The 130,024-nt window shown below is 39.9% G+C and overlaps 2 protein-coding genes across 4 annotated transcripts; one reads left to right on the plus strand and one right to left on the minus strand.

The window, feature by feature from the left end:
- The first annotated feature begins 33,590 nt into the window (after positions 1–33,590).
- Positions 33,591–36,854, plus strand: CCN2 (cellular communication network factor 2). Its single transcript, XM_029962736.1, is given in 9 exon segments — positions 33,591–33,596; positions 33,719–34,228; positions 34,231–34,270; positions 34,273–34,299; positions 34,302–34,342; positions 34,344–34,398; positions 34,527–34,778; positions 34,997–35,208; positions 35,532–36,854. Coding segments are annotated over 9 exon segments (1,440 nt in total). The 3' UTR covers positions 35,829–36,854.
- A 15,437-nt stretch (positions 36,855–52,291) lies between these two features.
- On the minus strand, positions 52,292–106,288 carry LOC103757677 (ectonucleotide pyrophosphatase/phosphodiesterase family member 1). 3 transcript variants are annotated; one of them, XM_018077930.2, is made up of 26 exons: positions 105,479–105,516; positions 93,281–93,311; positions 89,610–89,682; positions 88,217–88,333; positions 86,115–86,240; positions 85,896–85,956; positions 80,718–80,815; positions 77,754–77,833; positions 76,319–76,438; positions 75,104–75,213; positions 73,898–73,963; positions 73,449–73,521; positions 71,635–71,743; positions 70,371–70,502; positions 68,764–68,795; positions 67,250–67,377; positions 66,127–66,196; positions 62,956–63,043; positions 60,925–61,100; positions 60,367–60,418; positions 59,213–59,367; positions 57,793–57,928; positions 56,758–56,838; positions 55,637–55,769; positions 54,764–54,920; positions 52,292–53,943 (listed from the first exon to the last, which is right to left on the minus strand). In XM_018077930.2, exons 1-26 carry the CDS (start codon positions 105,499–105,501, stop codon positions 53,776–53,778), a joined length of 2,595 nt encoding a protein of 864 aa, XP_017933419.2. In that variant the 5' UTR covers positions 105,502–105,516; the 3' UTR covers positions 52,292–53,775. The 3 variants fall into 3 exon arrangements, with proteins under 3 accessions (XP_017933419.2, XP_017933421.2, XP_017933420.2); XM_018077932.3 differs by lacking the exons at positions 93,281–93,311; positions 105,479–105,516 and adding an exon at positions 106,102–106,288; XM_018077931.2 differs by lacking the exons at positions 93,281–93,311; positions 105,479–105,516 and adding an exon at positions 95,315–95,350.
- Positions 106,289–130,024: the final 23,736 nt, after the last annotated feature.

Genomic DNA, 130,024 nt, shown 5'->3' on the forward strand with positions numbered 1-130,024 from the left:
CATAATGGCATCAGATATCAATCAAAATAAACCAGCTGTTAAGCAAACCTCAAGACTGGTAGGGGAATAAAGACAAGATCAAAGGCTACAGTTCTCACTGCAATGTGAGCTTTTCCACTGCTTCCCAGTTGTGCCATTACTGCTCGACTGAATGACAACAGACCACTGCATTTCAGAACTACCAAAGAAATTGCCACTATAGGAAACGCTCAGAATAAGGTCAGATCCTTCATTATTTCAGTCTTTCCAGCACAAATGTCAGGTCATATGGGTTCACTCAGCTGAATTTCCTGCATCTGAGCTGTAAATTCTTGACATATTCAGCAGCTCCTCCATAACTACAGCACCCAGAAGAAAATATTCTTGCCTTGCCTTGCCTTCCTTCCCTTCCCACAAAAACTCTTCTCCTTCTCAAAGATTCCAAGTTTTTTCAATTCAGATTTTGGGGTGTGGCTTTCCCCAGGTTTAACCTTGCAGCCAGCCCGCTGGTGGTCCTGGAAGGCAGCACAGCCCTAGCCTTCACCCAAGAACTTCTACATGATCACTGGGTCTGGTGCCCCTCTCAGTAACATACAGGGTATAATACTGGGTATAATAGTCTCAGTGGGTGAAATCAAATAAATTGGTATAATTTCAGGGGAAGCAAGTAGCAGTAGTTGTGGTTCACTACACCGAATGTGCTAAAGGCTGAGAGTTGCCAGAAAAAGGACCATGCAAAATAAGGGATATTTTCTTCTGTAACATGGTGAAATTAAAGAAAAGCTAAAATTTGTATTCAAACACTAGCTCTGCATGTCCAATTATGCCATTACTGAATGAATGCGCTGAAATGTGAGGAAAAAAGACTTACTTCTGTCAGGGAGCTCTGAAGTGCTGTGATTATCTGGGAGAAATGGAAAAGGTCCCTGGAATTATCTAGTGATCATGTATTGGGCTGTTTCAACTCGTACCTGAATAGCTCATACCTACGTGAGAATACCAAGAGAGCAGCCCTCATCTCTCCATCTCCAGATTTTACCTGTGGATTGGATAGTCCTGATAGTTCTCTTCCTCTACTTACAGCAAATACACTCTAATTCATCCATTAATGTAACTTGTCAGCTTCTGTTGTAAAACAGTGGTCACAGTTTGAAGGTACCAGTACACGTGGCCCACAGTGATCCTCTTATATTGGTGTACCAAAGTCACCATCAAACATTCTTTATTTGAAAGCAACCACATATATTATTTTGCTGATTTATAAGTTATTGTACTACCCAGTCATGGTTAAAAACACTTTCCTCTGGAAGTTTTGGCCTAACAAGTATTTTAGATGGTGAATTCCATGAGAATATGCTGCTAATTTTTACCTATCTGGTGGCTTACTTTAATCACTGCCTTTATAGTGAAGTCACTGCTGGGATGGTGGACAGCAAATATTTAACAGTAGTTGATAATGCTATGCAAAAGTGTAGGGAACAAACTGAGGAAGAACACCATATCCAATTGAAGTGGCAGAGGAATGCAGCAGGCAGAATGTAACTACGTGTGTCAGAATTTGCCTAGGAAACTGAAGCAAATGCCTCCACTCCTTCAAAAAATGTACTTTTTAGCATATAGTGATCTAAGTCTCTTTGCTAGGTGAACATTGCACTGTTAGAGTGCTGGCAGGAAAGTTACAGTTAAAAAACCCCACCAAATACAATAGAATAAATATTTCCTGAATGTTTATTAATTTCAAGCTGATATAAGGAAAAAAATATGCCATAAGAAAAGCAAAATCAAGGGAAAATAAAGCTAGTTTTGAGCTTCATACATTTCTCAATTTCTAGGAGCCAGAGCCAGAGGCAGAAAGAACCAGGGATACTTCTGACCCAGGAAATGCTAAACTTGACACAAATGCCTTTCTTTCATAGGATTTAAGACCTGAGGCTAGACTTAAATTTGGAAACTGTTGAAAATTATTTGGCAATTCATTATGGTTTTGATGACAGCACTCAAATCTTTAAAAAAACAGCCTGGGATCTTTTGGATGCCTTTAAGTCCTGGAAGGAAGGTCTGAAGTCCATATTCATTAGTAAGAGCAAAAGTCTATATCCAGAAAGCAATTCAGAAGTGGCACTGGAGAGATGTGTTTAGAAAGTCAGCACCCAGCCTGGTGATGCTGAGCCCCTACTAGGCACTGTGCAGGGGATGGCTACAGGAAATCCTCTCTGTATACTGCTGAGAGTAACAGAGAGCCTCTCCAGCTAGCAAACAGGGAAACCCTAAGGACAGGCACAGGTTTTTAACACTATCCTCAAGGGCCCATGTGTTGTCCTGAGAGTTATCGGAAGGTGCCTTCCCTTCTTCAAACCAACGTCTCAGCCTGTAGGAAAACTGCCTAAATTACAACACAAAGCAGAGGTGTCCAGCCATGCTCTGCGAAAATGACCTCAGGACAGTCTACAGTGTCCTGATTGACATCTGCAGTTCCATGGAAAGTGGCTAACTGCTACTCACTTTGGTCCTTCAGAACTGGGAGAAATCCTATTTATTTGGAAAGCTCCCAAACCAGCCAGTAATTGGCACATGCCCTGTTGCCTGCTCAGGCATCCTTTGCAACAGGACAGATGCTCTCAAAGTGAGACCAAGTGTCAACTTAAACACTATGCATAGAGGAAGAAAAGGGGTAGCTTTTCACATTAATCTTAATCCCCTGGGCCCTGGAAGCAGCATAGATGAAAAAGTTAATTAGTTGAAGCAGAGTACCATGCAGAGGAAGCAATATTCCCTTTCATCCAAAAGCTAACTTGGGTGTGCAGGGTCTACATATGTGCTGAAGCCAAAGAGGGAAGTGATAGGGATACTTATCACTGCTTCAGTCACTGCTCTGGTCATTAGTTTGTTATGCTGTCTGATTTTCCACAGGTGATAAAAATGGGGTATTCTGGTATCTGTGTGGGCTGCAGATAAACATTATATGAAACAGCTGCAGCAAGAAACAAAACAGAAGAGACTGGGGAGACAAACTTCAAATATAAAATTCATTTCAATAACATATCATGTTTTAGGCCAGCCTCCTTTCACAATGTTCCACAAAACCAGTCTTAATAGAGACATTTACAAGCATGGAGTATAGGTTTGGAAGAAGCCAAGACTCCTTTTATTCCAGGAAATTGAGAGAAACTTTCCAAGCAGACATACGCAGTCGTGCAATCACAAAACCTCCTCGAGTGTAACTTTAAGAGACGCAGCAGTACTGCTTGTTGGATCAGCTAGAATCACTTAATTTTGATTGAAGAGAGGAAAAACAACAACAGTAAAACCACTGGGTTCAACAGTTTGGGCCAAGTCCTAAAAATAGAACTGCTTTCTTATGGGAAGAAATACAAAAGAAAACCTCAATCCAAAACAAACAAACAAACAAACAAATGAAAAAACACCCTCCAGAAGATCTGAACTGTTCTCAAAACTGTCTGAATTTGGTGCCAAGCACACAGGGGCAGCCTAATACTTATGAGGGTACCTGTGCCAGCTTTGAATCCCTCCAGTAACTGGAGAGTATATCCAAGACTGGGAAGAGACTACGGAAAAAAAAACCCTGTTTTCTAGTGGTCAAGCTGTCTAGCTATTTTAACCTTTGCTTGAACACTTGCCTTGAGGCCTCATGATGCACAGTCTTTCCCCAGCAGACTGCCTCCAGCTGCCAGTGCTTGCAGCCTGGCATGGCTCTGCAGTGGGACCAGCACCCACGTTCCAGCAGTGCCTGTGATGAAGCAGCTTTGCTTCTTGTGAGGAAAGGGCTCAGCCCCACTGATGAGACTGGCAACTCCAGTCTTCTCACTGCCCAGACCAGGTGCCTTTCGTAGTATATGAGTCAGCAGTGCCCTGGCAGCAGGGAGGGCCAACCGTGTCCTGGGTTGCATCAGGCAAAACATCGCCAGCTGGTCAAGGGAGGGGATTGTCCCGCTCTGCTCTGACCTGGTGCAGCCTCACCTGGAATATTGTGTGCAGTTTTGGTCACCGCAATATAAGAAAGATATTAAGCTGTTAGTGTTCAAAGGAGGGCAATGAAGATGGTGAAGGGCCTTGAAAGGAAGCCGTATGAGGAGCGGCTGAGGTCACTTGGTCTGTTCAGCCTGGAGAAGATGACATTGAGGGGAGACCTCATTGCAGTTACAACTTCCTCACAAGGGGAAGAGGAGGGGCAGGCACTGATCACTTCTCTGTGGTGACCAGTGACAGGACCCAAGGGAATGGCCTGAAGTTGTGTCAGGGGAGGTTTAGACTGGATATAGGAAAAGGTTCTTCACCCAGAGGGTAGTTGGGCACTGGAATAGGCTCTCCAGGGAAGCGGTCACAGCCCCAAGCCCAACAGAGTTCAAGCATTTGGATGATACTCTCAGGAACATGGTGTAACTCTTGGGGATGGTCCTTTGCAGGGCTAATGGTGGGACTTGATGATCCTTGTAAGTCCCTTACAACTCAGCATATTCTGTGATTCTGTGATATGTCTGCAAGAAGGGTTCAGACCCAGGTTCTGACCAGAGGGTCCTTGCACAGGGTCACCCCGTCATTCCCTCTGGGCACAGAGCAACCCTGCAGCTTCCTCCCAGGAGGGAACAGGGCATCGCTACTGCAAAATGGATCTGCTTTTGCACAAAAAATCACTACTGTGAATGATTTGCCTTGACTTGCTCATCATCTTCAGGCAAGTCCTTGCTGTGCTAGGAGCTGTACAAACTCAGAAGTGTCTGTGTAGGACTGGAAAGGCACAGAGGAATGTGCTGTTGCTGGCACACAAAATAACTGAAAAGGAAAGGCAGTTTTATGTTTCCCTGCCTGCACCCTTCAGAATGGGAGAAACATGAAAAATAATATTAAGAAAATAAGTAACAAAGCAGTTTACATTTATCCCCTGTGAGATGCCCTATTATCTTACTAAGAACCAGGCAGAAATACGGCTCCTCATGATTTTGCTTTCATGCTTTGCTCAATCTCAAAATGTATGGTACAAAGAGAATGTATCCCCTTCAGGGACAGAATAAAGGAATAAACACTTTCTGCCATTATGCTGGCAAGAAATGCAGGTCTTCTTTGTTCATGAAGAAAGGGAGGATTCTGGATTTTCATTAATCTCCTGAGAGCTTCATGCCAAAACACCTCCAATGTCACTACTAACATCTCACAAAAGAGTTCTCAAGTGTTATCAAACTTTCATCTCCTTCTCTTTCTCTCCAGACTAATGGCCTAACAGCTGTTTGTCCAGAACACCTGAAGATGCTGCCTGCAAAGACTCTGGGAGGGCAACTCAGCCACTTCCTCTGAAATACTTCCCAGCTGCTCTTGTGAGGCATTTCACTGGTATTCTAAGGCAATCTCTGTATTAGTGATTTTGACTTTTGCCTATAGTATAAAAAGGTATTTTAACAAAACATATAAAAGATTTTTAGCAGTACAATTTTAGCAAATCTTCATCAGTTTAATTGTTGCTAAACAGGCTCCAGTGTAGCTCCATCAGTTTTCACGCAAATTCCAGACCCAGTCCTTGCTTCAGTTTCCTAAAAACCATCGTTAGAATGACAGGATAAGCTACTTTCTTCCATTCCATATGGCTGAAATTGGTATAAGGACCAAGGGAGGCCAGTACATTTAAGGAGGAAAGGTCACTTTTCACACAAAAAGGGTTTTTAAGAAGCCAGGGTCACAGCTGAATTTTCATATGCCAGCTAAAAGAAATATAATATAAGAGAAACAGAAATATTATTTTGGTTCACATAAGTATCATATTCTCAATAATCCTTTTATTAGCAGGCTGCCCTTTCCTGCCTCACCTTTCTTGCCAGCATTTACCTCAGGCTCATACATTTCCATCACATGCAGTGAGAAGGGCATTTGTCAGCTTCCTGTCCCTTAAAAAACATAAGTAAATCTGAACTTGAACTTACCAAGAAGTACATCACAAAGCACAGGGTAGCAACTCTTATAGTTGTTCAAAAAATGTGTTTTCAAGGAGAGAGTCAATATTTTTTATATGATATTTATCTTCTTTCTAAATGTCTGACCCAAATAGGTAATCAAAGAGAATGAAAGCCTAAAGCAATCAGTTTTAATTTCGTCATGTGATTCTGGCCTGGTGCATAAGAAAATACTCTTTTAACTTAACAAGCCAAGTGTGCATTGGAAATATTATTCTAAGCATTTAAGGGTGTTGCATAACTCTTGTGTATCTTCTAAAGATAGTAAAAATAGTAAAAATCACTTTTTCAATAAAAAAATGCTGGTTTATTTTTTAAAAGTTTCTTATGCTTTTTACAGGCATTTAGTATCAAAGAGCATCTGATGAACATTTATCAAGGCTCTTCAGGTAACATGTTTAACAAAATTACTCATTAAAAAATAGTTTCTTTTTAGCATGACAAAATGACAATTGAAACTTTTTTGTTTGCAAAAATTTTTCTTTCCCAACAGCTATCACGAACACTTTTACTTCAGAGTACAGTGTGGTTAAATTGTTTATTTAAGAGTCTGAATCATTACTGTATTTTCTCCCACCCTATCTTTTTAAGTTTAATCCTATGTATAAATTTTAAAGCTTTCATATGATTTGGACCAACTACAGAAGCCCCTTGGAACAGAAGCTATGCCTGTACTAGGCATGGCTCTGATGCCAAGGCCAACTGAGTGAGTGCGGGAGCATTTTTAATTACAGCAGTAGCCTATGCATTTATGATTACTTAAGTGCACTTGACCCCACTAGTTGTCTAATCCTTCCTTTTAACTTCTCCACGGTCTATTAAACATCCCCATTTACAAGACTCTCTGCTGGCATCAAACCCTTGGTGGCTGCAATTCTGCCTTTCCCCCTTACAATGTTCTGACAGCCCTTAACATATTCCAGTCCAGATTTGACCTCTCAATGGTACATGTCTAAACTGAGTCGATCTCATTGACAAAGATCAAACCACTACTTAAAACGTCTCGTGGTTTGATTTCCTTCCCAGCAGACCCACAACTCCAAACTGAAGTAGACATGAAAGGCTGCGTGCAGCTGCAAGGAGCATTAGGTAGGAGAACGGTGCAAGCCTCACATGATCTGAGCAGCCAGTGTTCCTATGGCAGCAGCACAGGGAGAAGGGAGGGGAAATGGGCAACAGGTTCCTGACCTTAGAGTAAATCCGTGCCTAGAAAGAGTGATGGCAACACTAACCCGCACATGACAGGGATACTCTCTGCACACTACATATGCACAATGAGGATACAGTCAGCACCAGATAAATGACTTCTCTGAATAGAAATAGATTTTATGCTAATAGATTTTATGCTATTTCCCTTCTTTGTGGTGTTGCTTAATTCATTTGTACTCATGATTCAGAACTTTCACAGATACCATCTGGAAAAACAACTTTCAGGTGATCCAGCAGTACAACATACAGTGTATGTATTTTGTATGGAAAAAAGAATTGCTGCTCTCAAGCACATAGAGTAATTTATGAATGCTGTCCTGAAGGTGATTGCCAGCTGACATTAAACTAGAATAGAGAATACAATTCCTACTGTTTTCCACTGAATAGTCACAATACAGACAAAACCACTGCTTTTGCGAGGAGATGAAGAGGCTAAGCAAAGAGCTATAGCATCTACAGTTTTACCTGTGATTTCATTATTTACTTACACTCAGGCATTTAATTTTGCTTTTAAGTTATATCTTCTTCTTTAAGACAAGTATTCTACCAAGGTGCAAGGAGAAAGCTCTTGATTTCCATTTCTTGAAAAGGCTATTTTGCCATTAATATACTGGGAACCAGTCAAAAACTATTTTCCTGCAGGGCCTACAGAAACAGAACTAGTACCAGAAAAAAAAGGTTTTGAACTAATTCTTGCAATACCGATGTAAAAGAAAATCACGTGCTTGCCAGACAAGTTCTTTAGGTCAAGTACAGCCAGAATGTGTACTTTGAAAAAGAGAATCTATTTCCCAGATAATAATGTTTTTTGGAAAGAATTCCATGCTCCTAGAAACTAATCTGTAAAGTTTATTTTCTGGCTATATGGGTAGAGGAACATAGATCCAGGAAATACACTCATCATTCTCAGTGGATTAGAAAAGTTATTTCCTGTCTCTCACAGTTCCTTCAACCTTCCTTGGTCCTCTCCTTACCTTCCTAGCAACCATTTTTCCACAAGGCCCTACAGTGACTCTGATCTCACTGAATGCAAATTTGTCACTCCTGGATTTCTTTATCTATATCCCATTCTTGAAGAAATGTGTGGAGCTGTTATTGAAAACATTCTAGTGAAATGAAGAACAAGGGAAAACAAAACCAGAGGGCTTGATAAGATCTTACTGCGTGATTGTGAGGGGTTGGGATAACTAAGAAAAAAAGGTACTTCTTATTGTTCTGGTAATGGAAAGGAGAAATCAGTGAAATTGGAGCTCTCAGAAAGCAACCCGCACAGATTACTTTAGATTTTGTTCTTATAAAACACAAATAAAACTAAGAAATGAGTAAGATCCCAACTATCCTGGAGTAAATAAGTGAATAATTTTTCTGTACAATATCTTAGCAGTGAGAAAACCACTATCCCATTTCAAAAACTATATCTTAGGGAAGAGCAACTGACATCACCTACTTTGACATTTGACACTGTACCACACAGCATCCTTGTCTCTAAACTAGAGAGATATGAATTTGGCAGATGGACCACTCGGTGGATAAAGAATTGGCTGGATGGTCATACTATGCGAGTTGTGGTCAATGGCTCAATGTGGTCAATGGCTCATCACAGTGGAGACCTGTGATGACTGGTATTCCTCAGGGTCAGTACTGGGACCAGCACTGTTTGACATCTTTGTCAGCAACACGGGCAGTGAGATCAGGTGCACCCTCAGCAAGCTTGCCAATGGTACCAAGCTGTGCGGTGCAGTCAACATGCTGGAGGGAAGGGATGCCAGCCAGAGGGACCTGGACCAGCCTGAGAGGTGCATTCATACAAAGGCCAAATGTAAGGTCCTGCAGAAAGGTCAGAACAATCCCAAGCACAAATACAGACTGGGCAGAGAATGGTTTGAGAGCGGTCCTGGGTAGAAGGACTTGGGGGTTCTGGTGGATGAAAAACTGGACATGAGCTGGCAATGCGCACTCGCAGCCCAAAAGGCCAACCGCATCCTGAGCTGTATTAAAAGAAGCATGACCAGCAGGTCAAGGGAAGTGATACTTTACTCTACTCTGCTCTGATGAGACCCCTACCTGGAGTACTGCATCCAGTTCTGGGGCCCTCAGCAGAAGAAGGATGTGGACCTCTTGGAGTGAATCCAGAGGAGGGCCATTAAGATGATCAGAGAGGCTGAGAGAGTTGAGGTTGTTCATCCTACAGAAGAGAAGGCTCCAGAGAGACCTTATAGCAGCCTTCCAGTACGAAAGGGGTCCTCCAAGAGAACTGGAGAATCCTTTTAAAAGGGGCTTGCAGTGACAGGACAAGGGGCAATGGCTTTAAACTGAATTAGGGTAAGTTTAGCTTAGATATTAGGAAGAAATTCTTTACTATGAGGATGGTGAGGCACTGCAGCAGGTTGCCCAGAGAAGTTGTGGATGGCCCATCCATGCAAGTGTTCAGTGTCAGGTGGGGTGGGGCTCTGAGCAACCCGGTCTAGTGAAAGTTATCCCTGCCTATGCATGGTAGGGGAATTAGAACTAGATGATCATTAAGGTCCATTTCAACCCAAACTATTCTATGATTCTATGATATGTAAGTATGTAGAGTAACCAATGGTATAGTATATTCTCTAAGAAATGTTTCTTTCTTCACATATTACACAATGGACTGAAGAGTGTTAATTATCCCCTCCCAACTTTGTACTAGTTCTCCTCCCTGCCAGGAAGAAAAACCTTGTGGCATTTCAATTCCACTCTGCAGTTGAGCACTCAGTGTCTTGAGGTAACAAAACCAATTTGTTAATTTGGTTGCTAATTCAGGGGGAGAGGAGTACGGCTTCAGGGCTTCTTTGTAATTCTTGATCCCTTACCCATGTTCGGTTTTCTTCCAAAAAAATATACTGCTGCTTCCATTACAGTGGTTCTGGCTCCTAAGAAACAAAACACTACGGTTTTAAAAGCTTCCTCTAGTTTCTTTTCAAATTTTTAAATAAAACTTGTGGAATATATTTCATTTGCATAGAAATATCATATACATTTTTCTGCAACTTCTTCCTGGGAGCATTATTTTGACTGTGCAAAAGTAAAATATCTGTCAGTTAATCTCTCACCTGACCTTCTGCTGTTATAAATAGGATCACAATAATGTACAACTCCACTGCTGAGCACATCATCAGGGATTTCATTCATTCTTTCTTTCCTGGGCTCCTGGATAAAAAATAATTAACAAACATCACAAAATCTGCTTTAATAGCTTTGACAGTTAGACCCACTGAGGGTGATGTTTTCTGACTTGAACTTAACCATCTTATCTCCCTGCTTTCTCCCATTTGAAGACTGAATAATCTTCATGAATCTGTGAGGCAAGGCCTTAACTGGTATAAATTTCCTTAATTCCTCCTGTAGATATCATCTCTTACAATAAAATGTTCATGGAAAGCTCTATTCAAACCCTTTCTGTTCTTCTCAATAAATGAGCATTCAGGCAGCTGACTGTAGTGGAAAAATGGAGAACATATAGAACAGTGCAAAAGCTTACTATCTTCTATTTAGATAAATACCATACATATCTATTCCTTTGGAAAAAAAATATATTGTAAAATTTCCAGGTTCTCTGGCCAGTTCAATATGCTGTTACTGAACTCTAAAGCTATTATTTGCCTGGGTCTTTTCTCCTTCCAGCCTTTCTGTTCTGTTTTGAGGGCCTGTGCTTCTTTGCTCCGTTAATGTTCTCCTCTGAGGAACTCAGTTTTACCCCAGCTGCAGAAACACAAAGCAAAGCAAACAAAAAGTTTTCTTGGTTCCTTGATATTTTAATGCCGTTCTCCTCGTTTTCTCTCCTAGACTATTCTTCCACATGAAAACAACTAAACTATCCTTTTTTTCATGTCACAGACCCAAAAAGCCCTTTTTCTTCCAATACCCCTTCTTCATGTCCCTAAATCTCTTCTTTTTTTCGGTACAATATTCCTCTTTGAGCCTCCTGTCTATCTGCTCAGCACTGAGACTGGCACACAAAAGTTGCCTCCTGTTCACCCATGTGGTATCTCCTGCTTCAGCTCTAGTACTACGTCTTCCCACAAAAATGCTCAGTTTAATGCTTCAGCCAGGAAAATACCCTGGTATACTACCAGGCATATTACCTTCAGGGTTCAGTTGCAGCACAACAGGCTCAGAGGGATCATCAGTTCTGCCTGAAGGCAGAAACTTCAATAGTCACATTTTCACAGGAACATTCTTGCATTTTGTAAGTATTTTTTAAACATGTTCCCTATCTTCATGGCTGTCTAGGTCTCAAATTTAGGCCTCTAATTTGAAATAAATTAGATTAAATTAATGAACAATTCGCTACTATGTGTCCCACAGTAATTCTCAAAAAAACAAAAACAAAACAAACCCCTCAAAGTTTTGTCAACATGTTCTCTGCAGACATAAGAAAGTAATTTGGACTAGGTGATTCATTGTTTGCTCCTTTTCAGATTTAGTGTTCATTGTGAAAAAAGAAAGATCTTTGTTTTAAATGCTCTACAAAACAACAGTAACTCTTTTCACAGGCTAAATTCTCTGCTTCTAAAGAAATGTTGATATAGGAATCAAATTGCCAAGACTCTCCTCAGTTTCTTTTATCATATGCACAAAACTTCACTAAGTTCAAAACACCTCATTTAAGTACAGAACATTATTTAAAATTAATTGCATGCGAGAAGGAGCTCAACTGACTAAGTCTGCAGAAGCTTTGAAGAAGAAGCCTGCTTAAATAGAGACTGTCTCCATTTTACCTAATTATTGCTAAGGAATTAATCACTGCAGCTTGTAAGGCAAAAGCACAACATTAAGTCAAAACATGATCATATTACATTTACATTACACATTACATATTACAAACCTCAGGTACTACCCTGACTTTTTAATTTCTGGTTTCACAGGATCTTGTTGCTTTTGGATAATCCTGATATATCTATAACTGTCTTCAGAAATTGGCCTAACTGGTACAGTTTCTCACAGAAGACATTGGTAAGGAAGAATGCAAGAGCAAACATGCTAAAAAAGATTTCTCATTTTATATTGGGTTGTTACACGAGACTTTCTTCTGGGACAGGATACAGATCTAAAGCAGTCTGGTTCTTAATATCCAGGCTAATCATCAAGGACAGTAAAAACCATGGTATTTAAATTGAGTAAACAGCAATTTTGAGTCATATTGTTTCTCTCTTCTAACATGCTGTATGCTGTGGCTGAAACCACCCAACATCTGGACTCTGCATATGATATTGCCATAGCTGTACTTGGGGGTTGCCAAACTGTTGAGCCCACGTGTGGCTTCACAGCTTGATATCCAGAGAGCTCAAGTATGACTCAAATTCTGAAAAATCACCAGGTCTATGGTTGCAATATGATTCAGCAGTTTGGAGGCGAGCCTTCTTAAGGAAAAAAAAAACCAGCAGCAAGAAAAGCCTCAACTGACCATATATGGCATACAACTCTTAGCAAAGTAAACTCCTTTAACTCCTTCACTTCACAGCAGAGTTCCATAATTTGACTGGTTGATAGAAAATATGGCTTATCACAAGCATCAGGCTAAATTCTACTCCCCTAGCAACTGTGTAAACTCATATGAACTCCACCATTTTCAATAATACACAGCCTGTTTAAATATGAACATACAAAAGCTCCTCAACATGTCTCTTTCTAGTGATATTTGAGGTAAACTTGAAATCATTAACCAGGTACAGAGCAGTATCCTTACAGAAAAAAGCCTCCAGTGGTATTTGGGAACGTAACTACAGAGGTAGACTCATTCCCTACCACACAGAGATACTAGATTTGTAAATTAATTAAGCTTTGTGAATTGAGAAGAAACAAAACTCATGTTCTGCACACAGCCAGAATACACTGGGAACATCAGTCTTAGACTAATTGTGCTCCAGGGTTGTTTACACACACACATAAAAGACAACCATAGCTTGCCAAAATGAGGTGCCCACTGGCCTGGTACATGGAAGAGTTCAGCTGCTGATTCACATTGCAAAGCCTATTCCTCAAACTTGGCTCCTTGCCTTCTAGAAGATAAAAATAGTTAAACCATGATTTTCCTTCTTCATTTTTTGATTGTTCAGGTGGACCAGCACTGCACCAAGGCATGAGAGCCGAGAGCCCTGAGCCCTCATGCTGTGCTGCTCAGCCCTGCCTAGTCAGACAGGTCAGACACCATCCATCCATCTCTACTGCCCTCATTCTTCTGGTGACGATGCCTGCTCTTTCCTTGTCAAGCAGAGTGGCTTATCTAATATTCTCTACTGCCTACAAAATACATGCTCAGTCATTCGGGAAATTAAAAAAAAAAGCAAAATAAATGCTGCTCCAATTCAAGTTGAACAATTTGTTCAGCACTACAAAATGTTGCTTTAGGAAAATTCCCTTTTAATATAGTAAATGAGACAAATGGAGTCCCCTTTTTTCTCATTCCCTTCTCTTTAACAGTAATTGAATGAAATGGAGATTGTGAGGTAAAATCAAGAACATCTGGGTCAATTAGCATGGAAAGTCAATTCTTTAAAACCTGATGGATGCCTCTGGGAATCGCGCACTTCACAGCACGAATCTCAGTGCAGCGCCGCACTCTCAGCAACTCAACTCAATTAAGCCATTACGTGGTTCTTTAAACCTGGGGATTCGGGGGAATTGGTTAATTGTCTGCTTGTCATGGTTCCTCCTCAGGGAGCATGTAAATGTCTTCTGTTTCTCCTATAGATGTGCAGTGCACATAAGAACAATCCCTTTTAGCTGACTTATTCAAAGCTTATTTCTCCCGTGGGAAAATTAATCTTCCTCCTCAAATACAGAACAAAGCTCTCCAGTGGAAACAAATCATGCCATCAATGTAGAACAGATTTTCAATGACTACAGTCAAGTTTATATTTCCTTTTCCTTGCAAGGCTCAACTATTTCTCCCTGCTTTCACTTGCTCATAACTTTCATGACCAAACACCTCAGGCCTGTGATATGCAGCTATGAGCAGCTATGAGCAGCTCTAACACACTCTTGGACTTATCTAATGCACTGTAAGTCACCCACTGACTTTACAATCAGCAGAGCCTGAGCAAGCCGTCTAAGTGTTTAGGAAGCTCTTTACTTCACAAACAAAGCTGAGAGTCTCCGGAGGATAACTCAGCCCACATCCAGATAGGTGGACAGGATGACACATCAGGGGATGCTCATCTGTCCCAGTTGAGAGCTGCTCTGGATCCAAGGGATCCACTAAAAAGATGTTGAACAGCCAGCCTAAGGCAGACATTCCACTTTTAGACGGCAAAATTAGTGAGCTTAATCCCACCTACACTTCCCCAGTGCTGTGACTGTGACAACCACTCAGGAAAGACAGACTGCTGTCCCTGTCTCACCACACCACATCAGTGAGTTCCTCTTCGTATGCACACAAGCAGCTGCTTTCACTCTTCTTTTACTTCATGTTCAGACTGCTGAACACCCAAAATCTCTAGCTGGCCTCAGCTGAAGACAGTTACTGGGTGCTCAGGATTGTGGAAACAAGTGACCCCATTTAGCCCCTAAATAGGGATTTAGAAGGCTAACTTTAGCTGAAGATTTTTTTTAAACTTGGCATGGTATTAAAATCCATCCATGGGGTGAGTTAATTTTTTACCATCAAAGAGAAGTAAAACAACTTCCCCAAGGTCATACAGCAGGATGACTAGGATTAGAATGCCACAAATTCCATGTGCTATAACCAGAAAATTATTCTGTTTCCTAAATGTAACATAATTGGGACATAGTCTGATACATGGAGACTGAGTAAGCCACACTAAATCTACTGATGTGTTCTGCAATGTCTGGATGTGTCCCCAACCCTAGCTATGAAAGGAAATGTAATTATGGTAATGAGAAAGTACAGTCCACCCACCATTTGGGTTACCACACATATACGTAACCAATTCCAAATATAGAACTGCAGTAATGTCTCTTACACTCTTATCTCTCACTGGATCCCTTTTCCTTAAGTTACAAGCTTGTTATCTTTTCCTCTGACAGAAGAAACAATCTATTTTGGTGTATGCACACTAGCTAAAAGGTTATCACATCCATCAGGACACAGGGAACAGCTGCTGGACGTTCACCAGAGAGCTGCCATTGGGGACAGACACCTTCACTTGCCCACAGAGATGTAACCAGAGTGTTTGCTCAGGCGCAATGCTGGGGATGAAGGAGGGAAGCTAAGTCTGAGGAAGAAAGTTCAGGGAGAAGAAGAAGATCAAGAAGCCAGAAAATTTTATAAAGCACCCTTGTGTTTTGGAACCTATGCCAATTTTAAAAATGAGGCATATGTCTATTAGTGCAGGCTAAGCCATGAATGCAAGGCAGTGTAGAGATTCAAAAGCCTTATTTAAACATCCTAGTTTGGCTCCAGAGAAGCAGAATAGCATAGCACACAGTCCAGGCTAGCTTACACAGCTTCTGCTATGGCAGTTTAGACCAGTCACTGCCTTGGGTGCAAAAAGGCCTTATGTACAATGGTGTCCTCAGTGTGCATCACTCAGTTTACATCATCTGGAGGATGTGTCTTTACAGACGGTGCAATACCTATTTGTAACTTTAAAAGTTCAGCTGCAGCTCCGGAGTATGTGCAAGGGATCCTGACGACAAACATTCTGGCTCTCCTACCTGTCTGCAATCCAGGGACACAATGCCAGACACTTTTCCTCTTGTGGTAGACTGGCATGCAATTATTTTTGTGCACCTCAGCTTGCCTCGGTTACAGAAAAGAGAGGAAATATTTTATTACCTTTCATCTCCTAAACCAGAGTATGGTAGATAGCTAAAGTTTTTGCGGGCAAAGGAGAAATGGCTCATTGCCAGGTGTCTATAATGGCACTCAGAGGTATCTAAAGCTGAAAAAGAGTTCTGATTTGAAAATGTTAGTATCTTTAGGCTGTCATGCCTAGATGTTTGCCATGAGTTACAGGAGTATAACCAGAGGCAGCAGAGGCGACAATGGGAAGAATTAGAGAACAGCACTATGACCTGCACATCCCCACACAAGGCTCTCTTCTTGGAAGTGCCTTGTTCTTGTGCTGAGCAACAGCATGTCACAGCAGAGTAATCCCAGCCATGGTAGAGGCAGCCAGTCCCAGTGCATTGGTCACAGTTCCTTCAGTACTGAGTGCTTCTGGACACAGTCACACATCAGGGCTTCACATCAAAGGGACTCTCTGTTCACTTTCCACCTACAATGAAAGCAACACCATAGCTCTGTTCTCAGTGAAAATAACACTGATGCTCATGTACATGCATTTGGATCAATTATCACAGTGTTGTAGATCCAAGATACTTCAATTTCCTTTTTAGAAAAAAAAGACAAGACAAATCAGCAAACTACGTCTTCTGACTTTCTTACTGACTAAAATTAACCAAGGTGGTGCCTGATCAGCCATGGATGGAAGAAGAAAAATAGAGAAGGACTAGTAATCCCTGTAAATTCAATTCAATCAAGTCAACAGCAACTTGAAAGTTTTCTGGATTCTTCACAATCCACATGCAAGGAGTTCCTCCAGTCCACTTTCTGCTAAAAATGTATCTGCATTCCAAAGTTAATACAGAGGCCAGTAACAACTGAATTGCTTCCTGAAATAAGGTACAGTGGCCCCTACAGTTGACTATACACCATATACATGGTGAGGAAGGGTCAGAATATTAAATGGCAACTGCATGTAGTGTAGCCAGTTCCTGACTGCCCTGCTTATGCTTTGCTGTAGCCTTCTATCCTGTTTCAGAGATTATGTAAGATGCTCCTACCATGTTTACACTGGTTTCACTTTGATGCAAGTGACTACTTGAAATGTCACACACACACATACACACACACACACCTCAAGACAGGCCTTCTTCCAGAACTGTCAGCAGCACCTTTGAAAAGTTGTACATACACCTTAAAAAAAAAAAAAAATAAAAGGAGCTATTCTTTAAGAATTTCTTTTTCTTACCTTTCTTCAGAAGCAGTTCTAGCACCCTTTAACACTCAGGACAGCACAAAACCTGATATGTTCACCTCATTATTTCAAACACATATATACACATACCTACGCAGACCCAAAACTCTCTCCTCAGGAACATGGCCTTCCCTTTTCAGGTACATACCAGCAGGAACACATACATTGAAGAAACAGGCAGAAAACAGTCATGTTTTTCACACAGCCGTTTTATTCTGCTTGGAGGAGTTCCTTTTCCAGCCACAGGCAAGGGTTGAATTCAGAGAAGCCAAAGGCAGTTGAGGCGGGATGTAAATGAGACCACACCTCCCAAACACACTCCAATCATAAGGGAAGGGCATGGATGTAAATAAAACCACACCTTTGCTGGACCAGTCTCCTCTTCTTACGTAAAACAGTTTCCATGTAAGTAAGGCCAGTCCCTCAGATGGGCTGTCTATTTTCATTTATGATGAGAGGTATGTAGGCAAGGCCAATCCCTTTCACAAACTCTAAAGTAAAACTTTGAGAAGAGTGTAAGATTTACCCTTCTGTGGCTCAGAGAAAAGCTAGTCCTTTCTCTGGAAAGCACTTTATTGCTCTGTGTGGGATTTCATGAGCCAGCCCAAATCTTTCTTCAGTCTTCCTGTCAGGCACTAAAGACTAATTTATAAACAAACTGTCTATAGAACATAGATACACATTTTAACATGTAACTTTTGCCTTGCACTGACAAGCCTTTACATTTATATTAGATGGGTGCCTTCCTTACTGGGTAGAATTCAAAAAGTACAACAATGGAAACACTGTGATCCTTCTGCATTGTCTCTTATATCTTTCTTTCCACACGCACATCCAAAGCTGATTTCAAGATTTCCAACCCAGATGAAATGCAAGAGGCTTTTCCCAAGAGGTAAAGAACTAAACTGCAGCTGGGATTCACTACAACTTTTTCCAGATGTCAGAGCTCACTATAACCATCATCAATTTTGGTTTGGGTCAATGAGCAACACAAGTACCAGTAAAACATTACTATCATTGACAGTCGTTTAACTATTGGAAACACTTACAATGTCTAGGTTAGGAAGGCAACCAATTTGAAGGCATTCTGAGAAGAAAAACACAGTTCTCAACTATACTCCTCAAAGGAAGAAAGTCCTGGAGAAATAAAATACGCAGACTCCAGCTTCCTAGAACATGATACATGAGACAGACTTAAAGCATTTGTGATGGCACACACTTCAGCCAAAAAGGTGGTTTTTAATAAAATTAAAAAAGGGTGTACTGCATTCCCACAGAAATGGTGGAAACATACATGTTGTCCAAGTTTAGGAAAACAAAACTGTCCACATTTTTTATGTTTGCACCAAAGGAAAAACTACTGCTTTGAACACTTGATGGAAGACTATTAAGGGAAGTCATTATTATTGTGGCTCCCACCAGTGATACAAGAGGTCAGGATCTGTCAACATTTTCCTTATAAATCCATCTTTCAGTAGAGTCTAAATAGGCCTGAAATAACTACTTGGGACCAAAATCTGGTTTGTGAGATCCCTGGAAACAAATTTGCATCTGGCTGTTTAGAAAATTCTTGTCTAGAAAGACCATGAGAGTGGAAGAGGACTCATTTTCAGTGGCTAAAGCTATCTATCTTGTTTGTGATGCTTTACAGTGCTAATCAGTGATCAGCAACCAAACAGGATGTTTGCAATTGGTGCTGATCAACATCCAGAAGTCCACATGCACATTTAGCCATGTCCTCCAGCATTTTGTTCTGAAACATGCAGCTGCCGCATAACACAGGCTGTCTCGTGATATATCTGGAGCTCACATTTCCAAGGATATCCTGGACAAAACCCAGAAAGGACCACAGCAGGAAAAGAAAGATTCACAAACAATCTCAGTTTCTAGAAAAGAATTATTTCATGCCCAGGCTTAAAACTAGGCTATTTCTAAAGCACAATTATTATACTATTAGTACTCAAACCAAACCATAGATGCAGTTTTCTTTTTGAGGCAGTCTCCCAAATGTGTCTATCTGAAAGCTGTACACTTTAATGGAAGGAATAAAGGAAGTAAAATGAGAAATGCAGTCATAGGACAGGTCTGATTTGGCAGATATTTCATTTAATGGACTGGTTCCCATCCCCTGCTCCTGTCTCATTGCACTGTTCAGTGGCCCTGGCCACTCTCATGCACATGTAGCACATTCCAGTCTTTTATTCACTTCTACATCTTCCTTCCACACTTCAACTTACATAGTTGTAAAAATGAAAAAAGTCAATAGTGAAGTCCATTAACGTTTCCCTGTACCAGGTTAATTAGGTGTTGGGCAGAACAGCAATGGGTCCTGATGCAAAACCCACCAAAGTCTAATCTTTCAATCATTCCTCCATATGCTTTTCTGCTTTACAGTTTGTTGAACTTCCCCCTCAGCAATTTCCTTTCATGCTATTTCTGCTTCAGTTTATGCCACACACCTCTTCTTCCTCAGTGTTCCTTTCAATGGCAACACCTCAAAAGTCAAACCACCTTACCTGCACTCTGAGGGAATATCCATCCCGGGTTACTGGTTCTCCCCTATTTTACCAGATTTTACAAGCTCTTTTAAACAAACCTGCCCTTAATCTGTGTGGCACAACTGGCAGAATTTGGACCTGAGCATGGTCTCTTCAACACAGAAGCTTTGTTTTATTGTGCATTCCTGCAATGCTGCACACAAATGGTATCCTTTGCACACTAGTTTACTATTAAAAATGTATTAACCCATCAATTATGTCTTAAATCCACTAGTTCAACAAATTATGTAAAACCCTTATATTTTAATTAGCTAATTAGCTAGATCCTTTAGGAAGATTGTCACTTAAACTCCTAGGCTTACAACAAAATTATTTTGTGAAGAAAATCTATATAATGGTATCTGAGAGAAACTTTGAAACAAAATATTACAAGACAGAAACTGCAGTTGGTGAGAGACCAATAAACACACTGTAAATTCTGAGAGTTTGCTCAAGAACCACTGAGTTGTGAATGACTATTCCAGAAATGGAAAAATAGAGAGTCTCTAGACATCCGAATAGGGTGAGCAGGCAGTGCTCCAACAAACAAATCAGAAGTGGAAAGAGAAAAAAATGTCTTCTTGTATCCAAATAGTTTCGAAAATGAAAACAGGGATTAAAAAAGAAGAATTAAAACATGGGAAGCTGAAGTTTATTCCCATATTTTATTGCACCACTTGAAAGAAAGATAAATGCAGGCTCTGTCCTGATGAGAAGCAACATCCTCTGTTTTTCTGCCAGTGTTAGATAAGACCATCAAAGATGGGGTTTAAAATAGGATGGGATTTAAACCAGTGCACAGAAAGAGATCTCATGCTGCTTTTTTTAAATGCAAGGGTGACTTTTCTAACCTGTGTACTCTAGAGGTGGCAGACCGGTAGATAAGGCTCTCTCCTCAGCTCTTGCCCGTGACACTCTGCAAAGCAGAGTCTGAAAGGGCAGCTGCTGGTAAAACAGACAAGGGCTGAATGTTACTGCCCTTTGCTACAAAAGGCAGAAGACCCCTGAAGGAATAACTCTGCCCTGCTGCCACTGGCAACACAGCCCACACTCGAGTTCTCTGAAAACATCTCTGGCACATCACCCCTCTGCAAGATGTTTGAGGGTTTATGGCAGAAACCCAACCACTACTACTTTGGAGACCTGTTCAGTGTCAGAACACTTAAATGAAACTCAACATACACAAAGTAGTCCTGAAGCAGCTGTGAGGGGAGGTAAGGTCCTTGTGTGCAAGCGCCATCAGAGAACAATTTAGTACCCTTGGGTCTCCAAAGAAGCTCTCACTAGACTCAGTCCCTACTGCCATGTCTCAGAAACTCCCCCGCCATCCCAGCAATGAAAAAGCATGACAAACAGCTACCGTTTCTTTATAGGTAGCAAAGCTTTAGCCCATGCTGCCTACTTTAATGTGCACTCAAGAACAGGACTCAAGTAAAAGCACAGAAGATACAGAACGATGGCTGAAGGTCTCCAAAGAAGTCATCAGTGATCGATCCCTACTTGTTGGACTCAGTGGGCTGCACCCAACGCTAACCTTTTGAACTACCCAGCCCAAGGCTCTGTACTGCAGACACTCACAACAATGGGATTTGGTTTAGGAACAACTACAGCGACAGAAAACAGTAAAACTGCGTTACCAAATTTGCTTTTACACAACAGGCTTTAATGACTCTGAACAAATCATAGAATATTTTTAAGTGTTCCCTGATGTGGACCAGAAAATGGATTTTCTGCTCCTTGAAGAATACCAGGTTTCCAATCATCTCTTCAGCCCTACTTACAGTGACAGACATTAAAAAAATGTCACTCAAAGTGAAAATTTTAAAAGCATTTTTCAGACCAATCAAGACCAGTAGTTCATTGACACAAAGTGGATTTGAAATAAACTCCCCCAACATTTCTCCCTTCCAAAATCAAACCAAAACACTGACATGTTTAAGAACAAAAGAATTCCAAGTTTTTTGTCGGCTTCATTTTGCTGAAAATTAACACAAGCGATGCACAGCATCTATTTCATCAGGATTCCTCTTTCTAATGAAAACAAACTTAGATCAATGCTTCCCAGTTGCCCTAGAAATTTAAGGAGAAAAGACTACAAATTTTCAAGTGTCTTCTTCTCTCAGTTGAGAAAATGATAGGTTACCTAACTGCATAAGACAGATGAACAGATAGGCAGGCAGATGCTCCCAACTTTGAACACACACACTAAAAAAATAGTCCTGGAGTTCTGAAGAAGATTTTCATAGCCTTCTGTAGGTCTGACTTGTTCCCTAAGTCGAAAACAAATATCTAACTGCCTTATATACTCTTGGAAAGAAAAAAAAATCCTGTCATAATTTTAAAGTGTGTTGATCATAGTTTATTTTTAGATCTGACAAACCAGAGAAACATCTCCAAAAATATTCTAAAGAAACACAGTGACCTTTCCAGCTTGGAGAGCAGAAATGTTTTAACCACATCCTTCAAGCAATGGTATAGGCTAAACAAATCTGTAAGACCCCTCAACGGCCTTCCAAAAAACCTCCCACATTCACCTATACACTGTTCCATAAAAACTTCTCACCTAGGCTAGCAAAGGTAGTCTTAGCTAGAAGCTCATACCCAGAAGCAGATCAAGGAGTCACCTATTGAAGAGAGGAGCACTGATCTGAAGACAAAAAAGGAGGATCATGGGACCCTCGGCTGAAGGCAGTGATGAGCAACAACCAGCTTCATCTCTGCTTCAGAGAAGGCAGCTCATTTAAGACACAAGTGAAAAGAGAAAAGGTGGTGAAAAGGCACTGAGACTCAGTCTGGGAAAATGATGGTCAGGAAAAGTAGAAAGCTTCCAAAATGACCAGGGATTTTATGCACAAGTGATGCAAAAGTAAGTGAATACTTTGCAAGATGCTGTGGGACACTGGAACATGATTTAATGACTTACACATTCTAAGATCACCAAAAGACTTTTGCAAACTGAAAGGAACCAGCAAAGCCCACCCCTCCCTGAATACTGCCAAAGGACCTTCAGATCAGATAAGTGGGTGCCATTGTCCAACTATCCTGGGTGCAGATGCATACCTGAAGCTACAAACTGGATTTCCAGATAAGGGAAGAGGCTAAGAAGAGGCATATCCCGCAAAGTGGGAGAAATCTCTCTTATCATGCCAATGTTCACCCTTTACATGATAACTGCGCATCTAGCCTGGGACCACAATGGACCATTGATTGATGGTGACACAATAGGCAGCTGCAGCTGTTTTAGGAGATATCAGAGACTCAGTGACATGTCCTGTGACACTATCCATTGGAAAACTCCCCACCCCAGTGAGTACGAGGTGTTCCCACCTGAGCTGGGAGTGTGTAATAACTCATAACTTCTTTGAGTGTTGGGGGCGGCTTCCCCCAGGCCCAACAGATCAAGACCACCACTTCAACCAACAGACATGAAAGCTGAGACTACCAAGTTTCATCGCTGGATCCCGTGGGTGATGACTATACACACCTTTCCACCCTTATCCTTTCTTTTCCTTTCTCTCCCTTATGCATTTCCTTAAGTGTTATATTTATGTTTTAATAGTGCTATATTGCTATGCTTTAATATTGTTATGTTTTAATAGTGTTATATTGTTATGCTCTAATGTTGCTTTATTGCTACAGATGCTTCAATATTGCTGTATTGCTATAGATGACAACACCCAAACCAGCAACATACCTGTTTACCTTTGAAATAAAACTGTTCTAAAATAAATCATATATACATATATATATATGTATATATGTTTACAAAAATCGATTCTTCAGTGTGGTCTCACTCTAACCCACCCCAAGGGATTTAATAATAAGAACCGGGGTTACCCTCCCCTTCTGGGGTGGTCGCAACAGATGCAAAGGGGCAGAGGCAGGCAGGGAAGAAAGTTTTACCCCTCCTGCTCTGGTGATGACATGTTACAGCTGGTCAGGCAGAGTGTCAACACTACCCCATGGTCAATCTGAAGCTACTTACAGCAGGGTATTGTATTATGTCTAACAATTATCCCCTATACTTGGGTTGGAGCCCGGCCCCGGGCACGGAAAGGAATGAGAGAATGGGAGCTTCGCCTGTGTGGACAGTGCCATCGTGGGAGATAAGAGGGGAGCCCCGGAACACACAGAAGAGAAGGACAACTCTAAACCCAGGCAGACGGAGCTCGTTCAGCCCTGTAAGGCCATCCATCCAAGAGAAGGTCACTCTAAACAAACCTACATCCTGAGGACCTCGCTGACACTGTCCAAGCTCACTAAGCCCCGGCAGATGAACCTCAGGATTAAAGGGTGGGCTCAGTTCAGCGCACACTGTGTCTCACCTAAAAAATCCATTGCGCAGGCTCGAAGGTTTTACCCACATTTGCAAAGCCGTGTATCACCAGCGCGTTTGTAACAAATGTGGGTAGAGACCTTTCCCCAATCTTCGTTCGTGAAGACTGGCCATGATATGATATCCCCTACACTTACTTACCAATTCAAAACTTCCTCCCAAGCAAGGGCAGTCATTAAGCAAGAGGATTGCAAACTCTGGGTCTATTTTCACCAGAAGTCTCCCAGCATCAATTCTGTGGGCTCACATCACACAAATTATGGGTGCTCTAGTCTCTTAACCTTTGGAGGTTTTTTCTCTCCACCTTCCCTGTTATTCCCATCTTAGTTCTCTCCAAAACTCTAATACATTGGTTCACTTAGTCTAGAATTATCAAATATGTTCCAAGTCCTGCAACTATGTTCCTGCTTAGCTTTCTTGGTAAATTTCTGTTGGACAGAACTTCTCCTTACCTTGCTGGGGTATTTTTCTTTCATATTATTATTGTTTTTCTGATTAAATGATGAGAATGTACTGATCCATGTTGACCTGAAGCAAAATCAGGAAAAATAAAGGAATTTTGAGTAAAAACATAACTTTGGCAAGATTTGCTCTGATGGCCTTCAAGAAACAAAAATTAGACACCTCATCCATTCATCAGCTAATTTGGCTTTAAATAAAGCATGTGTGGTTTTCTTGCTGTAATTATATCATAATAAAATGTCAAAAGCGTACAAGGAATCAGCTCTGGACACAATGTAAAATTACATTTCCACATGAACAAACCTGTGACCTCTAGCACCAGAAATACACATCTATACCTACCTTTTCAACTAGAAGAATAATTCAATTACACTACAATAACTCTGCTGTCCATTCATCCTAAACCGTGATGAAGAGTAGAAACAGAAGGCCTAACACATCTAGTCAAAAACATGTCATGTCTTAAACACTCAAAAAGGATTGCTGTGATTTCCCTAAAACTTAACTTACTTTCCTTTTTCTTTTTTCCTTGAAGTGATGAAAGTGGAAAACCTGTAGAAACTGGATTTACAAACCATATATGCTATTTTACTCTTGGTTTTGTCTTTGTACACATATCGATTCTTCAAATGTTACAAAACACACACCATGTTCAGAATTAACATCTTTACACTGTGCTTTGTAAAAACACTCTACTCAGGGTCTAGGTTTTTATATTGTTAGGTGTCAGCCTTTTCATTCTCTTCTTTTACATACTCACACTTCTTTGCCAATTTCCTCAGGAAATATTCTAGGGAAAAAAAAACCTTCAACAAACCAAGTTGAAGGTGCTTTAGGAAAAGTGGGACTCTTCAGAAGAGTAGGTATCTTTAAAATGGATTTATGTGACACTGAGACACTGACTCAGGTCAGTGTTCCCCACGGTTTTATTACTGCAAGAGTCCAGGTGAGTGCAGTAAACTGTGGTACAACCTTCAGTATGCTTCTGACTTTAATCCCCTCTATAATTCATGCATCATTGGAATAAAGGGAAAAATTAAAATATGCTCTAAATTTACTTGATTTTATCTTCTTCTGTTTGCATTTTTATGTCTGGTAAAGTTCCTGAATTTGCAACAACCACCCTAATTAAAAACAAGAAACTTGAGGTTTAGGCACAGGTTCGGAAAATGTATATAGATATATATATTCTTGTTATCTTAGATGTTTATTCTTAAGCAAAACCAGCCTTGCATGCCTTGAGAATTTCATTATACTTAACATAAGTTCCACTCAAACCTAGACACATTACTTCCCAAAAGTATAAACAAAGTCCTTATGTCTTATTTGGAAACTGGACCATTAATTCCATTCTTTTTTGTGTGTGTTAGTTAGGCACAAGGTTGTGGAGCAGCCATTGAGTTCATCAATACACTAAACACAAAGAATGTGGATTTCTCCCAGGCTCCTTTTGATCATAGTTCAAAAGTCCAAGAATCACAGACATACAAAATGCACAAAAAAAATATTACCCAAAGAATTGTTTTCCTTCCCATCCTATTCCCGTCATTAAAACCAAAAGCAAAGACCGGCTTGCCATATTTCCCTCTGCATTCTAAAATAACACATTTAGCAACTAATACACAGCATTGTTGTTTCTCATGATAGGTTACAGAAACACAAATGCATTTCTCCTTTAATTCTTCCTTTTTCCTCACTCTATCTCATTACAAATCTGTGCACTCAGATCTAGATGATTTTATTAAAAAAAATGTGCCTGATTCACTCCTTTTGGTTGCTTTCCTGATCATTAACTAGTTCCTGAAAATTATTTCGTTCTTTCCCCAAAATTGTTGACTAGGTTGTCCAGTGATAAAACTCCCTAACACAGACTCCTAAAGCAAGAAATGTAGTCACTCCACTGTGTCCCTCAATGCAGGTTGTTCCTGAGTGCAGTGGGGCAAGAGATAACAGAGACTGGTATCTGAAGTTGCGGAGAACAGGAGCACCCGGACTTTGCTGCAGACACATCTTTCTTCGCCTGGCAAATGAGTTGAACTCACTTGAACTGACCTGAGCACTGTTTCTTGGTGGTAAAATGCTGTGAAGGCAGTGGGAAGGAAGCTACCAAGCCCACCTCATCCTTGGCTGTTCATTTACAGCACTCTCCTCACACACCATTTTCTCCACTCCCTCCTGTCCACCCCATTCCCCTGCAACCCTTTCCACACAAATACATTATGTGCACCTCTCTCTTCAGCTCTTTTTAGCCTTTCCCAGTCAGCACCATGGCTGGTTGTCTCTGGGTATATGCTCAAATTCGGCACATGGATGCAAAGGTAACAGGAGGGATAAGCTCCTTTCCAACTTCTTCTTACACTACACTACTCCAAAATCCCAACCCGCTCTGTCAACTCCCACTCTTACATTCCCATCTCTGCCCACATCCCTCCTCTGCAAAATTACACCAAACCCCCCGGCAGGGCAGGATGGTGGCTGTCAGCCATGCTGCTACCACAGACTATGCATTGCAAGAGCAGCTGTGGCCACACACGGGACGAGAGAGCAACCCTACAGCCAGGGTCAGGGCATGAGGAATGCATCCCCCTTCCCCATCCTGGCTGCATAGGACCCAGAGAGTCCAGTTACTTCTGGGTTAAGCAGACACGGTGGATTTCAGCAACACAAACAGTCTCACAGGAACAACCCTTTTCTATCACGTTGGCAAAACTGTCCTTACTGTGTCCTCTGCCTTGCCTCTGCCTCGCATTTTTTCTTCATTAGTCAATAGCCCTAACGTGGGAAAAGCCTTTTGTCAGAACGACAGGGATTTTGCAAGTACTTTACAACTCCCACATGTCATCTTCCCTCCTGAGGCAGGAAAACAATTCAGTCACATTCCCCTTATATCTGGACAGAAAAGCTGGTAGGAATGAATAAGGAAAACAGCGTGTGTTTGCGATGCAGTGAACCATTCAGCTTGTCGCAGCTGCAAAAACCCTCCAGCTCCTTTCTCCAACCAATCCTTACATTCTTAGCACATCCACCACGTTTTTTCTTCTGCTCTTCTCCCTGCGAGGGACTGGCCAGGGAATACAACACTTGCCTACGTTCCTTCCTAGGCAGCACAGTCCTTTTCAAACTTCTACTCCCCCCTGTGGTAGTTTGATGGCAAAAAAAGAAATAGAAAGCATGCTTCCCAAGTCATGCACCGTACCGTCACTCTTTGCAAACCATTTATCAAGAAAAAAAAAGAGAGATATGAAAGCCTAGGCGAGGTCTCACTGAATTTAAGATGGTAAGACAAGAAAGCTGTTTCCAGGGAATTTGAAAATCAACCCTCGGTATCTTGTGAGTGACACAAGGAGAAGGAAAAAGATGTTGCTACTTCATATATGTTTTTACAACTTACCTGAAATTTTTGTATTATAAAGTTTGTAACTCACAGAGGAACACTGCTTAGCACAGTTTTAAGACTTTCAAATACCTTACAAATCTTAGGCAATGAAAAAAGGCAATTGCTGAACTGTCTTTTCATCCCGTGTCATAATTGAATCTTAAATAATCATACAGATCTACCATGCTATTAAGGTTAGACTTTTCCACAAGATCCATCATGGGCAACTTCCTCACAAGAAATGCACCACAAATAACTTCTTAGGCTCAATCTTCATAAAGACCCCATTGTCCAAAATGATCAAAGCAAACACCTAGGTACAGTAAAAACCTAACCTTGATTTCTATTTAAAACCCTTTAATAAAATGGTTATAAATGGAGTAACATGTTCAGAAACATTTGCTGTTACTGAGAGTCCTACCACTTTTACAACATCATGCTTATGACTTAAAAGCCACTCATTACTAAGACATCTGTAGCAACATGGTTGTAAACTCTAGACCTGAGACCATTGCTGTTTAAAACAACTAGGTTTCCTCAATTAGTTCCCACAGGAAATCAAAATATCTTAGACATGTTCCCACTTCCCTAACAATGCACATTTCTTGGAGTATCTGTTTTTCTCATCTCCATGTGAAAAATGGTCTGACAGAGAACTGCCCACCAACACCAGAGGGATTAGCATTTCAAGATGGTTTTCAGACCTGCCCCGGTAGTTGCTAAATTTCACACACATTCGTGGGTCAATAAGGAAGCCACCTTGGCTGTTGTAGGTTACATCCTAGTTTCCCTGCCTGCGTCATTCACACAGATGTATTCACACAGGTCACATACCACACATCACTTGCTGAAAAAACAGCCAGCCAAGCTGGCAGCTGAACCACAGGGAGCCATTTTCCTGAATAATCATACAATCTCTAAAACCTGATGTTAATACATTGAGGACATTACGTTCCTTTGCAGGTCAGATGATGCAGTGTGCTTATCAAATCCTCCAGAGGCATTACGGACCTATACAATAAGTTAACTCTTCCACTTTCTCAGGAAGGACTGTGTAAACAGAAAAGCCCACTATACCAAGGTCAGTAACTCAGGTTGCATCACAAATGGGGCAGATTTTACAGACAGTTCTCTCTCTCCTTTTGTCCACAATGAAAACACTCTGTTATCCCCACATGTACAAGTATTGACCCTATCTTATCAGACAACATTGACAATTGTATCTCACAGGATTCTCCACAGGCCTCTACTTCTCCACAGCAGCTAAAATGTAAATTAAGAGATCCCACAGTTTACATCAGAGCAAACTGCATTTGTTAAGGGAAGTCCCTGATCTGGTGAAGTCTTAATTAAACATCAATGTCTCTCAGTTTGAGGGAGAAAAAAAACATGAAACTTCAAAATTTACATTGACAGCTCCTGAGAGAAGCAGGTTGAAAGACTGAAAACAAAACATTTTAGACTAAGCAGATCTGATTCATACCTGCCCACATACTCCATGATGGAGTGGGAGGAAGTGTTCCTCCAGCTGTTTTCCACGTGGTTCCTCTGAGAATCTCAACAGGATTTCTGGTGCATGTTCTGAGTTAGTCCCTGGCCACATTTCCTCTCCAGCCAGTGACACTAACTTTTTGTGAATTGTTAACCGTTTATGGAACAATTGTCAAAGGAGTGGTTAGTGACTCACTGCAATCCTACACTAGTTGACTTACACAGCAAGAGGTTGAGAACCTCAGTCAAATCTGAAAAATAAACAACTGAAAGTCTCTTCCCTCCTTATTCACCTTTGTGAGCTGTGGAAGGACTGCACTTTCCTGCAAAAACCCAGGACATAGCCAGCCTCCTCACAGGTGTAGCGAATGCTGCTCCTACAGTACTTATAAGATCTATGGCAAATTTTTCAGAATAAAATCAGACAATCTGAATCTGTGGCTCAGTAGGTAAAGGACATTTGGCTTCAGGCTACTTATAATTTCACTTTTGTACAAATAGTTTTGCATGTGCTTTGAATACTCATTTGGATTATTCTACTTCCAGTAATCACTTTGCTGGTTTAAGACCACACACAGTCACCAAAACTCCAGTTCTTTTTTTTTGAAGTAAAGCCAAGAGCTTAAAGCAGCAACTGTCAGTGATTCTAGAAGTAACAAAATATCGCATGTTAAAACATAAAGAATGTTAAGTTTAATAAATGACAATTACAGAAAACAACAAAACTCAGGTCTGCTAATAGGAATTGCATCTATTGGGTTTGCGTTGCTGAGCAGCTTTGATGGACTTGGACTTCTCAAGTCCAAGTATTGTGATGGACAACAATGCATTTAGTGATCCACCCAACTCATAGTAGCAGAGGATCTGAACTAGTATCTCAAGGAACTTGGACTAGGATCCACCAGTTTGGCAGTGAACATTTCCATAGGCTCTATGCCATCTACTGCCCCTCCCAGAATTCTTATTCTGGTTTACTTTGGAGAAGAGCTAATGTCTCTCATTGGTAAGATGAGCTGACGTGAACTGTCGCGGTTCCAAAGCAAAAGGCTTTGTATCACTCTAACAAAGCAATACAAATTGCACGACATGGATAACTTGCTTGACAGATCCTGGGAAATGCAGTTTTTGCTTTGCCTTTGTTGATTCATGAGCTCACACATCTCTCAAGAAAAAGGATGAGTAAAAGTCCAGCAAGCAGTCTACTTCAGAACCCTTTCTATGCCTACAGATACATAGAATAAGCTACCAGATGACTTCTAAGAAAGAGAAATACCAGGCAACCACATTCACGATTGAATAAATATCTTTATTTTTATTCTCTGTCTATTTCTGAGCTAGCAGAGTAAGTCTTTTTTGGAATCTGCATTTTAAGCAAAAGCCTGCAAACGTAACTTTAACCAGACGTCTCTGAATTTTGAGATATATTTATTTCAATTTTTAAGAAATATCCTCCTGAGCGTTTTGGGAAAGGAACTAATTGGCGTACTAAACCTGAGGCAAGCCAGAAATGTCCCAAGCCAGCTACAAGCCTATCGTGATGATAAACAGCTCAGGGTCCAGATGTCCATATATGGAAAGACTTCCTATAAGACTGACAGTACTGTATGTTCATTGCGTATGGTTGTTGGATCAGATTCACATTCCTCGGGTATGTTTCTCTGGGAGCTTTTGATTTCCGCTTTGAGGGCTGGCTCAGACCTCCAATTGCTCTTATAAAAAAATATCTGTGACTGAAAGTTGAAAATGTGCAAGATTCTTTCTTTAAGTACACAAACACTCCAAGTCTAGCCACTTTCCTGTAGTCTTGCCAGGTTTTCACTATGTCTGATACCTGATCAAGTGACTTTTTGGGGGGAAGCAGAGAAAAAAAAAAAGAAGGAAAAACACGAGAGAGGAATGTAGCAATCCACACCTGTACATTTTACAAGACTTCATCAATTGAAGCTGATGTAGACACACACATACCGTATATAGCTGTGTAAACAAGTCTGCAAGACCAGTGTAGTGAATTCCTAGTTTCAGTAGAAAAAATATACTATCTTAAAAGCATGTGCTGTATAAACACCTGCATGGAAGTCAAAATTAGTGCATTTTAACCATTTTATTCATCAATGCCAATATGTACTTCTCCAACCAGTGGCATATTCAAGAGGCACCTGGATGTGGCATTCGGGAATATGGTTTAGGTGTGATTATGATGGTGTCAGGTTGCTGGTTGGACTAAATGAACCTGAAGGTCTCTTCCAGCCTTGACGATTCTGTGATATTATCATCAGAAAGAATAAGCTGAAGACTGGTTGGACTCTGAAAGAACTGCCTTTGCTTCCAGGTTCCCTTCGCCCCCCCGCGTACACATACATGCACAAACGAGATACCCATTGTGACACATCTAACAGCACAGAAACCAAAATGAAAAAAAGGCACTCCTAAGGACTCAGATTCTTACCCACCCTTGTGGGCTGGTAGAACTTGTGATTTAGTGGGCTAATGCCCAATTCACCATGGTGCAAGACCAGAATTAGTTCTGAAGTCCAAATACCTATTTAAGTAGTTTTTCTCAGGGCAGCAAGTGTATGGGGCTTGCTGTACTTGGCATACAGTGGGAAGACTTAGGACAGATTTATCCTGTAATTTTGGATTTCCTGGCTTTCTGGTGGTTTGTTACTTTTAAACATACTTTTTCTGTCAGTGAGATTCTTAGGTTTTGTTTAATAAAATTGTATCTCTGAAAAAACCTCTCACATGGAAAGTTATAAAACATGTCTCGAGCTTCTCTCTCTCTCTCAGATGTTCTCCTTACCATATTTAGGCATTTAAAAAAGGCATTCTGTTTACCTGGTTACATTTGCATTTTGGTATGCATGTCATACATAGTTTGGTACACATAGTATTTACCCAGCACTGAGGCCACTGGAGTCCTTCAAGTAAATACAGATTCTGGGAGGCTTCATGAGTTTGGGAACATGTATTATTTACCATAACTATTCCTCTGAGATTTATTTTTTTTTCTTTCAGAGCCAATCTCATTTCTTTTAACAAAGAATTTTGAGTAGAAGAAATTATATCCAAATTACTTTACCAGACAGAGTACAATGCTGGCAGAATATAAATAACAGTTTTATGGTACAATAGTCCTACTGGGGCATTACATGAAGAACTTTTTTCCCCTCATGAATCCTGTGCATACATATTGCTACATCATAGCGTGGAAGTATGCCTACATATGCAGGGATGGAAAGAAGCAAGGGAAGGGGGTGGTACAGCAGCCGGGAGAAAGCCTGTATACAAAAGATAACATCTTTTAAGATAACTATCAGATTTCAGTTTGCTTAAAACGATGATGCATTAAGCCGGTCTCTCTTACTAAATGCTAATATACTTTTACAGGTCAAAAGCCAAAACATTGGCATTCCTTCTGTTAAAGTGGAGGTCAAACAACATGACATCACTGAATATTCAAATGACACACAGGAGGTGGGGGAAGAACCAGCCTTCGGATTAAAACAAAACAAACCAAAACAGTTATCTATAATGACTTAATACAAGCCATAATGCTTACGTCTTGAGTTCAGTCAAATACAAACTACAGTGTTAAGGTTTTGACTGAGTGCAGTAGCATGCCAGTCTCTCCCCCTTGTAATCCTGGGGTGGACCATTAAGAAGGTTGGGAGGCAGGGCTGTGCAAGGAACGTGTTGCTCGAAAATGACAGCTGCACACAGGCAGTGGGAAAATAATAGCCACTTCTTCCATGCTTCAGACTCCATTGGCTGTGCCAAGTATTTCAGAGTAAACAGGCACTCTCTCTCTATTCATAGAGAGCATGTATTAGGGAAAGAACACATTACAAATATCCAGTATGATTCAGTGGTACACAGAGTCAATTTATACCCGGTAGTGTAATTATACCTTTTTTCGGTGGTAGCAAAGCTTCGGGACCGTTCGCCGCCGGGCACCAGGTACCCTGCGCCACTCCCGGTCCACCCGCCTGCTGTCCTCCCTGCCCGGAGGAGGGACGAGGGGCGCGCGGGGAGCACAGGGGAAGGGAAATAGCGGATTCCCCCGGCCGCCCCTGGCAACCGCGCCGCTGCCCCCCTCGCCCCTTCTCGCCGAACCCGGCCTCCCGCTTCGAATAACGCCGCTGCGGAGGCGGCCGCGGAGCGGCGCTGGCAGCGGCGGTGGACTTTACATTTAAACACATCGCAACGAAAAAGGAAAAAACCCAGGGGGAGGGGCGGGGGTGTTGCGCTTGGGGGGGCGCAGCCGGAGGAATGCGGGTAGTCAGGGTCAGGCGCCCGGGCGGCGGCGGCGGCGCGGGCGGGGCGGGCGGCGCGGCGCGGCGCGCAGGAATGGCGCGAATTCGCTGTTTGTCGGCGGCCCATTCAGCCCATTTGGCGAGGCCGCGTCGCGCCGCCTTATAAAGGGCGCCCGTCCGGCAGTCGGGCAGTCACACATCCACTCTTCTCGCCGGCACTCGGACGGAGCGCGAGGAGAGCGGAGCCCTGCCACACTGACAGACACCCGGCCGGCACAGCGCCCGCCGCAGCCCCGTCCCCGGCGCCGCGAGGAGAACCGCCCCAAGGGAAGCTTCCGGCTCACCTCGGCTCACCTCCGCCGGGCAGCCGACGCCGCTGCCTGCCCGACCGCCGCCGCGCGCCGCCCACAAGCCGGCCGACCGCTTGCAGGATGCGTCCACGCCACCCTCGGCCCCCTTCGCCGCCAGCCTGCTTCCTCCGCCTCCTCAAGCCCGGTAAGCTTCTGCCGGCCCGCGGCGCCGCCGCCCCTGCCCCGTACCGGCGGTCCCGGCGACAGCCCTGACGTCTCCCTTCTCCCTCTCTCCCCCGCACTCGCAGGAGGCGGCACGGCCAGGAGTGCAGGCGGGCAGTGCCAGTGCGGCGCGGGGCCCGCGTCCCCACTTGCCCCGCCGGCGTCCTCCCACTGGTGCTCGACGGCTCGGCTGCTGCCGCGTCTGCGCCAAGCAGCGGGCGAGCTCTGCACCGAGCGCGCCTGCGACCACCACAAGTGGGCTCTTCTGCGACTTCGGGTCCCCCGCCAACCGCAGGATCGGCGTCTGCACGGGTGAGTGGGGGCCGGGGCTGCCGCCTGCCACGGGAACGGGGACGGGGTCCCGCCGGGCAAGGGGGCGAGGGAAGAGGGAATCTCTGAACCAACCGCCCGCCTCACACTCGGCCTCCTGCCCCTCGCAGCTCGGGACGGTGCCCCGTGCGTCTTCAGCGGCATGGTGTACCGGAGCGGAGAGTCCTTCCAGAGCAGCTGCAAGTACCAGTGCACCTGCCTGGACGGGGCGGTGGGCTGCGTGCCCCTCTGCAGCATGGACGTCCGCCTGCCCAGCCCCGACTGCCCCTACCCGCGCCGGGCGAAGCTTCCTGGAAAGTGCTGCGAGGAGTGGGTCTGCGATGAGACTAAAGAGCAGACTGCCGTGGGACCTGCTCTTGCTGGTGAGTGGGGATGTCTCTATGGGTGGCAGCCAGGGGAAGGGGGCATGGAGGTTGAAGGCTGTGGGATGGGCTGACACAGGGCACCCCAGCAGCTGGATTATGCAATAAGTAGAGTCACCTCACAGTGTGGCTGCCTGAATTTCTCAGGAAAAGAAAGGAGCCTTTAACAGGGCATGAAGTGAGGCAGTGGTCTCATTTTGGCTTTCTGTCTCCTGCAGCTTACAGACTGGAAGACACTTATGGTCCAGATCCAACAATGATGCGTGCCAACTGCCTGGTGCAGACCACAGAATGGAGTGCTTGCTCCAAGACCTGTGGCATGGGCATCTCTACCAGAGTCACCAATGATAATGCCTTCTGCAGACTGGAGAAACAGAGTAGACTTTGCATGGTCAGACCTTGTGAAGCAGACCTGGAGGAGAACATCAAGGTAAATATGATTGGCTTTATGTATGATCTTCTAGGATGCTTCCATCCACTAGCAAAAGGCCAGTGACCAAAAGTGCAGTTCCGACAAGTAGTCAGTTTCAAGTGGTTTACCTTGAAATTTGAGTTTTACCCTAGTGGTGAACAGCTTACAGTTAAATATCTTTAATTTTTTGTCATGCTGTATATTATGGCACAGTGTACGACGCTCTTGCTTAATGATAATATAGTAAGGATTAGCTTGTCTGCTCTCCTTTAACTTGCAAGTTTAAGTACTGCGTGAAATCCTGCCTTCTAAACGTCTTGTATTCGCTTACATCCTAACAGAAAGGCAAAAAGTGCATTCGCACCCCCAAAATCTCCAAGCCTGTGAAGTTCGAGCTGTCTGGCTGCACCAGCGTGAAGACCTACAGAGCCAAGTTCTGTGGTGTCTGCACTGACGGGCGCTGCTGCACACCCCACAGAACAGCCACCCTCTCTGTGGAGTTCAAGTGCCCTGATGGGGAGATCATGAAAAGGAAAATGATGTTCATCAAGACCTGCGCGTGCCACTACAACTGCCCTGGAGACAATGACATCTTTGAGTCTCTGTACTACAGGAAGATGTATGGAGACATGGCATAAAGCCAGAAGGAGACGCTGAGTAGATTCTCAACTTGAACTGATTTGCATCTCATTTTGTAAAACATGATTCAATAGCACAAGGTATTTAAATCAGTTTTTTTTTTCAATTTCAACAAACTGCTCCATGTGACTTAAGACAATTTTTCTACTGACCCCAAACGGTGGTTTGAAGAAGGTAAAAATGGACAGTGGGACCACAGCAAGACACAGCTTCAGAACACGTTTTTCTTGAGGTGGTGGGACGACGTTAAGGGAAATAGGCAGGAAAAGCAGATTCAAGCAAATGTTCCCTTAATGTGGTACAGCGTGGTTCATCTAGTAGTGCAATTGAGAAGCAGACCGTTGGCATGTTTGCTGGCACTGGTTTAGTGACAGCAACAGCTGGAATGCAAACACCCAGCCAAGTGATAAGTAGAAGGTGTTCTGTTAGTCAGGACAGTAATGTTTCAACTCTGACACTCTGATTCGGATGGCTTGGTCAACAAGAATCAGAATCATGTCTATTAGACTGGACAGCTTGTGGCAGTTAATTTACCTGTAACAAGCTACTTTTTATTAATATTGTAAATACTGTGTGTATATATCTTTGTACAGTTATCTAAATTAATTTAAAGTTTTGTGCTTTTGTTTAATGCTTTGAAAGTTCACTGGTAGCCTTCTTTTTTGGAACAAGATAGGTAAGATTTAAAGCTTGTTTGACAATGCATTCAAAGCATGAAATAGATACTCTAGTGGAAATTGCTCAGATAGGGCCAAATGGTGAGTTGAGGTCAAGATGAAGTTGAGGTGCCTGTAGTGTTACAAAGCATTCATCTGGCAAAATATGTTTACTCACACTTTATAGGACAAGTGGCTTTAAGAAAAATGGCTCTTCTGTAGCTCTTCAGTCTTTCCGCTCGAGCATTTGTTTCTTTCTTTGACTATGGCTCTTTTTGGACAGTTTATTTGTTGAGAAGTGTGACCAAAAGTTACATGTTTGCACCTTTTTAGTTGAAAATAAAGTATTTATATTTTTATATAAATATATAAATGGCTTGGTATTTCATTTGCCTTTAGTCTTCACTATTCCTTTACATATTCCTAAAAGGGCTTGGCTTTGCACTAGATGAAAATGAAGTAAAGTGTGGTGGGTTCGTTGTCCAGAAGCACATACACTTAGGAATAAACTAATGATTTACAGTTACTTACTCTGTTACTAGTGAACCAACTCTAGTTTGTTACTCTTCTGAATGGAGGGCGGGACAGGCTTGCTTTGCCAAGTCTGATATGGCATTAGAAAGTGCAGCAGGTCTCTCATGCATCACGATGGTTTGAAGGGAGCCAGCTTGTCACCATGGTGATGGACTGCTGCTCTAATACACCATGACACGTGCTTGATTTCACTGAAGTGTTCCACTGGTTAAGATTTGTTTTCAAATAAGTTAAGGAAAGTATTTTTAGTTATCGAAAGCATTGAAGTGGCTGTTGACTCTAGAGTCTAATCCAGAAGTCTGAAATTTGGTACAATTCTCAGGGAAGAGCTAATGAGTTGTACATAAAAATCACAGAATAATACAGGTTTGAAGAGGCCTCTGAAAATCTTCCAATTTAACCTTCATGCAGAGTAGAGCTAATTTAGGTGTAGTTTTACTTAAATTAACACCTAAGTATGGTATGGTAGACAGAGCACTGAACTCGAATCGTAATTACCTGGATTATCTTCCTACTTGATGACTGAGGCAAATAGTTTTACATGACAGTTCTGTGTAACGTGTCCATTGATTCAAACTCTTCCAAGCCCACAGATGAGCAGCATTGTAAGAGCTACACATTTTGATAATGGTCCAAACATTCTTCTAAGATAAGCATTCCCCTAAAGCTGAAGAAAAGCTTCAGTCCTGTGCTAGGTCCTACATTAATAACAGACTTTTTTGTCCCTTTATTAAGACAAGGAGATTCTTTGAATTCAAAATTAACCTTTGCACTAGAAGCATTAGTTCTTTTTTCAGAAAAAAACACATGCTCTCCAACAAGAATCCTTTTCAGGCAAACAAGTTCAATCTGGAATTTCCTGGTGCTGAAAGAGTGTTAGCTTAGAAAAATGTCCATCCTTCCTGAGCACCTTCCAATCCCATTGATTACAGCTAGCATTAGCAGCAAATCAGTGTAACACCAGCTTTGACTAATGATGGACGACAGAGCCCTAAACTAACGGCAAGTCAATGGGAGTCTTGCCAATGGCCTCACCAGGCTTTGCTCAAGGCCATAGAAGCATTTTCCCTTCCTCTGAAAAATACGAGGAATTCTTGTGGCATGAGGAAGTGGCTTTCTCTGTCCCATATGAAATAGTTTTGGGTAGCCTCTGGCTCTTAAACTCCCTGAGACTCTCCAACATTTTTTATGTATTATTTTTTTTCAGGTTATGAATATGATGCAGCCATTCAGTTCACCCTGGAAACACTTCCAATAGTCATACGACACCAAGGACTGGTTGCCCGACTGCTACTGTGGCTCCACCCCCAAATAACAAGAAAACTGTCATTTCTAGTTCCAACAAGGACAGGATGTATGTGGACTTCATTCATAGCCATCACTGTAGAAGCTCTCAGGATCACAAGAACAAAAAGAAGCACATTGCGCCTGGCAGTAAGAGATTGAGTGTTTGTGACACTGCTTAAGCCTGTGGAACAACTCTGCCCTGCAATCTTTTACAGATTGGTAGCAGATATTATAATGAATGGCCTTTCCTTGTCACATCAGCCTCATGAGCCTCACAACCAGTTCATGAGATTCTCTCAGGTTCTTCTCCCAGTCCTCTGCAGTGTGGGCTGTATTTCCAACACCTAAGCCACACAACGCTGTGGCCTCCCCTGGCATTCTCTACCAGCTGTGCCTGGTATATGAGGCTGGAGGGCCAGCGAGCAGCAGCAGGGCTCTAGTGTAGGAAGGGCTGTCTGTAGTTAGACACCACAAAGGGGGTCCCCCAAAACAGATCAGGACCGCTACCTATCCTCTCCCTGGTAATGCAGTGATGAAACTGCTGTGCCTGCCGTCTGACAAATTATTGCACTGTTTTACAGGTCAGCGGAGAACAGAAGAGGTCTGTCAGAATATTTTAATTGTGGTTTGCTGTTGCCACTGTGAATTAAAATAAGGAAGTATGCTGCATATGCAAATCTGTTTAGCAAATTCTTGCTCTCCCCTGAGCATATCAGGCATCATAAATGTCAGATATCACTGCATTATAATGAATTGCACTCCATTTTTTTCCAGGAACTTATGTAGTCTTCTGACAGAAGCATACATTTTACACCGTTACATGGGTGTTAGACCTCTGATGGCTTTATCTTTGAAGGTAAAGAAATTTAAATATTTTGTTTTAAGATCTCCTAGAGGTGTAGGTAGGCATCATACTGTTTGTAAGACTTTCTTTCAAAGGTATCTCAGGAAAAAGGAGCCCTTGTGTGGAATTTATGAAACCTTAAATGATGGTTACAATGTGGGCCTTTCAACCATAAAGAAGTTTCCTAATTTCATTCTTTGTGCCTAAGATGCATAGATGGAAGAATAAAAACTTGAGCTCAGAAGTCCAAAGTCACTTACATGTGGGAGAACACTGCTTTACATTCCTTCCAAATACATTGGTTTGGAAGTTTGCTTTTGGTTGTTTGCATCCTCAGAAAATCCTACTGTGCAGATTTGCTACTGTAATTTTAAAATTTTGTATTCCTATCTGAAAATATATTCATTCAAATGACTAGCTCCTTAAAATGGATCTCTAGCTATATTAATAATATAGTTGGTAAAGGACCACTGTAAAGTTAATACTCATTTAATGAAAGATACTCAATTAAACATTAAATAGGAATTCAAGGTGGCTGGAGACCAGAGTATCAAATGCTTTGAAATAACTCTAAGCCATCGTATTTCAGATTTTTGTACCATAACACTTTTGCATAGATTTGCAGCTTAGCTTTCTAACACAATACAGATGTGAACAACAGACACGGATTATAGCCCTTTCATATGAAATAGGCTGTACTCTCCAGATGGAAATTTGTCAGATTCCTCAGAGCTAAGAAATGTCCAAAAGACACTAGTTAAGAGACTCTTCAAGAATGAGCCACTTTTAATGATCCATAACCACATAGGAACAAATAAGTCTTTGAGCAGTATCCAGTTGTTTGTCTCACAAAGACGAGGACTCAGCTGAGAAAACTGGCTTTTGGACACAGCTAGAAATAGAGTACTCTTAACTAGATAATTTGTATTTTTTTCATGTAGCATAGCTGTTTCAGACATCGCACTTGAAGAAAACCGTCATAGCATTACACTGAAAAGGTCGTTAAATGTAAGAGGGAACAGTAATATTCTTATCTAAATATATAATAATTCAACCATTCTGACTTTGCATCGTACCACCAAAAACCTAAGTTCTTTGAAAACAGTGCTTAAGTGCAGCTTTAACCGATGTTATATTATGCTACATATGGAAGTAGTTAGCAAGGAGAAGTTGGGATGAAATACCAGTGTAAGGCTTTGCCCAAAACCCAAGAAGAATCCGAGAGAGGAAGTAGTTCAGTTAACTTATTTTTCCTCTCATTTTCCACTTTTTTTCCTCCCTGCAGTTCCTTTGATTCATGTCCATAAATGGACATACCAAAAGCCACTACATTCTCACAGTGTTTTTCAGCCTGCCTAGAACCAGGAAATACCAGGAATTTCTTCAAGGAACCTGTTCCCAAACTGTACTAAAGCCTTCAACACATTTAGCATTTGAACAGAGTTTAGAAGCATGACTAAGGTCCCATCTCCACTGCATGATCCAGTGTTGCTCCCTCATCAGAGAACAACTGCTTGCAGTCATTAGTGTAGCCCTGGCTTTTTCAGCTCTTCTCTGCACTGGTCCAAGCCCACATCCCCAGAGTAGTGAATTTGGGCTGATTCTGAAATGTCCTCCCCCTAAAACATCTGGTTGTGTATTTGTGGCAGCATTCCTGAGCTCCTGTCTGTTATTGGGGCAGTGCCAAGTGCAGGACTATTTACATTTGCTTAATGGTAAGTAAATTAAGCCCTGATAGTAGTATAATAGTGTTTATGTTGTGAGGAATAAAGCATTTTACAGCCTCCTGAGCAGGACCAAAAGGTTGCTAAGGCAGTACAGCAATGTTAACACAATCCAGTGGTGCCTCCATTCATTACTCAGCCCCATTAACTGAGCCACTGAAAGAAATGCACAGTCCAAATAAATGTTTGCTGGTTTAAATTAGTCCTATTTAAAGCAGGTATTTAACAGCTTTCAGCAGCTACGAAATATGTTTTCCTGCTCCTGAGCTAAATGCTAAGAACCAGCTTTTCAGCCAGTTTTCAGGGCTTAGGTCAGCCTAGCTAATTGACACAACTGCAGTCAGACTGGTTTAAACCATCTGTGACCCTAAATCTTGAGGCTGTACAATTTTAGGGGAACTGCATGGGGCTTTATACCTGGGAGGGCTCCTGAGAGGACACAGGCTGGCTCCTGTGGCCTTTGCTGGGCAATAAGCACAGGCAGGAGCACAAATTGCATAATAAAGTATTCTGTAAACAGCTAAAGGTATGACCAAGTGCAACCTACTAGGGAAGTGATAAACTGGTGTATCTGGTAAATGAAAGTGATGGACAAGGATTCAAAATCGATCTGAAATATTACTCGAACTCTACACTGTAACATCTGGGAATGTGTTAGATATAATCTTAATGCACTGTGATATGGTGTGAAGTATGATTTCTTAATCACTTTTTTTTAAATCATGCATTTAAAAAATACCCAAATATTTTTTCTTAACCAAAGAAGAAGACATTTAATGTCTTCTTATGAGGTTCATGTCATCATGAGCTTCCCAATTTAGCATACTAAAGGATCTTACCCTGCCCTAACTGTCAGACTTTGGTTGCACCACATGCACTGAGCCATTCACTGATCCAAGAACAGCCAACATCTGTAATGCTCTGCTATCACACAGCTCCATTCTCAGACAGAGAGCCTGGCAAGAGAAAAGAAATGGTAAAATGACAGAAAACAGATCAGCTAAACAGAGAACTGTCCTTCTGGGGTCCAGCTTCACGGTCAACAAGAGCAAAACAGAAAGATTACTGTGCAAAATTTGCACCTTCTTATCCATGGATCAAGAGCAAATGTTGTTTGATGAAAAGCATGAGAATAGCTGAGGATCACTACACGCTGTAAAAGTAAGCAGTCTTGCTGAGACAATACTTATTTTCACAACTTTCCAAATCATGCCACCTAAAGAAGGTCAGTGTTAAAGGTCATTGATCTCAGTGGAAAAGAGCATTTGTTTTGACTTAATGCTTATGAACACCACATATACAAGAAAGCAAACATACAGAGCAATGGAAATAAATAAAAAGCCATATTTGGCCTTTTCCATTTATATATACTGTTGTAATGATAGGCTTGTTGTGAAGTCAAAAAGCCCAAGGTCAATAAGCTGGTCAAGCTTCTGAAATCTAATGTGGTAGGAGTTAACGAAGTAGGCCAGCTCATCTTATCTTGGGAACTACCATGAGTGTCTCTCAATGGTTTTTCCCGTCAGCATGATAGCTGCAGTAGCCAATCTCGGGGAATCTGCTCAACTAAAGGTTTTCTTCACCTGTAATTCTGAAGATTTCTATAAGATGGCATACAATTGAAATGTTTCTTTCCTTCCGTTGTTTCTTCCAGCCATATCTCCATAGCCAATAGGTAGTCACTTTGAAAAGAACTACATAGATCAGGATATGCTCTAGTCAGTGATCTTGAACGGATCCTGGCATGGCTAATGCCTATGGGAAGCCAGCTGGGATCAGCATTTCAAGGGAAGGCAACATTTGGCTTTGCTTGCTGTGTTATAGGTTCAGCTGCTCATCCTTGTGATCCATAGCAATACAAAGAGTGCTCTAGAAGTGCCATTTTATTTTACAGTTCTTTGATTACACACACCAGGAAATGCTGTTAGTGAAGAATTGACACTTCACTTAACAGAGTGCCTGACATAGAGCTAGTCAGTGTGGGATACATCTTGTGTAAGGATATCCTATGAAGTCTAGCCTTACAGGCACACACACACACACACACATACACATATACACACATTCTCACTGCAGCTTTCTGTAATGTGTAGTTATCTACATGAGGATACAGTTATAATATCAATGTGTCCTCTAATACAACATTCCACTCTACAAATGTGAATCTTACCCTTTGGATAACTACGTGCAATGAGGATTTTTAGTTCTGGTTCTCCTGATTTTTGCAAGAATATAATGAGCATGGCAAATCTTGGAAGTACAGCCAGCCTTAAGAGTGCAAGGACTATCTGGATAAAAACTTGTTTTCTGTATGAAGAAATAGTAGATTTTCTATACGCAGAAATAAAGCAAAACTCTTCTGTCCTTAAAAGTGTTTTAATTTCATATAGTTGAAAAGCAAATTAGAAGCTATTTATGTAATGTTTTCTTTGGCTCCTGCCTGGCTTCTCCATAGACCTTATCACAAAGCTATTTAAAAACAATATGTATATTTGCTAGTAACCACACAGAGACATATACAATGGCCCTCTCAACACAAATCAGAGCCAAACATGCAACTGTGACGTTTTGTGTCATATTATAAAATATGATAAAATCACTTTGTGCTGTGTGGTTACTGCTGATTGTGGGAGGCAGCAGATTCTTCTTCAAAATAGTTAACAGTTTGACCTAAGATCTCTCTAAGATTATTTATTAGACTTCATTAAACCAGTCTGTGAATATTTTTTTGCTCTGTATGTCCATACCAGGACAACTTGTGGGCTAGTAGGATTGCATAGAAACATCCTGTCCTGCACTGACATCTGTATTTTGTCTGTCTGCTTTTCCAGAACAAGGAGGAGGCACAAGTCAGTCTGTCATTTTATTTCATGAGTTCATTTAGATAAAAAGGACTTTATTGATGAAGTAATTTTGGAGTATATAATTTCTGTTAGATGATGGTGTTAATAGATGGTGTAGGAAGTACAGCAATATATTCTCATATTTAACCTAGCTAGCACTTAATACACCACCTGAACCAGTATCAGACTACCAGCTCCTGAAACAGCAAATACGGCCTATGCTGGGTACTACAAAGACTCTGTGGGGTCCCAGTTGGCGCAGGGCTCTGCCAGACTTAGAGCCGGACCACGGCAATGAGACCGGGCTCTTTCTCTGCATCACACTGACACCGTGTGGCTGCTCCGCAGCGGCGGCAGCTGCAGCCGCCTTTTCCTCTGAGTACAAACTTTGCCTCCGTAGGATGAAACGAGACAAGCTCATTATGCTCTTTTTGGTGGTAGGTATTTAATGTCTCACTTGAAAAAATTCGTGTGAGTTAAGCGTAGATTTGTTTGTAACATAGGAAATCTTTCTTATTTTCTCAAAGTGTATTAAACTACACAGCTCTGCCTGAGCACCTTGGATTACTTAGATATATGGAGTACACTTTGTGCATCATTGTTACCTGTATTAAAGATGCAGAAAATAAAACCCAAGCATGTGGTTAAAATTCCTCTGGAACCAACTTGCAAGTCACGGGATGAGGCCTCACTGATCTCCTTTCTCTTCTGCTTTGGGCTGTTGCCATGCTTTGAACTGGCAGCAGGCAGCAGAACAGGAGCCATTGCAAACCCTCCCTGGGCAGCGTCTGACTTCCCAACAGCAATCATCCTGGAAGAACAGATTACTATAATATGACACAATACATCACAGTAATTGTTACCATAAGGTACCCGGTAAAATAATCCATAAGGAGGCTTTATTAATTAAAGACAATAATAAAGAAGAGTATATTTTAATTGTCTTCCTTTTTATATTGCATGCTTCTTAAAAACTATCTAATGCTCCAAGATTCAAGTTTTAGGATGAGCAGATCTTGCTTCTCCTCCTCTGGGTACAGATTCTCACATAGGTTTTGGGATCTGTCAGAGGTCCGTGACATTATCTTACACACTTATACCTCTTTTTTTTTTTAACATTTGAATAATTATGTTACAATAAGCTTTTAGGTTAAGTTGTTGAAAGGGATCATTTCCTTTCTGACTTCTTCAACATGCATAGACAATGAGTCACATGCATTTTGTGTAGGTTTGATCTCCTAAACAGGTCTTTGAGTCTGATGCTCTGGATTTAACCCAAACCTACTGTAAAAAAATTCTGATCCATCTCCATACTTGAGACCCAATTACTGTGTAATGGATTTGAACATACAAATGGGCCAGAGGGCTGCTGTGCCTTATTCTTGCATGCTTGCTTGCTTCTATGCTGCAGCTGACCCCCAGCCAAATTGTGGAGCAGAGCCTGGTACATGGACAGCTACACTACTTAGATTCAAAAAAGTGGTAAGAAATGCTGTATGCTTGTTAGGTGCATACATTTCCTTCATAAGTAAAGATGTTTTCTACAACTCATTTGAATAACATCTTTATTCAATATTAGCAATGATGGACTGGCCATTTTTAGTCACTCAGAACCAGAGATTCACCTGAGATTTCTTTTCCTTACTCTGCTCCTTAACAGCACTATGCACCTCATCTGCATGAGCAAAGAATAGAGACTTTTTAGAGATACATTTCATCAGATCACCTTTCCCAGGTGAACAACTTTTAACATGGGGTCTTCACAGAACTTCAGACCTATGGCAGTGTTTTCTCAACTAACCAGGTTGGAAATGCTCAGTAAGTCTCAGACCTGGCACAGGACCCAGAGACCTTGAGATACCAGTACCACTCGGTCAGGCAGGTGTCAGAAAAACCTCTTCACTCTCCTAGTGTAAACCCCCTTCTTGGAAAGGAAGGTGTCTTGTGGATAGCCCAACTTTGTGCTCACCATCAGCCTGGTCATAACTGACCAATTTCTTCAGATTCTAAATCTCTACCAAGAGCTACATCCTGTAACTACTTGTGCACAAGTATTGCTCTCATGTTGCTGGTTTGAGAATCCAGGTTAGCAAACATTTCCTTACATAGTTTTCTTTACACGGAAATTCTTCTGCTCCTTTTTTTGATGTTAAGGTAGTGGCTCAGCCAAGCAGGTCTAAAAACATGCTCAGGTTAACTTCTTTCCTGAGCATGATATTCCCCACATAAGTATTTTGCATTGTGATTCAGCATTAACACTGATGTTCTAGCAGTTTTTAGGACAGTTTTGAAATTCTTATCGTACACACACCCTAACAAAACCATTAGCTACATAAAGTGTCACTTCTTATACTGTCAATATCTGCTGTATATTACATCTGAGAAAACCATCTTCCAATGAGAGAGCTAAAATCAATGCACGCTCTGGTTTTAAATATGGGACTTTAGGAAACTGTGTGCCATTTACCAAGTCCTCAAAATTTCTCTAACAGTGGGAATTATTTTTTTTTACACATTTATCCAAGTCCTTTGGGCCAAAACAGCTTTTGATTATTGGCTTTTTCTCTTTTAAGTAGTCATGTGATTTTCACAACTGATAGACCTATTCCACCCAACTCCCAAAGCACTACCCATTTTTTGATGTCCTTTCAGTAATAGAATATTTGCACTCTTGCTGAAATATTTACAGCTCTGTAATTTTTGTGGACTCTGATATTAAGCTCCACATAACTTTTTCTTTTAGGTAGGGGTTTTTTTTGTAATAATTTGGGTTCACCATCATGTATTTGATAACAAATACATGTTCATCTTTCAAAAGCTTTATTCTAGAATGGATGATTTTTTGGCAAATTGTCATCGTGAAGGATTCAGTGTGGATGTTGCGGGAATCTCCACACTTCCTATATTCAAGGAGCTACAGGTCAAGAAGCTACATGAAACCAACTGCTGAATCTGAGCAGATGTCATCAACTGTTCTCCCAGAGCTACAGCTCTACTTTCTTCCTCAAGGTGTTTTCTGATCTTCCCAAGTTTGAACTCTTCTCTACTCCATGTGAACAGCATATCAAAGTCCTGCTCTCTGAAACTTGAGATCTGCAGCTAATTTTGTTGACTTAATGAAAACAGTCTTTACCACCCAACCTATTAGCTGACTTTCCCCTGAGTCATAAACATTCATTGTCATAATACCAATCCACCTCTCCCATTTCCCATTTGTATCAGGCTATTTTGGCTGCACTGTGTTCTGATCTTGCAGCATATGGGAGCAGGGACTCCAGAGTCATGCTTTTATTGTTTGTTTGTTTGTTTGTTTGTTTTGTTTTTTTTTTAAGAAAGCTATGGACAACCAGGTTTATATTAAGTAAGATCCAAGATTACATCCATTTCTGCAAGACATCCCAAGAACAATTGTTTTCCCCAGTGATTGCGGTTGATACAGAATCATACTGCATTTCATACTGCATTTCTGCTCTGCTGAAGCCAGCAGTGGAAGTTAGCAATGCGCATTTTACGTGAGTTTAGATCACTTGCATAAGAAAGTGCTAACATCTGTAGTGTAATTAGTTCTACTGGCATGTTTGATACAAAGGATATACAGAATTTATATGAAAAAATTCCTCAGTGATAGAAAGTCATAGCATAATGTTCTTTTGCAGCATTTTGATTCATTGCACCTCATTAATTCAGGCTTCTCCATGATCTCATCTCTAAAATTTGTACTGGGTTAGCTAATTACAAGAGTGGGAAGTACTTCATAAAAAGCCTAGGAAAGCCCATTATTTTTCATGTGGTTTACCTGGATTTCTACTGTCCTGGGGACATATTTCATTAGAAAATGTACACTGAGCAAGAGATCGTTAACCAGTTATCCCAGATCAGGCCAGAAGAGGGCCAGATATCACCAGCAAATGCAGTTGTGTTCACTATTTTTTCAAAGTAAAATGTATCCATACATGATTATCAAACTGCATTTCCATAAGCAATTTTTTTTGAACGGGAGAAGCAAGTGTACATCATTCCTTTCTCTGGTGTAAAAAGGCTAAGTGCAATTTTAGACCTAGTTACAGCACTGTAACAAAGAGCATTAATTTTTTATAGTGGGCTGTGCCATCTTCTGCAGCCAGAAGGCGCAAGATTTAAAAATTAATTCATCGTCCTTAAGAAGCACGCTTTTTGCCACATAGAAATTCTAAGCTCTGGCACAGATGCAGGATGGCAAACTTAAGGCATCCAGCACAGGGATTTGAAGAGACTTAAACAAATTCTCTGTCAAGGCGCAGAGAGACTGGTGCTGAAGTGCAGTTTTGCCAGGGTGCCCTAAACGCAGAGACTCCTACCAACTAGATTGGAAGTTAGCAAATGCGACACATGTCTACAAGAAGGGTTGGAAGGAGGATCCAGGGATCGACATGCCTGCCAGCCTGACCCTGGTGCCAGGGAAGGTCATGGACCACATCATCTGAGTGATGATGGCACATACAGAATATCCAGAGGATCAGGCCCAGTTAGCATGGGTTTATGAAAGGCAGATCCTTCCTGACCAACTTGGCCTTTTATGACAAGGGGACCTGCCCAGTGGAGGAGGGAAATATTGTGGATGTATTCTACCTAAACTTTAGTAAAACTTTTGACATCATTTTCCACAGCATTCTCTTGGAGAAATTGGCTGCTCCTGGCTTGGGTGAAAAACTGGCTGGACAGCTGAGCCCAGAGAGTAGCAGTGAATGGAATTACACCCAGCTGGCAGCCAGTCATGAGTAGGGTTTCCCCGGGCTCGGTACTGGGACCAGTCCAGTTTAACATCTTCATTGGTGACTTGCATGAGGGGACTCAGAGTCAGTTCACAGATGACACCAGGCTGAGCAGGAGTGTTGATCTGCTGAGTGCAGGAAGGCTCTACAGAGGGATTTGGACAGGCTGGATTTGATAGGCCAAGGCCAATTGTATGAGGTTTAATAAAGTGAAGTGCTGGGTCCTGCACTTAGGTCACAACAACCCCATGTAATCCTCCAGTCTTAGGACAGAGTGGCTGGAAAGCTACCTGATGGAAAAGGACGTGGAGGTGCTGATCAACAGTGGCTGAACATGAGCCAGCAGTGCATCCAGGTGGCCAAGAAGGCCAAGGGCATCCTGGCCTGTATCAGCAGTAGTGTGGCCAGCAGGACTAGGGCAGTGATCGTTCCCCTGTACTCAGCACTGGTGAGGAGGTGTCTTGAATCCTGTGTCCAATTCTGGGCTCCTCACTACAAGACACGCACTGAGTTGCTGAAGTGTGTCCAGAGAAGGGTAATGAAGCTGGTGATGAGTATGAAGCACAAGTCTTATGATGAGCATGTGAAGGAGCTGGAGTTGTTTAGCCTGGAGAAAAGAAGGTTCAGAGGTGACCTTATTGCTCTCTACAACTACCTGAAAGGAGGTTGTAGCCAAGTGGGTGTTGGTCTCTTCTCCCAAGTAACAAGTGACAGGATGAGAGGAAAACAGCCTCAAACTGAATCGGGGGAAGTTTAGTTTGGATATTGGAAAAATTTCTTCACCGAAAGGGCTGTCAATCACCAGAACAGGCTGCCCAGGGAAGTGGTTGGATCACCATCCTTGGAGCTATTTAGAAGACATGGATGTGGCACTTAGTGACATGGTTTCATAGTGGACTTGGCAGTGTTGGGTTACTGGTCTTAGATCTTAGAGATCTTTTCCAACTTGAAAAATTCTATAATTCTATGACTTTCAGCCATGCATATGTGTCTTATGGACATGACCAAATGGCAATTCTGCTGTCTTCTGATCAGGGGGAGATCAGTGCAGAGGTTTGGGGTGACTCAAAATACTTCCATTCCCCTGTATTTGTTTTACTTCAGTAAACTAAAAATAGGAAGGACTAAACCTGCAATAACTGGCAACACGAATATAACACATGTTGTGGCTGAGGAGAAATACAATAATTTGCAATGGTATCCTCCAAAATCTGTTACCAGGCTTCCATAATTATTCCAAGTTTGTCCATGGTCTCCATAGCAGCCTTTCCTGAGGCTTGAGGCCGGTGTGATGACTCACAGTGGTTCACTGAAGGACTCAGCTTATTTCCAAAGGAGTCTGAGTCACAGGATGCCAAACCTGGATTGGTTTCCTGTAATATAGAGGTTCCCAAGCTATGGCAGACATACCACTCATGGTACACAAGCCACCTCAGCGTGGTGCTCCAAAACCTCCCAGACAGTGCCACAGGGTATACAAGAGTAAGTAGGAGATGTTGCTGCTGCTGGCAAACAAACAAAATTCTTTGGAAACTTCTGCTTTAGTAAGTTGCTGAACTCATACTGACTCTGTCCCTCTACTCCTCAGAAGGGTAAAAACAGTTTACCACAGCACAGTAGTAAAAGCACTGAATATAGACCTTGTTGTGAGCCCTGGGCTGGTTTCCTGAACTCATTAGTGGTGCCACTGTGGGCACAGTGTTACAGCAGCTGCCCTGCAACCTGCAGCAGAAGTTTCTCACGGAGTTCTCACTCCTGAGCATCCACTCTGGAGTAGTACAATGGGCAACTCATCCTGGCACACACACCTCCTCAGCAACAGGCTTGAGCTTTGCAGCAGATTTTGGAAGAAGGGAAGTCAGAAATGCAATCTTTCCTCCTAGATGACCATCCTAACCACAGGCACAGATTTAGGCTTTCCTTTATATTCCTTTTTGTCTTCTGGTCCCCATGAATCTTATTTTCCTGGAAAAGTGGGTGTTCTCCCATGCAGCAGAGAGCTAGCTCCTCCCAGCTTGCCAAGTACAGTTTATAACCTTATATTTAAAGGGATAATTTTGTACTTTGAATCTCCTCAGACTAAGGAAAGGCAGGAGCCCAGGCCACCCACTCGCTGGATGACACAGGGCAGCCTCTGGAAGGTGCTCTTAGCAGATGCCTGTTGTGTACTAGGCTGGACACTGTGGTTTAGTGGATGCTGGCTGTGTCAAGAAGAGATGTACCAGAACAGGCCTATCTGAAACACAGGCAGTTAGATATTGCTTCATTTTATTAAAACACATTGGATCCTGAGGCAAATAAGAGTAAGAAATCCATAACATATTAGTAAAGCAAATTACCTCACAATTACTGATGGCAGCAACCAGTGATATAAATCTGTGCTACCTGAATACCGCCGAAGGCACAACTCCACATACATTTTTTTCAGCAGCAAAACCATCCCAAGGTGTCCTCCACTGCTCATTCCTACCTCACCATCCCAGAGCTATCAGCTTCTCAGGTACATTAAGGCTTGCTTGCCTGCATTTCATGACTTATTTCATTCCCTAACCATTCCACTCCACTGGTCAACTCATCCCACAGTTAGACAGCCCATACCTACAATGGATGTTCCTTATTGTAACTTCAAGCCATCTATCTTTTCTCCCTGAGCATAATGTCACAAGGACCAGATTAGCTCTGTCTACCCTGGAACAATCTTTAACATCTGTGAAGGCTCCTACCACCTGTCTCCTCAGACATCCTTTCCTTTTCCTAAGAAAACACCATTGCTTAGGAGATGGAGACAGACCAGCACCTTCCCTGCTATTGGTGGGCATCAGTTGCAGCCTACAGCAGCTCCTGGTGCCATCCCTGAGAAGGTCTGGTGACACATGACACTGCTAGGCACATCCAGACCCATGACCTGTGTTCTGCCCCTCCCTTGTCTTTTTTTACCTGAAAGAAGGTCAGGCTACACAACAAAGAAGCAGTTACATTGAATAACACTGACAGTCAAGTCACAACACTTGCTATGACACCTTCCAGCTTCACCTACTGAGAAGGCTCTGATACAATATATCAGCTGAAACAGGAAACATTTTACATCCAAATGGACAAAGTTGTAGGCTTTTTTTCAGAACTGAGTTTGATGGTGGCTGCAGCATTGCTCCTTAAGGCCCCCTGGCCTTCCAGAACACAACCGAGTATCTGCCATCCTGGGGTATCACCAGCCACTGGATATCAGGATTAGCACTAGTATTTATTCATATGCTCTGATACCATCCTTATAAATGTTCTTAAAAATCAAAGATGAAGGAATTAAATGAGCAAAACTACTGACACTGAGATTAAATCAGGGTAACTCTCTCCCTTGTCAAGTTGACTTGTCAATTTCTGACAAAGCTATATCCCAAACCTCTCTTGATGACCATAGTGGCTTTCACAACTGCTTTTCCTTCCAAAATCCTCCCTGCGTCAAACTAGCAGTCATCTGCTTGAAGTCTATTCTCTTCCCTTTTTACCCAGGAGCTGGGCTAGCCCTGCCTTTTAATTGAAACTGGCATCACTTCACTTTCTCAAGATGTCAACATCTCTTCTATTTGCATTCAAGAGACAATATCAGTTCTAGAAAAAAAAAGAGATTAGTCTTTGATAATCTTTCTCCTACCTTCCCCTTCCAATAATGAATGTAACTAATATTGCAGCTGGAGAAGTTATCTAGAAATCACAGAGCAAGGATTGAAGCAACTCCCTTTCCATACCCAAAAAATAATGTGAAATAGTGCTCTGTATCTGCACCAGTAAATAGCATTTGGTACAGAAAGGGTCATGAACAGCATACTACTTCTGACGGTTTTATTGGTCACAGGCAATGTTACAAAGCAGTTACATTGAATAATGCTGTCACAGTCCTATCATAATGTGAGGTTGCTACAACACATTCGGATTTCACACAGTGAAACTACTTTAGGAAAAAGAAAATCATACTCATAACATAAGATCAAGAAAATATATTTGGTTAAAAGAAAAATGGTCCCAGAATTTCAGCCCACTCAAACTGAAGTTAATGGAAAAGCTTTCTCTGACTTCAGCAGGCTCTGAATCCAGCCTTCAACATGCCCTGACCAAGCTGTAAGGTAAAATGTCTCTCTGCTCAGTCACAGGCTCTTCCTTCTTCTGACATACTTGTGCGTGCTGTGTTTTCTTCTTTTTAAGTGAGAACAACATAAATGTGTAATTGACTATGCCAAATTTCATACATAACAGAGCCAATCTTGGGTCATTTAGAGAGTGGGAGAATTACAAAGGTAATAGCATGCCTACTGGAAAAGCAGGGAATTCCTACACTGCTGAGTGCCTGTAGCAGCTGTTTGTGTAGCCTGAAAGTTTCCAAGAAAGCTCATTACATGGTTCTTCAGAGTTTGCATCTCTGACATCGTCTCTGCATTCAAAAATGGGATTTCAAAACCACAGCTGACAAAATCATGTACCAAACTAAGAAACACAACTTTGCTTCAATAAAGTGAAATCTTTTAATCAAATTCAAGTTCAGTTTGAAATAAGATAATTATTTCTAGGAGCTCAGAAATATCCCTGAATCAATTTCTTTTCATTTACAGGTGACTTGATGCATCCTATACCGCTCGTTCAGAGGATGCATGTACAACATGCAAATTGTGCATCAATTCGCCGCTGGTTTTGGAGCCACCAGAGGGCACCGACACGCCAAGGCTTCCCAGCTCACGGAATTCCTGTAGCCAGGAGTCTTTTCCATGCCGTGGAAGTTTTAGTTAACCAAACTATAGCTTCTTGCACTATAATGCTGCATTATTTTGTGAGACCCAAAACTCAGAATGTAATTCACACTTCAAGGAAAACTGCAATGAGAAGTGCTGTTGTTCAGATTTCAACGGTCACAAAGAATGTAGTTCTTTACCAGAACTGTATTTGCTAATTATCTGTATTTTTAAAGTAGCACATTGATCATAACCCATGCTTTATGAATTTCTCCCTCTCCAGTGCATATCAAAGATAACATTTGTGTTCATGTCTCAGACTACGATGACCAAACGCTGTTAGCATAATAATGGATAAGGCTCTACCACATCCAAGTGGGAATGACAGGAGCTGCCATCCTATGTCACAAGCATAGTCCATCAGGAGTCCCTGAGATACAAATATGGCACCCACTCTCCTCCCTACTGGCATTTTGGTCAAGAGTTCTCGATAAATGTTCCAGCTTATTTAAAAAAAATGTTTTCATTAATTAAAAACAGTCTATTTACAAACAGTTGTGAAATGGATAATAACATTCCATAGGAAAAATCAGACAGACTCAAAAGTTGGTAAATATGTTTTTAACTGTAAAATCTCAGATACTGGTTGGTTTCTGTCTTGATAGAAGCTGAGTCCCGTAATTAATTCTATATCTCTGATCCGAGCTGTATGAAATTTCATTCTCTCTTCAACCCACATGGACTCAGACTTGCCATCCTATTGGGACAGAGGAGGAAAAAAAAAAAAAAAAGGGTTGTAAAAATTTTTCCTGGTATACATTTAAACTATTAACAAAGGAAATTTTGATGTTTTATAAAGACAGAAAGCAGTAACTGTTGGCAAACATCTAACAAACAGAGTGTGCAGGATTATAAAAATTTAGAAGCTTGTCTGAATTCAGTACTTGCTGTTACTTCCTCAAGTATACAAAACTTGTAGCTACACCAGATCTATCCATCATCTCTTTGATAAAACTATTTCTGAGAGCTGTGCCTGACTTGAGTAGTGACTTCTGTAACCCCTTGCTGCAGGATAGGTCTATACACTTTCCACACTTCTTTTCTCATGTATATGGAGGGGAGCTATGCGCATTCCCATCACAATACCAAGATACCTGAACTAGAAGTAACCAGTACTCTTCAGGAACATCTGTGTTTTCTTCCGGGAATGCATATGCCTTCGTATTGACCTTTCATTGTGGGTGACTCCCCCTAGAAGCTCTTTATCCTTCTCAGCTGTTGACTGGATAGTTGCATTACAGAAATCTATGTATATATCACACTGACTGTCTTGGTATACTCTGACTTCACTCTGCTAGCAAAGTTTTGCTCGTTAACCAGGGAACTTTTATTTTCACATCTGGTCATACATAGCGACTTTAACATCATTCTGTCTACAAAAATGTTGTCTTCTCTCTCAAGATGATCATGATAGGCTGTACCATTCTTACAGGTTTTAAGTAGTTAATCACCATATCCAAGCAAACCAAGCTCAAGCTTGACTTCAGATGTTCATGGGGACTGAAGAAACTACTTACTGCACAGCTTTCACTGTTGTCTTCTCTGTGAGGTACAATGAAAGACAAGGCATCTAGAGACCCTTCACACTCTAGAGGAGTTTCAGAAGTATTTTTACAGCTAGTCAGCACAATGAAGAAGTGGGATGGAACTAGAACTTCTGAATTACCAGGGTATCTGAAATACAAAAGATCTTTCTGTAAATCCACCAAATCATACTTGCACAAAGAACAAATGACAGTAATCAGCTGTATTCTGGTATATCAATTTTAGCAATTCACCTATTTTTCCCAAAGAAAGATTAGATCTGGAAGGAAAACTCCATATTACTATTCTGCAAATCAAGTTTGTCTTGTAGGCTGATTTAAGTAACAAGTTTGATGAGGTATGACAAACTAATTTGTCACAAAAATGTGTAAAACTGAAGAGTTGATGAAGAGTTCAGCTCAAGCCCATCCACCTGCTGGCTTGAACCAATTTTGCTAATTAGCATAACTCACAACTTGTAGTGGAACACTGCCAGCTCAGGAAGTGTCAACCATGCCACTAGGGATAAGTCCTTGCCTCATCCTCTCCTAGAGGTAATGTCCTAAGTTTTCAGGCTAGCAGACATTCTTGCACATGAAACAGCTTCTCTTACATTTCACCTTCAGGTTTTAAGATAACACATTTTGGAGGTGCATTTTCTTTTTGTATTTGTTGCTTCTTTCTTAACTTTACTTTTCCGCATCTGCTTAGAGCCATTTGTCTGTCTCTCTGAACTGATTTAACCTGACAAGGCCCATCTCCACAAGATTTCTTTCAAAAGAGGGATACTTGTTAGACCACTTTTGATACTTTTAGACCACTAATGGAAGGAAGAAACATAGGATTAGAATGGGAAGGGTTCTCACCTTTTCAACTTTTCTGGGGTATCATAGAGCCCATCAGAATCATAATCAAACACAGGACCACTGACTACATTGACACCATTCCTGGCTGCAGCATGTTCAGGTAGCAGGTATTGATGGAAGTAGTTCCATAACACTGAAACACAGTAATAGAAGAGTGAAATAATCTCCAAGATAGAAGCTGCTAATACAACTCTACAGAGTATTCAGCGGAGTATAAACTGACATATAAGCTAGGAAAATAATAAATTCTATAGGTGTTTAGTTTTTCAAGGTTGCATCTAACTGGGTAGCAGCATGGACTGCAGTATCTCCTGGTGTTGTGGTTTCACAGTCACCCTACCCACAAACCTGACTGAGGCATAGTGGTGCTGCTCCCTTGCGGCCTTGGTTTTTTCCTTGGAAACCAAATCATGGAGAGACTAGAGGAGGAAAGGCCAGAGAAGATCATGCCCGCCTGTGTCTTGCCTCACTATCAAGTTGGCCTGGTTAGCTTGTACACCCACGCCTATAAGCTGGTAAGTATCTAACCTATATAATATTTTTAATTAAAACTAACAATTGAACAATATTCCATCACAAAACAGGATATCTCTTTTGTCCAAGAAGTGCCTTCTTTTTCACCCCAGGAATATACTTAATCTCTCTCAGTCAGCCATCTCATGTTCCTTCTCTCCCAGGAAAGTCCAGGTCTTCATAACTTTTCTACTAGAGACATGAATATTTTCCTGTTTCCTTAGTGACTGAAAGCATAAAATGCAACTTAATATAACTCCCATAACTATATATGGTATCTGGATTCTCTAGAACAAATTTGATATAAACCCCTGCTTAGGTGCATAGGAAAACGCAAAAAAATGTTAAAGATCAAATGAAGACACACTGTGCTCTCATGTAATGAGCCAGTTGATTAGGAATCATTAGCTCACGACAGTGGGCCTTTTTCACAAGGATGATAATCCTACTTCAAGGAACTTTTCACTGAGGTATACAGTTGCAAGAAGTCTTATTTAACAGGGGCAGCTTAACCAGAGAACATTTGCATGGTTTGGAAGCAATCAAAAAAATCAGCAGTCTTTCTTACATTCAACTGTGCACATAAAATGTGCACACAAATAAAATACCTTTAAATGCAGGATACATTGGCACAATGTTGCTGGTAAGCAAAGCATCATAGTGAGGGCTCTCTGCATCTGTCATAAAATCTGAAGCAAAAAAAGGCAATTATTACTTGGATTTGTTACTTGAAACTTGCATTCTCATAACATTAAGATGGAGCTGACCTAACTTCACTTTCCAAACCTGATGTGGGTCTAAAGGCTAACTTCAGTACATACTGGATTCCACCTAAAATAAATTATCTTAGTAGCAGCAGCAATTTCACTTCTGAGATATACAGTTGGTGAATTTTTGTGGGATTTAAAAATATCAGAATAGGCTTCTGAATTGGGGGGAAGGGAATAAAATTCACAACCACCATACCAACCACCCTGACTGCAGAATCTATGCCTGAAGATAGGAGCTCTACTGGAACTCTGCAAATTACATTTGATGCAGATGTTTAAATAACCTACTACTTGGTACTCTACGCAGTAAAGAGAAAAGGCTTCCAAATCACATCAGTGACAGTTCACAAACAATTTATCCACTTCTAAAGACCTAAGTATTTTGTAATATATTTGAGAATCAGAACTATGTTCCTCAGACCAATGCTGAATTTCTACACTAATGACCACATATGGCACATAACAGTATATTTCAAATAGAAAATAAACTTATCAAGGCAGTTTTTTATTTTATGAAACATCCCTAAATTTTACTTTGGGTAGTTCTAACTAACACATGTCATACTAAGTGAATTTGCAATTTACTGGCTTGTTAGACTTTACTCGATCTTTACATGTTCCTTCCAATTTCTTCTATGAGATGCCAGTTTAGAAACCTGATAAGTTTCAAAACTTCTGGGAAGTACTAAGTGACCTTGGACAATCCATTGGATGCTTAAGTGCTTAAAATGTTTTTCTTTCTCATATGCAACAATTCAGCAACTACTGCTTCATACTCTGATTCGTTATCAAGAACATCTACAAAACACTGTATCTGCTACACTACAAATTATTTAAACGAGATAAGCTATATAATGAAGGCAACCTACTTACTTGGAGGAGTAAGAAAACTGTAAGTGAGGTGAGGATGATTGTTGTAAAACAAACATGTCTGGTTATGGTTCTGTGAAATACGAACATCTTTGTGTAAACAGTTGGAGGTATTTTCTGCAGCAGAAACCCATTTGTCCTATTGAACAAGAAGAAAGTATCATTGTTAAAAGATGACTTACAATAATTCTCTTGTTATGAGTGACTACAGAACTCTAAATATTTAGCTGCAACTGCCTTTAACGGTGTGAAGGGACTTCAGGAAGACGCATGAATTTTTCCTCTTCCATCAGTGGAAAACAATCCCTTCCACTCACTTCATATATCTTGGAATTGAAGTGAACATAACTGCAGGATTTTAGCCAAATTGAGAATAACATCTTCCAAAAGAGAATCTAGAGGTGTCCATTAGACACCTGATTTACAGCAAATGTACTTGTTCATTCAGGCTAGAAATCAGAGACACAAACAGATGTGTGAGCCACTTGTTACAGTAACTGGTTGCTTCATGACACTAACCTCAAAATATTTAGGATCAAGCAAATCGTGACAGAGTTTAGCTAAATTTAATTATAACAGTCATTATTTAAAACCTATAATCAAATTTAAAAGCATCCTCTACTATCCTAATTCCTTCTAGGCATGATATGGCTTCTAATTTTCCTCCGAATAGGAAAGGTCAACTTGAAAAAACTTCCATTCACCAGATCAGTGCTCTGCATGAACAGGTGTATCTTAGCATAGGTTTCAGGACAGCAAAGACCTGATTTATTTCCACCTCTTTTTTTCCCCAAGCAGGATTATATTGTGAGAGAAGGATCATATCAGGGCATGAACAGTTCAAGACAGTCCAGAGATTACTTTTTCAAAAGGATCTGGCCACATTACAAACACTAAGACCAGCAAACCTATGTTGAGACCACAGTTTCAGGATACCACTGACAGACTGCTATAGCAGATGTATACTGCCAAGTCAGTGCAGACTCACAGGGATTCTATATCAATGCCAATGGACTCCTCACTTCGTGGTGGATCTGCTCACTCTGGAGGCAAAACTGTTACACTCTGAGAAATGGAAAAGAGTCAAAGCCAATCCTTATCAGCAGAGTGAAGAAAAACTCTCTTGAAGTTCCTCTTTATATCTCATGTGGTTTGACTTAGTTCCCTGGGAGGTAATAGTACAGAATCATTGAGGAAAACACCTCTAGAATCATCAAGTCCAACTTTTGACCAATCACCACCTTGTCAACCACATCATGGCACTAAGTGTCACATTCAGTTATTTCTTGACCACCTCCAGGGATGGTGACTCCACCACCATGGTGACTCATAGCACACACGGATCTAAGGAGCATTCAGGAATAACTGACATTCAAGCATTTTACTTCTCCAGGTTGCTACAAACCTTTCTTCATATACTTACATCTTTGCTAACAGTGTAAGCACTCCACAGAGACATCCTGTAGTCCTTGCTGTATCCACTCACATAGTGGGAATGGTAAAGGAGGCAGTAATTATGTCTTTTCTGCAGAACCCTGGGCCGCCCATAGGGTAAAGTAAGTTTCTCTGTTTTCTTAACTGCAACAGAAATAGTGCTTATTACTTTTCAATTAATACTGGTTGTTAAGTATCTTCATCTTTTATACACCTTCAATTTTAAATTGCCAAACAAACAGAGAAATCACAGTAATGAAACAAAAAAATTTCATTCTTATATCAAAGGCACAGTTCCTGTGCTAAGGCAAAGGTGACAAAGCCAGTATAAAGCTTATATTTAAACCAAAACATTTTGCCATCTAAAATAGGAGGTTAATCTAAGTTGCAAAGTTAAAGTCTTTGTTGACTTTCTGTTTCAATTTAAATATATAATGTGAGATCTGCTTCTATGTAACATTTAGATGAGAGAGAAACCAATTCTGGTGATTTGAAATTACTACTTTAGTAGAAACCATAAAGTCGTATGTAAAAGTGACATTTAAAGGACTAAGAAATACAGTGATCTAAACAAATAATACAGTGAAGTTGGCTGGATTTTCAAATGTATTTTCATTAAAAGTATGCTGCCACTATGATATCAGTATTTGCATTGATTTCTTATCAGGTATTTCCACTTACACCACTTTAGCTTCCCATTCTGGAATGCTCATTACTTCAATGCTGGAAAAGTCAAAAGTATCAGATTATACATATGCCATAAAGACACATGTATAAGGACACACATTTATTTGAGAACAAGTTGTTCAGTAGGACTGTATTCAAAAACATTGGAACCATAGAATGCTTTGGGTTGGAAGAGACCATAAAGATCATCTAGTTCCAACCCTGCTGTCAAGGGTGGGGACACCCTTCACTAGACCAAGTTGTTCAAAGCCTCATCCAGCCTGGCCTTGAACACTTCCAGGGATGGGGCATCCACAAATTCTCCAGACAGAACTATAGATCCAATGGTTATTTCAAAGAATTTTTACATCATTTACATAAGAGTTCCTCAGAAGTTTAAAAATACAAAATATTTGATGGCTAATAAACTTTTTTGTTAAATTTTTAACTTATATTATTATCATCTAAAGTTCTTACCTTCTGCTTCAGTGAGATTTAAACGCTGATTAAAATCCCTTATTGGCAAGCCCTATAATTATAAAGCAAAAGCGGTGAGATTCTACAAAGTATTCTACAAAGCATACCTTGAGTTGGTATTACCCTTAAAGTACTGCATGTAACTTCTGTCTTGCAAGTCACACGTATACAGAACTCACTGACATGTACTGCAGAGGAGCAACAGGGAATTTGCAGAAACAAATGGGGTTTGCATTTGTTTGCGTCTACAGACTTGAAAACCACAGGCCAAACACAGAACAGAAATTTCAACATAACTAAGTGAGCAAGAACCGAATGCTTTCCCCATCAAGCTTCTGTGACATTTTTCCATGCTCTTCAGAGGTGAATGTGACTTTATATAAGCAAACTGCAAAAATTAATACACAAATACAGGCTAGCACCCGCTAACCCCAAGCAAGATTTGATTTTGAAATGAATAGTAAAGGACTGTGAAACATATCTGGAGAATGCAGAGCTTCATTCTTTGAATACAACACAGACTTCTGCCTCCATGACTTTCACTATTTCAGTACTTACTGCTGTCCTGCAGGAGCAGCCAAGGCTCACTGAAAAGGCTCTTTGTCCCACCACGGAGCATTCAGAAGGATGGTTTGTTTCTTTGGGATGGTGGGGGGTATAAACAGGGTTCCTTAATAGATGGTTTAGGCGTCCATGAGTTCCATTGTTTGGGGCTGGTTTCAAATCAAGCAAATCTATGAAAGAATTCAAGTGATATTAGCAGAAGGAGAAAGATTGTAATAGTTGATTGTATTGTGCTTAGAAGTATGGATGAGTCAATAAAGCTGCACTTCTTGCTGCTCACAACACCCAACAAGGAAAGCAATGTAAACTCTTTAAAAGGGACCATGCATGTTTTTAATTAGGGTTCAGGACAGTATTAGTCTGCTTATAAGGTTAAGTTCCCTCAATTAATTTTATATCAGAAAGTTTACATGCTGCCTTTTATACATCCTATTCTTCTAATGCTTTCTGTACAGAATAGAGGAAATCTAAACATCAGTGAGTGCACTTAAAAAAAAATGATCTGTCACTGAACTCACTTCAGTGTAAGCACTCTACCCCTTCCATATAGCATACAAAGAACAGCTCAGGGGGACACAAGATGGTATTTCAATATCAACCATGATACGAGAAGACAGAAAAGCATACAAGGCTGAGAGAGACATGCTTGTTTCCTATTCCAGCAAACAACTTAAACACACAGTTTAAATACAGTATACTTGAATATTGCCACTGATCTCAAGCATTTGCCATGCTCCCATTAAGTGTTTTCTGGATCAAACCCTTTGGTAATACATTGTCTCTCATAGATGCAGTACAGGTTCTAACAAGAGAGGGAAGTTGACAGGAAACAGTAGAAAACAGGTGAAGACCTCAAGGGGAATAAACAAACAGAAAGTGGTAGATCTAGTGATAGATTTTTGGAGAAACATAATGAAGAAGGGACAAAGCAACAAGGAATAACAGTAACATTGTTACTGTTAGAGGGAGGAAAAGGGGGCCACAACACATCTAATTTTCAGAAAAAAACACCACTTCTCTGGCGCAGTGTGGTCTGCATGGTGTTAGAAAACAAAGTGTAGAACATCTGTATATGGAGCGGACAGTCTGAGATCCTCAGATACAGAAACAGACTGCATGGAACAGCACCGAGTCATGAATTCTAGACTGACACCATAGAGAGGGGAGAAACTGGAAACCTGAGTATTGCAGAGACAACTAGCTCTAGAGCAAGATTCCAAGGCGATGGGACTACAGACTAACAAAACACTTGCAGTCCATCAGAACACCAAAAAACTCACATATTTGAAACACCTGTTGTATTAGACAATGAGAATGAGCAGGAAAACATTCAAAGCTAGTATTAAAAGATACAATACAGAAATTAAACAAGTGACACATAAATGAGGAATTTGAGAGGCGTTTTTTACGTGAAACAAGTAAAAAAAAAAAAAGAAAAAAATCTAAATTTTATCTGAATTAAAAACCTGTTTAAATTAAGGAACTAAAATTAAAAACATGGTAAAGTGAAAAAGAAGAAAACACATGACAATATACAAGGAACCCGCATAAAAAGAAGGTGCGACTGATGTAGGCTTTCTGGAAACGGGCTGCCTGGCTGCTGCACCCATACCCATTACTCTGCTTGTTCTGCCTGAATAAAGTCACCTGAGTGATTAATCTGATAAAGCCTCTAGTTAGATATGAGAGAGAAATATCCCTTCTTCTTGATGGTAGAGAGATTGTGAAGCAGCCAGTTTTAGTAGTGGTGAGTCAAAGTGTCAGCTCTGGAGCAGACAGAGGAATACACAGATCAATGGAAAAGAGATATACAAGGTGGCCTGACCAGGAGATCCTAAACTGTTGTTAGTCATTTAGAGATAGACCTTTCTCAGAAAAACAACAGCTTTTTATTTGTGAAAATCTGCAGCAAGTCTTAAGGACGAGTTTCTAAGGACACTTAAAAATCTGTTACTAAAAGATTTACAATGCCCAAAAGATATCACATTTTACTGAACAAAAATGACCCTCATCCATTGTACTTACCACACAATAAATTATACACTTCAATGTTTTCAAATGGATCAACTTGAGTACGAAACTTGAATCCTGGTCCAAAACCAATAAAGATAGCCTAGGATTTACAGAGAAAAGTATAGTGGAATTCTGTTTAAGACAAGTTGAAATGGAAAGTATCTTCATACTCAGAGAGCATTTTCTTCCAAGAACTTAATCTTTACTTTACCAACATAGGTCAGATCAAGTCAAAAGCATAAGTTTTTCTTTTAAAAAAGTAGATGTATAAGAATAACTTTTTAAAGTAGTAAAAGAGTATTAGGAAACCCAATTCTGTTTCATTGCCTTTAGCCATTTATGAAGACCCTTGCTCTTCTCTGCTTTTGAAGAAGTTAGTAATTTTCTTAAATGCTTTAAGAGATTTAATGGAAACGTTGATCCAAAATAACCATCACATTTCATGTCCTGTAAACAATTTGGAAGCTTTTAACTTAAGGCTATAAAAACATCTGTTGGTAGCAATGTTTTAAGTGGTTTAAGCAATGAAAAGGTCATAGGCTTCTACGCCTGGTTTGCAGCTGTTCTTTCTTCTTGCACCATTTCCTGAGCTGTTCTGGACCTGATCCAGGAACACAGCCAGCTCAAAAACTTTCCTGTTTTTTTTCCTGCTGGCTCTTTTCCTTCTGGTTCAATTCGCCAACCTACTTGACACTGCAGCCATGCAAAGCTTACACTAGCATACAGTAGGGTTTGCTGCGTGAATAAGAACAAGGAGAGAAGGGCAACAAATGCTTAAACTCAACTGCTGCCAAAAATATTGTTTTAAAACTTATCCTGAGATATTCAGTTTATTTTTTAATGAAATGAAACAGATTATACCCATCTGTGGCATCAAGATACTGAATGAGTGATAGATGCTTTACTCTCTATAGCATCTCCCTGGGTAAGATCTCCAAGCTTTTTGCAAAAAATGCAATTGTCTCAGATTTCACGGAAGTTAAAAACTCAACTCTACCAGCTTTTTTCAAGATTAAAGCATAATGCAGGGTGTCATTCTGCAACTATTGATACTAAAATCTGTAGGTTAATAATTTACTCAACAAGCCTAATTTGAACTAGTTTAGGTAGGGACTTGCTACCTCCTTTCTCTTGATTTTGGTAATTACAGAGTATAAAATCTATGCTGTTATAATGTTAGCTACAATAAGGACAAATTATATCTGTTTTAAGACCTGTTAGGGATGCTATGAACTGACAATCCCAAGTGTCAGCAAAACATTTGAATAAACATATTGAAAAAATTTACACAGTTAAACTGTATCAGAGAGAAACAATATGCTAAACTGTCATTTGGCATCACATGGCCTTGCTGATTACTAGATACACTATCAACAGGTTTTCCATTGTTAAATCAGGGAAGAAGAACAGGCCTGGAAGGGTAAACCGATACAAAATTAACACACATTTTGGCTAACATGTTTTATGGCTGTTTTCTAAAAACAGTTTGATGCCAACACCATATAATTCTACAACACAGGAAAAAAAGGTTTTTAAGAGAAATCTCTGTGTTACATGGACTATGTAGGTCTTTTCATAAAACCTGTTTTCAACAATTTTCTCTCTTTATAGATGTTTTTACACATATTCACTGTAATAATTCCAAGTACGTCACAACTGTTTGTGAATTCTATCCTGAAAATAGCTTTCTGAAATCAAGAGTATTGCCTTTCACTTTATTGATAGCAGAAACTAAAGCAGGGATAGGTTAAGTGACTTCCCCAAATTAGATGAAACTGACTAAGAATCTGATTTCACATTTTCCTATGATCTCTTCCCATTTGTCATTAAAGAGAAGAATTTCAGGACTTTCCTTATTTTATGACTAACATGCTTTCTCCTCAACAGACTACCTCAAAACAGTGATACATAATCTATCCTGACAGAGTAGAATTACAGAGCTGGAAGATAATTTAGTCAACTTTTTAAAAGCCGAAATCAAAAGTAATTATGTTATTTCTGAAAGATGCTTGTCTGACCAGTTTTTAGGTAGTGCCTGTCATAAAAGTTCCACAGACTTCCAGGGCAAACTAATGTACTCATTAATGGTTTAAAAGAAAGTTTTCTAATAACCAAATGAGCTCTTCTTTATTGCAGTTTAAGCCTGTTACTTCTGTTCTTAGGCAACCCAGAAATCAAATGAACTCTAGGTTTACAGACCAGGAAACTGACTGGCTAAGCAACAACTTCCCTTGCAAGGGCCTGGGTGACACAGTGGACAACAAGGCAAATCTGAGCCAGCAGCACACCTTGGCAGCAGAGCATCCTGCACTGTACAAACAGAAGCTCAGCCAGCAGACTGAGGGAAGGGATTATCCCTTTCTACTCAGCATTTCTTTAGACTACATCAGGATACTGCACCTTCAACATAAGAATGACATCAATAAACAATCATCGTAAATTCAGGGGAGGACCCCCAAGGTGGCTGGGGGCTGAAGTCCTTGTCTTGCAAAGAGGAACAGGGCTTGTTCAGCACAGAGAAGAGACTGCTTCAGGCAGACTCAGAAGCAGTCCTCCAGTACATACAACAAGGTCATCGAGGAGAAAGAGCCATGCTCTTCAGTGCTACTCAGCAAGGGGCAGAGAGAGAACAGGCAAACTGAAAGAAGAAGGGTTCTAGATGGCTATAACTAAACACATTTATATCAGGAGGATAGTGTTGGTTAGAAGCTGTGGAGCCTCTGCTCTTGGTAGTTTCAAAGACACAGCTTCATAAAGCCCTGAGTAACATGGTCTGATCTGAGACCTGACTCTGTTTTGAGTTGGATGTGAGACTAGACACCTCCTGAGCTCCCTTAGAATCTGAGTTCTCTTAAGATCTACAATTATTTTATTTGATGATTTGATAAGTTCTCTTTTCCTGTTTTTAATGCTACAACAAAACAACTAGTCATACCTTTATACTCTTACTGGCAGAGCAAGATCTCTGGGGTAAATCCTGTTGGGTTTTGACCAATTCTTACAACAATGGAATCCCACCCTCTGTAGGTTACCTAGCAACATTAATCCTATAATTGCTTGATTTCTTTAATTACAGATGGAATAATTTCACAGATCTTTGAAAAAATAATCCCAACACCCAGCAAACACAACATTTAGAAACAGGAGCCAAAAAATAAGAGCTAACACAAATTTAAATCTCACCTGCATATTGGGGAAGCGATTGTCTGAGCCATGGAATCCACCTGTGCAGCTTTTAATCTCAAGTGGTTTTCTATTAAAAATACACAATTTATATAACTCACAATTTATAAATCATATTGGTCTAAAACTCATTCAGTGATGCCTTGTTTACTTCTCTATTTAAAGATTTTTAATGGATCATCCATAGGGAATAAGAAGTCTTAAAGCTCTGGAAGACAATACCCTTAAAATCAGAATGGTAGTTTTCTCCGCAAATATTATCCCTTTGGAATTCTCATGTGCCCATCAGAGTCATCTGAAGTCAAATAGCACATGACATACGAACAAAATATTTGAATATTTGTTCTCAGGATAATAGATTTTCACTGTCATTTGGGTAACAGAACTTTATACTACTTTATATAAGTGATTCTTAATATTTTTTTTTTATAAAATCTCTAATGTAATTTAGACCATTTAGTCTAATAAAAAACAAACCTCCAACCTATGCTAGGTCTGTATATAGTATTTAAACACACGCAGTTCTATTAACCCAAACCTCATTTGCACAACTTGCACACATCTACGGTGCTATACAACAGGACTTACTAAAGACATGGACTGAAAAATTCTTCCATGATGAAAGCCCTGAATCATCACAGAGGTGTTCAAAATTATATTATTATAGGAGATACCACTATTCTGGGAGTTGTAAATTCTTTCATCAAAACATGTAAGGTAATTAACAGTAGTGGAGTCAGTAAGTTCAAAGACTGACAAGATTGATTCAACCAAGTAATTAATTACATGCTTTGATTTCATGGACTCACTTCGGAAATTCCTAAAGCATAGCAAGATGTGCTCAAGTATCTGACAATGAGGACCTTAGTTTCTAACCTGCCACTATCTCCATACCCAGCAGGGAGAATATCTATAGCTGCCAGTTTAGAATTAAGCCTCCCCAGGCCAGCAAAACCTGTAGAGACAAGCATGCACTGTTTCTGTGCAACATCCCTTTGCTGTGACAAACAAGAATACCACGCTCCAATAGATATCATTGAACTCTCAGCATCTGGAAGAACAAAGCTTTGAGAAAACAAGAAGTTATTTGTTGTATAATGAAGTACTGCAAACTCCAACTTACCGAGCAAGCTGCCATTGGGAGTCTAAATAGAAGTGCAGCGGTTCAATCCGGTCATTATAGGAATAATGGAAACGCTTGGGTAGCAGCTTTTTCATATAAGCTTTGAAAGGCTGGTTTGGTTCTCTGCACTGAAATGTTGAAATTAAAACATAAAATGTACATTTCACCAAAATTTACTTATGTCATGCATAGCTCTCATACAGCACATCAATTGCAAAGGGTCTGCAATAACTTGCACTAAGAACAGTATGATCCCATAAGGCTTGGAGTCATCCAGTCTCCAACATAAATATGAATGAATACTTAAATACTGACTGGTTTTGGATTCAATGGTTTTTAGAAGAATATTTAATACTGGATTATGGACATAATTTACTTTTTTTTTTCTTACAGTCTACAATTGTACAGAACCAAACAGTAGTGTTTAGAATTAATAATGAATTATATTAAGACAAATATCATGATACTTTCACAAGTAGTAGGAGACTATCCAGTGCAATAACTCTATACCTCTGTACTAGAGAAGGTAATAAACATTCAAATGGTTTTTAGATTCAAAGAATCACAGAATATGCTGAGTTAGAAGGGACCCACAAGGATCATAGAGTCCAAGTCTTAGCCCTGCACAGGATAAGTCACTCAGGGACAAAAAGATTTTTCCACAAACTAAGATGCATTAATGATTAAAAAAATAAAATAAAAACAAAACCACACACAACACAAAATCAAAACAAAACCTCTACTGTAATAATGGAATTTTTGAACAGTGAAGTCATCCATACAAATAGCATAGCTCTCAACAACAGCAGGGACAGAGTGGAAAAACAAATTCACTAAGGTGTAAGTGACAAAAAATTCAATATCCTGTCTCAAAGCTGTTTATCAAAAAAGTGTGAGCAAGAAAATCTTATGCGTGTCCTAACAACAGAGCTGAACTTTATCCTGACTTGGTCCTCAGGTAGTATGGTCCAGATACACAATTTCTCCAGTTTGAAGAGCAACAGGAAACAGTTAGTGAAAAGAAATGAACACAAAGCCTTAGTTAATGCACAACCCAAGAGCAATGCCACCACCTTAGTCAATTTTGATCTTTCCACGTATGGAACTACTTTTGCTGTTGTTATGGAAGGTCGCACACACAGAACTGCACACAGAATCAATTAGGTTGGAAAGGACCTCTGAGATCATTGAGTCCAACCCACCATGTCAACTAGACCATGGCACTAAGTGCCATGTCCAGTCTTTCCTTAAACACCTCCAAGGACAGTGACTTCCCTGGAGTGACTTCCACCTCCCTGTGGAGTCCATCCCATGTTTAATCATCCTTTCTGTGAAGAAATTCTTCCAAATGTTCAAATGAAACTTCCCCTGGTGCAGCTTAAGACTATGTCCTCTCATCCTGTCATTGAATCAAAGTCCAGATGCTATGTAAGTCCAGAAAACAGCTGACACTATAAAATACCTGTAAATGTCAGTAGACATTAAGCTAGAACAACAGATAAGACAATACCTACCGTGAGGTTTCTGACAATGCCTTCATAATTAACTGGAAGAATCACAGGTAAGTATTAGTCACCTAAGTCAAAAAAAATCAGATGTAAAATGAAAGCATTCCCACCACATAATATAATTGGCTTAGTTTCAAAAAATTCCTGGGCATAAGAAACTTTTTTTCCAGAATGAAAACCATATAGAGCAAAATAATCACTAAACTGTCAAAGTATTGCTTTCATGAAATTTTAGTTCAGCCTCTCTTCTCTTTGATTACTTATTTACAGCTTCAAATGTTAAACTATATTAGTTAAACTTTAGTTAATACTATCAGTTACATGTTAAACTATATGTAAATGTTAAACTATATTAGTCACAGAATATTAGAAGAATAATCTAAGAAGTAAGTTTGTACAAAAGAGGCAATTAAATGCTGTATTAATCAAGATGGATTTTTCCTATTTGCTAATAAACTTATAAAAAAAAGGAAACAAATGCAACTATCAGGACAGCAGCTTCATCTGGCAAGCATCCTTAGAAAGACAGCCAAGTGCAAGCTGGCTAAGATTCAGATGCTTACACTCAAGCCAAAAGAGACCATTCCATCATGTAGTTCGACATTTTGTATAACACAGGCCCACTACATTTCACACAGTTAGTCTGTCCTGAGTCTGATACCCAATACTTGACTAAAATACATAAAGCATTACCCTGGCAAGAGAACCATTCATAATTCCTGCAGAGATATATGCAGTGCTACAAAGACAGCTACGCTACTTCATTAAAACAGTGCACATGTCAAAAGCAGGAAATAAGTATTTGATTCCCACATTCTGTGATTAAACATTTAAAGCAGTTTAGAATAGAATTAAGCAATGAAGTAAACAGGACTTAAAAACACTGCGGTTGAGACCTACAAGTTCTAAAGAGGACAGGGAACAATAATCTAGACAGAAAAAAAAGAAACACTCAAACAACATAAAGGAAACTTGCATTCAAAATTCATAAGTACCAAACATTGCAGGTATTAAACAATCATCTAAAATGAGTCTGCTTAACTAATCAAAGTTTAAAATTTGTAAGCATTCATTGATTTTCACTCAGTTTTATTATGTCATTTATGTTTATTTCCAGTTTACTCAACTGCTGTCAGGACATTGGGCCATTTTTTTAATAACTATGAAACATATTATAATATTCAAAATAATATGCAAGTTATGGTAACAATCTAACATTCCTTTATGACAGAAATATTGCAAATTTATACACACATTAGCAAATCAGGAAATGAGGTGAGACATGAGGAGAGGATTTTTGGACTGTCTTGAGCACCAATGATCTTATTCAAAGGAATGGCATTCACAAGGCAGGAGGTATTTGCAGTTGGTCACTCTGAGGCAGCTCATAAAAGCAACCTGTAGGATTCAAATACACTTTCAGACTTAAAAAGTCAAATGGTCTTTAAAAGCACAGGTGCACTACCCAGTATTTCCTCTTCATCGTTACTCAGGTTGACCCTAGCTGGCACTCACTCAAGTTTACTCATGGAATATGTGGAGCTTAAGTTTGTATTTATAAAGTACAAAAAACAAATAACCAAATAACAAAAGTTAGTTTAGCAACTACATACAAGAGAAATACTCATCTGGAACATTATTAGGTCTTAGGCGAGCTGCAGGACCAGGTACAACTATGAAATCTTGAACATTGTCCAGATAGCTGTTCAGATATGCTGTTTTTCTGCAACTCCCTGCTTCCATCCCTGTAAAAGGAAATAAATTTTATTTTAAAGTGGCAATACTGATGTAGAGCAGCCTTGCTATGGAGACAGGTAACTTCAGCTGTAAAAGTGAGAAACGTAATTTCTCTGCACTCTTTATCAGAATCCCAAGACAGCTGATCCAAGATGCACGTAGAAGAAAAAAAACTACACACAGACAAACACAATCAATTCTTTCCTCAGCTGAGAAAGACTCTCCAATTGAATAAACGTACAATTTTTCTTCTCTGAAGAGAAACCTTACAAGCCTAACAACAGAAGCAAGGGTCAGACCAAATATTAATTTAGCTGAGTATCCAACCTAATAGCATTCAGTAACATCTAGAGAAACACGCAACAAGTACAGCATTATGGACTGGTCTTTCTCCCAGTGCCCTTTATCAATTTCCAGAAGCCAAAGGGACTTCGAGTTGCATATTGCATTTGAACTCTTACTTTTAATAATTTTTGACAGGTTTACCCTCCATTAATTTCATAAATACTTTTTAAACCTGTACAGATACTTGGTTTGCATCATTCCCTGTGGCAATGAGTTTTGCAAGTCAGTTTTGTGTTGCATGAAAGTGTGCTTATATTTTGTTTGTCAGAAAAAGACATAGAGAAAAAATTGGTAAAATACCTAGCTTATAGAAATAATTCCAGATATACAGAAAAGCTATTACAGAAATAAAGTTTTGTATTCACAGCCTTCTAACAATGGATGAGGGAACTGACAACTGAAAGGAAGACATGGCTTGTATTTTTGGTTCTTCAGCAATCTTCAAACTGTAGCTGTGTAGTGTAGTTAAAAGACAGAATAAAATGAAATCTACTTTTAACAGTTCAATTTTTTTATTCTATTTCTTTTATCGTCTGGTAATGGTCACAAAAAGAAATAAAATATGAAAACTATTTCATCCCCCCCATATTCTCCACTTCTTCACCCCGTCATAAAATAATCAGATTCTCACTTACATTGGTTGTCTCTTATATCATCTTGTTAATGTAAAACATATTTTATAGGTATTAGTTGCTTTGTTAATCTTATCAGAAACATGCAAGTATAAACTCAGAATATTACTTTATAAAAACAGTTCTTCAAAAGTTCTGATATATTTCATAAAATCAAATTTACCATGATCTGATACAAAAATAATATTCAGGCATTTATGCAAGTTCATTTGCTTTAGACCATCCATCAGCATCCCTACTATGTTGTCCACTCTCTGTAATGCTGTAATGACCTGCAGAACAAAAATAGGAATGTAAAATAAGTGTTAAAAATACTGTTAAATATAGCTAAATAAAAATGAGAGCCTGAAGACTGCCTATCACCTGCACTGTTCAGAGTTGCCTCCATCTACAGAAGACTGGTTATATCTACACTATACAGGTCTTAATCCAATTTTTTGTGCACCCCACATTGTACTATGACACAGCTACATATTTTTATGTGTTATTTCAGTTGCAGATGCTTAAAAAAAAAAAGAAAAAACAAAAAACAAAACAAATTAACAAAAACCCCCAAAAACCAACCAACCAACCAACCAAAAAACCAACCAAAGAAAACCAAACCAACTAGTGACAGGGGTTTTAAAGCATGAAATTGAGGATGCTAGTTGCATAACAAGGGGCACAACCAAGGCCAACAGGGAATGCACAAGGGTGCAGATACTGATGTGCTGAATAGAATAGAGGAAGCCAAACCTGTAGCACTCTTCCTCAAAATGTCTGTTGGGAGAGACCTTGGAGCAAACTGTCCTTGAAATTGTGCTCCAAGACTAATCTTTTCAAACTAGTTTAAAAAAACTGAAAAAGCCAAAGAATGAGCTACCATTGTAGTACTGTTTGTGACCAGGTTCTGGTGTCCAAGCTCACTTGCATAAATACAGCACTGGAGCTACCTTTGAATACTTGCTAAGTACAAAAAAAATATTTTAAAAGGAGGTAGATGTTACCTCATTGAACTACTCGTATAAACTGTCTTGTTTTGTGCAAACAAAGATGAGATGCTCTTGTAGAGACTATATATAAATCCTCAGGATCTTGCTCTCCAGAGCATTCCTGACATACAGAACTTTAAATCCCCTCATTAACCAAAGAAAAAATTGCCAATTTAAATGTGTCCCCTATACTACAATTCCAGTTGTGTCTGCTGCTTCCTTACATGAAGAGTAACCACTCACAGCTCAAGAGAAACTGGCAAGAGCTTCTTACTGTTGTCACCACTGAAGTTAAATACCCAGTTATAATGCCCAAACTTCCTGACCATTCAAGATGGGAGAATTCTACAAAGTTCCTGAATTTCCAAGAACTTTTTTCTTTGCATTTTTTCACTTTGGTCTGTTAAAAAGTAAAGCTATTTAGTACTTTTGAAAACAGTAGCAGTCCCAAAAACTTCTTATTTATACAATAAATCACAGACTGTGATGGGGTGAATGTTCCTTTTATCTGCCTCTTTCAGAAAAGGCATAAAGTATAACTGCAGGGAGATAAGACCAATATTCATCTAACCTTGGCACAGGGACTGAGTGGAAATGAATGACAATTATAACATGAATACTGAACCATCAAAACACATTGCTATGAAAACCTCTGTTCTTGCTAAGTTGAAAGTATACAAATTTTATGTCCCTATTACTCCCTTCCACCAAAAATCAACACAAACCATTAGTAGGAGCAGATAAAACAACATACAAGACATACTCAAACATGTTTTGGTAATTTAAAAGTTATCAAAATAAAGAAAATAAAAACTAGACTTACTAAACAGGCTGTTTATTATACACTTTATATCAATGTTAATTATGGATGGGCTGCCTATTCATCATTTTTTTTCCTAATAAACATTCTTCATATAATCTTGGTTAATATAACATGAAGTATGGAAATTATAGAGTCAGAGCAAAGCTTCAAATTAAAAAAAAATTAAACTACAAAACTACTTACTCCACTGCTTACTGGTCCAAACTTATGGCCCGAGGAATCTGGTTCTTCTAAATACAGAGTGTAAAAGTGTGGTCTATATCAAACAGTACCAAAAATGTAATATTTTACATACATGTTGAGACAGTTTGAAGAGATTATATTTAAACAATGGAGATAATATATTGGAAAGAACGCTGTCATTCAGAGGAAAAACACATTAAAGGGAAATAGAGAAATGCAATTTCATAGAAAAAGCTTTCAGTTATTATATTTAAACAATGGAGATAATATATTGGAAAGAACGCTGTCATTCAGAGGAAAAACACATTAAAGGGAAATAGAGAAATGCAATTTCATAGAAAAAGCTTTCAGTTATAGAAACGGGTATTAAATAATATTTTAACATTATTAGAATCATGGATAAGATATTCCACTCTAACAGGAACTTACACTTGCCATTGTATACCTACCTTTCATCTTCAGGTAACTGCAGCCAGCGAAGGACAGTTACCACTCTTTCTTCAAAAGGGATTGAGCTGTATCAGAATAATACAATATCAACCAACCATGTATTTCCAAGAGCTAAAAACTTTTAGCCATACATTACAAAAAGTCAGTGCATTTTAGCAGAAAAAAAAGTGAATTCATTAAGGGCTATTTAGCAGGATGCAAATTTATCTATGCTAATTGCCTGTGACTCTACAGGAGTTTATGGCCTGATCTAAAGCTCAACTGAATATAGTCCCCATTGATTGCAATCCAATTAGAGTAAAGCTCTCAGTACTGCTTTCGTTTATTATACAAAGTGGATAATTGGCTTCAAGAAGCAAAGTCACATGCAGGTTTTCATTCCTGTATCATGTTATGAAAAAGCTTTGGTTTAAGGGTGGGGTTAGAGGGTTTTTTATGTTTAAACAGTTTGAATACAAGTTCTCATACTATGTCACAAAGTAGATCCTCTACATCAATTACTAAAGCAGACCAAAAATAAGCACATTGACCTTTTAACAATGTGAGGCATCCATAAAATTAGTATTCAGCTACATAACACAAATTCAAGTAACAATGTAGCAGTTCCTAGTGAAAAAATGTAGGTAACAAGACAAGGACCAAAATTTCCATCCTATATGAAGGATGTAGGAAGAGAAAATGGTCCTAGGAAGATAGAAATAAAAAGTCTGATTTCTTGGGCAAGATTTGAGATTATTAAATAACTGGTGATAAATCATTTCATTAAGCAGAAAATGTTCAACTGTAGTGAAGAGCAATCACTGACTAACATATGACTGCCTTAATGTGCAATATTTTCAAAAATTGTAATTAAAATAATTTTAAATTGGAATAGTTTATCACAGTCAATAGTAAAACTTCAGTGTTCATGGACAGTCACATCAAGATCTGATCCATTCACTATATGAAGAGTTTGGATTGAAATACTCTACACACTCAAAAAAGGTTTTTATAAATACCTTTAAAACATTTGCTGAGGAATGAAAAGATTATTAGACAAAGACTCTGTGTTATACTGAAACAAAGTTAATTGGATTCTAGCTTTTTTTTTTCCATGTTGCACACAACTGTTTAGAAAGTAGGAAAAAAAAATTATGCTTTCTCTGGCATCTGTCCCATTATAATAGTTAAAATCAAATATTCACCCGAGACACAGGCATACATACCCATTGTATTTTTCATACAGACTTGGAAACGTTCCATTAACTGCTACGTCTGACCCAGGCCAAAAGAATGTACCTGCTTTCAGACCCTGGTACACAGCCGTCAGCCAAATCTGCAGCAGAACATTTGCTGTCATTAGTGCAGGTCACTGAATTAGCTGAGTAGCTGACAGACCCCACTGCCACCCTCACTAACTCTGCACCCTTTAGCAAGACCAAAATAAGTGGAACACTCCAGTCAATCTTGCAGGTCACCACTATCTGCAGCCCAGATACACTTTGTAGCCTGATTCCTTATTGCAGGCACTCACATCCCTTCTGCTGCTGCACCAAGGGGAGCCAGGGCAGGAATAGGAACCATTAGTAGAATGCAATGGTAGACCCATGGCTGAACACCAGGAAGGTGTTCTTGTGTCTCAAGAAGAGTGACACAAGAAGGAGTAGGAATATTCCAAAGACCTACATCCCACATACTCTTGACATATGGAAGCAACACTGTGGTCAGTTCCTCTGGTTTTACTGCTGATCACATGATTTACAGATTTATGCCTTCCGCGTATTTTCTGCCTGACTCACATCACTCTCTTCTCAGTAGCCTGCAAAGTCTACAACAGTGTGTTCTTTCCTCAAGAATCAAAAAAAAAAAAAAACAAACCCAAAACCCACAAACAACCTAGTCTTCCCCGCACTAGTAAATAGCTGCATCTGGTCCCTTGCTATTCTTCAGGCTAGTGCTCACCCAAACTTTTCCATGCCACTTCATTTTGATGGCAGTCTCAGCAGTTTTGCGTAGGTGGATGATTGAACCGAGACAATTTCTTTTAAAACCACATCTTTAGACTTAGCAGTAATTTATTCAGAGCATAAACCTTTGGTAATGATTCTTAATACTAAAACTAACTGGTCTGTCAATTTTCTCAGAGAAGTTAAGTGCAAGCCCACTCATATTAAAAACAGAACAAGATCTGGTATCTCTATTAGTTACTTTAAGCCTTCATTCTCCTTTGGGAAAATTCCATTTAAGTTCAACAAAATCTGTTACATTTTGTTTCATTTGTTATTTTGCAGCTCTAGTATGGCAATCCTAATCATGCTGAGTAACACTTCTTGGCTGACTTAGAAGTACCCTCTGTACTCTTTCAACATCACTATGCATTCAAGTGATATTAAGTAACATAGCAGGCTGATGTACAGTCTCAGAAGAGTATTAATACTTACAGGCTGCCCTTGGTACCACTGTGGATTAAACTTCTCCTTACTTTTAAGGGTGAAGGATGCATTTCTTTTGGGGTCATACATCTTGTTATCAATTATACCATGAGATTCAGGATACAGCCCCTGTAATTGAGAGTATACCTTGTTGCAATGTTATAAAGAAAAAGAACCTTCTGACTGCACAAACATGTCTTTTAGACAAGTATATCCATGGAATACTCTATATGTGACTTTTACTCCACCAGTACCTCAAGACCCAAATTTTACAGCATCATGTGCCATGGTTTACAAGCCCTACCTTCCAATTCTTAATTGTTTCTCAGTGAGACAAAAAGAAAAATAAGCCAGCAATTTCTTCTGGGATCAAACTGAAAGATATCTTATGAGTTCACACATTTGTTGTATCTTTAGTACCAAAGACAAAGCAACTACCTATGCTAGACCTCCATCCCATGAGCAAAAGCTCTAGCTGGGATATCTGTTGCAGGGAAGGAAGTGCTCGGGGGCATCAGTTCTTGAGTAGCACAAGGAAACCTTGTGCTCTGCCTTTAAGCAGACTAGCTCCCTTTTACATTTATAAAGGATAAAACATCACCACCATTAGGACCCTGCTACTTTTCACAAGAATAGGAAGTTGAGACAAAGCTCTGTACTGTACACCTCACATGGCTGCAGGGCATGCTTAATGCCTCTTAGTTGCATATTCAGTCATGGAGATTTTCAAGGATTGCACAATTAAGCATCTCATTCCTGAACCTGTTCTCCTCACTTAGCGAGTGTCCTGACAAACTAGAGAGATAAGACAGGAGGTGCAGACCCTAGTATTTGATTGAATTTTAGTTCTGGTATGACAAAATCAATAAGGAGCTCCTTATTATTCCAACCCTGTGTTTGGTGTTAAAAACCTCCATTTTAGTTTTTCTTTCCATATGCAGGAGGTGATAAATTTGCAAGATCAGTTCTGTTACATTTCTATGCAGTCTTGGGTACAGCCCATCACAGACAGAGTCAACAGCAGTATGATGCTCAAATCTCTCATTTCATACTCTACTTCACATCATGCTACCTTAAAGAAGTGGAATAAGGCTGGCAATATAAAGGAGTCAGGCTGCTCCCACTCCAAGAGAGTGAGCTGCAATTTAGTGGAAATATTTACACAAATAAGGAGTTATAAAGTCATGTGATGTTCCACTGTATGGGAATTCTCACAGCTACCCTTGGAAGGATTGGATTTACTTACATTAGATCTGGCCACTTAGCTGTAGTGTTATATGACTTAATCTAAATTACATAAAGAATATAATATATACACTTTCCTATTCTGAAGGGAAATACTATTATTTTAATAATCCATCAAAAATATACTACTCCCTTGGAGACAACTTGATAGTGAACCATCTATTCAGTGTGGAAACATATAATATACAGGAATTCTTACTGTGACAATGGAGTAATGGTTGGGAAAGGTTTTGGAAGGGTACACTGGTCTCATACTGGAAGTGTATGTTCCACATTTCTCTAGAGGAAGGAAGAAAGAAAATCAGCAACATTACAGAAATAAAAATCTTGCAAGTTTCTCTCATGAAGACATAGTCCTATTAAAAAAAAAAAAAAAAAAAAACAACAAAAACACATGTTTCCAGAAAGTTTTTGTTCTTCAAAATCGTGGGCTTAATTTTTCTTCCCACCTTCATTTACAAGCTGACTAAACAGCTATAAACAAGAATTTTATGTATTCCTAATCACTGACTGCAATGGTCACATGAGCAAAACCTACAGTCTTTGTGAAAAGCATGCATAGATAAGAATGAATAATCAAAGAAATCAAACCCTTCCATGTTGCCCTGGTATGCAGTAAATTCAGTCTACAGCTTGAGACCAGCTTCACCCTGGATGCTCCCAGAGATTAAGTGGCCATTGGCACAGTGGTGCCCTAGCTCTCTCAGTCATCTGTCAAATCACAGCTTACAAAATGATTTTGTAGTCTCATTTTTTATTTGCAGGGCTTTTAAAATATAAAAATAAGTTCATATTTTAGAATGAAATTCAAAGCTTTCTTTATCTTGATATAAAATCATATGGTTTAAAAGAGATTAGTGTACTGTATTTGTCAGTATGAGGAGCCAGGCCAAAGCAATTGAGAAAACCTTATTTAAGGGGTCTAAATTTCCACTGGTAAATGTATGGGCCCCAGTTTTCAGAAAGAAAAGAAAAAGAAAAAGTCTTCATTAACAACTTAAAAAACGCTATGTGATAACCCAAACTGCTTCAACAGAAGCTAAAGAAACAAAAGTAATGAGCCTATAGATAGAACACCACTGGACCATCATCTTCACTATGACTATAGGTAATTATATATAATATAAATAAAATAGAAATGAAAGGCTTAATAACATAAAATGTGTTGCATCAAGGCACTTTGAACTCATTGCATTGAGGTTTTGATTACTTTTCAGTTGAAATAATCAATTTGAGCTAATCGAGAAAGAAGCCAGAAAAATAAATGTCCTCAAGTCCCATAGACATCCTCTCCCACATTTGCATTCTGTATAACAAATCATCACTTGTATCTTTTTTATTACTGCAACACAACACATTTCAACCATTTCCAAGTCTGTTCTTGAGGTTGTTTTCCAAAACTGTAGTTTTTTGGTGGAGGTGGGTGGAGAGGTTGATTTTTTTTTGTCTTTTTTAAAAGTAAAAGAAAAATACACTTAGAAAATTTTTGCCAAAAATCCTAGGGGTTTTTTTGCTGGGATTTTCCATCTTTTTGGCTTGTTGCCTTAGTTAAAGACAATTTAATACAAAAGGATGATTTATCTTAAACTTGCAATATCATAGCATAGAAGCATGTGAAAATGTCTTCTCTAAACACCATATGACACAGTAAGGCTTTGCCTGGGTTCACACCTCAGTGACACCAGTTTTCATTCATGAAACTATTTTTCTCGTACCGAAGAATATCTGTCTTATCTGAGTATTTTACCCATCACTTTATGATGAGGGGGAAAAGGAGAAAGCTGAAAATCCTGTAGTATACTCTGTTGTAAAAGTCTTCTAGCACATTGCCAAAAAATGCTGCAGAGTAATTTAGAAATGTTAACATAACGCAGAAATATTTCCTCCCAGATTATTTCTAATTTTGTTGTGTCTAAAACATGTATTACTAGACATTCTGATATTAAAATCCTTTAAAAATCATCACAAACTCTATAGTTCTGGAGAAGTGAAGTGACTTTGATGAAGATCGTAAGATATTTGTATTTCTTAGTGGTCAGAATTTATCATAGATTCATTACAAAGAAAAATACAAGATTATTATAGAAGTCAATGAGAGAAGTCGCACTGTAGCCTATCCAGACCAAAGAATGAAGAAACTTTACACACAGAAGTGGATATCACAGACTAGAAGTCCCACAGATGCTTTGTGGCACTGCTATCTTTTATCTCGGGCAGAGCTATGATAATTTGTAATAGTCAGCTTCTCCTAGCACTGCCCAAGAAGACTTCTCCAGTTTAATTTTTTTATAACTGCATCTAATGAAAACTTTTCAAATGCCTTATTTTATGCTAACAGGGAATGAAATAAGGAAAAAAAAAAACCATCCTCAAATACATCTGTGAATTGTTATCCTCTGGAACATATCAAGTGGTGACAACCACTGCATAAAAAAGCAAGTATTTTTACTCACTTATTTTTAGTCAAACTGAAACCAGGCACCCCAGGTAGTAATTTATGAAGTCAAGAAAATTGGCATATTTTTCAGACAAGAAATATCATCAGTTCTTTACAGACCACAGCCAAAACAGAAACAGGAAAAGTAACTAAAGTTACTTAGGCCTACATAACTAAGACACTACAAAAGTTAGGGAATAAACATGTACTGGTGAGGTTCTCATTTCTTCTGGAAATGTTTGTTAAATGAAGTTTTCCTTGGATTCATCACATTTCTACTAGCCCTTCTATATCATCTGCTCTTAATCTCTTTTTTCTCTGTCTTCTTTTTCAAATATAATCAAATGCTTTCTACCTTACTTTCTATTTTCCAAACCATTCCACCTAAATATGAGATTATATACATTATAGAGTAAAAAGGGTCTATTTCTATTTTGAAGAAATAAAGTAAGCTCACAGCAAAAAACATCCACCTCCGAAATATAACAGGGCTACCTAATAATTCAGAAGATTTCACCAAAAATCCAAAGGGTCCTTTCCTCATGCCCTCTCTCTTTCTGCCCTTACACTCTCCCACACCTCAAGTTCTGTGTGCGGTTGTTATTTAGGACAACTACTTCCATATTCATGGGAGAAAAGTGAGGATTTTAAAGAGTAAGCATAGCTGCATCTATGGATTTTTCAGGTAAGACATCATAATATTTCTTAGACAAATAAACTACTCACGTAATTTGCTAATAACAGGGAGAAGTCCACCCCAAGTCTGCAAATATTCTGCTCTGAAGCCATCCAATGAAAATAATAACACTGGAGACTTGGTAAATCTGAACAAACAGAAATTAAATATTAAAAGACAGACTCTGAGAAATAATTTCCTATCACTTATTTCAAGAAAGTTTCCCCCAAATAGTTGGAATGTTCATTATGGGGCTATAAACCAGGCCAAGGAAGTAAATTGTCCTAAGCAGGAAGGTTTGCAGGCTGGCACAGTGGTGACCAGACAAGCTGTCTGGTCTCTCTGCTTGCAAGCTGGCATAAGAGTCCTACCCAAAGACATTGAGGAATGCAGTAGGGTATGTACAGAGAAGTCATGACAAGGTTTGATTTCAAACACACCCATAACATGAGATGCTCAGGTAATCCATCTGGTGGGTTTGATACTCCTTATCTTGAAATCAGTCCCACTGGAGCAATGCTCAGCCCCTTCAACCCCACTTTCCCACCCCAAGGTAAGAGCAGGGAAAGAAATAAGGCAGTGGGAAGCCTTATTTTAAAATAAAATTTCCTTTATTCACTTTACTCCTGAACAACTTGTAATCCAGCTGAAAAAAAAAAGAGGATTTATATATATATATAACACAAAACTGTAAGCAAGTCTAATGTACAGGGTATTTAAAATCAGCAATTATAAACACACATTTTTCCTTTCATCTTATAAAGATTATTCAACCAAGAAGAATTTGCTTACTGTACCAGAAGTACTACCCATCTCCAAACTCAATGTGGCCCTGTGACTGGAAACACTGTAACAGTATTTCTGTCTGGAACTTGACAGATAAATTCAGAAACTTATTTCACTGGAACAAGCTAAAATAAAATCTGCCTTTCCAGTTTCCACAGGACCTATGTTTTCCAGTCTTAACTTGTTCCCAGCTTCAGCCCTGTTCAAACAATTTCTCTCCAACTGTAAGTACTTAAAACATTGCCTCACAGACAGGAATAGTCATCAGTAACTTCTTCCTTGAAGAAAACATACCCTAGGTTTGACCTATAGATATGAGGACACGAGGCAAAAAAAAACCAAACCAAAAACAAAAAAACCCCACAGCAGTGCAACAATAACTACTGAAAATATAGATTCCCATAAAAGAAGTTAATATATTTTACATGTCAATGTTTCCTTTTTATGTTTGCAAATGGTAAAATGAATATTTTAACTTTGTTGCACTTTAGTTTCCCAAAATAAAACAGTGATGATAGAAGACAAATATTATTTATAAAGTGTTAACAATTTCTTCCGTGTGGTACTCCACAAAAAATCCAAGCAGTCATTTACAAGGGAAACATCTATAAGCCTTATGTCCATTAAACAAATGTGACTATATTAAGCTAAAGATTAGTCAGGCAATCAAAACATGTCTATCTTAAGAAAATTTTAATCGACAACTTTTAATCAACAGTTCAGTCAAAAGGATTTCGTTACTCAGAACCATTACATAGCCTGCCCTACACTCCAGACAGAACAAAACATTTAGTTGCATTTCTAAGATGCATGTTTGTATCCTGGTTTTTAATTTATATGGCATATTTAGCATCATCTTCTGAAAATCTAGTAGGGGCAACTAGTTGGGAACAAGAAATGAATGATTTGCAGACCAAGACTAAAGCCCTTTGGCAGAACAGAGTAGGGAAACATTACGTATTATATTTGCCCAATATTACAAGTATTTTTTGCACAAAAGTTTCTGATGTCTGCACCTTTTGCAAACACCTTCTCCATGCCCCCTCTTGCCCAATAAATTGATTCACTCAAATGCAGAGGTCTAAAAATCTTCACTACAAAGTTCCCTGAAATAGAAGATGAACTTTGAGGCAAAGATTGTTCAATATTACTTACCAACAAGTCTAACTTAAAAAAAAAAAAAAGAAAAAGCCCAAACAGAAAACCCCACCAAATTTAAAACAATACCTTAGAAAGGGACTTTACGCAACTGTTTCTGGTTTGGCATTTAAAGGAAACCAACTGTTAAATACATGTTTTGGTTGTCTGCAAATCTAGCTACTGACCCCTTAGCACATGTAAAATTAAATTTGGCAAAATAGACCATTGCCACAACGAGGCGGTTGGCCATTTCACTTCTTGTATACTCTACACATGCCAAAACTCATAGAGTTAGTGACCTCCCTGGTGCTCAGGGAAGCAAAGCGTGACATACCATGATAAACTGCACTCTTTGGAACAGCTCCAGTAAAATGCCCAGACAAACTGACATGAGCTCAATTCCAAGGTATATCAGCAATCTCCATGACTTTTTCCTGTCAGTAGCCAAGACTGCACTTGCTGCTTCAGAAATGCACTGCCATGGGCAAGCAGATCTGGGAGGCTCAAGTTTTGGTCCTGCCAGTGATTCATTCTGGCTATGTCCAAATGGTATGACAAGCATGTTTAACAGCTCCTGGATAAATAGGTACACCACAGTCACATCCTGACTCCAAACTGAAGGAAATGCAGTAGCAATTATCCCCTCCTATAAACCTGCTTCTATGGAAACACAATGCAGGCAACACAGGCTTACTGTGGTCTAGTAAGCTGGATGATCAAGAGCCCAGAACCACGGAACAATTTGCCAAGCTGACCTGCCTCATTGCAGGCAGGTTAGGCCATAATTAAAAGAAAGAAAAAAAAAGAAAACAGAAAAATAAAGGAAAGAAAGTCCCCTTGAAAATCTTAACATACTACACAGAAAACTTCCTATCCCACACATACTCATACATTACAGCCTATATACAGCCATAAAGCATAGAAAGAAAAGCTTTCTTTTTCACTAAATGTAGACAAAGCCTCAACAGGAGGCACAATAGCATCTTAAAATATAAAGAGAGATCAGCAAAGAGGAAAGGAACCAGCTGTTCTTCCAGCTCAGTGAAGACAACAAACAGTAATAAGCTTAAAGTACAGCAAAAGACACAAGGACAAAAAGACAGGAAAAACTTATCAGTAAAGCCACCTACCTAAGCATTAGGGTAAACTGCTTAAATAGGTTTGAATTCTCAGAGTATTATTTTACTCCTAGAACAGTGGGAAGGACTAGATCACTCCTGAGATCTCACAGCTCATTAATTTTATAACCCTACTTAATAACATAGAACCTACTCTTGGAAAGACTTAGGTGTGTACTTAATTTTAAGCAGTAGATCACTCCTGAGATCTCACAGCTCATTAACTTTATAACTCTATTAAATAACATAGAACCTCATCTTGGAAAGACTTAGGTGTGTACTTAATTTTAAGCAGTTGACAAACTTCATTGAAGTCAGTGGGACTTCTCAGATTAAGCACCTCATTGAACGCTGCATCATATTTTGTCTATTCTGCACTACAAGAACAAACCCAGCTAAAATGAAAGCAGAATAAAACCAGCCATTTGAACCCACAAAACATGCTGTATTAATATGCACAGAATTGTAACTGATATCCTGAGGTCTCAAAATGAGCACTGCACTAAAGTCACCTGCCTTCCTGCCTACTGCACCATAGGAAGAAGTGGATTGTTTACAGAGCTGTTAGTTTTGGGAGAGGTTTGTGTGCTAATAGTTCGAGATGAGCCTTCAGTCAACACTTTGACCACACATCACCCTTTCCTGGGCTGGGTCTTATTGCAACATTTTGGGTTTGCCAGGATTAAAACAATTTTAGTAGAGTAACTATGTAACTCTTTCATACACTGAACAGAAGAAAAAAAAAAACCAAGTTAACCAACAGGAGCTGCTCTATTACATTTGCGTCATTAACTTTGACTGTTGATCTGTAGAAGGCTCTTGCTTGTTTATCAACCTTTCAGGGGCAAGACTTCCTAACCTTGTATTAGGGAAATCAGCATCCTAGAGTCAGTTCCCAGCATGCAGTCCCAAATGGTTCCTGAGCTCAGAACAAGAGTTAATGACAAAAACTTCAAGAATCACCTGGCTATCACCTTTCTACATAAGGGGTTGCTGGGGACTTGGACTACAAACTGGACAGAAGCTCCATTTTCTCTCCTGGTGAAGATTGTGAAGTGTTAGCATTTGTTTACTGCTCTGAATCAGAATGAAGAGTACTCAACTGGTATAAAATATTTCAAAAGGAAATGTACTTTGACAGTATTATAACTCCAGTGAATAAATACAGTATTATTTAAATATCTTAAGTCAAAAAAAAGTAGTGATATAACAAAATTAGATGTTTTTACTTCACTAGAAATATCCCCAGCACAGCATAATTTCAAAATGAAAATAGGTCTGATTTTTTGATACTTGTCAGTCAAGAAAACAATTTAATTCAACTTATCCCACAACATATCTACCAGCTATTTAACAGTAGAGCACATTTCAAGCAAGAACATTTAAGTCACTTCTATAAATAGCTTAGACATACAACCATAGTTTGTAGTTAACTTTAGCTATTGAGTTAAAGATCCTACAGCAAAAGCAGTACAAGAAATACCAGCTTTTTTTTCCTGCCTGGGAGTTTTGCTGTATTATTTGAGCCTGAGTGCTGATGCCATAAACCACAAGTCATTCCTCACACGGTTTATACATAAATTGCAGGAGCAGGAGTAGGCCCACTGTGGAGCTGAGCCAGAGAATACAAGGATCCCATGGCATTTTACACCTTTTAAAGAAAGTAGTTCAGACAGCTTGCAAGTAATGCTGTCCCACTGCTGGTGAAACTGGAACAGCAACCTGTGCACATTTGGCAGCTCCAAGGTTGTAAAATGCAAGCTAGTGAAGAGGTCTTTCGAAGTGACCAGGGAGGGAGGCAGTCTTAGGAGCCTGAGATTGCTGGATGGGTCCCAAAATATTTGGGATAGTGGGTACTGGAGCACATGTAAGTCAACAATAAGGCTGGCAGCACAGCAAAGTTGCCCAGACCACACATATGTGTGAGAGACAGGAGCGCTGAGGAACAGGCATGTCTTACAAGTCAAGCAAGTGCTGGGATACATGAGTGTTGCTGGAATAGAGCAATTTGATCTGTTAGTAAGCACACCAAATGCTGGTTGAACAGGTGTCCTTCTGTCTGGCAGCTGCTCTTACTGTACGTATGAAAGGCAAGTAGATCCCAGGAAGGCACAGTAGCGAAAATAATCACAAAAATGAAATGCAAGCAAAGAGCAGAGCTATGCAAATATACAATTTCCTCACCCTTTTGGACACTGAGGTTCAGTAATGTCCTCACACTCTTCTTCAACCCAGCTTGCCTCTCCTTAAAACAAATGAGTGCAATTTATTTTTTAAGACAGTACATTCTTACTGATAAATGTAAGATTTTTTTCGTTTTACTGGGTGCTTTTAAAGTCCTTACTCCTTTCATACAACTACGGGTACATATGAAAGATATAGGAATTTGTTGGGAATATTTACCCTTACAAACAGCTTGATAATTGACACAGCAATCTTTGTTTTCCACACAGTCATCTGAACAGGAACAATGATATTCTGGTCGCCTCTTTTCTCCACACCTGAATTTATTACAGGTCCATATGTGGGCTAAAAAACAGATGAGAGAGAAGGACAGCACAATGACTTACACAATGTTGTAAGTGCAGAACTAATAAACCAAGCGTAAAGTTAGGTCTCAAATGTCTACTCACTGAAAAATAGCCTTGAGTTCTCATTCATGCATAGTGTTGCAAACTTTGGCACTTTGGAAAATAGAAACACCCTGTCTGAGTTCAAGAAGCATTTGGACAGTGCTTTCAGGCACGTAACGTGATTCTTGGAGTGTCCTGTGCAGGGCCAGAAGTTGGACTCGATGACCCTGACGGGTCCCTTCCAATTCAGCATATTCTATGATACTATGATTTTGTTATCAGTTGTAAACACAAGTAGATCCTTTACAATCAATGAGGGTAGGCATGAATGAATTTATCAGTTGAGTGAATATTTACGTGAAGCTCTTAACAGAGACATGGAAGCCAAATCTAAATGTTTGAACAGAGGACATTCAATGTTTTTTCATACATGACTAGCAATTAGAAATCCCTAAAAGCACTGTCAGAGGTTAATCTCACTTTCAGGATACTGAACTTAAGTAACTCCACTAATATCAATAGATCTTTACTTCTGTGAGAGAGGGAGAAGAGTCTATTATGGTTCTAGTTACAGGATACTACTGGAAAATAAGAATTTGATTCTCCACTGATGTTAAGGCTAATTGTAAAAAAACCAACATAAATCAATTCATTCCCATTCTTAGAGCTAAGATAGACTCTCCAGTTTGTTTTTAAAGAATTTTTTAATGGAGGGAAAATGACGTAATTAAACAGACAGCAGAGTAAACTCTATGCAACTATATATACATACAAATATATATACATATATCTCAACTATATATGCAACTTTATATATATAAACAAAAAGCTTTAGGCAAATGAGATGACCTTTCAATAGCAGTCAGTTGAAGCAGGGATTTGTGCCTAGTTTAATCATTTCGTTTTCAAAGTATACATTGGAATTCTAAATTTATCACTGTTGTCTCACCCAGAAATTAATGAAATACATGTAAAGAGGAGCAAGAAGAAAAATAGTTACCTGAAAAGAATGTTGCATTTGAAGCATCAAGGCAAAATCAAAGTAGAGAAAACAGTCAAGTTTTGCCCTTAATGTTCTACCTGCACTAACAACTTCTCCTGTAAAATTTCTCTGAGATATTTTCAAACCTTTGCCTATCTGACCTTTTCTTTCTGGCAAATTATGACAACTGCTACTCATTTTGCAATCCTTCTCCACCAGTGCAATCTGTTTTGTCATTCTGCCTTGCTTCATGCTCATGACCCTTGCTTCACACTCAAGCTGGGAAGTAACACGGCAAAGGGCCTGAATAGCTGGGTGAGGAGAGATGGCAGCTTTTACAGAGCTGCTCTGTCCTTTCCCTTTTTCACACAGGCAATGACAGAAAAATACAATATGCGGAATGCACTTCTATTCTGGGCTTGCCTGAGAATGTAGGAGTTGTCCCTGATGTCAGGGACAATGCAGGTCACTGTTCTCTTACCACCAGACAAAGAACAAAAAGCTGGCTGAGATCTCGAGTTGCAGTTATTCCTCCTCTTTCCAAGGGGGAAGGCAGTAGCACAGTCTGTTGTAGCCTCTCTCCTCACAGGAGAGCTATGGGAAAGCCATTATAGTAGCTATGTCAGTTCCTATGTAGTCCAGCTGGCTGAAATACAAGCTTTGTTTCTGTAAAACAGCAGCTGTACAAAGCCCTGATGTTTCCACAGGAGTCCCCAGTAACCCCATCACCACTGTAACTCCACTCAGGAATGCAATGGAAGGAGCACAAAGAGAGGGAGATCACTGGCATCAAAACCACTCTGCTGTTCAGTAGCCCCTCCTTTGCATTCACAGCCCACCTGAAAGAAATCCTGACCACAGCAGTATTCACATACGCTGAGCTGTCTCTTGTCACATAACAGGAGAGATTGCTCCCACAATCATAACCTGGACTACCTTTTCATCCTTACCTGGTTGTATACATGTTTCCTGGTAATCTAAGCAGCAGTTTCCAAGCTTGACACAGTCTTTATCACAACGGCAGCTTCCAAAGGTCCTTTCAAAGCAACGACCTTTGCAGGTTTTCACTGTAATATTGGATAGTGTTAGATGTCAGTGGCTGAGCCCAAATCAGTCAACATGCAAAAGAAATTAATACAGTCAGTTTGTGAGATGACACAGTTGGTCATTCCAAACCTACAGGATGGCTGCAAAAACAGTGTCAGCCAAAGGAAAGTCTTGACCCAACTGAATATTTTCTCTTACTGAACAAAAATATTTTTCATCGTATTGAACAAAGGGGTTTGTTCTGTTTTAGCAAGAACATGGTGAGCAGATACAAGAGATACAAACTTGAGTTGTATTGCTCACTAGTTTATTTCTTCTCCCGTTTTAATGTGAAAAAAAGACATAGCATTCTTCCACTAGACTAGAGTTGCTGGGGGTAGGGGAATTAAAAAAAAAAAAACACCAGACCAGAAACTTGTCATGTGAAGCATTAACAAAACTTAAGCAGTTGGTCAGTCTGTCTAATCCTGTGCAATCACCAGAAAGGAGCGAGGTAAATTCTTCATCATCTGGCTCCTCAAGAATCTTAAGGTGTGTGATATTAGGAAAAGGAGATACTAATCAGCCAATGCTACAAAGCTGTAGTAAAATGAGAAAAATACTATATATATTCTAGTGGAAAATTAATAATCTGAATTTTAGTTAAAAATCATTGTTCAACAGATCAACTTTGAAATTATTCTTGATAGTTGTTCACAAAGCGAAGCTTGATTTCTTAAAAAAAAAAAAAAAAGAAATCTTTCATAACCTTCTACCTGAAGAAACTTCACCGTCAAAAAAACTCACATATTTTTCAGGACAGAAAATAGACAGAGGAATTCCACAAGGAATGTTTTCAGGCTACAATTCTAACCAGTAAAAAAAATAACTTTTTTTTCCCCCCCATAATTGTCTGGAAAAGATGAAAAACAAATGTTCCAGGACAACATGAAATACAAGTTGTTGGTTGGGGGTTTTTTTATGGTGAACTGAGAAAAGCCAGCCATGTGACGCCACCACAGTGACAGCTGGGATACGTGGAAGCTGCCAGATCAGACACCGAGTACCAGGATCAGTTTACTGCTCAAGTGAGTACACACAAGTGTTGAGTACACACAAGTGTTGAGTACACACAAGTGTTGAGTACACCTGAGGTTTATTTTCTGATATTTTCAGTACCCTCTAACTGATACTGCTTCAAGCAATGCATCCAATCCTCTTCTGCAGCAAGAAAGGGTGGCATTCTGGTAATACAAAAATTAATTTACAAAAAGAAAAAAAAAGCAAATATTAGTAAATAAAAGGCATATTAGTTACCATCTTTTGAACAGCTAGGTTTCAGGCCAAATATACATCCTAAGATTGTTGTTAACATGCAGACACAGAGTACCTGTGGGACAGGAAGGAAAAGAAAGTAATCTTAAATTACCACTGAATGGTTTTGAAATCCCTCATTTTCTCTATAATGTTAGACAATTGTACACAAATTTATAAACATGCAGATTAGGAGGCTGATTTCACTGTTTTCACCAGCAGTATTCACTCCCACAAGTAGTTGTTATTTGCCATTAATTACTAGTGCATGAACGTGAATATTGTCACAACTGGGCCTATGTATATAATTTCTTATCAAACCATTTAACACAGATATGATGACATAGTTCTTTCTCATTTCTTTCTTGATTTCTTTTATATTATGCTCTCATGTTGATATATTTCTTTCTATATTTCTTACACATATACCCATATCGAAAACTTTTCTTGCTCCACTCTTTCCTTTCTCCTTGTTTGTTCTAACAAGGTAAAGCAAAGTTTTGCCATTAACCACAGATTACAAACAGAAGGCATGGTCCTTAAGTGACATCTATAATAAAGGGAAACCTTTTCGCACTTCCCAGTATCCAGTTCATACTAGATGTGGGTCCACACCATGGTAAGCAACTGTGGCATGTCACATTAAGGCTGACCACAGTGTCTTGCACTGTCCACAAAATATGGTTGTGTTTATTTTGGATTCTGGATTCATTAAAGTTATCAAACAAGCACCATATTATCCTTGTCCAGCATTTCAGGGCAAGATTTAACACCTACTCAAATACAAAGATTTCTTTTAACCTCATTAAGTATTTGATTTGGTCCATAAACTCTTTAGAAAAAGTGTATTTACTATCAGTGCATATACAGTAATTAAAGAGAAGTCAACAATGCAGTAATGAGGGCTATTGCATTCAAGTGCAGAATGCATTAAGGTAGCTTGCCCGAAGTCATGAAACAGAAGGCACTATAATAATGCAGACTTTCTTATACAAAAGTATTTGGGGAGCTTTGGGTAGAGGAGAATGTACATGTCACTTCTCCAGTCACTTTTTTCTGTGGAAAAATTGCTTTGAAGCAATACTTCAGTAACTTTACTTGCATGTCTACATGAAGTCTCTCCCTTTTTTCCTTCTTTCCCATCAGTAAAAGCTGCTGAGTCAAGTCTCTTGAGTAGGATGCCTGAATCATGTTGTGATGTGGCAAAAATTAATTCCATTTTAAAATGCCCTTAATTATTTATCAAGCTTAATTTTTTCAAAGACTGTGAGCACTTTAGTACCTAAAAACTATTTGTGTTGTTTTTAACAACTATACAGTTCGCTGTGCAATTTTGTTCACTAAGAAGTTAATAAAGACAGTAAGAAAGCATGGAATATGCAACATTGAAATTCAGATATTATTCTGGATTTCTGAACTACAAATTATCATTAAACAAATTATCAATATAAACAATATTACACATATAGCATTCATGAAAAAAATGGAATGACAGACTGGACCTGATGAAGCTTTGGCCTAGGATTCTGAACCAGGCAAGTTTGGAATCTTATTCAACACCATGTATAGCAGAGAAACAAACACTTCGAGTTCAAATCTGTCTTTGAACTGACAGGGAAAGAAGGAAAATCATAAAAGAATAAGGTGGAAAAAATCTAGCATTATCAGTGCAGCCGGATATGCAAAAACTTACAGAAAGATGCAAGTCTCCATTAACTCAGCTGTCAAGAACAAACACAACTGCAGAGTTCTGTACTTGCCTTTTTTTTTTTTTTTTAAGTCAGCATACTAACACATGCGGTATCAACAACATTTTCTGTTAAGTCAATATCAGCAACATTATCTTTAATGTAAATTGTTCTGGACCTTTGAAGTCTTCCATACAAATCATCACCTAGATAAGAGCAGGTGAACAGGCAGGTATGTAACATGTCAAATGCAAGTTGTCAAAGCCCAGCAAAATCAGAGTAGAGAGCAAAGTCTGTTATTGTCCTTTTAACTTCTATTATATATTATTATTGTGGTTGTTGTTATTTGGAAATTACAAATTGATTAATTTGTTTTTAAAAAGCCAAGTTGAGCACATTTTATTTCAGGGTAATGATATATTGCTTGTCTGCTCCCACCAGGACCTGGTACTATAATCAAGGGGTAGAATGTCCTCTGATGTGTAAGCACAGACGTACTTTAAAACAAAAAAACCCCACAGCTACGCTGTCTGCAACAGCTTTATTCTCATATCTTCAAATAGCTGCATGACCTATGGGACTTAAGCCACCCAAGGCATCCTTGAATGGTAAACACATTGCAGTGCCATTAAATGGACAATTAATATTCCCTTATGGAATTTCAGTGTAGTTAATGCAGGAATTGATTCATGATACCAAGTTAATGTAAAAATAAAATCTAAATAAAACCCATTCCAAAGTGATAGCATTAATACTTCTCAACATATAACTGGTAAAACCTCACAAAATTTCTCACAAACAATTTCCAAGATTTTGGCATCAAATGTTACAAAATCAGTTTTGTGTTGTATTCCAGATTTTCAGTTTTACACTTCTATGAACATAATTCTAATAGGCCAAAACAAAAGGATTATGTTCACTGAGGCACATGAGTACTGTTTTGGGTAGGAAATACTACAAAATGCAATACTAAATGCAATAATAAATGAAGATTTTGAAACTCTATTGACTCACTACATTAAAACCTTTGTTTTCTTAACATTAGTCCCAATCGCTTAAATTTTAGTCTTAAAGATATCTTACTGCAAAATACTAAAGCTTCCCCTTCTTTTTTCTTTCTTTCTTCAATGCTTAATGAGGAAGTTTTACGCAAATGGGAAGCTTAGAGGTAAAGCATTTGACAATGTTCTAGGACAGCCAACTCTAATCCAGTGGACTATACCATGCAATTGCAGTTTGGTGTTTAAGGCCTTGAATTGAAGCTTTATCTTGAGCCTGAATGACTTCGGTCACATGGATATTATCCACACAAATGACAAATGTTCTGCTGGAACAATGAGGAGCAGCTAACACTGGTCAACAGCAGCAGTAGTCCTAACTAGGTGCAGTAAGAGGCACCAGTAGTTGACCTATTGTCAGCTCTGCAGATGATGAGGAATATTCAAAACAATTGTAAAGGTTGCCTAGATACAGAAAAACATCTCACTGCTGCAGCCCAAACTAATTTACTTTATTTCTTTCTGTGTTGCAACATATCTCTGTTGCCTAGAGAATTGTGGATGTCCCATCCCTGGAAGTGCTCTAGGCCAAGCTGGATGGGGCTTTGAGCAACCTGGTCTAGTGGAAGGAGTCCCTGTCCACAGCAGAGGAGTTGGAACTAGATGATCTTTGAGGTCCCTTCCAACTCAAATCATTCTATGATTCTATATGGGACCTCACTGCAGCAGGTAGGTTACCAGCATTACCTGAACTATTTTACATACAGGTAACTCAGGTTTGGGATGCTGCAGTCTGCTGCATAAAGATCACATATTTTTTCAAAACCCAGAAAGAGAACTAGCTGCATGCATTCTTGTTTACCAGAACTTTCTTTAGCATTCTGCTGCAAGCACCAAAATCAAATCTCTAGCTACTACCACATTGTCATCCTAACACCTGCCTTGAAGGTTTAATCTGTCTTTTTTAAACAAAAGGAGAAAATCTTACCTGTTCTTTCTCTCTCATCCATATTCTTCCACTCAAAAGAGAAAGCAAGAAAAAGGTGCAATTAAGAAGGAATATGGGAATCCAACATTAAGTAGGAAAGCAAATAAAATTAAAGAATCTGGCACTGTAATACACAAAAGTAGAAAATGAACATTTTATGATCTGTGTCTTGAGAGATTGCTAGGACAAAATGTCATATTCAGTTTTAATATAGTATCTGAGAAAAGGTTTTAAAACAACACAGTAACAACTGCAGAGAAGAACGTGTCCTTTTTTGTTTTAAAAATAATTTTTAGAAAGTTTGTTTTGGAATCACAAAAAGATTGTCATCTAGGGATAAATCTCTGTCCCATCACTGCTTCCTTTATGTGGGAGGAAGCAATAAAAGCTTTGCTTTGTAAACATTATAGCGGTTGGGAATAGGTGGTTGAGCATCTGGAAAACTGCAATCCTGAAAACATTTTAAAAGTCTTTTATTTTGAGCTGGGTAGATGGAAATATGATAACATGGTTAGAGAGGAGAATCATTTCCATCACTCATCTCTAGAACTGCAGCTGAATAGAATTTCTCAGCAGTGATTTCAGGGGGCAAGTGGAAGGGCCAGCAAGCATGCAGGCTGCATACACCACATCCCAAAGAGCCCCATCAACTGTACAGGTCTTAGTGACCTACCAAGAAATCTCTCACCAGCCTTAGCTACCCTTTCCTTTGCTACTGTATTTTACTCTTCTTTACACAGTTAATAATACTGTCCCTTTCTCTTTGCTCTTCCTTAGCTGAGTCCATCTCCCCCACTCCCTTCTTCTATTCTGTATTTTCTCTGGCAAAGAATACATTGATACTTCTTTTAAGGAATATTCATTATGAATTAAGTTTCTTTCTATGTTGATTTTTCTCACTCTGCCTGCCATGTACTCAGTTGCTTCCCATCTCCCTTTCTTCATCCTTGGTATTCCATGGCCAACAAAACTTTTCACTCCAAAATTTAAGACACATCCATTAAAAACTATGCAATTATGAAAGAAACAATGCAAAGTAATGGTTTTCCAGTCTAATCTTCATGATTGGCTCTCACAGTTGTGTCACAGTTATCCATGAAGGGAGGATGTCTAGACTGGATCTGTAATGCCAGTAATTACAAAACCCCATGGAATTTTCCAAAACCACTGGGGGATCAGTGAAAGGCATACTATGTTTTCACTGTTTTGTGCCCCTAGAATAAATGACTAATGACCTGGACCTTAAAACTGAAATATCTTTGAGAAAGAATTTCAGCTTCAAAAGTGTAAAGAATGCAGTAACAAGTAATGAATTTCAAGCAAAAAAGGGTCACCTTCTGTCTCTAAAAGAACACTGTTAAAAATGCAGAAAGCTTACTGTATAAAGAAAAAAAACCCTTATCTACACTTGCCAGGGACAGTGGAACACTGGTTTGTAAAAATGATATTTAAACAAGTTCGGTTTCATTCAAAAGCTGCAGATACTTAATGAAGTTCACCAAACCGAAAGAAGGTGAATACTTTACTCAACCAGCACTACTACATACTTAAGTAAATCACCTAAAAAAAAGTTACCAGCACTGAACCAAGTGGATCACCTCCTCACCTCCTTCTTGCACCACTCATATTTCTTTCCACATTTGTAAATATTTTTATGATCTTCAAAGACTTGTTTCTGTTTATCCACATTCCACACCTAGAGGCCTGCAGGAGGAGAACCACTGAGACTCTGAGGTCCTGGCTGTCCTAAAACACTAAAAGTGACTAAACTACTCTGAAGTCAGTGGATAAAAAAGCTGGAGCTTACACCCAAAACCTTTTCAGAGCTAAAAAGGTTTATTCTAAAAATATATAGGCATTATTGTTTTCCCTCTCAAAGCAGCACACAGAAGGTCTACTCTCATTCTTTCTATTTAATGTTTTCAAAACTATTATTATATATTACTGCAACCTAAGGTCATTCAAAAGACAAGAATGTTTTAAAGGTAGATCAAGCCACTGTAAGATATTATAAAAAGCCTTCACTGAGCTTACCAAAGAGTGATAACTCTTCATTCAGCAGAGAATTATCAGCAGAAGACATCACATACTATAGTTCTCTAAATACCTTCCAACACTATTCAAGCATCTGGTTTGGGGCGGGATGGGGGAAGGGGAAGATACAAAAAGAACAGAGTTAGCATCTGTCAGCTGGAATCTAAAATATTTTTTTTACTTGGTGCTTGCTCAACTGTATGGGTACATATTCTCCTGAAAGTCATTAGCACATGAGTTGCTATCAAAGCACACACATTTTACCGTATCTGTTATGTTTTTCAGTGCACTTTACATCATGGGAGAATTTAGAGAGAAAGTAAAGTGCAATTGTATGCTAGCCAAAAACAAGGGAAAATACAACTTTGAACTGAATTCCCAGAAACCAGAGAGCGGCTGACTCTGCTATTTAATCACCAGGCAGATTTTTGTAAAAATGCTAAGGATAAACAGGACTGAAAATTGATCTTACGAGAAAAAAGTAAATATTGCACTTTCAAATATGATTCGTTTATTCAGCACAGCAGAATAAGAACACCAATCAAAGACCACCACGTGTCATCCAGATGTGATATGAATTGCGTATTGGCAACCAGATATGAATGCATGGTTGCACAGAAAGAGAAAAAACTGCCAGTAATTATGCCAAAAAAAACCTGTTTTCCAAACAAGATGCACTTGACCCGTGAATAAAAGCAAAACTGAATATGAAAATATGACCTTGAGCCATCTTCATGCCCTTCCTATTCCAAAAATCCCTTTTCAAGAATAAAGCTAAAGTTGCTTCAGTTTAGAGTACTGTCATGAGAGTTGTAATAAGAACAGTGTAAAAAGGGAGTTGCTTCTACTGGGTATGGATAATAACACTAAATATACCAAGCAAACCTATATTCAACTCCATTTTTCCAAGACATATGCTGTTGTTACTGTTATAATGACAGCAACATTAATCTCCACATGAAGACACAGCGGCCTCAAAGAGCAAGCGAAGAAATTCTGTAAAACACTGCAAGAATATAAGGAGTGTCAAAAAATTGCACAACCACAAAGCAGTATGGGAAGAAGTTGAGACAAATTAGGTTTAATAGAATCATTTGGGTTGGAAAAAACCTTTAAGATCATCAAGTTCGACTGTTTCAGTTATTCACGATAGGTTTTTACTAAGCACACTGATGTCAATCACAAACACATCTTCAGCCTTGAGTCCTTTGGCAATTTTCCCAAAATGAAGAGCAGGGCTGACAAAGAAGCCATTATTTATCTCTGCACCCTTTGAATACAGCCCCTCAAAAAACAAAAATTTTGATGCTTCACAACACAGAAACATATTTGAGCCAGAAGAGGATTCAAGAACTGGCCCACTTACCAGAGATAAACAGCACAACGAAACATGCATGGCCACGCTTGATTATTGACTTTTGTTGAAGAAGCTTATAACAACATTATAGTTTTTGTTATTCTATGAACAACAAACAATCTTTAACACAAACTTGTACCCCAATACTACCACATATTAGAAAGAATTTATATACATAGATTTGCCTATATGCCATTGAACAGCAGAACTGGATCAAGATTCACGCTCACCTGAGTTTCTTCAGAAATGCAAATATTTCATTATTTTTCTTAATAATTTCTAATACTGTCTCCAACATGAAAAACTCCTTATACCTTTCATGTTTTCAAAGCCTTTATTTTGCTCTGCTCCTTCTTTCAGCTGGAAGCAACAGAAACATAGCTTCCACAGCAAGTTGACTCAGAACAATTCACTCTGTGTAATTCTACTGATATTTGTGGAAGGATGCAAAGGAAAATTTTTGAAGAGCAGGAGTTGAAAGGAAGCTTTGCATAATTCTTGTATCTTTGGTCTTGCTTGAAATCTAAGTTTTAGCACAGTAACTAAGTTGTTCTGAGTTTAAGTTAATAATTAAACCTAGAGAAAGCCTATCCACTTGAATTAACATGTTCCTTATTATTTCAGTATCCAAGAGCCTTGTAGAAGTACATGGAAGTGTGTTCAGAACAGGAGCACACTCCCTTCTCCCAGAATTTTGGCTGTGTGTGCTTGGGGCCAGTTCTCCAATACTGGTTGAGCAATTGACAGAACTGTTTGGGAAACCCCAACCAGCCTTGAAGACAGTTCAACAAAAAGCTAGAGGAAGCCTCAGAAGAGTCATTCACCCTTGTTTTAGCCTGTTGCACCTCTGCCCCTGTCTGAACTGTGTTACAGCCATACAGCAGTCAAGGCCATCCTGGTCAAGCATTCTATTGACCGTAATTCACAGGCCTTCCTTTCTTTACTTTGATCTGTCTCATCACTATATACTCATCTGGCAATTTCGACTATTGGTTGAACCTGGTTAGCATCCTCAAACTTGCTGTGCTCACCTTGCTCACGTACAGTGAGGCTGCCCCTTTACAATGAGGCCACAATGTGTCTGCCTTGTTGTCACTACTGGATACAGTTTTTCCTTCTCTTCCAGTGGGACCTGCCCTCAATCTGATGCCTGACAGGTAGACGAAGATTATTACTGCAAAATTAAAGAACAGTAACAGAAACCCTAAGGTGTGAATTGAGTAAGAGCTCTGAATGCTGGAGCAGGAAGTCTGAGCACGACACCAATCATGACCCCAGTCACTTCACTTGTTTTGCCTGAATGGACCAAAGGGCTGATCCTAGCACACTACAGGTTGACCTATCAGCAGGTATTCCACATTAAATTCCTAGGCACAACGTGGTTGTTTTCAGGCAGGCAACCAGCCAACAGCATTGACAGAACCAGTCACCCATCTGGGTGTACTTCAGCCTGTTGCAAGCTTTACACTCCAGCTGGAGTCCAGGCAGCCAAAGGCATTCACAAACACAGTGCACTCCAAGAGGAGGTTTACCTAACCTGCACACTGTTTAGTCTATGCAGAAAACCATACCTAAATTTAAAGTGAGCTGAGGTGTGCTTAGTCAATTCACAATCACCCCTTTGACTGTGCACCCAAATTCAACCTAGTTTGGCAATAAAATTTAAACTGAGTTCTGAGTAAAGGCATAAACAAAGGTGGTCTCTATTCTCCTTTGTGAAGATTTTTATAGAATTGGAATTTGGGGGAGATGTGGAGGTTTTGTTGTTGTTCGGTTGGGCTTGGTGTTTGGTTGGTTGGTTGGGTCTGCTGTTGTTTTAGTTTGGGGGTTTTTTCCATACTTAAAAAAAAAAAAAAAAACAAACAAAAAAACAGACAGAAAGGCTCAATTTTTGCAAGTGTTTCTTTGGACAAGATTTTTTACTTCATATCAGCTTCTATCATCTAGGATATGATACACCAAGTAGTTCTGTGAAGTAAAGTGTAAATAAAGCAAGAATACAAATTAACTCTGGAACCCCTTCAGAGTTAAATGTCTAAATATTTGTTTATTTTTTACTGTCCAAGCAAGCAGCAGAGCAAGGTTATGATTTTTGTCTTCAATACCCAGAATGAAGGTACCCAGTTGAAGAACAATAAAGAAATTGTGGGTTTACAGTTATCTTTGTATAATGAGAATTATTTACAAAGTCTTCCTTGAAAAATTCATTGACTGAAGAGAAACATTAAAAGTTACAATGATTTTAAAATTCACCAAACCCCAAACTTTCTTTTGATGGTTTAAATTGAATAACAATGTCTTTTTGTTTTATAGCTACAACTGCATTCTAATTAATGCATTTAAGCAATATTAACAGCAAGTGCAATAAAAAATGTTTTGTTAAATGTCAGTTTTTACTGTGTCTTCAGACTTAAAACCAAGTCACCACTGGAGCCAGAGAGCTGTAACATTGACAGAAGACAGCTGTAAGATACTCTTGTTTCCAAACATTGGAATACTTTCCTACAAAATTTTAAAATATTGGAGATTGGCCAAGAACTGTTTTAATATTTCTAAACTGAAAGTGCCTCAAAGTCTATTTAAAATATGGCCATCCTGTCACTGTCATTTTTTACTTCATATTTCACCAAAGGATGTTTGATGACAAAAAAATTAAGTCACCTAACAGTCAGTCACTTTAATACTACTTCTAAGATGTGTGGTGTTTCTTGGAACACACAAATCCCATTTAAGCTCAATCCAGCACTCTCATAGGAGCAAGTAAATTTCAGCAAGGACCACTTTTCCCTACTGAAAAATAAAATAAAAAAACAAACAAGTCACATAAAGTAAAACAATACAAAAAAGGCTGAAATTGAATGATTTGCTGAGGGCCAAAAAAAGATTAGAGGAAAGACTGAACATGTCACCCAGGTCTCCCGAACTTAGACAACAATCAGTCCTTCAATCCAGTGCTTAAGAACTGACTGATACCCATAAAAGTACCCACACTAAAGTTGGCTGAAGTGAATAGCCGTGTTCCAAATCACAAAGTTTCAGCAAGAACACTTTCCTGTCACTCTTTCCCCTCCTCACATAAATTACATTAATTCCTTAGTCTGTATGATAAGCAAAAAAGGAAAATCTGTGAGACTGGAACCAACTTTCTATACAGTCCTTCCACCAGAAAACAAGACCACATTGCAGCAATGGCAATAGTTCATCTAGTAATCAACTCTTCTCAGGAGCCTGAACCTGAGAGCAGAACAGCCTTTTGAAGGGTCTGGGCCAATGCACTACTTCTCAACAAATCCAGGTAATTTCCCACCTGCTCTAATTGTTCTCCATCTTTCCTTCTCCAATAGCATGTGCAGAAGCGAAAGTAAGATAAATTTGTCAAGTATATCAAATAATACATACTTTGCATTTTTTTTTTCCTGGAGAAAGAATACAGAAATGCATTATTTAAAAAAAAAAAAAGTACTAACCTATACAAAAGTTTGGGCATCTTCAAACATATTTAGGAGAAAAACCATCAATATGAAAACAATCAAAGAGGCATGCAATCTTCCAGATACCTATGTAAGAAAAGGTTGTTTCCACACCATCTCTACGGAGGAATTAAAAACAAATCAAACAAACCTACAGTTGTCTACAAAGTCCTGACCCATCTTTCCCTGCATGAGCAGAAAGTCAGCAGATATGGGTTATTTTAGAAGAAAGTGGTGAAAAACTTTCAGGACTCACATAGAATATCTTGACATCCAACAGATCTCTTTTCTATAGTTAAGACTCTCCTGACTGCAGCCATGGTAGATATCGACTAAGACAGCAGAAACTGTCTCATTTATGATAAATGACGTTTATGATTCAGATCTTACACATTAGGCTTAACATAGCAACCGACAACTGAAAACAGATTTACAGAATCATGAAGCAGATACTTCTTGAAACTATGCTAAGGTACATGGAAAATACAGAGGTGATAAGTGACAGCCAACACGGCTTCACTAAGGGTAAATCATGCTTGACAAATATGGTGGCCTTCTACCATGTGGTCACAGCGCTGGTAGATGAGGGAACAGCAACTTATATCATCTACCAGGACTTGTGCAAAGCATTTGGCACTGTTCTACATGACGTCCTTGTCTCTAAACTGGAGAGACATGGATTTGACAGCAGGACCAGTCAGTGGATAAGGAATTGGTTGGATGGTCACACTCATGAGTTATGCTCTGGGGTTTGATGTCCAAGTGGAGATCAGTGAGAAGTGGCCTTCTGCAGGGTCTATATTGGGACTAGTGTTAACATCTTTGTCAGTGACATGGACAAGTGGGTCTGAGTGCACTCTCAGTAAGTTCGTCAAGGACACCATGCTGTGTGATGAGGTCAACACATTGAAGAGAAGGGATGCCATCCAGAGGGACCTGGACAGTCTTGAGGTAGGCCCATACAAAGGCCAACTGTGAGGTCCTGCACATGGGTCAGGACAATCCCAGAACCAGTACAAGCTGGGCAGAGACTAGATGAAGAGAAACCCTGACAAGAAAGACTTGGGGGCATTAATGGATGAGAAGCTCAAAGTGACCTGGCACCCTCAGCTAGTCTGCAGATGACATGTAGCTGAGTTGGTGCAGTTGACACAACAGAAGGAAGGGTTGCCATCCAAAGAGACCTGGACAAGCTCAAGAAGGGGGCTGATGAGAACCTAATGAAGCTCAACAAGTGCAAGTTGCTACACCTGGGTAAGGACAATCTCAGAGATGAGTACAGACTGGGAGAAGGACTCATTAAGAGCAGCCTGCAAATAAGGACTTGGGGGTTTTCATAGATGAAAAGCTGGACGTGAGCCATCAATGTGCGCCTGCAGCCCAGAAGGCAAACTGCTGTATCAACAGAAGCATGACCAGCAGGTCAAGGGAGGCAGTTCTGTCCCTCTACTCTACTCTTGTGAGATCCCACCTGAAGCACTGCATGCAGTTCTGAGGTCCTCAACATAAGAAGGGCATTGACCTGCTGTAGCAGGTTCAGAGGAGAGCCACAAAAATAATCAGAGAATTGGATCACCTCTTCTATGCAGACAGGTGGAGAGAGCTGGAGTTGTTCACTCTAGAGGAGAAAAGGTTCTTACAGCAGCCTTCCAGTACCTAGAGGGGCCTGCAAGAAAGATGCCTTTCTTACAAGGTCACATAGTGATAGAATGACTTTAAACTGAAAGAGGGCATGTTTAGATTAGATAGTAAGAAGAAATTCTTTATTGTGAGGATGGGAAGACAAACAGATTGTCCAGAGAAATTGTGGATGCCCTACCCCTGACAGTGTTCAAGGCCAGGTTGGATGGGGCTTTGAGCAACCTAGTCTAGTAAAGGTGTCCCTGCCCATGATAGAAGGGTTGAAACCAGATGATCTTTAAGGTTCCTTCAGACCCAAACCATTCTATGATATGATAAGGGACCTTAGGAGGTTTTCAATTCAATATCCTGCTCAAAGTTGAGTCAAAACTGAATTCAGACCTGGGTGCTCAGGGCTTTATGCTGTTGAGCATTCAAAACTTCCATGGACAAAGACAACATAACCCCTCTGTGCAATACGTTCCAACGGTTAATTACCCTCATAGTGATTTTTGCCCTCCTCCCCCATATCCTGCAGGAAACTCTCATTTCAATTTATAGATATCATCTCATACTCCCACTGTGCATATCAGCATAGAGCCTGGTTCCATCTTCTTGATCATATCCTCAGAGGTATAATGAAACTGCAGTTAGATGTCCTTACCCAAATCACCTCCTCCCCAGGCTGAACAAGCCCTGATCTATCAGCCCCTCCTCCTCACATGACATGAGCTCCAACCCCAGACCACCTTGGTGGCAATCCACTGAATGTCCTCCAGTTGAATTGATCTTTCCTGTATTTCCTGTGTGGAGGGCCCCAGGCTGGACACAGTATTTGATGTGGTATCTAACAAGTGCTAGTATAGGGAAAGAAAAATTTTCTTGGTTTACCAGTCCTCAGATATTGCCCAGCACACTTAACTGAAATCAGTGCAGAGCCTCCTAAGGATGTCATCTGTATCATGGTATCCTTCACTGGTTTCACTTTGCAGATGATTACAAGACCTTGTCCTACCCACTGCTTTAGTCTGATTTTCAGGTTGATAAAGGATTCACTAGCTGCCCAAACAAAAAAGTAACTAAATCCACAGGAGTGCAGCCACATATCCTGGATTGCTTCTCACTGCATCTGCAACCAGCAATAAAACATAGCAGCTTTCTGGGAGTAGGCACCAAGAGTTGCTCTGTCAATCTGTTAAATAAAACCATATTAATTCACAGGTATTATATGAAGTTTAGCTATCCTCTCATGGAATTGCAGAAAGCAATTCAACAAAAGACTTCAGAAGACTATTTAGTGTTCGAGATGCACATAAAATACTTGCCTTAGGAAAAAGAAAAAAAACTGGACTGCCTTAATGAGAAAAGTACAAAGAAAAAATTTACAGACTTACAAACTATTTTAAGTGTATTCCCACAGCATTTTTTAAAACTTCACATTTTATTATCTTTAAGCACTCTGAAATGCTTGAGTTACTCTTTAGAGTAACTATCTATGTCTCAGTTTGGACCTTACTTCAACTTTTTTTGGTAATTTTTTTTTCCTCAGGAACTCTCAAGTTGCAAAAACTCCTTAAAAATTTTTCTAACCACAGTGCTGGTTTAAATGAGCTTTCCAGTTCTGACAAAGGAAGTCTGAAACTGTAAAAAAGAAATGTTCTCTATGTTATTACTTTTCTTTCCTCTCAACATCTCAGCTGTTATACAGGCATGGAAAATTTTATTTTAATGGAATGAATGAATCAGACCAAAATGCAATGCCTGAGAGTTACTGGCAAGTGGGGATAAAAAGCCCTCAAACCTAAGCAAAGGCTACACTGCTCTTGGGCAGCAACACACTGCTCAGTCACACAACAGCAGTGAGTGAGCCTGGAGAGACTACAGACAGCTCACTGGACTTTGATGGAAAAAGGTTTGAGCTCAAAAATCGGCAAGATAGTAAATGAAAAGGTGTGCTTCAGGTGCTTAGGGAAGCACCGTGGATTAGTAAATCCCTCCAGGCCTGTCCCACCATTCACAAAATCCTCCCTATGCAGCAGCAACAGAAGAGTGACCTGCATGGTATGAAAACCTGCCACTGAACTTAAAGTTATGCCTGCCACCACAAACACTGCCAGAAGTGAGGGTGATTCTATACCACCTCCTTACCTACCTACACCCTCCCTCAACCAACGTCCATTCAGTTAACAACTAAGCACTGCCATGTAACACAGGCTTCTGGAGCAACCAACAAAACATACCCGTAGAGTGCAAAGGGGACTATAACCTTTTGCACATGGGAACTCTGCAGTTGCTCTGTAATAGGGTAGGAGTGGCTTATAGACAGATGCTGGGAACATTGAGGTGGTGTTCACAAATTGCACAGACATCTACAGGTGACAGGTACAAGTAAAGGTAGAGCAGAATGTAGGCCAGTCTGTGCTTTCCAGAAAAATGGAAAGAGTAATTCAAGTATTCCCTAATGAACAAAAATACATTCCTCAGTTTTTACAAATATTTCAACATAAACTTACCTGAAACCAGATTTTTTTTATCTACCCAAATAAAGGAAGCAATGGTGCATACAACTAGGGTACATGCAAGCAAAGGGGGTTTACCTACACCTAGACACTTTAATAGTTCCACATTACCATGCAAAACTATAAACAGCAAGTAGATAAGGCTACTGACTTGTTTCTTACCTTGGAATATCATCACTGTTTTCTAAATGCATTGGCTTGTGAGAAAGAGCAAACTTGTATTTCCAGCTCCTGTTTTCTGCTTTCTAACACATTTAGGTTAAATATATTCCTGTCTTACTCAATCCAATATTCCCTGCAGTATTTAGAAAGGTTTTCAACTTCTCTCTGAATAGTCTACATTATCTCAGTGTTTACATTTACAAGTTTTAAATTATTTCTTATTAGGTGACACTTTAATCAGCATAGGATGAATCTTTTGCCAGTTCTCAGGCAATGGCTACAATTTGGAAAATAAGAACTTAACTCAGAAAAGTACCTGCAAACATTTTAACTTGTGCTCAACTCCAGTCTTTTAGTGGCTGTGTATCTCTAGTCATTTTGTTGTATTAGAGCCTAAAATGCTCAGAGCAACAACATTTTGAATAGTATATCATTATTTTGAATAGTATATCATTATTTTCCACTATTAGTATCTATTTCTAAGCCTGAAAAAAGCTGAGCTGTTTTTACCATCCAACCACAATGGCTTTTATGGCACAACCTTAACCTGCCCAGAAGACAACAAAGTAATGAAACAAGCTACAAACCACAAGCTTTATTAAAAACTTCTGCATAGAAACTACCATAGACTTTTACATGAATTCTCATATTTCTCTTATGACATTCTGAGTTATCACCCACTACATCAGGAAGTATGACCAACATGTAATCACTATGATATGGGTGGATGGTTCATTTGAAACTGTAACCAGACTACAAAGCTATAGGTAAATCTGGAAAGGCGCCTTGATCGTTATGCTTTAATGTATTGAAAGCAGACTACTTATGGGTGTATATATACATATATATATATGGGTAATAGTCTGCTGCAGTTCCATTAAAGCTTCCTTCCAAGAACACTACAGTTCCTTCACCTTGATAATGATTTTAGCCTCATAATGATCAGTCCAGGCAGTCTGGAAGGTCTTATTTTCTCAGCTCTACAGGGAAGATAATTATAATACAGCAGTGTGGCTAAAATGGGAAAGTGACCTACCTGCTAACAAAGGCTTTGGCCATTGGGGCCTCCAAACAAGGGCCAGAAGTGTCTTCAAGCAGTATTTGGATACAAACTTTCAACTCATGGTACCTCAAATTCAGTGAAAGGCAAGTTTTTACACTTCCTCCATCCTTTAGGCTCTTCAACTCTTTTTAGTTTTTCTAGCCATGTTTTCCTATTTTAACCTGGTTTTGTCTTCCCTGGCGTCCCCCCTACAGTGAAAACCACGTGATGGAAGACAGGACAACCATTAACAGCACAAAAGAACTGGAAATATTCGAACGTTGAGTCAAAAGAGTAAAACATATCAAGTGAAGAGTTACGAATCCCTCTTTCAGGTCGCTGTATACGCAAGTGCCACGCTCCTGCCCGAGGCTTACTCCCGAAGCGGGAGGAAAGGAACCGTCCCGCAGCGCTGCTGCCCGGGGCATCCCGAGGAGCCCGTGCTGCCAAAGGCGGTCTCCCTCTTCCGACACCGCCTGAAGGCCCCGACATCTCCTGAAGCTCGGAGCGGGACGAAACACCTGTCCCAGCCGCGCCGCTCTTCACGCACCCGCCGGGCGTGGTCAGACCGGGCACAGTCCGCCGCCCGCCCGGCCCCGCGGCGCCCCGGCCCCTACCAGAGAGAGCACTTTGTAGGTGTTGGGGTCCTTGCTCTTGCCGCCCGGAGCTCTGTCCGGCTCCTCGGCCACCTCCATGGCCGGTAGCATGGGCACAGCCGCAGCCTGCAGCCCGCCGTCAGCCGCCGCGTTCCCGCCCGGGTGGTCTTCGTGGCTCTTCCCCACCTGCTGCCCGTTCCCCTGCATGGTCCCCGCAGCTCTGCCCTCCGCCCGCCCGGACACGGCTATTAATAGCGGCTCGTCCCGCCCCACCCCGCCTGGGAGCGCGGCCGTCGGCGGCCCCCGCTCCTCCCGCCGGTCCGCAGCGCAGAGGAGCGCGGATGCCTCCCTACTTCCTTCCCTTGCCTTCCCGCCCCGCTCGGTCACTCCCGCTCGGCCTTTCCGCCCCCTCCCTGCAGGTGAGGGCGGGCCCGGCCGGCCCCTTCCCTGCGGGCAGGGCAGGGCAAGGAGGCGGTGCGGGGCCGGAGGACATCACGCTGCTTCGAAATAGCGTCCGGGGGAGGGCGCTGGGCCGTGTTTACGAGGGAGCGCGGAGCAAGTTTCCGCTGCCCGACCCCCGGCGCGGGAAGCGGGTGGAGGCGGTGGCGGAGCTTTCCCCGCAGCCGCCCAGTGGTGGTGGCACAGGTGTGCGCGGGGGCGGATATACCGCTCCCGGCGCTGCTCCCGATCCCGGTGCTGCCGGAGGCACGCAGCCAGCCCCCGGTGCGCCTTTGCACCCAGAGCGCTGCCAGGTTCTGGTCCTCTTCGCAGGCTGACGGTGCTTTCCTCCCTGCAGTTATCGCCCTTTCCCGAGGAGGTTTTCCCCTCCCGTCCACAAGTGCCGTCGGGGCGCCCACGGAAATCCCCCACGCAGGGCATCGGGCCAGCTGGGTGCCCGCACCCGGGGCACAGCTCGGCAGGCGGCTTCATCGCCCGCCCAGGGTACATTGCTTCGCCTTTGGGGTGACTTGGGCGTAACGCCCCCAGGCCGGGCCGTGCTCGGAGAGGCAGCGTTGTCGGGGTGAAATTCGTGTTTGGGTGCCCTTCAAGCACCACCTGGTTCCAGGGAGTTACTTCCCACTCACTCCCACTAAATTCAGCCCTACTTGTTTGGCAAGAGAAAGATGCGCCACGGGCGTTTGTACCCATGCTGACTGCCCGTGGGGAAAGACCGTTCACCCTACGTGTGTAGGTACTGACTGCAGGGGCTGGCTCCAGGGGTGGGTTATTTTTCTTTCCTCTAAAAAATGTAGTAGTGTTCAGTAGCATCAAGACTTGCAAAGTATGCTTAAGCTTGACATTGCTAAAAGTATCTCATTTTTCAATATACTATGTTATTATATGCAGGTATGTATATTGACATTAGGCTTTCTCTTTCACTTCTAGTGTGATGGTGGTTTTGATTGCCTAGGGCTTGAGGAGCCTGTGTGAGATTTAACTGTTAGTGTCCTCAGAAGAGAGTGGCACTTGCATAGTTTCTGACAAAAATCTATATTTTCTCAATAGTAGCTAAGCGAAATGAAAATTTCCTTTGGAAATTACTTTGATCCCTGTCACAGTATTGTTGCTCCGTTTTCTGTTTCACTTGAGTTTCAAGATCAAGCTGTCACTACAACTTTCCTTTAAAAATAATTTCAAAGGTACAGCATTTACATAACTGCAGGTCTGGAGTGCTACTGCAGCTCACAGCATGTTGAAGATTACTGCTCAACTGCCTCCATATGCCTGTTGACATCTTAGGAGGTTCCATAGGTGCAGTCTTGAGAATTTCTACACTAATAGTTCACTTGGTTGCAGAGGAAAGAAAAACGCAACAGAAACTGTGAGAATTGAGCTCGAGTCTGTATTAAGAAGCTCTTTTAGTCTGTCAGTGTGGCATTTCGAACAACTGTCCAACTAAGCAGCTGACTTACTATGTCTTCAAGGCCTTTGAAATATGAACTCTTAAAAATTGTAAATTGAATACTGATTGCTTGAGAATTTTAAAACTCTCATGAAAACTGAGATAGCCGAATTGTTTCGGTTTGGAGTTTTTTGGTGAATGGGGCTTTAAGAATTAGCCCAAGTGACAATAAGAGCCTCACTATTTTTTTCTTCATAAAAATGAAAAGATACTGTAATCACATGGTTTTAAGTTAAAATATTAAAAATATAAATTCTTTATAAAAATAAAAAAATGCCTTCCCCTTCCAAAAAAAAAAAAAGTCTGATAAAATTAGAAGTTTAGAGGTATTTTTATACACCTTTATAACGAAAACTTCATTTTTCATTTTCATGTTTTTGTATGTAGAAAGATATTTTCTGATTAATTTTAAGACTAAGTCAAATGTAAATCTTCCTTGTCCTGTGTAACTCATCCACTCAAAAATTTGAATAGTATAGGTTGCATACTGATGATCCAATGGAAATTATGTATAACTACATTGCAGACAAATATGTATGGGTTTTTTCCATAGAAAGAAAGGATATTCTGCAGCTGGAGCTGACTTCTAGTTGTTCTTTCATCAAGTTACTCTTTTGTGTACAAATGTTCATGAGACACCCTCGATTTTATAATTTCTTTCTATGACAGTACAAATACTTAAGGTGCTTCAGGATTATAATAATTAACCAGCATGGAAAATAATTAACCTACTGGTGAGAAGTAAGCTCATTTCAACTGACTGACAGGGTGTCAAAGTGCTTTAGACAAGAAGAGAATGGAAAATTAAAAAGGAATAATTGATGCTGAATATATCAGATCAATCTGAAGAAATCTGTTGAATACTGGGGGAAGAGACAAAACATTTCCAATGTTAAACCTTCAGAAATCCACAGCTGCTTTGGGGTGAAGTTGTTAAATAGCAGTCCAATACCATTTGAAGAAATCCGTGACAAAAGCCATCATTGTGCAATAAATTAACTGCAGGGATTACTGAGGTTGCAAATCCAAATTCCAAAGAATTGGCTGTGGCCATTTCAACAGAGACCGAGGAAGCTTTTGAGGAAGCCAGGGCTGCTGCCAGCACAACTGCCAGCTTCAGCTGTGACTGAATCAAGCTACCTAACCAAATGTCAAAGGAGAACAGAAGTAACACCAACTTCATGTTTCCAGGTCTTATCTGTAAAGGGGGTCATAAGAGATTATCAATTTTAATTTGCTGTTCAGTTGTTAGTGGCTACAGTGAAGACGAATGTAAATGAGGTAGTAGGAGAAAAAGGTAAACATAGGAAATTTTCCACGCTGCTGCATGTCAGAGCTTGTAATGCTTTCTACTTGCATTTTTTACCTTGACAGAATCTCCACCAAATATCTGTTTCTTCTGGAGCAAATACCAAGTACTCTCATCTGGCCCCAGTTTGTGAAGTGGCTATGGCCCAAATGGGAACTATGGGCTAGTGACAGGGCTTGTAAATTGTACCAGGTTGCATGAGTGGACTATCCACTCACTCCAGACCGAGTGGGGAGACCTTTGCTGCTGTCACAGCAGGGGCACAGACTGAGCTTGTAGGCAGAGGAGTACCATCCTGCGAGGTTGCCTGTGATAACTCCAGGCTGGCTGAGTCTTGACCCTTAAACTGCAATATTAACCTTCTCCCAGTAGTTGTGGGAACTATTTCATGTTGCATTATCTGTAATCCTCAGTAAAATTTCTGTAGCCATAAAAAAGACAAGGAGCCCCAGAAAAGCCTGAAGCTGCTTGTTAAAGACCATTGCTGCCTAGTGTTAACACTGGACTCTTTACCTACTTGAAGCTCTGTTTCTCAGCTCCTGCTATGAGGACTTCTCTGGCATTGTTGCATAAGATCTGCATTGTAAACTACTCTAAAAATCACTGAAAAACTGGTAATTATCTTAGTTTCTGAAATATCCTTATGGGGAGTTCTATTTAACACTCAAAGTATGTCTCAAACTTTAAAAAATGCAAGGAATCGTTAGTGAAAGAAACAAATGAAGCTGGAGGTATATCTCAAAACTGTTATGTCTGGGAGTAATGCCTAAGATGAAGTCAGAAATCCCGTGGCATTTATGGCCATATTAAACTGTGTGGACTGAACTGTGTTTTTCAGATTTGCATCTATAAAACCAGCATCAAGGGATGATACACAACTGAGCAAAGATCCAAGATATAAGGGCAAGCAAGTTAGAGTTTCAACACACATGTTGCAAGTGTCAGGTTCTGAACTTTCCATGACGATGTCTTTTTGTGAGGAAAAACTACTTTGTGCTTTATAACTACTTGTTTCAGAATCTGTTTATTTTGCTCCTCAACATGCCCCTTTTAATAAGTACGCAAAGAAAATTGTTTTTGCAAAGAATTACCCATTTTTAGGCTGTTTTACTGGTCTCCAAAAGAAAAAAAAAATAAGGGTAATAAACCTATCACCTAGTATTTTTCCTGTCATTGAAAAATGGCATACTTGTGCCTGCTTTCAGTCTTACTTTGGCATATATTATTGCAAGTTTAATAACTGTTAACCTAACAGTTGTTAGATTGCTGGCAACAGTACAAGCAAAATATGAAAAGTCTTTTAGCAACAGGAAATAATTGCTTGACAGTGATTGCCTGTCTCCCTAGCTTATATTAAAATGCCTTTATTTGATTTTCAAAAAAATGCCTGTGCACCTTTGAACTTTAAATCCTGACATGATAACATATTAGTAGTATTTGTTGGGACGCACATTATAACATGTTTGGATACTTTAGTGCTACCCAAGCAGAAATTCATTATGCTGTTATCAGTGTAATCTCTCTAGCAAACACAATTTTAATAGCTGTGCTGGTTTAAAGGTAAACCAGCGGGGGAAATGAACCCAATTCAAAAGAGAGATTATAAGTCAGAAGAACAATTTAATAAAATAATACAATAAGTACGATTATACAGACAAACAATTGGTTTTAACCCACAAACCCCAAATGTATAACCCAGCACCCTGGGGCATGAACAGAGTGGTGGTCATTGGACCCCCTGAGTCCAAAGTAAAAGGAGAGGGGAAAACCTGTTGATGAGAGTGCTGTTGCAGTCTGGTCAAGAGTGGTGGTTGCAGTCTGGTCGACAGTGGTGGTTGCGGTCCAGTCGAGAGCGGTGATCTGCAGTCTTCCTCTGGATCCCCTGAGTGCTTAAAAAAGTCCCAAGACCCCAAGATTATATATCTTCCAGTTCAGGCAGAAATGCCCAGTACCTCCCTCAGGGTGTGGAGTTCAAATATGGGTGTGAGGAGCATCCTCTTATCTCGCAGGCCTCTTAACACCCAGTTTATAGCCTGAGGAGTCAGGCCTGCCCTGGGCAGATGGTGTAAATAATCTATTGATAACAGTTTCTGGGAAATGGCATGAAAGGCTATAGAATACACAGGTTTGAGTTACACCCATACAGTGATGAACTGGTCCCAGCTCTTCTAACTAGGACAATAGTTAATCTGCCAACCATTTCTGAGAGGTCTGCATAAGCAAGACTATTATCAGGAAGAATACTTTTGTACATGTTGGAAGAATTGTATGGTCTTCACCAACAAAAAAAACAAGGGGGGGGGGGAAATACTGTATTTGAGTAACTACTCCAGTGGTTTCTTGAAGATTTGAAAGGTAAATTCCATGGTACCTGTAGTGAGATTAAAAGCAGTATTTATCAATCTCAGGGGAGTCCAGAAAAAAGCAATAGTGTAGGTACTGTAACATGCACTGCAGCTAGATGGTGATTTAAAGAAGATAAAACATTCTTTCACAAGTTAAATGTGTTATGATTTAAACTAGATATTCCCTTACATCTCATTGATTTTTGTCAATTCAAAGTAAACAAGATTAGACAAAAAACAGCATGGGGAAAAAAAGGCTTTCAAAATAGGTAGTGAGTTGAAGGCAGAGATTTGAAAAAAATGCATAAGGAATGTAGGAATGCACATACTGCAGCTCCATACAAATTTATATTCCTAAATCATATAAACAGTTTTGAAATCCACTTTTATTTCACCCCTAGAAGTACAACAACTGCTGTATTAAATTAGGATAAACAGCAGTCAGAGGTCTGCATCTAGAAGATTTTTGAGCCAAAGGGAAGGTCTCCTGCTAAGTACCGTTTGAGATAATTTTTCATCCTGTCTAACCACTTTTTGAACACATGCACACTTTTAGGATCTACTTCATTGTGCAGTAGAAAATTTTGCGTTTTAATTTTTGGTGCCTGAAGAAATACCTCTTTAAATTTTAGTATTTTTTGTCCTCGTGTAAAATATGTAAGTCAATGTAATTTGAGGAAGTCCTATGTCCTGTTTAGTAGCATTAGCATGTCTCCTTTCCAACAGCTACAGGCATTGACATTCACCACTTTTTTACTTGACTTGGAAACAAGTGCATGGAATACCAAGTTTGTATTTCACTGCTGAAACAACACCTATTTCAAATGAACATACTAAAATGTCATCAAGACAAGATTCTGGAAGAAATCTTTACTTTAGAAAAGTACCTGGAATGATGCTTTAGGTTGGGCTGCACTGAATTATCAAGGAAAAAAAAGTTTGTGATTTTCACAATGCAAGCTGTTTCTTCCGGTGTTTCAACGAACAATAAATGATCCAGGAACTTGCTTCACATTTAAGGAAACATCTGGTATTGTAAAATATGAAATTACTCCATAAAATGCACACAAAATTAGAATACTGTGTTCAGAGATAATGAGAGAAGAAACATGTGTTCTTTTCAGGAAAACAAACAAACAAACAAAAGACCTAATGAAGGTATAAGACAGGATTTTAACTATTAACATTATTATTAACATTAATATTCAAATTATTAACATTAATGTTATACTTGACAAGTATAATGTTAAGGCCCGCTGGAAAACTCAAGAGATAAAACTCAAAGATCTCCAGGAGTGAGGGAGGAAGGGACAGATGGAGAGCAGCACCTGGAAGGAAGGAGAGGGAAAGTTTTATCTTTGTTTTTTAATGGTACAGATGCTGTTTCTCATTCATCTGAATTTTAATGCCCTGTATGCAAGCATTGTAAGTTTAAGAGGTGATCTGATTAAATAGAACAAAACACCTAACGAAAACATTTTGTTGTTTGAATCAAATTGGCCCTCCACAGAAAGGACATCCATAAAGCCTTCAAGTAATTTGAATAGTTTGTGGTATTTCTGTGCTTCAGAGTAAAGACAACAATAAATACTTCATGTTTCTGAAATCTTGACCATCACAGCCTTCACTGGACATCTGGTTTTGCAATCCTGAGGTCTCTGCATGAGCACTTTTGAAAGCTTAAACACTGTTTAAGAAGAACATCTATCTATAAATTTTAAATCAACCATGAATTTTAGAGCTAATAATAGCTAAGTGAGCTGACTAGAATCATGTTTTCTCGGGGAGACTAACTTTTCCAGTGGAAACTACCATCTAAATTAGAGTCTTACATGTTGTCACTTAGAAGTAAATGCCTGTCCTTGCACTGCCATGTCAGCCTATGCCTGAGTTCTTTGTTGGCACACATCTCTTGCTCATCTGTTCTGCTTCTGTTCTTCTTCTGGCTTGATGCACATAAATAAAAAATCACCAAGCAGGGGAACACGGTCTCCTGGTAGGAAATGTTCACACTCTCATCTCCAAACAGTCTGAGTGAGTGTGGCCAGCACTTGAGCTCATCAGTCCTTGCTCAAAGCTGGAGTCTTCAACTCTGCCTTGTCATCCAGCTAACCTGTGCCGTTTCCTCTCAGACTCTCACAACAGAAAACTACCCAGAGAAATTCTGGGAGATTATTTTAGTATTACTCTTTTGGGCTCCATTATTTGCCTCCTCTGCATTTATGAAAATAGATATTTAGAAATATTTATGAAAATACAAGAGGATGCACAATTGCTTCTAGCAAAGCTGTTCCAGAGTGATAAAATTAAACCATTTTCTGGGATGTGGCCCAGGCAAGAAGCCCACCAAGAAAGGGAAACAATGCGCGCTTCAATAAATATACTTGGAGGACCAGTATGGAGTCTCTAGCAGGGTGCCTACTGCTGAATCCCTGCTATTGTATGGCCTGGGCATATTATGCCTGACCTGGGCATCATCAAAAGACTGTCTAGAGAGTCACCAGAGCTAGATGCAAGGAAGAACAGCTGTTTCTGACTGTGGAGCACACCAGGAAGTACATTCTTCCAAGTCTGAAGCAAGGTCTACTCAACAGACCATGGACGTGATCTTCAGAAGCCCAGAAGATCACAAGGAAGGAGAGGGGTAAGGCAACCCCTTCCTTAAGATGAAGTAACAATGTGCTTCAACTAAGAGTCAGAAGTCAATGCCCATGTTCTTCTTGCCATCAAAACTCAATCCACTGCTTTACTTTCAGAGCAGAATTTGAGTATGTTGTTATGAATCATAATATTATTAGTGGACAAAGATATGGTGGACAAAGAGAACTGAAGTCTGCAGGTGAGCCTGACAGACCCCATCTAGGGAACACAGGTTAAACCAGTCCTAAAGGGACACATGATGAGTTAGTCAATACTGACTCCACAATTAGTATAAAGGAATACTAAAACCACAAGGCTTCCAATCTCTACTATTCTCCTTTCATACCTTCCTGTAGCCCATGAGAGAAATGGAAGGCAATACTCTTGCATCTATTGAGGAAGCAGAATAACAAAAGCCAGAATAAACAGAGCAGCCACTCCTCTGCTGACTACAAGCCTGTAATGGGTATTTCAGGCAGTAAGATCTCAGCCCATTCACTACTCAATCCACTCTTTGTTCCAGCTTAATTTGCAAATGAATCTTTTAGAGTTAAGTATCCTTTATAAAATTCCCAAATAATTTATGTCAACTTTGTTAACAAACTTCTTTTTGCAGTTGTCTACATTCAACTAAATCAGCAATTCCTTATGTGGACATGCCACCACCAGATTATCTTCAGGTGTCAGAGACAGATTTGCTCATTCCATATTTGTTTCCCTTGCCAAAACTTGTTTCTCCTCAGTTTCTCAGTAGTCCATCACTTACGAGAGAGCAAATCTTGGCTAAGCGTCACTCACATGTAATGCAGAGTCTGTGCAAGTATTGCCTTCTCATATGAGCTTTTCCTACTAGGACTTAGAAGCTGGAAAAAAGGAAAATATCTCAAAATGCAGGTGTATGAAATTTACCTGACAAAAAACTCCTTGACAGCTAATTTTTATATTATTTTTTCTCTTCATATTTTTGTAAGAAGGTGTGAAGAAAAAAAAACCCAAAGAATTTTGTTATCAGCTCTTTTGTAGGAATGCTTCTTTAGACTAATTAAAAACTAATTTAAAAACTAATATGTTCAACCAAACCAAACTATGTATTTGACTTGAGGGAGGTTGAATTGACTCAACCAGGATGTTGGTGATGTCTAAAAGTCATTTTATCCTTAACCCAGAAAGAAACTTACTGTATTTTTAGTTAATGTTTATTTTTGTCTGGGGTTCCTTTTTCATGGGAAGTTCCAAGAGCTCTATTTACCAGATATTTTGTAAACAAAGTTTACAAGTTATTGGTAAATCAGTTTGTCTCTGAGGAATTGCTTGTCTCCAGAAGGTATCTTTCTATAACTCTTTTGGGGTGTTAACTAACCATGGGGTAGCTGAACTTAGTTACCCTAGTAGTTACTCTTATCTTCTGAATTGCAAGATAATTTGCAGAGGAAGCATATGAACAGTAGTGATAGCTGGCATTTTGAAGATGGCAAAACATTTGTGGTAAGGCACTTCTTTGTTAGTTACCCTTTAGACATGCTTAGTATTGATAATCATGGTAGCACTAATTGACAGCAAGTGTGGTGGTTTGAAAAACCTTTTCTCTGAGGTAGTAATGGTTTGCCCCACTGATAATACTGGACCAATCAATAGTCCACGTGTGCCCTACGGAAATTACATGCCCACAGAAACAGAAGAGAAGGTAGTGAAGATAGGGTAGTAGGTAGGTAGCCATGATCTGAGCCACGAGGAGCAGGGGGCCAGTGAGCCCCTCTGGGGGCCGAGGGCCCCCAGCCCCCAGCTGAGGCTACGGGAGACCCAGTATAGTGTCAAAGCTGGACTGGGTCCCATAATCAAGAGCTGGAAGAGTTTCCTTACTGTCAGCAGCAGCAGAAGACACTGAAAGCGGCAGCAGAGCAGTCCTGAACAGAGACAGCGATGGCTGAAAGCCAAAAGATAGCCAGTAGCAGTGAGATAACGTGAAGCCGGCTGAAGGACGCAGAGATGTTCCTGCAGGAGGGAGAGCTGGCAACAAAACAAAGGAAAACTCAACAGAGCTGGTTTGGGGTAAGACTGTATTACTTTCCCAAAACCAGAGACTCTCTGAAGAGGAGGGGTGGACTTCCAAACCCTTAGGGAGTCCTGAAATGCAGCAGCAGCTAGAGAGAGGGAGAAAGGAGCTGAAAACCCGGAGTTTGTTCTGAGAGCTGAGCCAGGACGGAATGCGGAGGAGGTGTCCTTGCCCTCTGCTGCTGCTGCTGCTGCTGCTTCTATCATGCTACTGAGCTGAGACAGAGCAAAAGAGCTTTGGTAAGACTGAACTGAAAGCTGCCTTCAATGTTCTAATCCAAGAGGACCGAAGATCTACAAGGAAATCCCCCGAAGGCTCGGGCTCAGGGTTTGGAATTTCCACAAAGTAAGAACAAAAAAATCCTGACTGCCATACTCATACTTAAATCTGCTGCCTCAGGAAAATGAAGGACACTAACCAGTGCCACAAGAAAACTGAAATGCAGGAACTGTGGCCTGAGAAGTGACAGAAAGACTTTTCTCTTTTTCTTCTTGGACTTTTATTGAAGGAAAAGAGGAATTTAATTCAATGTAGATATATATATGTGTGTGTGTATAAATAAACCTTTGTAAATATTTTCCCCTTCCCCCAATAACGAATGGTTGTGTTTTGTCTGAAAACTCTCCACATGGGGCGAAAAAGATATCAAGTCCATACCATCACTAAACCCTCTCACAGGGGCAAACTGTGGGAGGGGGGCTTGAACTTAGAAATTAGATTCTTGGGAGTTTCAAACCACCACAGCAAGTTAACTGATAGTGATGCCTTGTGACACACAGTTAGAACCACTAATCAAAGAGCTAGACAAGATCTTATATTTTGAACTTCAAAATATGTTTTTAATCTACCTTATTTAGGGGAAGGTCAAGAGTACACTTTTAATTGCTCTCCATGGAGGAGAGGGGTAAGGCAACCAATTCCTTAAGATGAAGTAATGATGTGCTTTAACTGAGAGTGGAAGTGACTGACTGGTTTTGCAATCCACCATGCCCCATAGGTTTTCAGATCATGTACAAAGAATTATGAAACAGGGAAAACTCTGGGCACAGCTCCATGTTCTTTCTGGCATTCTTAGAGAGCAATGGGAGTGTCTAAGAGGATTCTGTAAACGCAGATTAACTTTTCCATAGTAACAACACGGACTATTTCTCCATGTAGACAAACCATGATAACCTCACAGAGACATTTCCTCTGGCTTTTTTTACAGCCCTCTTTGCTAGCACAATTTATAATACAGGAGCTGCAACCTTCTCACTTTCCACGTTTCTCATCTTTCTAACATGAGGAAATCCAGCTCAAGAACCCTGAAATCAATCAGGAAGACCAATCTCATAAGGAGGCTGACTTATACATGACCAACTCCTGGAGCTCCCACTGTGACGTGGTCTCTTATACAACTGTGAGTTCCAAAAAAAAAAGAACTATTCAACTGGCACCAGTAATAAGGTGGGACGAATCTCAAAACTGATGGTCAGTCCCAGCAGTGCTGCTGCCCTTGTACTCCATCCAGCCTGTACTTTGCTTACCAAAGCCTATATGCCAGCAAGTATTATATTTTAGATTCTCTGTTAATTATTGGAAGATAGATATTAAAGAAAGGAGTTTTGAGGATGCAAGGAAGATATTACTACACTTCTTTCTGTATGTGAGCCTAAAGTCTCAAAGTACATGCCACACATTGATCTTTTTACAAGTTTTATATAGAGAGCAAAGTAAGCATTGATTGTACCCTATGAAGTACATAAATACTGAATCCTTGCAAGGCTCACATGAAAACTATTTGGAGTAAACTTTTTAAAGGTAAAAGCTACGAGGCAATAAATTTGCTCGTTATTCTCCTTTTTGGTATAAAAATCCGAAGCTCCAATCTATCAGTTTATCTCATGCATTGGCTTAAGTGTATAAACAAATTTCACTCTGATTTTCTTTCTGAGGTTGCTTCTCAGCCACTGGTGTTTATCTTATGCATTGTGTGTCCCCTAGATAATTGAAAGGTGAACAGAAAGGTAGAATTTATTTTTCAACTACTTTGGAAGTCTGCAAACAATAAAACAGGCAGGTCTTTTCACTGTCTAGCATCCTAGGATAACAGCTGAGTAGTCTTCTGTCCCTAATGAAATAATGGTACTGATGAATAGTGATCAACTGCTGCCCCCTGCATCCAAAACAAAAGATGCAGGGACCCAGATATTATGATATTCACATAATAGTCAGTCATCATCTCTCACATCTAGGTAATTTAATACATTTAATTGCTTTTGGTCTCTTGCATTTCTTCTCTGTCTTCTAACTGACTGCTCTCAGTGGATATAAATGGAAATGACCTGCAAGGCAGCTTCTCTGAAATTAAAGCTTCTGAGCAGACCACATCCTCCATCATGTGTCTAGTCTCCTTTTAGCCAGGCTGCCTTGCCTCAGTCTCTGTGTATGTTCCAACAAAAATTCGTATATTTTTCTTATGAGAAGCTGGATTAGGATTTTGGCAAAGGAAGCAAGAACAACAGCATGAGTTTTGGATGTGCTGCAGAGGAAAGTCATGGCAGAAATGCTGTGCTGGAAAAAATTTCCTGTCCTCGGGGAATTTTTAGGACTTCAAAAACTCTCACATTCTGCACCAGGTCAGAGCAATCTTTCAGGTGTGGGGACACATCAGACAGAAAAACAACAAAACAAGTAGCAGATTAGTTGTTAAGACACTCACTCAAGTTGTACAAAATCTGGCATCAAGCTTGTGCCTTCGAGCTGCTCCAACTATGGATTTTGTCAGCTCAGCAGGCCATGGAGCAGTGTGGCTGTCAGCCAGGATTCAATGAGTTCAGGTTGTTTGTCAGCTCAGGAGAAGTCTGAAAGAAAAAGTCATGGAGAGGATGTGTTGGCAACTAACCTTGTTCTGAAAATTGTTTGGCTGACAAGGTTGTATTGGGACACCACTGCAAGCAAATTCAGACTCTGCAAAATAATTTTGGTTTGGTGATCTGACTAATTCATTCAAAAAAAAAAAAAAATCCCCAAACACCCACCTAAACCCTGACTTAGTTTTATTAAGTTTTTTCTGACCAGCTCTGTCCATGCCCTTTTTCCCTCTAATTAGTCAAAAACACTTTGTACAAATATTTTCTGACTCAGCATGACATCTCCTGATGTCATTCCAGAGAGGCTGTCTCATACATTTTTGAAGACGGTGTGCAAAACAGTTAGTAAAGTCAATACAAGAAGGACATATTGATGAATTGCATTACAACCCCATCTTGGAATAAAGGACTCCTCCATTTCCCCACTGCCTTTTCCTTTAGTCAGTCATCCACAAACATACTTCCCAACCTCACACACACAGCTGGAAGTAAAACAAGTAGGGAACAATTTTCCTGTCAACGTATCCAGGAAGATGTTTCACAAGCAGTCAAAGCAGAGCAGGAGATAGGACTGGTGAAATGGCAGTATGAGCAGTGCTCGTACAAATCCTGGCAACACAGGTAGTTTTTATTTAAATTGCAATAAACCCAGGCAAGTTTCTCGAGTTCCTGGTTGTAAGAACTAGAGGTATTAATTTCCATTAAAACATCCCTGAGTACTATCTCAATCAAACAGATCTCGCATTACCTTTCTAAAGTAAAAATACCTTTTTTTTCTTCATTTAATCATTATTCATTGAGGCAAAGAACATAGATCCATTTGAGTCATCAAGGCAGTTGCCTGCTGTCATGGGTAACTGTGTAATTCAGGCTCATTCAGAGGTTGACCAAGTTCTTTACTTTAAAGTATTTTTGTTCATCCCTTGCAATTTTCGTAGAGTAGCTGTTCCAGAAGCTTACTGATGAGAATCTGTCATCACTACTATCAATCCTACCAATACGGCTAGAAAGAGTGGTTTATCTCCTCTAAGGTTCTGAGTTTGCTCTGCTGAACAAAAACAAGATTTTAAAATCTCTTATTTTTTATGAAGTGATTTAAGTAGATAACCATATAGGGATTTAATTTTCCATGTCATATAAGAGCCTTCCTTTGCTCTGGCTCCAAATTGAAATCACCTCCTCTGTAACTGGAATTACAGTGTTCCCCTATGTTTTGAAGCCCTTTTCATGTACTCAACAGCAACAAAAATGTATCATCAGTGTGCATTAGCCAGCCTTACATTAGCTCTACTCTGTCTCTACCTACAACACTCACCTCTGAAGTCCGTGTGGACAACTATTTGACCAGCTACTTAGCTACTGACAACTGGCAATCCAAGACGGGGAGGTGTCACCAGTGGTAGTCATACCCTTCTTCACTTTGAAGCAAGTTGTTTGTAAGATAAGAGTCTTCTGAAGCCCTGGGTGCACTTTTTGCAGGTTTTAGGATGACTGAGACCACTTTCTTGGAAGTTTCATTGCCACTGATGGTCATTCCAGGTCCACTCACAATCCTTGTGCCATCTAGTCTGAGCTGGCCAAACCTGTAAATAGCTATATATAAAACCACTCAGAATTAATATAGGAAGGAGAAATTATGCCATCCTTTATTTCCTCTCCTCTCCTTGGCTGTTAGGGTATCACTGCAGTTGTCACTCAGTCCAGCCAAGTCCCCGTGGCTATATAAACACCAATACACATGGAACACCTCGTTTGTGTTCAAAGCAATGAGTACCAGTTGACAGCAGTTCACAAATCACACTGAGCAGTTAAAAAGCAGACAGATTATGAGAGACTAGGAGGAAATCACAGTTTTCTTCAGTCTAACCTCAAACCTCCATAAACAAGCCAAGATGTCACACAGGAAAATCCTTGAGCATAAACAAGACAGTGGTGTGTCATGTCCTGTGTGTCATTATCCCATGCTATAGTTGCCTAGAATGCTGTGCAGCTTGGTTGGACAAGAAGTAGACTGTGGATTCAGTTATTCATAAAGCAGAAGCTTTATCCAGAACAAACTTTGTTCAGTGCTGGTTTACAGTGCAGTTATTCTGCATTAATCACAGTGCAGAAACTTATAATAGAAAATATAAAATCAACTCCTATGAAGAATTATAATCTTTCTTACAGCACATTTCATAATGTTCCGAAGTTATTCCAGAAATCAGCTTCCCTTTTGACTTTACGTCATGCATCAAATGTGTTTCACAAGGTCCCATTTTTTTACAGCAATTAATCAGCAAATTTGTCAAGCAATACTGCAGCACTATGTCTGTGGTTATATTAGGTTATTCATAAAGGAAAAGAGGGAACTTTCCATAACTGCATTCACAGCAGGTAGCAATTTCTCCCTGCTGTTTTGAAATATGCACTGCTTATTATGCAAGATACAAAAAACTTTTATTCTATTTTTATTTCTATATAAAGCCTTCACATTTCTTTTATGCACTTTTTTGGTAACAGTTGGTAGCTTTTAGTAGCTAGAACAGTGGGCAGTACAGCTATCAACATCTCCCCTGGATTATTTCTCTTAAACATTTTGCTTGTGAGGAAGACATTAAAAGAAAAACTATATATACACTTCTGTAACCTACCATATGGTTTTTCAGCATTTCTAATGCAATGATATTACTTAGAAGTTCTCAACAACAAGTTACTCAGACCAACAGAATTTTTCTAGTTAAGGGTCTTTTTTAGGGTACATTAAATTAAATCTGTAGCTCAAAGAACTGTTATGATGCCATACATATTAAAAGGTTTTCGTAATTGAAAATGCTTATTTCTGAGCTTCCCATAGCTTATTCTATTTCTTTGGCAGAAGCCATCTGATTTTAATGACTAAATTAATCACATTTATACTAAACTTTCTGAAAGTCCTGAGTTGCAGAAGTAGTAAGATTTCTGGTCAGAGAAAGCATGGGTGGCAGTGATCACAGTCCCAAAGACTGAGCATAGAGCTAGTTTACATACTGGCTCTATTCCCAATTAATCGTTTAAGGAGTATGGTTGGCATGTGAACAGTTGAGCCAAATGCTAAGGGCCAAGTTGGAGAAAGGAACAGAGACTCCTTTCCTTATAAGTAGCAACTGCTGGAGAAGCCAAAGATCACATTGAGACACAAGCGCTGAGAAGAAACATGACAGGGGCTGTGAAGAGAAGACACACTGGAATGAGAGAAATTATAAGCTGGAACCATGGGAAATAGAAGATGTTAGACAGAAGATACAGCCAGTAACACATTTCACAAAAAATAGAAACTTGTGTGGTTGTTTCTTCTATCCAATGTTATGGGTCTCTGCAAAGAGAGGTCACTGGGCAATCCTTGTGCCCTCCACAGCCCACAGTCTCCTAGGGAAACATTACCAGTCCTTTTAGAAACACGCCTCACTGCCATCTCCTCCTTTTTTCTCATTCCACAGCATTTCCACCAGACAGCATCCTGTTTGCTATCACTCCATCTGACAGTGCCTTCAGAAACCAGGATTATAGGGAATTATTTGCTGCCAAACCGCCAAAAGCAAGTTTGATACACCAAACAGCACACAAAAATTGTTGAAAATGTTCACCAATACAAATCTACTGAAACAAATGTGAGCTCCTATCATGTATGTTTCCTAAGCCTATGCAGCTAAACTGTTTCCAAAACTGTGTACTGCTCATGAGATTAAGTCACATACCACATAAAATGTGGTCTAACTCATAACTGATTAAAAGAAATGAGGCAAGATTTCTCATTCTGTGAAAAGAATTAGAGTAAGCAACAGCTTGAACTCATTTTTCCCATGGGTTTACAGTTAAGGTCTTAAAAACACGAAGGAACAAAGATTTGAATATTCATTTTTTTTCTGCATTCAGACAGTGCTTTTTTTCTGCCCTTCTTCTTCCTTGTAACTGAACACTGATCTGGAATGCTTAATGGTGCTAGGGGGATATCTAGCATCTGTAATCTGAATAAAAAATTTAAAAGAATAGAAACTGGTGAGATGAAAAGATGTGGACAATGCCTCTTGGGGAAGAGAGGAAAAAGTAGGCTGCAAAATAACCTCTTTGGAATATGCTGCTGCATGAAAATGTGTTCCCAGATACAGAAAAGGCATCGTTTTCCCTCAAATGAAGGAGAAATTAAAACCTACTATCATTTCTGAATCCTGTTTTGCATTCTTGGCTGATGGGAATATCCTCCAAATGCTCTAGAGATGATAGAAATGGTATTCACAGCTGTAGTTTTGATAGTTAGGCACACATGTATCAGCTTTTCCCCTGAAAACAAATAACCACGGAGAAAAAAGGCCAAACCAGTACAGCTGAATAGAAGGAAATTATATTCACTAGCTTTCCTGCAAAGCAAAGGGAGTATTTCTTTTCAAAATGTTTTTTCTCAGTCATTCCCTGTGAGTCCTCTTTTTTCCTCTGGAGACCTGGTTGCTTTTGAGATTTGAGAGAGAATTCTGTGGATGACCTGTCTCTTATAACAAGAGGACAGAAAGATCGTTAGTTACCATAGCTGTAATGAACATTTTTTTTGGTTGATCAAATTGAGTCTTTTATATTTATAGATGACTGACATAGCTTCCCTCTGTGCTGATGACTGTTAAGCTGCTCATACAAAAAAGTCTGACATCTGAAATACAGGACTTTGAGAAAAAAAATCATCACAATATATAAAACCACTGCCTTCAAAAAGCATTCCAGAAAAAGCACAGATCTTAACCTTGAAACCTTCGAGGCATTCCCATTGCTGAGTAGTCACTAGAGGTCTATACTGCATCCAGTAGTGTCCAACATCTGGATGATGAGGCAGAGCATACCCTCAGCAAGTTTGCTGATGACACTAAACTGGAAGGAGCGAGTGGTAACACCAGACAGCCATGCTGCATTCAGAGGGACCTCGACAGGCTGGAGAAATGGGCTGACAGGAACCTCAAGAAGTTCAACAATGGGAAGTGCAAAGTTCTGAGCCTGGATAGGACCAACTCCAGGTACCACCATATGCCGGGGGCCATCCAGATGGAAAGTAGCTTGGCAGAAAAGGACCTGGAGCTCCTTGTGCACTAAGTTGAACACAGCCACCAATGTGCTCTTTGGGGCAAAGAAGGCTAATGGTACCCTGGGCTGCACTAGGAGTGTTGCCAGCAGGTCAAGAGAGGTGATCCTTCATCTCTACTCTGCAGTAGTGATGCTGCATCTGGAGTTCTGCGTTCAGTTCTGGGCTCCTTGGTACAGGAGCCCAGTACAGACATACCAGAGAAAGTCCAGTGAAGGGCTACTACAGTGATTAAGGGACTGGACTATCTTTTCTGCAAGGAAAGAGACTGGGAGCCCCTGAGAGAGAGAGAGAGAGAGAGAGAGAGAGAGAGAGAGAGGGAGGGAGGGAGAGAGAGTGGTCATCCTGGAGAAGAGAAGGCCTGGGGTGGGTCTTAATCACTGTGGACAGATACCTAAACAGAGGGTGCAAAAAGGATGGAGCCAGGCTATTTTCAGAGGTGCCCAGTGACAGAACAAGAGGAAATGGGTACAGACTGAAACACAGGTGATTCAGCTTAAACATAAGAAAAAAATTCTTTCACTATGTTTGCATTGATCTATAAAATGTATCTAGACTAACCTTACAGGTCCTTTCAAGTTTTGCCTCCATCTTACCTTGTGGTGCCTTGTAGCACCCTGCAATCCTCCTGAATTACTGTAGATATCCTTCCTGGATCTGGCTAAGAGCATAGGTTACCAAAGGACAGTATGAGGGTTAAAAAGCTGGGAGTTTTAATGAAATGACAGAACTTAACTTTGGCTTATGCTCCCATCAAAATGTGGAGACAGACCAATAGCTCATTTTTCTTTCAGCTACGTGGCACCACAGGCAGTTATGCAAATGATTAAAAAACCCTCAGTTGTCTTTTTTTGTATGCCTTGCAAGCACAGCTGGAGTTGATATGGTTGGCAAATCCGTTTGTAAACTGTTGATCTCACGGAAGTTACAAAGTGGTCAGGATTCACTTGTCCAGCTGTGGCTCTCCTGAGAGTGGTTTCTGAATAATGTCCTGCTGTCACTGTAACTGTGATTCTGGGATCTGTTGCTGAGGTATGACCAGCCAGAGAAATGTCATCCTTACTGCCAAATATCAGATTAGTTGAGCCTCTTCTTTGGTAGGAGGGAAAGCCTGTGCCCACCACCTGCCCAGATGAGGCCGCCCTGCCTCTTGGCTCTATACAGTCCCTAATCTTGTGCAAAACCACACATGCCTTTAGGGAGTTGTTCCATCTGTTAGGCAGCAATCTAACTCACTGATAAGAGCCAAGCTAGGCAGTAAAGCTCTGCAAGTTTGCCTTTCCTTGGAAAGCCTCTGGAAAACTGATGTCTTCTTCCCTCCAGCCATGTTTCTCGCACATGGAGTAAGAACTGGAGATCTGCACTTCCTTGGAAGTAGTCTTGGGAAGCACTTTCTCTCCTTCCAGCTTCAAACCATTACAGGCAAAGCACACTGTGGGTGACCTTCCTGGACTGGGGGCAGGTTGGTTTATGCAACACATCAGTTGCCAGGTCTCCTTAATATACATTCATAAGCAATTGGTGTCCTTGGCACTTCTCCAACTTTGTGTCTGGTTATCTCAAACGCAAAGCTGAAAGCTGTCCCAAGTCTTGACCCTGGATTTTTCATCCTTCAGAGGACAGTCCTGTTCTTTGATTCGTGCTTCAGGGTCTGGGAAGGATTTCCTGCTTTCAGACTATGGTAAAGAAAGTCATTCCAGTAGTCTTCACTTCCTCCTCCCCATGGGAATTGTGATGGGACAGGGAAGTGCTGTTTGATTAAGAGGACACTTCTGAACCTAAATTTTTGCCAACACATTGGGTCCAGAGACATGACAGATTTGCCTGCCTCCCTATTGACATCTTTTTACCCAGAGATAGAAAATTCCCCACTGCAGAGAAATGGCACAGTGAGGATAGAAAACATCTGTACTTTTTATACATCTGTACACAATTGCACATTTTGCATATGAAAATTCCCATCTTCTATGTACAAACATTGTGAGACCAGCGTAGGAATTAATTAAAAAAACCAGGCCTTTCTATGTATGTCCATTGATACTGTTTTCCTTTAAGGGAGGATGTTCAAGGTAGGAGTAAAGGGTATTCCACGACACTTCAGTGTCTGCACTCAGCTTTGAGATAGCTGTCAGTGAGGTACTGACAAAAGGCAGCTTTCTCTATAATAAGTATTAAGCAAACAAAAAAAGGTTGTTTTATATGGTAACAGTCTCACAGAGCCAGGGTATGCTGTTAGAGAAACAGCAGCACATAACAAAAAAACATTAGTTAAGCTTTTCCTTGCTTTGGCTTTTCTGGACCAGGGTAGGTTGTGGTTCCCTTGCCTGCTTTCTTTTGTTATTATTCTGCCTTGCTACAGAGAAAAGACCATATATAGGTAGTGCCAAATTTCTGTGTTTGCTTAGAGGTTTGGTTCTAATACTCTAAAACTCAAAAGGACCCAAGCACAAGAGAGGGAAAGAGCAAGGTCCTCCAGAGTTTGGATTTTCAATGTCTACAGGAGCACTCAGTTTCTCAGCTTCAATAATGGTCTATGGAAAATCATATTTTAGAGAATTTACATTTTTAATTCTCACACGTCGAGTGGCTATAAGAGCTGCGACTCATCAACATCTGCTTTTACAGGCAGCAGATTTAATTTACATCTATTCTACTTCAGCTTCAGGAGTTTCAAAACTGTCATTTTGTGGAAGCTATACCCACATCACGTAGGAAACAGAAGTTTGAAACTTTCAGAAGCAGCATTATTTCTTAGTTTTCAGGATAAAGCAGAGCGATTATCGAAGGAAGAGTATGTTTTTAAATCAAATATGGGGAGGTTATTATGTGTTATTGTCTATTTGTTGTTTCTTTATTTTAACTTTTGAATTTCTTAGCATTTCAGAGTTATAAAAACAATCTATCTTATACGTTCAATCACGGTTCTTTTGTTCTGGTCTCCTATAGTAAGGAACATGTCCCAGGTAAACTTCAGTACAGTTTTACTGCCTTTGAAATGCAAGAGAGAAGTTATTCCCCTCCTACCCTCCTCTACATACCAGAACTTCCATATATTTGGTAAGTTTAATGCATAAGTATTCTCTGCCTTTGAAATGCAACCCAGGACCACTGGTTGAAAATCTTGAAATATAAATGAGTGAAATGTTCCAGGTCATTGTTATTTGAATAAAATATTTTTTTTAGATTCTCAGAATCTTTTGTAGCTTTTGCATGTTTATAGCTTTTCCTAAAACATGAAATCTGTTTGAGGCAGCCATTCATTTCTATCTGCATGCAAATTGCAGAAGTTACTCTATTTCAAAAAAGGAAAAGTTCCATATAAATGTCTTAGAGAACTGCATAAGCTTCAGACTATATCTCTACCGGTAATGTAACCATATGTACACAGTATTGGGTGTTTTCTTATGAACAGGAAAGATTTTTTTTATTTCTATAAATGGATACATTTATGTTCACATATAAACAAACTGTTCAAGGCTATGAACTTGTTAAAAATTTTAGATAAAGTCACCAAAGCCCAAACACTAGTGAATTTCCCTTGCATTAATCTCCAGGGTTTGGGAGAGGAGCTCCTCCCATAAGCAGCTTTAATTATGTGATGCAAGGGTTGTACACAGATCTAAGTCTGTCCCCTAATCAACATTCTATCAACTTCACTAGTAGTTCTCCCAATCTCCAGCACAGGGACTGGCTCATGCAACTAGAGCAGGGAAAATAAGAAAACTTAGCCCACAGTTTTCCACCAAATTAGTCAGAAATTGAGATGTGTTCTAAAGCAGTCAATGACTTGACACCCTAGTTGAACTTAGTAATGAAGAGGGAAAGAAAATTTTCAAGGATTGTTTGTCTAAGTAACAAAAACTTCATGAGGTTTAAGGAGGCCCAAAGCAGTTTATATCAGAGTTTATGTTATGAGGCGTGACAGAAGCTGTATGATACTGAATAGGGAAATGCCACTTGGAGACTCTGCAACATGAAGAAAGTACCCAGCCAGCAGTGCCAAGGGAAGAATAAAGATTCCTCATAGAAAAATTTCAGTGGGATATTCCTGTGTAATGTCTATACTTTTACCTGTAAATGACCCACTTCACTTTTGAATGCTAGATATTATGACAGCTGAATGAATAGTAGGGGGAAATAAACATGACTACAGCAAAATCACTTCCATATTTGCTTTCTTAGAATAACTGCAGTTTCAGACACCATTACCACAAAAGTTTGTGTAAAACCCAAATACGTGATCAAGAGCCTCTTGTGTTAGATGCTACACAAATACTGAAAATAAGTACAGTTTTTATCAGCCTGATAGGCAGGGACCTTTACACATAGCAGCTCAACTTTTATCAGCAGGATGGGGTTCTTTTGGGGAAGGGCTAGGCATTTTGATATGTAAGAATATTGAAAGAATATTGTGAAGGAGAACAATGAATCAATTTTGCTGCTATGAATTTTGTTGCTAAATCCAGTACCTGTCATGTGTGAGAACACAGATGAAATTAATATTCAGAAGTCTGCACAAAACTCAAAGATATTATTTCATCATGCAGGTACCCAGAGATATATATAATTCAAAAATAAGTGTAACTGTTCACAAAGGCTTATCTCACCAGAAATTTGCTTTCATAATTGAAGTAGAGAATTGTCCTGAAGCTTGTATTGCTGCCATGGTTGGTAATGTAGGGGTTAATTAAAATTTAAATATATCAAGTCACAAGAACATCACATCGTTCAAGCTAGTTCAAATTGCTAATGTCGACATACCAAATATTATACTCTTAAGAAACTGTTTCTTCTTATCTCTGAAATTCATTTTATGATTTAGACTAGTTAATGTACATGCCTAAGTAAGTATGTGTTGTGTAAATTTATTGATTAGAGTTAGATATGATTTACTATGCAGTGAAAAATCAGTTGTAGTCTTAATTGGGGCAGTTTAGCATAAGTCTCTGATTTAGATGGGCAGACTTAGATGCTGTAGTGTTATAGGGTGGTGAAATACAATTCCATGTTCAAGGAGACAGTGTAGTGGCTTAACCAAAGATAAAAATCTTTGATCCTACATCATGATTTAAGATCAATATTGCTAAACTATGTTTGGAATGTGTGGGCATACAATGATCAAGACTTGGGGGGAAAAAATGTCCTGGAGCGGATTTGGATTTTTTATGCAGACTTTAAAGTTTCCCTTTTTAAACAGATATACCTCTTCAGTACACAGTTAGTTACAGATTGAAACACTCTTTGACACGGTTCTTTAAAATGCCCCCACTGTACCTACAAATAAGACAAGTGATCAATTATCTGCTGTTATTCATACCTATATTTAGCAGCATTTTCAATGGAGTAAATCAGCTCAACACTATTAATGGGTGACATTTGTATAATAGCAGAGTCTGGGAGTTTCCACTGTCTTGTCCTACTTACCTGCCCTCAGTAACAATCTGTGTACAGCACAGTGTGAGTTACAGGGTCTCTGTGTACAGTCTCTACAGAAAGGAGTACTGATTTTTTTTGTTTGTTTTTGGATGTTACTTGTAATTTTGTGCTCTAATCTCAGGTTTAACTACTTAAAAATAGACACAAACAGTTTGTCACCAGGCATTTGGAAATTACTGAAAATACAGGTAAACATCCAGACAAAATTCTTCTGGCTAGAGCATTTCTTTTACCTCTTCGTGTTCAGAATGCTTTAAGATTTCTGAAGGGTAAAGAGTATAGCTCATTTACTCCAACTTCACTTCACATTACCAGCATAATGA

Source organism: Manacus vitellinus, unplaced genomic scaffold, assembly GCF_001715985.3.
Source record: "Manacus vitellinus isolate BGI_N305 unplaced genomic scaffold, ASM171598v3 scaffold_4_pilon, whole genome shotgun sequence".
NCBI classification, from domain to species: domain Eukaryota; kingdom Metazoa; phylum Chordata; class Aves; order Passeriformes; family Pipridae; genus Manacus; species Manacus vitellinus.

Coding starts and splice junctions, on each gene's coding strand:
- LOC103757677 (XM_018077932.3), bottom strand. CDS start 106,287: ATGCAGGGGAACGGGCAGCAGGTGGGGAAGAGCCACGAAGACCACCCG. Junction 85,957..86,114: donor TTATCAAGCTGTTTGTAAGG/GTAAATATTCCC, acceptor ATTTGTTTTAAG/GAGAGGCAAGCTGGGTTGAA. Junction 67,378..68,763: donor GCATTGTCAGAAACCTCACG/GTAGGTATTGTC, acceptor TCAACATTTCAG/TGCAGAGAACCAAACCAGCC.